Source organism: Patagioenas fasciata, chromosome 7 (genome assembly GCF_037038585.1).
Source record: "Patagioenas fasciata isolate bPatFas1 chromosome 7, bPatFas1.hap1, whole genome shotgun sequence".
NCBI lineage: Eukaryota > Metazoa > Chordata > Aves > Columbiformes > Columbidae > Patagioenas > Patagioenas fasciata.
Window position 1 is genome coordinate 40,409,040 of NC_092526.1, and position 122,588 is coordinate 40,531,627.

Sequence of the window (122,588 nt, forward strand, 5' to 3'; positions counted from 1 at the left end):
ACACTTGGGCATCCATCACTGGGAATGTTGATGGCTATACAGTTCTGCTTTTTGTCTCTCTTCCGCGTGAGCAGATGGCACAAGGAACGGCAGCTCTGCGGAGGTAGCAGGCATGTCAAAACTTAAAGACAAAGTTTGTAAAGCAAAGCAGTGCAAGAGTGATTGATCTTCTGTTCTTTTGACAAGACTGGCACTAATACCAAACTCAGGGAGCGATATACATAAGGACCATACGAGATTCCCCTTACTAAAATGCTTCACGAGGGTTCTGTAGTTTTTAATTCTTTTTAAACTTCGGCTACGCTTTTTGCTTTGAAGAAATCACCTCATCAGAGCTAAGCAGTTGTGCCGGTGATTCAAGTAACACTCACCAGCATGTCCAGCCTGGGTAGCATCATCTGATTCCTGGAAGCCTTTGGAAAGGCTCAGCTGTCCCTTCGTGTTCCCTTTTGGGCCGTGGGCGTCAGGAAGGGCACAGAGGAGAAGGTCAGAAGATGAAAGGGTCTTGAGAGTAAAGCCCTCTGCTGAGGCGCAAAGCGGAATGACTTTGTCACTCAATTAGGGAAAAAGGGCATTGGCTGCTTTGCCGAAGGGAGAACTGGTGCCAGTGGATGGTTTACTGTCAAAGAGCCTGACAAGCATCTTACTGAAACTGGTGGAATGGCTGGTGTTGATTATCTGGAGTCCAGCACAAAACTGTGAGAGCGCTTTGCAGCATCTAACGGTGTTTTCCTACATAAACCGCCTTGGAAACTGAGCTGCTTTCCTTCCAACCCCTTCCAGGCTTGGCTTGTGTGCCTTTGTTCACTAAAGCTCTTGCTGACTAAATCTACTGGGACAAACACAGGACTGGTGCTTAAATCCCCAGACAAAAGCAAGCATCGATGCCTTTTCTGCTTTGAAATATCCAAGGTCTTTCTCTGAAATTCTGAAATTCACAAGAATCGGTGCCCTGAATGGGCAGAAAGGACTTGCTGCCCGGGAGCCCCGGCTAATGTGCCTCTGACCGGCTGGCTTTGTGCCTTCTCTTGAGCCCCTGGTGAATGAGAATGGCCTGCTGGCAGGTAGCCCGAGGGCTAGTGATGGCTCCTGGGAAAGGATGAGCTGGGAAACAGGGCAGAAACATAAGGAGAGAGTGAGAGAGGGGGAAACCGTCCTCACTGACAAAGGTAAATGTTATAAATCGGAAACAGTGTCCTCAAAGGGTGCGTACTCTGCTTCAGTGGAGCAAGTAGCCTGCTGCCCACTTCTGGAGTTTGCTTCTTAAGCCCAGCCACTACTGGTAATTATTTTTATTTCTGTACTTAGTTTTATTGCAAAGGCAAAAGTCTGTGGGCTTACAGAAGCTCAGACAGGTTTGCAAAATAGCTATTCAGTTTTCCGGATGGTTTCTAAACCTGCATTTAGAAAATTGTCTCCTATCTTGCTCTGAAGCCATGAAGCATGTGGAGTGTGTTCAACAGCTGACAAATACACTGAGATTTGGAAATAGTAAGGGTAGGAGAAATAATCCACCGAGATGCCGTAGCTCACGTCAAGGTGACATGGAGAAAACACCCAGCAGTCCATCAGCGTTAAGCATGAAGTCTAGCATGGGTTCAGACTACTTAAAAAAACACATTTCAGCAAAACCAAAGGGGTCTTGGTCCCTTGGTAGTTCCTAGGAGGCTTGATCCGCTTGGCATGGGGCACGGGGCAGCGGGAAGGGTTTGTGTGGCTGCTGGAGGGGCTGGGAAAGGGTCACTGCAAAGTCCTCGGCCCCTCTCGTCTGTTCTGGTTTTCAGTCTGAAGGGAGATCCCTGGTATTCCATTGACAGGAAGCATTTCAGGGAGAATTCTCTGCACTAATTGCCAGGCTGTGTGCTGCCAGGGAGATGCAGGTTCTGTTTATTCGTGCACTTTAGAACAGGCAGAGGGTGACAGGATTTACAATTTAATCTCTACCAGGCACCTCTTGCATTGGAGGCAGATGAGATGCTACTCTCGTCTGTTCAAAGGTGGAATGACAGTTTTGTGCTGGAACCCGACTAATCGCATCTCAGAAAAATGCTGATACAACCACAGCCAAGAACTGGATGAGAAGAGATGAGATGAAGAGAAGAGAAAAGAAGAGAAGAGAAAAGAAGAGAAGAGAAAAGAAAAGAGAGGGAAGGGAAGGGAAGGGAAGGGAAGGGAAGGGAAGGGAAGGGAAGGGAAGGGAAGGGAAGGGAAGGGAAGGGAAGGGAAGGGAAGGGAAGGGAAGGGAAGGGAAGGGAAGGGAAGGGAAGGGAAGGGAAGGGAAGAGAAAGAAGGGAAGGGAAGGGAAGGGAAGGGAAGGGAAGGGAAGGGAAGGGAAGGGAAGGGAAGGGAAGGGAAGGGAAGGGAAGGGAAGGGAAGGGAAGGGAAGGGAAGGGAAGGGAAGGGAAGGGAAGGGAAGGGAAGGGAAGGGACGGGGAGAGGAGAGGAGAGGAGAGGAGAGGAGAGGAGAGGAGAGGAGAGGAGAGGAGAGGAGAGGAGAGGAGAGGAGAGGAGAGGAGAGGAGAGGAGAGGAGAGGAGAGGAGAGGAGAAGAGAAGAGAAGAGAAGAGAAGAGAAGAGAAGAGAAGAGAAGAGAAGAGAAGAGAAGAGAAGAGAAGAGAAGAGAAGAGAAGAGAAGAGAAGAGAAGAGAAGAGAAGAGAAGAGAAGAGAAGAGAAGAGAAGAGAAGAAGAGATGATGAGATGCTTTTCTCACCATTGCTGCAGCTCAGGGTGGGAGTACTGGGGTCTGATGAGCTGGGACACCCACCAATGCCAAACTGAAAAGGCAGGGTCACCTTTAGCACAGGATTGAAAGCATTATGGGTCACTCTGAAGTAAACTGGGGTGATATCTACTCCAGAATTTCTCCTCGCTGAGCTTTTTAACACTTTCCAGCTCTTTGTACCTTCCTGTGATGTCACAGAATCCCAGAGTGTCAGGGGTTGGAAGGGACCTGGAAAGCTCATCCAGTGCAATCCCCCCATGGAGCAGGAACACCCAGATGAGGTTCCACAGGAAGGTGTCCAGGTGGGTTTGAATGTCTGCAGAGAAGGAGACTCCACAACCTCCCTGGGCAGCCTGGGCCAGGCTCTGCCACCCTCACCACGAACAAGTTTCTTCTCATCTTTCATTGGAACCTCCTGTGTTCCAGTTTGCACCCATTGCCCCTTGTCCTGTCACTGGTTGTCACTGAGAAGAGCCTGGCTCCATCCTCCTGACACTCCCCCTTTCCATATTGATCCCCATGAATGAGTCCCCCCTCAGTCTCCTCTTCTCCAGCTCCAGAGCCCCAGCTCCCTCAGCCTTTCCTCACACGGGAGATGCTCCACTCCCTTCAGCATCTTGGTGGCTGCGCTGGACTCTCTCCAGCAGTTCCCTGTCCTTCTGGAACTGAGGGGCCACAACTGGATACAATATTCCAGATGTGGTCCCTGTGTGTTGTTTTCCCATCTCCCTCTATTTCCCCCATATCAGGTTTACTCATCCCCCTCCAGTTCCACCTGTCAGAGCTCCATGTGCTCCACAAGAACAGGCGCATTGTGGTCTCCGTGCTGTCTCCTCCCAGAGCTCCGTCTTGGATCACTGGAGGGCAACGGGCCCGGCAAAAACATCTGCACAGCTCTCTGTTCCAGAGCAGATCGTGGGACCCCACTGCAAACCTCGGGAGAACAAGCTGACAAATACCAGGGCTGGAAGTGGGTTCCCCCTGCAGTGTTGGAGAAGAGGGAAATTCAGAGTCATTAAATAGGAAAGGATCACCACGTGCCCTGGAATTTATGAGCGAACGCAGCAGGGAACACAGTGATTGTGCCTTCCCTTCCCCCACGCGATCACTGCAGCCCTTATTTCAGCGAGTGCCGCGCGGCGCACAGATATGTGACTCATTTCATAAGGCTTCTTGGTTTCTGCTGTGACAAGATTCAAGTGCCTGGAAAACTCCTGATTTTTTATTGCCCCCTTCAGAAAACAGCACGTCTCTTCATTTTCTTGTTGGTGCCCTCAGACTGTTCTGCTCAAGAACTTTCTTTCCCAGGACACTTTGTAGGATTTAAAGGACGGACAAATAACCAGATTGCCTGGTATGTGCAGTCCATGACCTTCAACAGTGCAGTTACAATGAATACATTTTCTTATACCAACTTTTTGTGTCCTGAACATCGTTAGAAAGGCAAGTAGTGCTTGTTTAATGCTATTCTGAGCACTTCTGCAAACCATCCCTGTCCTCAGCATTACAGTAATGCAGGAAAACCCTATTATCCCAAAAGAAAACATCATTTTCATCTTCTAGTACACACTTTACTCAGGAAGAATAACTGAAGGGCTGAAAAAAAAGGGTTATATATTGCCCAGATCATCCTGTGCCCCATTGGCATCATGGCATATGACAGGTAGTTAAAGGGAAAAACCTCAGGAAACCCAAAGAGCTGAGGGTCATTTCGAGTGCTGTTGTCTGCTCAAGTGCAGCAAATTAACCAGCTGTTTATTCTGCCTGGCGTTTGGGAGAAAGGCTCTCCGGAGACTGAAGAACAAAGGCTATATATATATGTAAATATATATAATATATAGACCTCTCTGTATGTAAGAATTACAGTTCACACTCTTAACTTCAGTAGGAGCATGTTTCCCAGCACCAGAAACATCCACGAGCTTTTTCACCCCTCTCTTCCTTATTCGCTGTTTTCCCTTCAAAGCCTGTAACCCCCATTAACAAAGGAATACAAATTCACTGCGACTGCCTCACTGCTGCTCCGTGCTTAATATTCCAGCTGGAAAGGCAGTGATTTTAACTTAGGAATAGGAGAAGAATGGCTTAGATTGCAGACTGGGTAAAGCCTCTCTGCCTGTGCTCCTCTGCTCCCATTTGGTGCCTGAAAACTCTCTCAGACTTCACAGGGGTAATTTCTGCTCCCGGTATCAAATCCTGCGGGGTTCAGCTCCTCAGGTTGTTGCCAAGTCACCAAACACCCACGGGAGAGTCAGCTGAGATTTGGTCCAGGGGGGAAAAGGGAAAGAGGGGAGAGGGATTATGAAGGTAAATAACATCCCGCGTGTGAGAACTGGGGTCATTTTCATTTGCTTCTCATCAAATCACACTTATCTCACCTGTAGAGCTTCTCTGGCACTGTCTTGTTTTACTGAGGTTTTTGGTGGCCAAGTAGCATTGAAACTGGGAATACAGAGCAGAAACTGTGTATAAAAACCTCAAGCTGCAGCAGGTCGCTCTTTGTGCAAGGAGTCCCTTGAATCCCATAAAGAGGCCCATGGTGGGACATGGTGCTGGTTGCTCCAGGACACCCGTGTCGTGTTCTGCGGGGCGAAGGGCCGTGGCAGCCCTCCCACAGTCACAGGTGTCTCACACCGTGTCACCCGGTGGGGGGCTGTGTCTTTCACAATAACACAGAAAACCTGGCAGGAGTGTTCATGAAGACCTGCATTAGCCTCTCCTGCTGGTGCCCTGCAGCTTTTAATTAATCAGGTCCAATTATTCAGCCTATATCCATTTGAATAGCGGATAATACTGGGAGGAATTCACTTTGAATGGGATTTATGGCCCCCTTCCCTTAAGTCATTTTCAGATAAGAGATTATAAATGTTACAAAATCTGCACAGATCAGTGTGATCTGAGCAGCAATAATTGATTGCTGTTAATGCTGTGACGTATTTATTCAGGGAAAAAAACACTGGAAATCGGGAGTCTTTTAATTTGCAGGGAAACAATCATTTTTAATTACTTTGCCTTTAATTCAGAGAACAAACACAGCTGTTGTTTGAGGCTCTTATTGTGATTACTGGGGATGGCGCTGCCCGCAGCCTCCAGCTTGGGCTGTTCTGCACAGACACCAGGAGTGAGTGTGGTCAGTAGGTCAGAGAGGTTCTCCTGCCCCTCTGCTCTGCCCTGGGGAGACCACACCTGGAATATTGTGTCCAGTTGTGGCCCCTCAGTTCCAGAAGGACAGGGAACTGCTGGAGAGAGTCCAGCGCAGCCACCAAGATGCTGAAGGGAGTGGAGCATCTCCCGTGTGAGGAAAGGCTGAGGGAGCTGGGGCTCTGGAGCTGGAGAAGAGGAGACTGAGGGGGGACTCATTCATGGGGATCAATATGGAAAGGGGAGTGTCAGGAGAATGGAGCCAGGCTCTTCTCAGTGACAACCAGTGATAGGACAAGGGGCAATGGGTGCAAACTGGAACACAGGAGGTTCCACTTAAATATGAGAAGAAATTTCTTCCTGGTGAGGGTGTCAGAGCCTGGCCCAGGCTGCCCAGGGAGGTTGTGGAGTCTCCTTCTCTGCAGACATTCAAACCCGCCTGGACACCTTCCTGTGGAACCTCAGCTGGGTGTTCCTGCTCCATGGGGGGATTGCACTGGATGAGCTTTCCAGGTCCCTTCGAACCCCTGACATTCTGGGATTCTGTGTGACATTTCCAGGCTGGGTTGAACCCGTGTGCTGTGCCTTGTTTCAAACCTGCTCCTTCCCACCGTCTGCTTAATGTGTTCCCCGCTTGGCTCACACCCCGGAGTGAGCTGGGAACCAGTCAGCTGTGGGTTTGTGCTGCTGGAGGACCAGTTCTGATGGGCTGGGAAAGTTCCCAGAGCCTTTTGTCACCTCCTGCCTCCTCTGCCAGCTGCCAAAACGTGACACTCACCGGTGACAGTGAAGGTGTTGGGGCAGTGTCCCTTCTTGCATGGCTGATAGGGCCTCAAGTTGCGCCAGGGGAGGCTGAGGTTGGATGTGGGGAACAATTTCTTCCCCAAAGGGCTGTGGGGCATTGGAACAGGCTGCCCAGGGCAGTGCTGGAGTCACCATCCCTGGAGGGTTGGACAGACGGACATGAGGGTCTCAGCACATGGGGCAGTGCCAGGGGTGGGTTATGGTTGGACTCGGTGATCTTTCCAATGAAAATGACTCTGTGATTCTGGCACTTTGAAACACAAGGGCTACTAAAGAATCATTTAAACACCGTGACTGTCTTTTTGAAATGAGGTGGTATTTTTTTCCCTTTTATTCTCTTGATGGAAACATTAGTGACTGATGGGTTCAAATGAACTCTGCTGTGTAATCTGCTAATGTATTTACATCCCCTGGCAGCTGTCGGTTTGAAGAGGATGGAAATACCCCATCTTTCATTTGTCTGTCTGGGCTTCAGAGATTTTCTGCTGTCCCCCATCCTCTGTAGCAGACAAAGTGGAACAAATGTCCTTGAGCCCTGATGATAACTTGCAAGGAGCAGAGGTGATGAGCAGCAAATAGTGTGATGAAAAGAGACTTGAGGGGCCGAATAACAGTATATGTCCTATTTTGCTGCAGGACCTTGCTGTTTAAAGCAAACTCCAGGGTCTGGATGCAGTATTGTTCTACCTATGCAACTGTTTTTGTTTTTTTTCCCCTCTGTGCTTAGTCTTCAGCAGCAGAGATCTCTCAGGTTTCAGAGCTGCTCTGTAATTAGAAAGAACAGCTTAAATCCTGACTTCAAACGAGAAGCCACCAATCTGCTGTGTAAACAGAGAGCTCCTGGGAGGGTCTTTAAAATGTGTTACACCCCTGGGGGGCAGGGGCCAGATCCTGGAGGGGCCAGAGCCCCCACACTGGGACACACAGGGGGAGCTGGAGCTGCCAGTGCCGCTGCACAGCACGGCCGTGCGGGGTTGAAGAGCACGGCTGTCCCTTCTCTAACGCCAGATTTCCTGCAGCCTCCAGAGGTTTTGTCTGCATCAGGAGGGAGCACAAATGGTTGTTGCCTCGATAGCTGAATTGCACAGCGCGTGGTCCTGGCCCCATCAGCTGCAAGGGTGGAGGAGGTTTAGAAAATAACAGAATAACTTGATCCAGTGTGGACAAAGTTCCTTCTTTATAATTTTTTTGAGTAGATTTGAGCTGGCATCTCAGGTGTCTGAGATAGATAATGCTCCATGCTGAACTGGCTCCGGGCTCCCCCAGCTCTGCCCGCCTTCCCAGGATGGGACTGCACCCCAAAACAGCTGCTGCCAACAGCTGGAATGCCGTGTGCCTCTGTACAGATGCAGAGCATGCTGGGCTGTGAAAGTGCCAGACCTTTGACAGAGGGTAAGGACATCTGCGCAGAACATCTATTGTCCCACTGCTACCTGCCTTGTCTGTGCTGACTGTTGTTAAGGGGATTTTAATGTTGGTATGAACAGGAATCTCTGGAATTCCCTGGTAAGCACACAAAGCCTACTTGTTCTAGAAATTGCCAGTAGAGCAAGACTAGCTGAGGTGCTGCTTAGTTTACAAGAGCTCGCGGAAATCTTTGGCAGGCCAAGAATGAATGAGATCAATTCGTGCTGGCCTGAGCTCTCGGCAAAGACGAAGAAAGCTCCTGACAGCCTAAGAACTGACCAGGGAGCATGTGGCTTCTTAGAGGCACCTTTATCCCTGCTTTACAGAATCACCGAATCCCAGAATGTCAGGGGTTGGAAGGGACCTGGAAAGCTCATCCAGTGCAATCCCCCCATGGAGCAGGAACACCCAGCTGAGGTTCCACAGGAAGGTGTCCAGGCGGGTTTGAATGTCTGCAGAGAAGGAGACTCCACAACCTCCCTGGGCAGCCTGGGCCAGGCTCTGCCACCCGCACCAGGAAGAAATTTCTTCTCATATTTAAGTGGAACCTCCTGTGTTCCAGTTTGCACCCATTGCCCCTTGTCCTATCACTGGTTGTCACCGAGAAGAGCCTGGCTCCATCCTCCTGACACTTCCCCTTTCCATATTGATCCCCATGAATGAGTCACCCCTCAGTCTCCTCCAAGCTCCAGAGCCCTAGCTCCCTCAGCCTTTCAGGCAGCTTCTGCTGCCTTGTTCTGGCTTAAATTGTTCACAGAGAGCCATACTTAAGCATTGCAAGCCCACCTGTAAGGACTTCTGTCCTCACTTTTAAACGTCCCCGGTGTCCAGGTTCTGGCTGTGCAGGCAGGTCCTGCTCAGCCGATCCCGGGTGCAGGGAAGGCGCAGGGGCTGTGGGGGAAAAGCTGCCCACCGTAGCGAAATAATGGCGTGTTGTGCATATGATCCTTTGCCCTTTTGGCTGCCTAAGGAGCCTCCGTCAGCCCTGCCCCTCTGGGCCGGGGCTGGGAGCACACACTGGGCCCTCTGTTCATCGCTGGAATGAAATCCAGGCAGCCGCAGCACCTCCGACACAGCAGCCCCTCCGCCGCTGCAGTGAGCTGCGGGTTCCTCGACCGTAATGAGCTTGTTTTTCCATGAGGTTGCTGTAATAAGCTGTAATGGACAAAGAGCTGCAGGATGAGGAGTGAATGGGTGATAGAACGGCAGATGAAATTTCATGTTGATAAACGTAGATGTGGAGGAAAAAAAGAGATGCTAAGTGGATGTGTCTTTATGTTAGCTCTTACCACCCAGAAGGGAGATCTGGAGCCATCCAGGGGAGGAAAATTGTGCAGCACCAGCCAAACTGGAGGTGGGGAAGGAGCGGTTGGGAAAGGAGCCGGCAGCAAAAACAGAAAGCATCATTATACTGCTGTATAAACCCATGACGCGTATGTGTCCTGGATGCTCGTGGTCCCCCAGAGAGGACGGTGGAAGAAGAAGCAGCGTGAGAGGGGCTTTGGCAATGGCAAGAGGCAGGGACAGGGCTGGGGTGGCCACGGGTGACATTGGGAAGAGCTGTGGGGAAGGAGGGACAGGCACAACAGGTATGAGAGGAGTCACTCCCACATGGAGACTGACCCGGCTCCTCAGCTGGGAAAGGTGACAGCGGAGGGGGCTCCACCAGAGACCCACTGAGTTGCGATGTGCCTGGAGATGTGAGGAAGGAATGATCCTTCACTCTTCGTCGCAGCGTGGGAACTGGGGCGCGGGAAACACAGTGACCGGGCAAAAGCTTTAAAGGAAAGTGAAAATAATAGCTTCTTCATCAAAACTGGAGCTCATTGCCACAAGACACAGGTCAGTGACACAGTTATAGATGAGCTCAAAGGGTTTGGAAAACTCGTGGACGTGAAGTCGAAAAAGGGATGCTGAACGCAAGGATGCAGATGCAACGTCCAGCTCAGAAAGTTTCTACACTCCAGATTGCAGGAAAGTAGGAAAATCTCCATCCTGTTCCTCTCCTGTGTTTTGCTCTAAGCCGCCACATTGGCTACGACCAGATAGGATGCACAAGATTTGAGACTTCAGGGGGGTTTTGATTAGATACAAGGAACAATTTCTTCCCCAAAGGGCTGTGGGGCATTGGAACAGGCTGCCCAGGGCAGTGCTGGAGTCACTATCCCTGGAGGGTTGGACAGACGGACATGAGGGTCTCAGGACATGGGGCAGTGCCAGGGGTGGGTTGCGGTTGGACTTGGTGATCTTCAGGGTCTTTTCCAACCAAATGATTCTGTGATTCCAAGGCAGGTGCAGCAGAGGCTGCATTGCAGGTCTCACTGTGGCCAGACCAGCGCAGGCTCCACATGCTCCAGCAAGCGAGGCAACACTGAACAATCCATGTACTCCTTCTTGTGACTGATGCTCTTTCATCGCAGTCCTACTCCAGCGAAGGTTTAGCTGTTAGGAGCGCGTGAGATTAATTCCTAACAAGGAATTGTCCAACCGTTTCCTTTAGGGGAGCAGCCACAAGAAGCCAGACCTCTGTTCTGCATCGCTGACTGCTTTAGGTCATCCCCAGGGATGGAGTTCAAGCGAAACCTCTTGAACCCTCTTGAACTTTAAGGAAACTCATTGCTGGATTTTCCATCTGGGGGTGAGACTCCCAGAGCTGTGAGCAGAGGGGCCGTCTGGAGCCAGACCCACGGCGGTAGCTCAGCTCTTCATCTCTGCTGTCTCACACAGAGAATTTACCGTCAGGTAAACTGCATTAAAAGGCTTCATTCTATGGGAGCGCTGTTTAGTCTGCCGAAGAGCGAGAGCAGGCCACCTTTTCTGCCTCTCCAGGACTTTCATCTCCCCTCTCTTTCAGGGAGAGTGGGTGTAATAAGATTCAAAGCTCTGCTGTGTAATTGTTGTGAAGTTTATATCCCATGATTCCTGTTTGTGAGCAGAAATAAATTAAGCACCTGGATCAGTCCTCTCTCTCCCCTCTCCCAAGCACCCAATATGATGAGAAAACTGCTGAGACACAACCACAATTAACGAGGGGGTCACGTTTAGTTCAGCACCATGGGCTGGTTAATTGCCTGATTCCATTACAGTTCCCCTTATCTGTGTGCCAACATTGCTTCTAACGAGCCGCTTGCTGGGTAATTAGTACTCTGCAGGGTTTGGATCCTGAAGCTGGTCAGCGGTCACCGCTCCCTTGGCTGGCAGGGCTGCTTCACCCCAGCCCCTCGCCAAGCCGGGCAGGGGACAGGAGGGGACACGGGGGAAAGGCAGCCTTTGGTTTGGGGAGAGAACCTGGCCCTGCATTTCCCCCTCTCCTCTGCCCTGAGGAGACCACACCTGGAATATTGTGTCCAGTTGTGGCCCCTCAGTTCCAGAAGGACAGGGAACTGCTGGAGAGAGTCCAGCGCAGCCACCAAGGTGCTGAAGGGAGTGGAGCATCTCCCGTGTGAGGAAAGGCTGAGGGAGCTGGGGCTCTGGAGCTGGAGAAGAGGAGACTGAGGGGGGACTCATTCATGGGGATCAATATGGAAAGGGGGAGTGTCAGGAGGATGGAGCCAGGCTCTTCTCGGTGACAACCAGTGATAGGACAAGGGGCAATGGGTGCAAACTGGAACACAGGAGGTTCCAGTGAAAGATGAGAAGAAACTTGTTCCTGGTGAGGGTGGCAGAGCCTGGCCCAGGCTGCCCAGGGAGGTTGTGGAGTCTCCTTCTCTGCAGACATTCAAACCCGCCTGGACACCTTCCTGTGGAACCTCATCTGGGTGTTCCTGCTCCATGGGGGGATTGCACTGGATGAGCTTTCCAGGTCCCTTCCAACCCCTCACATTCTGGGATGCTGTGATTCCTTCTGCTCCTTGTGCTCCATGCTGCGTGGCAGATCAGCAGCAAGGCACTGCCTTGAGAAGTTCCACCCCCATTCAAAAGCATCTTGTTTTAATGAACAAAACTGTAATGGGATATAATCATCCCTGGTAAAAAAATGGAAATAATGAGTTTAGAAAGTAACCAAACAGACATCTGCGCAACCGAAAGAAAGAACAAGAGGAACATTAAGGTGGAGGCTCGTTCTCCAGCATGGTGGGAAGGTCTTTTCAGGGTGAGGTGTACTCTCATTTGTCCCAGTGAATGGATGAGACAGAAGTGCTGATTTTATGTATTTTAACCTAAAAAAAAGTCCTTCCTGTGTTCTCAGATAGGCTGTGAGTGAGGAGACATTCATCCCGGCTGTGATGTGCCAGACAGCCCACGGGAGACATGCACAAGGTGATTAAGGCAGGAAAATCAAAACACGCCAGAGGTGAATGATTGGAAACGCTCATTTGCGTAACCTCTACTGGCTTGTTGTGCGAATACTTGCATGGAAAGCAGGTCACTTTGGGATGGCATGGTGAGGAGCGGGGCACGGGGGGCAGGACCCGCGGGGACGCAGCGAGATGGGACGTGGCAGAGGGATGGGACGGGCAGAGCTGCTGGTGTTTCCCACCCCCGTCCTCAGTACTCAGTGGAGAAAGGAAGAGGTGGACGTGCCTGCTCGGTTCGTTCTGCTCCAAATGTAGCACAAGCAGCAGCACCCCGCCAAACAAGGGAGTTCTGGAGGAAAGAGAACCCACGTCTGAGTGAGAGAAGCGGTGAGCGCTGCTCTGTGTCCTTTCATCTCCCGGCAGGCAGGACACTGGAGCACAAACCTGGGTGGTTTTGTCTCTATGCTGCCCGGTGTTGGAAAGGAAAGGCTTTAGGAATCCAGAGCCCACAGTCTGCCAGCTGCAGTTACAGCTACGTCGGGGTTACTCACATTTCATACAGCTTTGGAGCTCAGAATTTGGGGGAGCTGAGCACTTCTGAAGAAAATTATCTGAGGGAGGAAAGAAGCACTCCAATATGTCAAAGAACAGGCTGGGACGATTGATGTGTTTGGGGCCATGTTTTCCAACTGCTGCCTGCTGGGAGCCACATCCATCTGGCTTTTGTGTTTTCTTCTACCAAGTACCATCTGATTACTCAGGAAGAATGAAACAACCTCTGTTCAAGAGAAAATCTAAGGCAATTCAGGTCATCTTAACATCAGTGGATAAGACACCTGAAGGCTTTGATATTGTTACTGAGAAATTAGAATTGGGGAAGCTTTAAATACAGCATTTAGAACCTTGGGAAGTTGTTCAGCCTGAGCACTAATAGGGTTGATGCAGGAAAATGCTGAGAGTATCAAGAGAGAAGTTAGGAGTTTGTTATTATTACTATTATCATTAAACCCAGGCTGCCTTTACAAAGGTACGAACGAGAAACCATGTTGGTTTTCCTGTACAACTGCATTGCCCACAAGCATCTTGAATATCCAGTGCAATCTGTCAAAATGTACAGTCCTGATGTGCTGCCAGAAGGGAATATACGTATACCCTGTGTAATTTTTTCCCTTTCTCTTCAGGAGCCCAGTGTTAGCCAATGCAATTTTGCTGGAGAGATGAGAATTTTCAAGGGCCAGGCTCACATGTTTCTGATACCGTCCACGGCGTTTCTAACAGACCAGTGCTCAAATCTACTATTTGTGCTGTATATGGGTGTGATTTGTTTCACTACCAAACCAGTAATGCTATCACTAGTCCTGCTTAGATGGGCTGATTCTAATAAGCCTCGTATTGGTAAAAAAGCATATTTTCCTCCAGTAAGAAAGGTTTTGACAAAATGAGGGTACTTTTTAACTATGTTCATGCAAAGAAGGAGAAGGGAATGGAAGAGGGATTGATGTGTTGCTTTAGCTCCCTCAGTCTAGTTAAAGTAGCACCATGTCTGTGTGTGGACAAGAGCTTAGGAAATGTGCCATCTTAGTCTGGGGGACAGGACTTTAAAGCAGTCATTGAAGTCTAGTGTCAGCTTTCAAGGCTGAAGAATATTATTTTATTTAGGCTTCCAGACCAGCCTTGCTTCAGGAATGCACTTAGGTTGTTTTTAAAGCAAACATGAAATCAATAGCCTGGTGTTCAGCTCTGCTGTTCTTGCCAGCGCTGAAGGACCACACATGGGTTTCCCTCCTTCCCTCCATCACGCCGTGCTCAGGGATGCAGCAGAGAGGTTCCAATGGCCAAACACCATCGCACACCTGGGCGGGTTTTTGCTGCAAAAGTATTTTCCGTCAGGCTTCCCTCCAGATATTGCGGTGAAAGGACCAAGTCACACCATCCCTGTCACAGGTTTCATCCAGCCCCTGGATGAGGTTTGATGTGAGCAGAGCCCCCAGAGGAGCCCTCAGATCACCTCACCCCTTATAACACTGCTGGTGGGACCCGGGGCTGCGGTTTCCAGCTTGGCCCCGGCAAATACCAAGAGAGCAAGGGAGCTCTGTGTCCTGGCAGGGGCAAGGAGACCAGTGCTTTATCTGCATCCCTGCCCCAACAGGCGTTTCACCTGCAGCAACACTGGAAGGGCTGGGACCTGCACCTGGGCTGCAGCTCACAATGGAAACACATATTAGCAAAGAGGGGAGAAAGAGGCTGAAATTGGAAGTGACCATCTTGTGTTTGAAGTCATTCAGAGGAGATGTTCTTCGTTTAGGACATTAATAGTTGTAACAGAAGCTGTAATATTTCAACAACAGTGGTGATTAGGAGCAAAGAAGCAGCTAATCTCCATCTAAAAAGAGCTAACTAGCCCGTCCTTTAGCCCCCACCGCACTGCACATTTAAATACCATGAATATTCACTGCTTGGCACCCAGCTGGCAGCTGAGCTGTTTTGACACAAAAACCTTCAAACTCAAAGAGTTTTTAATCAGTCTGCAAGAGAGAGAAGAAAGTGAGAGAAAGAAATAGGAACAGAGAAAATGAATCAATGAGTCCAACAGAGAGGGGGGTATCTGAATCCAGTTAACCCCTTCCCTGCTCTGCAGGCACCAGCACAGCCTCTCTGCGGCTCTGCAGCCCTCAGCATGGAGAAGGGACACGCCACACTGTCACCCTATCCCTCCTGGGTGCCCCACACCCCCAGGCATCCCATCCCATCCCATCCCATCCCATCCCATCCCATCCCATCCCATCCCATCCCATCCCATCCCATCCCATCCCATCCCATCCCATCCCATCCCCTCCTGTCCTGTCCCACCTGAGTGCCTGTCCCCCCCGTTTGCCCCATTTCCTTTGGCTGCCCTATTCACCCCGAGTGCCCCATCCCACCCCGATGCCCCTCGCCCCAGGCACCCCACACAACATCACATAATCCCAGAATGTCAGGGATTGGAAGGGCCCTGGAAAGCTCATCCAGTGCAATCCCCCCATGGAGCAGGAACACCCAGCTGAGGTTCCACAGGAAGGTGTCCAGGCGAGTTTGAATGTCTGCAGAGAAGGAGACTCCACACCCTCACCATGAACAAGTTTCTTCTCATGTTTAAGTGGAACCTCCTGTGTTCCAGTTTGCACCCATTGCCCCTTGTCCTGTCACTGGGTGTCACTGAGAAGAGCCTGGCTCCATCCTCCTGACACTCCCCCTTTCCATATTGATCCCCATGAATGAGTCACCCCTCAGTCTCCTCTTCTCCAGCTCCAGAGCCCCAGCTCCCTCAGCCTTTCCTCACACGGGAGATGCTCCACTCCCTTCAGCATCTTGGTGGCTGCGCTGGACTCTCTCCAGCAGTTCCCTGTCCTTCTGGAGCTGAGGGGCCACAACTGGGCACAATATTCCAGAAGCACCCTGTACACATTTCACAACACCCTTAGCATCCATAGCACCCTCAGCATGCATCCTCTCCTGCTGCCTTTGCTGTTCCCCAGTGCTGGGTCTTTCGCTCTCACCCTTCGCTGTGCTGGTGACCGGTTACCAATACTGTTCTGTTCCAGGCAGCACGGTTCTGCTCACCATGTGTGATGTGCTTTGGAGCAGCCAGTGTTTGCCTGCAATGAGTTTTCATCCCAGAAGGAGGTTTGGCAGTGTGAGCAGCTGCCTTCTTCAGTGTCCTTACTGGAGTCCGAGTTGCCTGCAGCCACACAAACCCCTTCGCTTCGGTTTGTGCAGCGGGGTGAACCACGCAGCCGCAAACACAGAAAACCTGAAAGAAGGAACCCTGCCGTACTCTGAGGTGTTTCCCCAGCGCTGAGGGGTCACCCAGCAGCCCCTGTTTAACCCGGTCGGTCCTGTGCACACCACAGTGTTTCTGTCCCGCTCTCCTGGGCGCACACATGGATTTGCTGCAGCTTCGTGCTGTTACGTCAGCCTTGGGTACCTGATTTGGCAGGGAAGTTGGGTGACATGGGCAGACTGTACCCAGTCTGTCGGAACACTTTACTGTGTAAAACTGACCCGTCTAAGTTTTCTAAATGCATTTAACTGGGTGGAGCGTGGGTCAGGTCTGCACTGCTCTGCTGGGGCTGGGCTGGAACCGGAGTGTGAGGGATGGCGGGGAAGACCACAGGGAGAAATTAGTGTAACCGAGATGGGAGATGAGCGTTTGGGAGCAGGTTTTTCCTGTGTAGCTTCCCCAAACCTGAAGCTAGTGTAACATTTATTAGAAGTTAATGAAGCTGTGGTGACTTCTGTCTGGGACTCTTTTGGGAGGAGGAAGCAGAAAGATTTGGGTTCAACATTTTATTAGTGCTCTCAAGATCCTCTGATGCTCTCCAGACTCTGAGGTCTCACCCAGCACTTCAACATTTACAAGTGTGCACACAATAGCCACATGTGCTTCAGAATCTCTTCCTGGGCAGCAGCCAAAGTGGCTTTGCAGAGATTGGTACTGACTATTCCTGTCGGTAATTATTTTGAAGGGGATACTCCCCGTGAAGCGTGCCTGGAACGGCATCAGACCCGACGGGCTGTGGGAGGCGCATCCATCAGCTGTGCTCCGGGATGGCTCCTGGAAAGCTCACAGCTGGGGAGGAGGATCCATTTTCCTGCGTACTCAAATGAGAATATAGCACACACTTTGCTTCAGTCTCGTCTTGCCAACATCTGGTCAGCACTTACAATGAATTCGCACAGTTGCTGTGAACTGTATCTGGGCATGCTTCCCTCGCCTGTGGAAAAACGTGGGAATCTAATCAGCCAGTACAAAAAACAAGGTGTTCCAGCTAATATGTGTCTCAAAGACCCCGAGGACATGGATTTGGAATGTTTTAGAGGAGGTGGATCAAAAGTGTTTCACTTGACGTTCCCCTCCACCTTTTATTGCCTGACTCCACCGTATTTCCGTGGACATAACACCTTCGCGTTGGGCTTGCTCCCCTGGCTCTGCCCGGTCCCAGAGGAGACACCGAACAGAAGTTGTGGCCATCTGTGGTGGTCAGAATTCCACAGCACCTTTTGGTATTGGAGCAGTTGGTTGCGCTGCGGTGGAGCGTGGAGCAGAGCCCACGAGTCACAGATCCCGGAGCTGGGAAATGTCTGTGAAACAGGAAGGGTCTCAAGCTCTTGTTGTAGGTTGGATCATGTCTTTGTGGAGGAATCTAAACTGGGGTGCAAGCAGAGGCCCTGCAGGTGGTGAAGAACCACAAGAGGGGCAGAAAGGGATGGTGGTGATGGGACTTTTGCCGTTTGACAGCTCACAGACCTTATCTCGTCCTGAGCTGCCCAGCTGTTCAGTGACCCTGAACAGGAACCAATCCATCTGGAAAATAAACTATTTTTTTGGTTTTTTATGTGTTGTTCTTTTATCTATATCAGCGCTCTCCTCAGTGTCAGAGCTTTGCACAGAATGGGGAGAGGGGGACAAACACCTCTCTCAAAAAAGCTGCAGAAATTCTCCAGTGGTCAGGGCAAATCACCCCAAAATGCTGCCACTGAGATTCTGCAGCTGATGTGTGTGGATGCTGCAACCTTGGGAGCCTTCTGGTGTGGCATCCAGGTCCTGAGCAACAGCAGTACTTGATGCCTTGGATCCTTCTTGTCTGACCAGCTCTCCTGCAGAATCGTGTCTTCTCCGTCCTTCTCCTCCATGACCCAGAGAAGAGTCTGGTGATTCTCTTTGCTCCTTCCTTGGCACATCCGTGGCTGCTGCATCCATCCCTGTGCTGCTGGATCCATCCCTGTGCTGCTGGATCCATCTCTGTGCTGCTGGATCCATCTCTGTGCTGCTGGATCCATCCTGCACTGCTGGATCCATCCCTGTGCTGTTGGATCCATCATGCACTGCTGGATCCATCTCTGTGCTGCTGGATCCATCCTGCACTGCTGGATCCATGCCTGTGCTGTTGGATCCATCCTGCACTGCTGGATCCATCTCTGTGCTGCTGGATCCATCCTGCGCTGCTGGATCCATCCCTGTGCTGTTGGATCCATCCTGCGCTGCTGGATCCATTCTTGTGCTGTTGGATCCATCCTGCACTGCTGGATCCATCTCTGTGCTGCTGGATCCATCCTGCACTGCTGGATCCATCCCTGTGCTGTTGGATCCATCCCTGTGCTGCTGGGTCCATCCTGTACTGCTGGACCCATCCCTGCACTGCTGGATCCATCTCTGTGCTCTTGGATCCATCCCTGCGCTATTGGATCCATCCCTGTGCTGTTGGATCCATCCTGTGCCGCTGGATCCATCCCTGCACTGCTGGGTCCATCCTGCACTGCTGGATCCATCTCTGTGCTCTTGGATCCATCCCTGCGCTATTGGATCCATCCCTGTGCTGTTGGATCCATCCTGTGCCGCTGGATCCATCCCTGCACTGCTGGGTCCATCCTGCACTGCTGGATCCATCTCTGTGCTGTTGGATCCATCCTGCACTGCTGGATCCATCCCTGTGCTGTTGGATCCATCCCTGCACTGCTGGGTCCATCCTGCGCTGCTGGATCCATCTTTGTGCTGCTGGATCCCATCTCGTGCTGCTGGATCCATCCCATGCGGGATGTTCTGCCTGCCATAGGGAATGGGTTAAAGGCTGTAAAATGGTCTTTTTATGGAACCTCTTGGCAATGTAGAAAACTTTCCCATTGCCAGGGTGTTCTTTTTATCCAACAATCTGGTTCCCAGAAAGCAGCCCTTTTAAACAGATTTTCTCTGTTAAGGGGCTTCAGCTGCATTTGTTGCTTTTTTGGGCTTGTTCAGTGTGCTGTAAACTGCAAACCAGAGTCCTACAGTAGATTTGTCTGAGGGAACTGATGCTGCCGGGGAGCTCCTGGAGAGCCAGATGTCACATTCCAAGAGCCATCTGTGTTTGCACACACATGGCCACACGGTCTCAGCACTCTCAGCCGCCACCAAACTAACATTCAAATCTGCATTTTCCTTCTCCACGCCCGCTTGCACTCAGCGGAGCAAGGGAAGAAGTTTCCAGGACTTGAGCAGGATCATCTCTTTTGCTTAGATGAGGAAGAAAGAAAAAGACATTCCTGTTTGCAGAGGGCTGAACTTATCTTCCCAAGCGGGGACTCTGATCTGTAGGTTCTCGCAGACAGACAAACACCAAGTGCCAACAGGATAATCCCATTTTCCTCTCTGGCGCTGGAGAGGAGGAGGAGGAGGAGGAGGAGGAGGAGCAGGGCTGAGAGCTTCATCACTGACCACCGAGATCCATATCAAAGCTCCAGCCCCCCAGGGTTCATTAGAAGGCATTTATTTCTGCATATTCCGGGGGGTGGAGTAGTCAGATAACTTTATTCACAATGCAAATAGGCTGCCCTTACTTTCAACCCTTCCTTCAAACCGGGAGACATTAAAAAATCATGAGCTCTTCTAAAATAATAAATACATTAATTCTGCTGGATGTTATGCTGCTGGTGCCTTCAGGGATGTGCCCTGGTACCATTTGATGGGAAAATCCAGTGAAATCTGTTAACTCTGCTCTTGCCCTCACTCCCTAAAATGCTGTTAAATGTTCCATCAGGCAGACTGGACCCCGTACTAGAGCACCTGGCTCGTTCAAGAAAAATTGTTAGTAGATAGTTTTGCGCAACAAGACCAAGAGGCTGAGGGGAAGTCAGCCCAGCTCTCTCTGCAGATTTGAAGTGCTGGTCTGTGATTTACTGCTGGGGCACAGCAAGCTATGAAGCTCATCACAACACAGCATCCTGCTCCCCTAGTCCAGAGGGAGCTGGCTATTAATAAATCAGAACCAGTGCTGAGCTACGGGGATAAAAGGATCTACATTAATATGAAAATATTAGTATCGGGGAGAGAAGATTATCATCTAAATGGGTTAGAATGAGACAGCACCATTGTTTTGCTTCAAATCTCATTAGACAGCAACCATAGGAGCAGTGGTGGATATCTTCAGAGCCTCGGAAGCGCAAGAACTGTTCCATACCTCGGCATGGGGACGGGTGGCCTTGGCTGGCCTGTCCCATGGTGATAAACACAGAATCACAAAAACCCAGAATGTCAGGGGTTGGAAGGGCCCTGGAAAGCTCATCCAGTGCAATCCCCCCATGGAGCAGGAACACCCAGCTGAGGTTCCACAGGAAGGTGTCCAGGCGGGTTTGAATGTCTGCAGAGAAGGAGACTCCACAGCCTCCCTGGGCAGCCTGGGCCAGGCTCTGCCACCCTCACCAGGAAGAAGTTTCTTCTCATGTTTAAGTGGAACCTCCTGTGTTCCAGTTTGCACCCATTGCCCCTTGTCCTGTCACTGGTTGTCACCGAGAAGAGCCTGGCTCCATCCTCCTGACACTCCCCGTTTCCATATTGATCCCCATGAATGAGTCACCCCTCAGTCTCCTCTTCTCCAGCTCCAGAGCCCCAGCTCCCTCAGCCTTTCTTCACACGGGAGATGCTCCACTCCCTTCAGCATCTTGGTGGCTGCGCTGGACTCTCTCCAGCAGTTCCCTGTCCTTCTGGAACTGAGGGGCCACAACTGGACACAATATTCCAGGTGTGGTCTCCCCAGGGCAGAGCAGAGGGGCAGGAGAACCTCTCTGACCTACTGACCACCCCCTTCTCATCCACCCCAGGTACCATTGGCCTTCCTGGCCACAAGGGCCCAGTGCTGGCTCATGGTCACCCTGCTGTCCCCAGGGTCCCCAGGTCCCTTTCCCCTATACTGCTCTCTAATAGGTCATTCCCCAACTTATACTGGAACCTGGAGTTGTTCCTTCCCAGATTCAAGACTCTACACTTGCCCTTGTTATATTTTATTACATTTTTCCCCGCCCAACTCTCCATCCTGTCCAGGTCTCTGGATGGCAGCACAGCCTCTGCCGTGTCAGCCACTCCTCCCAGTAGCCACCAGCTCTGTTCTGTGGTGCAGAATCTTCATAGAATCCTACAAAGGTTTGGATTGGAAGAGACCATCAAGATCATCCTAAATAGAGAAGTTGCAAACAGCCTGTGGCCCAGCCGCTGAGTAGAGTTTAATCCACTCAAGATACAAAGGACCTTCCATAATGCGCCAGTTTGATTTTCACAAATATTCTCTGCATTAATGATGGAGTGGGTAAACGCGCCTCGTATTCCTAGATAACACCCCTCTGGGGTTCCACAGGGACCAGGGTGGATCTGGCATGTAAGCTGAAGAAATCCCAGTTTAACGCTGGGAAATGCGCCTCCCCCTGCTCCTTGGGGATCCCCGCTGCTCTGGGAAGCTCTGCCCAAAGCATTCAGCCCCTGCCGAGCCTTCCGCTGGATTTTTGTTTGTTTATTTTAAATTTCTTTTTAAACATCTGAAACCAACAAACTTTAAAAAATGCTCTAAATCTATCAACTTGAGTTAATCCCTTCAAATAAAATAATAAAGAAATTAATTCCTCCAGGCTGCCAACTTGCATTTCAAGACTTTAGTCTAAAATGGATTTAAATGACTGAAGTTCTAAACCCTCAAAAAATGGAGTTTAATTGAAAAGAGCCAATGTCGTTTCCTTTTCTTCTGTGGGACTTGCAGCTGTTGATGGCACCTGATTCACCTGAAGTTTGCTCAGTATTTTAGCAGAACTGGCGTCGCAGATGAGGACGGGGAAGGAGAACAACCCTGAACACCCAGAGGACGTTGATGTTTGTGTCCACGCTGTTGCAGAACATTCGGTGGTTGTTGTCCCTGAAGAGCTTTGTTACCTGTCTCATCACCCTGGAAAAATCTGTGGGGTATTAAATAGAGAATAATCAGTCCTGCTGTCAGCGAATAACCCTCTAGGAAAGAAAGAGTTATGCTTGTCTTAGCAGGTGTTGCTTGTTGATATCATCTCAAATTCAGGGATTATCGTGTTTGAAGAGCTTTTTCTGGAACTGTTCAGAGATGGGGTAAATGCATGGAACATGATTTAGCGTTAAAAGATCTGGCTCTGTAACAGTGTGTATCTATAAAAATATGGATTTCACCTTATAGCCAGCTGGATGGATGTCTTACTGTACCGTACATCTTGAAGGCAATGCCGAATTCACACCCTGGCCCCAACATGAATTGGTGCTCAGGGCTGGTTTGCTGGAGAGCAAAGCAATGCTCAGGGCTGGGTGCAGAGCCAGAGTCCCCGTTCTGCTGCTGGGGGCACTGGCGTTCCCCTCCGTGTTTGACCAGGAGTGAATGGGACTGGTTTGGTTTGGGTTTCTTCCAGACCGGTTGTACGTCGCCTCGTTACAAACTGCTGTCCTTTCCTCATCTCCTCCAGGGACAGGACCAGCAAAATGAGCTCTTCTCCTGCTCGGGGCTTCAAACAGCTTCCACCTGTGGGGAACGTGTGAGAGAAAACACTGGGAACGGAGAAAAGGCACAAAAAAAGGGAGGGGAAAAACAGCACCACAAGGAAACCGGAGCCAAACTTCAAGTGGTGATTGTTTCTCACCCAGGCTCTAATTAGGAAGCCTCGTTTGGGAGCATGAAGCTGTCGGGCTGCCAAATGTCAGCGTGTTTTTGGGAGATCAGGCGAGTCTTTGCTGGCAGCACCCGGGGTTTGGTGCCACCGGCCTCCCCAGAGGCACAGGGCAGGGCTTTTCCGAAATCACCCCATTTCCCTTGGCTCTGGGCTCTTCCTGAGCAGAAAGGGTTAACACAGCGTGCAGAATGTGACTCAGGTTCCCAGGGAAATCCCCAGCTTATCTGATGGAGCCTGTTAGTCTGCTAATTGAATCAGCTCCTATTAAAAGTGCAATGTTTTTTAATGACTGCTAACAAAGGGCCAGATTCTGATCTGATTTTGTTTTTTTACTGGGGGATCATTTTTGCTGATGGTGCCCAAAGAGTTGGGGCTTTCCTGGGGCAAGTGAGGTCCCAGCTGGGCACAGACTTTCATGAGGCTTCACCGAGGGTGATAATGGGCAGAAAGCTTTTGCTGGGGGTCTGTAGGATGGGGAGAAGGCGGCAGTGCTGCCAGCAGAGCACAGTTTGTTGGGACACGACCAAGGACTCCACATAACATAATTGCTGCTAATATCTCATACGCCATCCAGGCCCTGCTCTGAGTAATTAACTTTCCCAGTGATGAAATCAGGTTGATTTGTTGGTTCTGAATATGAGATGTTGTCTGTGTCTGCATAGGAAAAATGCTGTGTGTGTGCCTCTGCATATGCACATTCAAACCTTAATTTTAATTAAAATGATGTGCATTATACCAGTATCTCTTGTTCTCTATGGTAATTGACTTGGAGAAGGTATTTGCCTAGTAGGAAAAGAAAGAAACAAATGTGGTTAGCATTTAAAGTGAGCTTAGCTGGGTTCCAGAGACTGGGGAAGGAGAGGACAGCAAGTGTGACCCCAGCCCGGCCTGAGAGGTGGCACCCACCGCTCTGGGCAGCCTGAACGTCCCTCCTTTGCTTTAACACCATCACCCCTTGTCCTGTCGCAACACTCCCGAGCTCGTGTGGCATCAGACCTGTGGAAAGCTTTCTGATATAATGGTGAGGAAACTGGTTTTTGTTGTGTTTTCTTGCTAGCCAGGAGTGAGACATGGCCACCTTCACCCCCACGTGTCTCCACACCCACTCAGTTCCTCTGTGTCTCCCTTTTGCTTTTCTCCCAGGAAAGTTTCTGTCAAAATGCAGGACCTTCTTTTAGAAGGTCCCACGTGTCCACGCTGACACTGAGCCGCTGCTTTAAAAGTTGCATAAGCAATCCATAAGCGGTGTTATTTTGGGTTTTTATTTTCCCCCACAATAGCAATAGTGAAGTGTCAAAAATCTCAAGCTCCTGCTATCAGATTCTAAGCCTAAACCCCGTTTCTCAGCCGGTTTTCTGTCCCCGCTCCCGGGCAGTCAGGTGCTGTGACACGGCTCCATCATGCCCCAGCAAACAGAAAAATGATTTCCAACTGGCAAACACGCTGTTTACTTTCCCAAAAAACTGCGCTTTCCCATCTGACAGCTGATCAAGGGATCTCTCGCTGCTGTCAGCACGGAGAAACGTTTAAACACAGGGATGGAAGTTTAAACATTTTCTCATTATCACAGGATAAAAAAAAAAATAAATAAATTTTAAAAATAATAATAAAAAAATAAGGGCGTTGAGCCTCTCGGCCCACCTGCTGTGCCAGTAATGAAGCGGCGTCACGTGCGCAGCCGGCGAGAACTTTCATCTGTGCCCCGATGTCACTGCCGAGGTGACACCTGTCACACCTGTCATCTGACCCGCGCCCGCCTTTCATCTGGGCTCCCCAAATGCGGCTCTGCCTCGCGGGGGGGGTGTTTTCCCACCGCCTTTTCCCCCCTTTAAAGAGCATCGCACGCTTGTGCCATTACAGACCAGGGTTTGCAGGTGTTGAAGTCCTTGGATTTTTTCCTGGGGATATGTAATTTGGCCAGCGGACTTGCTCTGGGCTGGAGTAAAACAGAGAATCTTGGCCTGGGAAATAAGTTATTTCATTTACTTCAAGATGTTTTTAAAGCAAATATTTAAGTCTGCTGTTAAACTCTTTACATCAAAGAGGATGTTAAGGCATTTCTCCAAAATCTCAGATTTGTTTTTAATTCTTTATTAGGTGGTGAGAAGAAGGTGCTTGGTGACCCTTGAGCACAATGATCTCCATTGACATGCGCTTCATAAACTCTCACCTGCTTTACCAAGGCATCCTACCCCTGCTAGGTAGGATGTGTTTCCAGTCTTCTCTGGAAAAGAAGGAAAGGGCAATCCTGCAATTCTCTGCAAACATCTGGGATTTGTTTGGTGAGACCTTCAGCAGCAAACACCTTGGTGTGAGATGGGCTCACGTACGTGACAGCAGTGCTGAGCACTCGCCAGAGCCTGGGTGGTTATGACCCCAAACCAGAACATCAGACATGCGGGTGTGCCAGGAATGGGCACTCACACAGGCCACACGTGAGCAGGATGAAGGCAAGGGAGTCTGAACTTCAGGGCTTCCTCCTGCTCCTCCTCACCCACACTCAGCGCTACATCAAGCCTGAGGCTTCCCTTGACCCCTTCGTGGTCTGATCCAGCCCACCAAACCAAGAACAACTGGCCCAGCAAAAGAGTTCACAGAATCACATCCCAGAATGTCAGGGGTTGGAAGGGCCCTGGAAAGCTCATCCAGTGCAATCCCCCCATGGAGCAGGAACACCCAGATGAGGTTCCACAGGAAGGTGTCCAGGCGGGTTTGAATGTCTGCAGAGAAGGAGACTCCACAGCCTCCCTGGGCAGCCTGGGCCAGGCTCTGACACCCTCACCAGGAACAAGTTTCTTCTCATGTTTAAGTGGAACCTCCTGAGTTCCAGTTTGCACCCCTTGCCCCTTGTCCTATCACTGGTTGTCACCGAGAAGAGCCTGGCTCCATCCTCCTGACACTCCCCCTTTCCATATTGATCCCCAGGAATGAGTCACCCCTCAGTCTCCTCTTCTCCAGCTCCAGAGCCCCAGCTCCCTCAGCCTTTCCTCACACGGGAGATGCTCCACTCCCTTCAGCATCTTGGTGGCTGCGCTGGACTCTCTCCAGCAGTTCCCTGTCCTTCTGGAACTGAGGGGCCACAACTGGACACAATATTCTAGTTCCTGTTTTTCCACCTGGTTAGTGAGTTGAATGAGCTCATCAAGGGCTGAGAGAAGGGCCAGAGAGCAAAAGAGAGGCCCTGCAGCTTGCAGTGGGGAGGGAAATGGAAGCAGGGCTGTCTTTTGGGAGTTTGGAGGCTGGAGATGTTTCCAACTAATGTTCTGGAAAGTGATTCAGTTCCCATTGTTAGATCCCTCACTTCCCATGCATAATAAATCCTCTCATTTAACGCATTGTGGCCGTTTCGTGGCTCCCAATGAGGAGCAGACATGCAACCATACCCATGGCAGTAGAGATCCTGCTTCTTCACTGCCCTTAGTCATGTCCAGGGTGTGGAGGGACCGCAGAACCCCCTGTCCCAGCTTGTGCCTCATTTACAGCTGCTCTGAACATGCATGTGACAATCCATTGGTGGAGGGTTATCTTCTAACTGTGCAGCCAACCGGCCACTTTAGAAAATATTCTTATTTGTACCAATTCTTAAAAGGTTTTGCAATGCAACAGCCAGCACCAGTGTGCTCAAGAACTGTTGATTTTCTTCTAAGAAGGTTCCAAATGCCCTTCTCTCCACAAATAAACCTGCACGTGGGAAGCTGACACAGAGATATACACTTAAGTAGAGCTCTATAGGGTACTCTGGTCTGATCTTCCTTGTACTGCTGTGAGGTCACTCTGCTGTTATTCCAGATTCACTGCAGAGCAAATAAGAGGCAGAAGATCCTAAAATAGAGACAAATTTCTGTTTGGTGTTGCCAGGGGAGGTCAGGGATTCGCACTCACTGTGAGAGTGGCTGGTGTTTGGCTGCTGCCCATTTCTCTGGTGTTTCCCCTTCGGTCCATGATGGGTTCTGTTCCCGTGCCTCAGTGCTCTGCATTACAATTGCTCAGAGAAGTTCTCCCAGTCATGCCAGTGACGCTGCTCAGATGAATAAGAAGTATTGGAGAAGGTTTGCATGCCTGCTCCTTAATGATTTAACTTTGTCTTCCATTTCTCCGCAGATCTGCTGTGAGGTTACACTGAGGCTTCTGGTTTCTGATGCTGAGCTGAGAAGAACCGTCCCAGATAACCGAGCCTAAGCGGACTGGTACACCAACACAGTAAGTTATTTGCTTTCCCACTTCTCCCAGGAAGGTTTCAGTGAGACATTTCACAGTAACAGTAGTCGAGAAAGAAGCTCTGATTTCCCCACGCCTCCTGATCAGCGCTCGCCTCGGATGAGCTTTTCCTTCTCGTTGTCTGTCAGCAGCTGTGCGATTGAGGAGATTAAAACGCCCTCGTAACTTGTTAATGAGCCAGGATTCTCTGCAGAGCTGGACCAAAAATGGCCCATGTTAGGCTGCAGCTTGATTCTTTGCTATCTCCCCTCTGCTCACCAACACCTGCACACATTTGGGACACAGGGTAAGAAGACCCCCTGAATTCAGCTCTAAGCAACCGGTCTGCAATGCACATGTCGAACGCTCTGCTGGTGTGGAACCAGGACGCTGGTAATCCTGTTAGCAACGGCAGAAGCTCCCTCTAGGAAATGATAACGAAAAGTCTTAAACAGTTCCTTTTGTTGACAACTTTATCCAAGAAACCATCTTCCCTGGAGACTCCACTCAACTTTTGAATAATCCCCGCCTTCCCTCAGGAGCTCTTTTGTCAAAGGAGATTGTAGGCGAACCCCAGGAATGACAGGTCTCTGTGAGCCTTGGACCAGCCTCCGCATTCTTTCGATTGTCAGTCCCCATCTGTCCTGTTTGTACATCAATCTTCTGGTCCAGGGATCTCTCTATTAAGTGACACATGGTTGAGTTTATTCTGCATGCCCAGTGTCCAGACTGTGCTGTTGCATCTTCGTTGCCAAGTCAATCGTTCTGACATTGCTTTCTGAAAAACAAAAGGCTGGACATCTGCACAATTTCATTCCCTTCTACTGAAAGGTGATTTTTAAAAATACCACTCCCTCTAAACTCTGCTCTTGTTTTATACTCTCAAACATTTTGCTTCATTTTTCATTTTGTCAATATCAAGAGTTATTTCAAAGATGTAACAGAGGGTAGAATCTTCCCCTGTTGTAAAGGAACTCTGTTAGGATATAAATCCATGGCCTAAGTCCTGAATTGAAAGGAAAAATTAAGCCTAATTCCAAATATTCTGCAGGGCTGGTGACTTCAGCGGCTCTGCTTGTTAACAGCTGATTTAATCTTCCCGTAGGTTCAGCCACACATTGCTAGTCCAGTGGCACATACACACATTATTTATCCACATTTTGAGCTGCAGCACAAGAGCGGAGGCGAATTCCAGTGCTCCGTATGTTCCTCCTCAGCAGGTGAAGAGCCGGACCAGGGCTGAAAGCGGTCGGAGCGTTGGCGCGGAGCGTGTGTCACCTGGGATCGCTGCCGGCACTGCCGCGGCCCTTCCTGACGCCAGCAGGAGAACGCGGAGGAGCCCGCAGTGCCGTTGTTGAATTGAAACTGAAATTGTACCTTGCCATGGTGCTCAGCGCCCGCGGATTCCTGACTGCGCCTGGTGTGTTGAATTTTTCAGTTTTGTCTGCTTCTCTGGCCCGTTCCCTTGTGTACCCAGGAAATTCCGTTCTCTCCTGTGCCGACATGAGGCTGTTGTGCTTTAGATGCTGATCTGCCTTGTACTGGGTTTGAAAAAGCATCCAGAACACCCTGCTTCCCATTGGGAGCCTGCTAAAATGAGAACAAAACTACTGTTTCCTTTATAACCTCGCTTGCATGTCTGAGTCCAGATGCCTTTTTTAAAAAATAGAGAATTAATAATATGAACACTTACAGAATGTTTTCCTGTAGCGAAGTGCAGAAGAAAACCTGAGTTGACATTTCACCTTGTTTGGTATGTTTTGTGAGCTGCTTAAAAAGAGGGACACGATCACTTTGAAGCCAGGTTAATATTGAAAAACAAAAAAATGTTCAGGAATATCTTCTACTATTTTCGTGGTTTCACTGTTCTAAATGATGTATTTGTGAGTTACTCTCAAAATCAGCTAAAATCCATAACAGCCATTTTACGTGATCTTTTGGTCTTCTGTAAGAAAAAGGAGACAAAAAATGTTGGTGCTGAAAAACCATTTTGAGCCACACTATAAACTAATCTCGGATCCTATTGCTCACAGCTCCCTTCTTTCAGCTTTTATTTAGGAAATGATTTCTTTAATCTAGGTACGCTTCTCTAGAAATCCCATCCACAGTTTCTTTTCTCTTTTTCTGTCTCATTTTGGAGCAACCAGCAAAATATTATTTGGTAGAACGAACAGTGGTGGGAATGCAAGCCGCTAATCAAAAGGATTCAGATGGATCTACACACTGCCAGGCTCTCTCCTTCTCACCCAGCGGAGGGGAAAGAAAAGAAAAAAGACATAGAGCAAAGGCACGGAGCTTCTCTCCTTCAGCAATCGCACACATGCAAAACCTTCCACTCCAGTGACTCCTCATTAACTTACCAAATCTGACAGTCTAATTATCGTAGCTGCTTCACGCTTAGAATAAATAAATACTAAAGTGGGTGTTTAAAGAAATTGAGCAGTGAAATTCAGTCATCTAGACAGTCAACAGAAAGAGAGTTTATTTTAAATTTTTATATTCTTATCCATTTATATCATTTTAGGAAAGATAATGAGATAGTTGTCTTTCAAGGCTAATTGAGTTCCTAGGCTCATGGTTGCTTGCTGTCACAATCTCAAACTCGGCTTTAACTTTTGTGCCGGAGCAATCTGATGGCGACATCTCTGTTTGCTCTTTTCTGCGGGTACCGGAGGAGGCGGGTACCTGTGGGGGCTGTCACAGCAAACACGGCAACTACATCTGCTCAGGTTGGCGTTTAAGAGCGCTAAAGGGAAAGCGAAGTTAGAGAGACCTCAGATATAACGTGCAATTAGAGAAAATAGGGAGAAATGTGTGCTAGCCTTTGATGCGATTGCCTTTGCTGTGGTGGAGGGCGTCACCAGCGCTCCCCCCAAATGCGGTTCCGCTCCCGGAACAATAAGAGCTTTATGGAGGTTCTCTGGCCTGAGATCAGTGGGAGCCAGAGCATTTGATTAATGTCTGGAGGACTTTGTTTCCACGAGTCATGCGGGCCAAACTCTGTGTGTTCACAAGAGCGTGAGCTGGGCAGTGAGCAAAGGCCGTGTGTGCTGCCATCCAGAGACCTGGACAGGCTGGAGAGTTGGGCAGGGAGAAATTTAATGAAATATAACAAGGGCAAGTGTAGAGTCTGTCATCTGGGCAGGAACAACCGCTGATTCCAGTATAAGTTGGGAACGACCTGTTTGAGAGCACTGTGGGGGAAAGGGATCTGGGGGTCCTGGGGACAGCAGGGTGACCATGAGCCAGCACTGGGCCCTTGTGGCCAGGAAGGCCAATGGTACCTGGGGTGGGTTAGAAGGGGGTGGTCAGTAGGTCAGAGAGGTTTTCCTGCCCCTCTGCTCTGCCCTGGGGAGCCCACACCTGGAATATTGTGTCCAGTTGTGGCCCCTCAGTTCCAGAAGGACAGGGAACTGCTGGAGAGAGTCCAGCGCAGCCACCAAGATGCTGAAGGGAGTGGAGCATCTCCCGTGTGAGGAAAGGCTGAGGGAGCTGGGGCTCTGGAGCTGGAGAAGAGGAGACTGAGGGGGGACTCATTCATGGGGATCAATATGGAAACGGGGAGTGTCAGGAGGATGGAGCCAGGCTCTTCTCGGTGACAACCAGTGATAGGACAAGGGGCAATGGGTGCAAACTGGAACACAGGAGGTTCCACTTAAACATGAGAAGCAACTTGTTCCTGGTGAGGGTGGCAGAGCCTGGCCCAGGCTGCCCAGGGAGGTTGTGGAGTCTCCTTCTCTGCAGACATTCAAACCCGCCTGGACACCTTCCTGTGGAACCTCATCTGGGTGTTCCTGCTCCGGCAGGGATATTGGACTGGATGAGCTCTTGAAGTTCCAGGTGAAGTGAGGGGCATTTTTCCTAAGTTTTGTTTTGTTACCATGCAGAAAAGATGGTGTCTGGTTCAGGAGTGACTGCCAGTTTGCTTCTCAACCCCAGCTTTGGTTTATTCCCTTATTAAGACGCATTATAAACCAGATTCATACGCCTGTTGGGAACTTTACTTTCTAGGTGCTGTGTCTGATTTTCAGGGAATGAAATGGCCTCGAGTTGCGCCAGGGGAGGTTGAGGTTGGATCTTGGGAACAATTTCTTCCCCAAAGGGTTATGGGGCATTGGAACAGGCTGCCCAGGGCAGTGCTGGAGTCACCATCCCTGGAGGGTTGGACAGACGGACATGAGGTTCCCAGGACATGGGGCAGTGCCAGGGGTGGGTTATAGTTGGACTCGATGAGCTTGAGGAGCTTTTCCAACCAAAATGATTCTGTGATCCCATATCTATTTGCTGTATACAGAGGTGGCAAAGCACAGAGGTAAAGAAATGTGAGTGACTATATAAACCCTTGAGCTCTATAGAAGAATGTAGGGAAAGCAGACAACCAAACCAAGGTGTCCCTGAAAGCCGGTTCTTCTTTACACATGCCCTGTGAGAACATTCACCAGCACCCCTTGTCCCTGGGTTGCTCTTCTGGCATTTTGTACTAACCCCAAATCTCACTGCTCGCCTTCCCCACTTGTGAGCCTGCACTAAGCATTTGAGGGAAAATAGACCCAATCTCTAACTAAGAATAATAAGCTGCAGTTGTTGCTGTGTCTGAGTCGTCTGAGAGCAGAGCCAGACACCTTCCCAGGAGGCCCTTTGCACCGCAGGACTGACACCCAGTTGGGAGCACAGCTCTCGCTGTCTTGATTCAAGGATCTCGTCTTTCTTCTGTGAGTGATTAATTGGACAGAAAACATTCTGCTTTAGCAGGTGCCAAAGGGTTAGACTGAAGTTCTGTCAGAGCTGCTGTAGTGTGGGGCTGTGCTGCACAAAGATAATTGTCTCAGGATAGGCTCGGGACAGAAAATAGCAGTGAATGCTCCCATTTAATGAGAAGTCACTGCTTTTACCCCTCGCTGGCCACGGTGGAAGGCAACTGGAGGATCCCATGCTCCCTTCCTTCACTGCCATGAGCCAGAGGTGCTGGTGGTGTGGATAAGAATTAAGGCCACCAAGACCATGAGTGGGATTTGAATCCAGGCTTTGGGACCCCCTTCCTGTACTAGAATCACAGGATGGTTTGGGTTGAAGGACCTTCCCAGCTCCCCCAGTGCCACCCCTGCCATGAGCAGGGACATCTTCACCAGCTCAGGTTGCTCACAGCCCCGTCCAGCCTGGCCTGGGATGTCTCCAGGGATGGTTCAGCCACCACCTCTCTGGGCAACCTGGGCCAGGCTCTCACCACCCTCAGGGGTAACAATTCCTTCCTCATGTCCAGCCTCAATCTCCCTCATTTAGTTTAAAACCATCAGCCCTTGTCCCCCTGCCTCCCTCTGCAGCACCAAAGAGCTCCTTGCTGCCTCTCCACATCAATTATACGGTTAAATTCCAAAATAGTGCTGTGCCAAAACAACACAAGAGAACAAATACCTTACACGATTATGGCAACAGAGTTGGCTACATGGGAAATTATTCGGAGTTACCTAATTTTTACAGGCTTGATGAGTCACTTGTGAATATGGCCTTGCAGGATCGTACTGTACTTGTTTCATAGGTTTTTAGGTACGTGTTTGATTCTGTTCCTGACACGTCGGTTGCTATGATAACGCCATCCACGAGGTGCTTCTGGCCACAATTTTGGGGCCGATCGCGATGGGATGATGCATGAAGAGGGCTCAAGGAATCCGTCCCCTCCGCGCAGCGTGTCGGAGGGACCGACACCCGCCGCCAATCTGTTTTCTCATTCCCTCTGTCTCCCCGGCTCTCTCCCTTCCTCTCGCACTGCCTGTCTCTGTACCTGTTTTTTTCCACACTCTCTCTCTCTTCTCTTGGCACCGACACTTTCATCTTCTCCCTTGGGGATTGGAGATGTCACTGCGGGAAGTGCTTGTCCGCCTCTCCGGCAGCAGCAGAGCCCTGTGGCTTTGACAAACCTCATTTAATTGGGAGGAAGCCAGGAGGGTTTGAAAGAACTGAAACATCCACGAAACTCCTTTTATCAGGCATAATTTAAACTCTGCATGGAAAAAACCCTATATGTATAAAGAAAAGTCAACTTCCCTCCTGCTGTGCCCGCTCCCCTCCTCCCCCCCCGGCACAGGCAGGCTCCTGCGAGATTCCGTCTTTTCATTTTTCTGAAAGTGTCAAAGCAGATTTGTGCTCTGTGGCTGGGTGAACAGAAAAGGAATGCAGATGTCTCTCGCACCTTCTGAAGGGCGGCGGGTCGCCCGCCCGCGCCTTCACTTGGGACGTGTCGCAGGAGCCGCAAATTAAGTTTTCAAATGGCTTGACAACACGAGTCCAAGAAGGCTTCTTCTTAATTGCCCCATCTTCACAAAAAAATAATAAAAAAAACACCAAAATAACTGGTGTAGTGGATACCCAGGAGGCGACAGGGAATGTGAGGGTGCTCTGAGCTCCTGCCCGAGCAGACAGAGCTTTTCCTGGCAAAGAGCGGAGCCTGGAGCTCGAGAGGCCCGTATTTATTGTCAGCCCAGGGCAAGAGAGACAGATCCCTGTGCTTAATCAAAGGGAGCAAGGGAAGGAGAAAATAAAGCAGGTAGAACTGGGGGAGAACTGGTGCGAGGAGCAGCTGTTCATAAAAAAGGAGCAGGAGGAGCCGGGTGAACCCACTCTGGCTACGGAGCTTTCCAGAACATTCACCTTTTACATGAGAGTTTGATGGCATTGAAGGGTACGCACCCAGGATGGCAGCTCAAGCTCTTGTTTGCAGAGGAATTTTGAAAGTAAGCTGCTGTTTTCTAAAAAGCAGGTTGTAAGTAAAAGGGAAAGTGCTCCTAGGAAGACTATATTTTACATGTTTTAGCTGGAATATCAGAGGTTGGTGTCGCTGCTTTCCAGTGACAATGCGAGTGCGCAAAGTAACCTGACTGGCCCACTGAGCAGACCAGAGGTCGAAACCGAAAAAAACGAACAAAATACCTTTTGGGCTGTTTCTACTGTTGTACGAGCAGTGCAGCTGGTCGTAAAATGTGTCGGGGATTCACAGAGATGAATCTGTTCCTCAGGACAAGTGCTTAAAATAGCTGCCATACACACATGCTCCGTGCCCAGCAAACACCAGTGCCCTGTGAGCACGCAGCTGGGGGCGAGGAAGCGGCAGGGAGAAAACAAACCGGCGAGGAAACAAATAACAACAGTCATTTCGTTTTACAGCTTCTGCTTTGTTTGTTTGTTTGTCCTGCTCGTGCTTCAGCATCAGGAAGCCCATCTGAGCACGGCCTGTTGTGCTTCAACCCCCGCGACACCGGGGTCCCCTCCACTCCCTCCCTGCACATTTGACAAAAATCAAACAGTGAGAGATGTGCTGAGAAACAGATGCAGCCTGGAGGGGAGAAGCTCTGGGGAGAGCTTATTGCACCTATCCATGCTTAAAAGGGGCCCATAAGAAAGATGGGGACAGACTTTTGGGCAGGGCCTGTTGCGATAAGACAAGGGGTGATGGTTTAAAGTAAAGACGGGAGATTCAGGCCGGACATGAGGAAGACGCGTGTGTGAGCGCACACGTGTACTTGAAAAATACTCCCCTCTTTTAGCACACTTTGAGGTTTGTAACCACGGCCCTGGTCGCACAGCTGTTGGCCGCTGAAGAATGTGAATTTTCGCCTCCTAACTCACCACAAGATGGTTTCATTGTCTCCTGAAAATGCTGTCCCAGCACAGATTCCTTAGCGGGGTTGAGCAATGTTCCTCCCGTCCGTTTCCAGGAACGAAAACTGGGGCAGCAGAAAGTCAGTCTGTGGGCTGGGCAAGAGGGCCTGGGAAAGCACCGCTTTCTGAGTTGAAAAAACACACAAAAAAGGGGCAAAAAGCTGCTCGTAATGTCCTTGAATCACAGCTTATCTGCGAGTAATCGCTACTCCTCTGAGAATAATAAACCCACTGTGCCTACCTCTGCTGCCATCTCTCACCAGCGGCTGCCTGGCTGCCGTTAGATGTGCCTGTTCCTGCAGAGCCACCCTGCTCTTCCCAGCTTGCCAAAAGAGCTCATTTCAACTTAAAAGATTGCATAAAGAAACAAATAAACCCAGAGGCGGTTCTGACACTGCTGTTATAGGCAGCTTGCCCATCACACACGACTCGGAGTCTCTGAGGCCTCCTGGAAGCAACCGGCTCTCAAAAGTGTAATATCCAGTCACAGGATTAAATGAAAACCAAGCCAAAACCCATTCTTTGAGTCCTTACAGAAAAAAAAAAAACATGCTCGGAATTTCAAAGGGCCCTATAGGATCTGTCATCTCAGTATTTATAAATATACATTATTCCTATAGGACTTGAGCAGCAGCACTGATGTTAATAAGGCCATTCCCATTGTGTAACCCTTTCCTTTCATACGTCTGTATCGTCGCTTCTGTTATGGCACAAGTCTTCGCCTTGGCTTCGTTAAAACCAGGATCAGCCCCTAGAGCTGGTCTGAATCCCCAGCAATTGATCCTTTCCAGGCGGAACAGAAGAAAAATACAATTTTTGAAATGGTTTGGAAAGGCATAAGAGTTTTTTGCATGAGGTAGAATTCTTTTACCTCTTTGCAGAACTGGCCAAAAGCCTTCAGATATTGTAACTTTCTGCCAGAAAATTTTTATTTGTGAGATGGAAACATTCCATGACAATATATCCATTTCCTTTAGCATTTAATAAAAAAGTCAAGATGGCTTAAATATTGTACTTTACTGAAACAGTTTAATATGAATATTCTTTAGTGAGTTTACCATAAAAGTTAAAAAATGCACAGGGCAAAAAGTTTGATGATAAATGGAATATATGGGAAAGAAAACAGTGTGCCTCTGCTCAAGGGTTTAATGCAGTTAACTAATCCACTTTAAATCAGTTCAGATTAATGTCCCGAGTGACCCCATGTAGACAAACCCCATTGTGTCGAGCAGGGGAAGGACTGAGCAGTAAATGTTTTCCCTACTGTAAGATTAGGACCAATCTAAAATTGTAAACAGCTGCTCCTTAAAGGGAAGAGACAAAGAATATTTGGATATCACTCCAAAACGTGGACGAACTACTGATTTAATTGTCTTACAATGACGATGGAGACATAAAATGATGGGATTGCATCGGGCCGATTGGCTTTTTGAACAAGAGAGCAGATCTGAGAGGCAGCGCTTGGGTTTGTTATTTTCTATCGTATGCAGAGCAGCGTGTGCGCTAATGAGGAAATACCTTCCTAGTGAAAACCCAGGTGGAAGTGGCTAATGAACTGCTAATGAGGTAAGCCAGCCAGAGGACAGAAGTTAAACTTTGCTAATTGCTGAAGAGACAGAAGGAGGATGCCAAGTGCTGCTGGGTGAAGGCGCCTGGGCTTGCGGGCTTGCAGAGAAAATTTCTCTCATTAGTGAAGTGTCTGTGGCTGCAGGACAGAGGCAGAGCTCTGTCTGTCTGTCTGTCTGTCTGTCTGGCAGTGGGAAGATGCCGTCTGAGCGCAGATGGATCCAGAGGTTCCCAGTGTGTCCAATACCGGGCATCAGGTACAGCGCCGCTCTCAAAGCCACACGCGGTTCATGACAACGATAAACATTTCATCATTTTACCAGTCATTTTCCAACCATCCCATTTGTTAAATGAAGCCTCAGCGTAAAAATTGAGATTTTTTTTTTTTTAAAACAAAGCAGATTTCATCCTCGCTTGGGTCTTGTGTCCCAGCGCTTGCTGCTTGTTGGTTCCATCTGCTGGTGACATTTTGGAAACGCAACAGAGACCAGAAATTTCTGGAGCAGAAGTTGACCCTACAACGCTTCTAAATCTCATTCAGCACAGCGAAGCCTGCAGGTATGTGGAAAACTGGGCTTAGTTTCCAAATCATTGCTGCATCTGAAAAAAATCCTGCTGTAAACGGGTGGGATGGTGCTGCCTGCAGTAGAGAACGGCCTTCGTCAGCCTGGGCTTAGGTAAACCAGGGAATAAAGCTCGCTCATAGTGAGCTCGTCATGTTGTAAACAAATAAGCCTTGTTCCCCCTCTTCAGAATCCAAATGTCACAAAAAGGAACCATAAACCTACTCGGTGTGTTGGGCGCTCCCTCCAGTATTCCCAGTTTGGCAGAAGCACTCGTTTAATGTCCCGGGCTGTGATTCCTAATCCTCTCCTGCCCTTGACCCCCGCTGTCTGGATTCAAACTTGTAACCATTAATGGGGCTGGATCAAAACACTGGCCTTCTGGTGTCACCAACGGCGTTTAGAGGGGATTTAAACTCCCAGCTTTTCAGCGCGCTGAAATGAACACAGCAGTAGATTAATGCCAGGATTTGAGCTCACACAGCGTGAGAGCTTTCAAAAATAGTGTTAACAGAGCTGCAACCGCCGCTTTCAGGGGAGGCAAAATGAGGGGAACAGAAGGAATGAACAAACACGGGGCAGAGCCATGTGGCTGTGGGCCCGGGAGCCGGGAGAGGGGCTGGGATGTGGGGCAGGAGCTCGCCCGACCCGTCAGGAGCCGCTTGAGCAGCTGGGGCTGGGGCAAAACCCTGGGCTGTGGGGAATTCACCACCCGAGAGAGGGGAGATGGGGCTGACCCTGGGGTCAGGCACAGCCTGGGGCTTTGGCAAAACACAGGCAATGGGCACGAGGCGCCTTGCTGAACGTCTTCGTGCAGGAAGGCAGAGGGGGACCGGGTGAGCAAATCATAGAATCACAGAATCATTTTGGTTGGAAGGGACCCTCAAGATATTAAGTCCACCCCTGGCACTGCCCCATGTCCCTGAGAACCTCATGTCCGTCTGTCCAACCCTCCAGGGATGGTGACTCCAGCACTGCCCTGGGCAGCCTGTTCCAATGCCCCACAGCCCTTTGGGGAAGAAATTGTTCCCAAGATCCCCCCGAGTTCGTGCTGCCCCCTCCTTTCGGGCATTGCAGAGATGCTCCTTTGCACATCCCGTCCATGCCATTGCCCGTGGAGGGGCCTGGGAAACTTCTCCCAGACCCCCAGCCCACCCCACATCTCTGCGGCAGCGTGTGCTTGAGCCCACAGGAGTGACAGGAAAACATGTAAAAATTTTTTCTGGCTTTCATTTCAAAGATTCCCACCAACCCACCTGGCCCAGGAGCCCTTCCAGTAACCACCCCAGTATGGGCTGAGCCTGCGCTGCTGAATCCAGTGGGAGTTTTGCCATCAGCATCAAGGAGAATAGGATCACACCTCGGTGCTTTGTTTTGCCCGTGTTCATTCCTTGCCTCGGGCAGGAAAATGTTTGTTTATTTGCTGCCTGCCTCTCTGCAAACATCAATGGGACTCGCTAAAAGCGTTCAAGCCATCAGAGTTGGGGAAGATGCTCCAAAGTTTGTTTGCTTCCTCTGAATCATCCCCGGCGCTCAGATTCGCAGGACTGGGCTGGAAATAACCTCAAGAGAGGTTTTCTCGGGCAGACTCTGCAGGTGTGCTCCAGGGAAATGCCAGCAGCAGGTGAATGGCAAACAGCTGGGAACAAAGAGACTCATTTGCTTTCTTACCAGCAGCCCCACCAAAAACTGGCTTGATTTAGTTAATGACCAGGGCAAACCATCCAGACTCATGTCACTAACCCTGTTCTATGCAGACTGGTTTGCAGAATGAGGTGTGAGGTTCTGCCACAGCCAAAGGCAGCAGCACCCCGGGATCTCTGCACGGGTCAGCCCTGGGCCCCTTGGGAAAACTTGCTATGGAGCCTCAGAGCAACTCAGATTTGAAAACTGCTGATGGTGACCGGACTTGTCCTTACTGGAGCTATAGCCTGTCCCTCTATATAGCATGGTGTTGAGGGTTTTGATTGCAGGGTGACAATAAAACCCTGGCAGATGTATTGTTAACCTCCTCTTCCCCTGCTTCCTCCTTCCCACTCAGGACAGGCGATTGGGAGGGAAAGAAGGACAGAGAGAAGAGAGTTGGAAAAATTAAACATGTTTTACTAATGCTGCTAATAAGAATAGAGAAAATAATACAAAATATACAAAACCAATCTTGTAAGTCCCAGCAACTGCAGAGCCAGCACCCAAAGTCCTGGACTGGACTCTGCAGCCAACCGGAGCTGGATTCAGTCTGTCACTAGGCCTCAGTTCGCAGGGATGACCTGCAAGATCCTCTCCTAATGTTGGACATAAGGAAAAGGGACGAAATCCTCGTGATCTCACGCTTTTATATGAAGCATTCACGTGAATGGGATGTTTTACTCAGTTGGTCAGTCTCTTGGTCACCTGTTTCTCGTTGTCCCTCTCCCGAGATGTCCATCCATGCTTATCAATAACTTCACATTCCATTGCTGTGTTTACCAAAACATGGATCTGGTTCTCCAGGAAAATGCAGCTGATACGAAGCTTTAGCTGACAGGCAAATTCACTAAAAGAGAAACTTGTTTTTAACAAAACCGGGACACATGGGGATACCTAATTGTTGTTGCGGAGGGGTTTTAGCCTTGTATGAGGAGATGACCGGCATAAAAAAAGTGTCTTTGTGATGGGTTTGTCTCAGGAACAAGCACTTCTTTCCTTCCCAACTCGGACACTACCCAGCCAAGCCTTCAACAACCGGAGAAGAAGGTGCTTCCTCCAGCTGGCTGCTCCGCGCCTCCCTCTCCAAATTAAACTTGCTGTGGATGGCGACACATTCCCATTTCACGCTGGCTTGATTAATGTGTCTCAGCTAATTGTCTGGAGGATTCCAGCCCTTTGGACTGCGAGACCAGGTTATTGTTCAGCCCATCGCAGCTGCCATGTGAAAACGGGGGCTGGTTAGTGTTCATGCACCGGAATCAAAGGAGGGGCATCTTGGACCGGGTCACAGAGCAACACCCACTTCTTTGAAAAGATGTTACTATGCTCTACTAAACCCGTAAACCTCTTGCTCAAAGCCCGTCTTCTCCCCCTGCTCTTTTTCCCCCCTCTCAGACAGACGGACCAGGGAGGGAGAATGGCTGGGTTGCAGATGGGTGCATTTCACATTCGAGGTTTTTTAATATTTCACTTTTATATTTCACTTACAGAACGATCCTGCTGAGAGGCTGAGAATCAGTGCTCATCATTTCCCCCTCGCCGACACTCGAATATATTTTCCCGAGAGAAAACATTAAACAAAAATGCGAAAAGAGAGGAAGGGAGAGAGGGGGGCAGCGGGAGAGTGACTGAGCTGGCTTTTCAAAGCGCACTTCTCAACCTGCCCACATCAAAATAAGAGACAACTGGCCCTTTGAAGTCCAGGACACAGACTTCTCTACCAGCCCATGTGGAAATAAAAGAACCCAGCTTTATAAATCACACGGATGTCTCACCTTACCCACATCAAAATCAGGGACAGTGACCTTTAAAACTGAGGTTTAAGGCCCCCCCCAAACCAATCTCCATGAAAATAAGGAGAGTTCAGATCGACTGTGTCTCCAGGTACCTGTCAGCTTCTCCAGTCTGAACCAGGACACATCAGCCCTTTGCACCGAGTGGGGACAAACCCCGTTGTCATCGCGTATCTTCCATCAGGGACATTGCTCTGGGAGGTGACTTCATACCCTGGGCCAGTCCAGCCTTGTTGTGGGTCCGTATTTAAGACGAGTTCCCAGCATGTGATATGCTGTTATACATCAATACTGCTAACTCCAAGCATGTGAAACTTATGCTCCAGATGACCCACAAAATGATCAGATTTCCTTAAAAAATTGTGACATTTTAACATGAAAAATGTCAGGGTTTTTTCTATTCACCTTCTCTTCACCATCCAATTTGTCTTACGTTAGTTGCACTTTGCATTTCCTTCAAATGAAAGCTGGGGTCTACAGCGTGGGGAGCTTGGCCCCACAGAAACTTGAGAGAACATTGCAAGAAACCAGACATTGGGGCAGCTCAGCACGGCCCCTCTCTTTGGGGAGGAATTTCAGGAAATGGTGATTGGTGTGCACTTGTCCTTTGCTACGAAAGGGTTCCAGCGAAGGCCGAAGTATTGCTGAGGTGAGGTGTGAAAGCATCCAGGGCATCAAGCACTGAATGCCATATGAACATGGATTTATAGCTACCTTTTCTGAGTCATTTATGTACAAAAGATGCGATTCCAACCCATGAATTTGCATCTATTTTTGAATTTCCAAGGTAATGGGGCAGGTGATTTTCTCTTTTCTTCTCTTTTCCTCTCCTCTCCTCTCCTCTCCTCTCCTCTCCTCTCCTCTCCTCTCCTCTCCTCTCCTCTCCTCTTTCTTGCTCTTCACTTTCTTTGAAAAAAAAACCACACCTTTTTCCTTTTTTCTCCTCTTCCTCTTCCTCTTCCTCTTCCTCTTCCTCTTCCTCTTCCTCTTCCCCTTCCCCTTCCCCTTCCCCTTCCTCTTCCTCTTCCTCTTCCCTTCCCTTCCCTTCCCTTCCCTTCCCTTCCCCTTCCCCTTCCCTTCCCTTCCCTTCCCCTTCCCCTTCCCCTTCCCCTTCCCCTTCCCCTTCCCTTCCCTTCCCTTCCCCTTCCGCTTCCCCTTCCCCTTCTCTTTCTCCTTCCCTTCCCTTCCTTTCCCCTTCCCCTCTCCCTCTCCCTTCCCCTTCCCCTTCCCCTTCCCCTTCCCCTTCCCCTTCCCCTTCCCCTTCCCCTTCCCCTTCCCCTTCCCCTTCCCTCCCCACCTTTTCTTGTCTTTTTCTTTTTTTCCCCCTGGATCTTTAATGAGATCCCTTGTCAAATCAGACGATGAGTGATATTTATTTAACGGAAATTAATTATACTCTGGGGATTGTTTTCCATGTTGTGTATCCACCCTAATTCCAGCTGTTACCTTGCGGGTCTGCGGCACCAGACGGAGCAAAAACAGCCTCTGCCGGGCTGCCCAAGCAGGCACTTTCCCAACCAAACGACTGCGATTCTATATATCTATACGGTGTTTGACCACCAGACCTCCGTGGGGTGGCACGTGGGGTGACACAGACTGTGCACACACATGCAGAGGGTCACTAAACCAGCACCAGGGGCGCCGGTGTTAGTACATGAAAGGAACTGACTGTTAGAAAACAGTAGGAATGCCTGTTCTGAACCTCACGCTCGACAAAAGCATCTCCAGTTTGGCATCGAAAGCCTCTAAGGAGCTTTGAAATCCTGGCCTAACACAGAGCCTCATTCCAGGCTGTATAATAACATAAAGCCTCCTGTGAAAGGCACTAATTATTTCATGGCTCTTAAAGCTTCCTCATGATTTTTAAATAAGTTTAGAGGGGGGATTGCCTTCTATAGTGGAAATCCTATTAATCACAGTATTAGTTATAATACCGGAGAAATGATGATAGGGATCTAACCATCCAAGTGCAAAACCCCAGGAAGTGTGTCTGGAGGTTTCGGAGCCATAAGGGGAAGGATGCTCTTCATCCACACCCTGCCTGGCTCTGGACCCTCTTCATTGTGCAAGTAGGGATCTTTGGGTTTTTTTGGTCAATAATTCTTCAGTCTCTATGAAAGAGAAATTCAGCATTTATTTAAGTGGACTGAACTCAAGTCTAAGACCCACTGGTCCGTGTTTTTATCACATTCTCAGCAAAAGCAGAGAGGAAAACCCTGCCAGGCAGGAGCAGTTCTGATCGAAGGGACTAAGGAAAAAATCTGCAATACACAGACTTGAGGCTACGACTTCCTTTCCCACCACTTCCCAAATGTCAGTTTTCTGCACTTTCTCCTTTGAAAACCCACATTTGGGAAACGTAATTCTCACTTTCTGCGATGCCAAAGCATGAGACAGAACATTCCGAGTTAAAATGAAGAAGGATCTCTGGAAAAACCTCAGGGTGTTGCCATTTTCAAGGCAGTTCAAGAGCAGCGTCAGTGCTCCTTTGTGGGAATACGGTGTGCGATATCCTGCAGGCAGTCAGGGCTTTAACAAGAACGAAGAGAATTTGCAGTACCTGCACACCTTTTATGCCTTCTTCAATTCGATGTCACTTTAATTGGCTTTACATTTTTGATGAGATGACAAACATCAAAAGAAAGTTTGATGTTGATTTACTCCTGCGTCTGCAAGAGAGTCGCCCAGGATAAAATACGGGACAAAGCCTGTTATGAACATGGCAGATTGGACCAAATTATTTGTGCTCCTCACAGGACCTGTGCTTAGGACTTCAAAATTAAGTAACAACACATCTTTTCTCTCCTGTTTCAGGGTATATTTTACTCACCACCTGGATCTTCACCAGCTGTTCATGAGCACCAGAAGTTCCTGCAAATATTGGCTGGCCGGGGATCATTTTAACAAACACGCAGCCTGCACTCCTCTGAGAAACGAAGGTAGTAACTCATTCACATACACGACATATAGAACGTGATTGTTGGGATAGGCAGGAGAGAAAGGAAGAGATAGTAGTTGTGGCAGAAGCATGTGGAATACTGGGTCGTTTTCCATGAGAAAAAGGTGCAAAATGGCAGTGATAACAGTAGGAAAGATAAACAGGGAATTACCACACAGTATATTGGCTTGAAGGATACATGAGATATGGTTTCTCCTTCAGAAGCAATTAACTGTTCACTGGCAAACTGAAGGCAAGTTTTCATAGCACAAAAAACTCGGTGACAACAGCAAGTTAACATATTCTTATTTTTATGCCATCTCCCGCTCTGCATTTGTGCCAAAGCGAACCAGTCAGCTTAGATAAAACACCCAACCCTGCGAAAAATGCTTAATTTTACCAATGTGTCTCTAATACACACAGAACTATTAGAGCAACCACAACTGCTGGGAAGGAAAGTGTTTTTTTCCTGTAGTGAGACTCAGCTGATCTTCAAACCTGCTTGATGCTGGATCGATCCATCAGGGGCAGTCGGGACTGTCTCTAACTCTCTGTGTTCCCAGATTAAATATACTTTTCTCTACAAAAAAATAAAGGCCAGAAGTAGATAGAACAACTGGTGTATGGGCAGCTCCCTCCTCTTCAGGTATTTTCATCTATTTGTGCGAACAGGGCTTTGTAGACTAGTGCTGTTCATCATATTCCCCTTGAGGCTTCATCTTTGCTTCTGAGATACGGGATGGACACTTACTGCTCTGACAGCATCATCAGGATCCTTCTGTTAACCAGGTGATTCACAAACATTTACTTTTTAATATTCCTAAAGACTCAGCATGTGCCAGATACGCAGGCAAAGCAAGACAGTGACTGCTAAAGGAACAGGAGAGGTATAACTGGTTATAAGGGTATTTAGTTCCAGTTCCACATCAAACTGCTGCACAGGAGCTCCTGTTCTACATGAATCTACCTGGGGAGAGTCCTGTGGTTTGTCTTTTTTTAATGGAAGATGATTCAAAAAAAATGAAGAAAAAATCCTTTCTGATAGGCAGTGTAATCACCCTGAAATGTTAGTCTCCCTGAAATCCCTTAATTGAATCTTCTAAAGTCCTGGAGAGATAGCGAGGGAGAAAGAGAGAGATATGAAGAGATTAAAGCAGCTTTTCTAGCTAGTCCAAGAGCAAAGGAGTCTCCTTCTATTTCTGTTTCTTCATCTATTCAAGGCCTTTTTCACTCCCCATATGCCTCCCACTGACAGGATTGCTGCTCAAGCACACTATGCATGAATTGCCATAATGTTTTATTTTGTTATAACTGGCTTCTTCAAACCAAAGGCTTTAATACCCACTGTCCCATGCTATTACCGAGGGCATTCCGACCTGCCTTCATGGAAACTGCAGCATCCAAAAGACACAGTTTGGGGTAATTTTTTTTTCTCCTTTCTTCCCGATAGACAAGTAGCGTCTGTGTGAATTCACATTATTTCCTAATAGACAAAAATGGAGCTTAAATAATATAATCAGATGAGGTTTCTAGGAATCCACAGCTGAGATGCAACGGCATCATTCCCCAAAAGCCATGAAGCCAGCAGTACAAAACTCCCGCACGTTTTCTGCTCGCAGGTGTTAATTCCTCTGCTGTAGCTTGGTTGATGGTTCAGATGAAGACTGTTCTCAAGGGACCCCAAGTGCTTTGAAATTGGTCAGTACCAGCTCTCTAAATGGGAAGAATAACCTGTAGCTGCAAGGAACAGATTAGGAGGACAGGACCAGAGTGGTAATAGTAATTGGAAACAGGACATTATTTTCTCTTGGATCTTTAAACACAAGCAATCCCGATGCAGTTTACAAACTATTGACAAAGAATGTGTGTCTGGAGTATCCCCCGGGGCAGATCAGGTGGATCAATATGCCGTGTTTGTGCAGTCTGACCGTTTGTGAATGGAGTAGCTGTCCCAAACCAAGGTCAGGAAGGCCTGTTGGTTCGGCACGTTGCTGTGGGCTCTGCGTTATTTTCTGTAAAGAGAGAGGTCGATTCCCAGTTCTCTGAACTGATTTTATGTGGCAGCAATCGCTTCGACTTCCATGAGGTTAATCCCTGCGCCTTTCGGTATAAAAGCAATAAATAAAGACTGAGTGGGCTGTGGATACAAATCTACACACACACCATGGGTTCGGTTTGAGCGGACAGACCAGCGGGATCCAGACTGGGACTCACAGAGTCACCTAATCTGAGCTCAGCAAGGCCACCACAGCAAGTCCTGGGCTTTGAGAGCCCGGTGAAGAATGCGCTGTTGGTGGATGTGAGCCAGGCCGCGCAAAAAAGCCAACAGGAAACCGAAATGATTTTGTGTGACGCGTTAACTCTGAACTTGAGGAGAACTCCTGGAACAAAGCGGAGACAAAATGAGTAAGAAACCAGTCAAAGTTCCCCAAAATGAGCCGAGCTGGCTGAGGAGAACTCGTTGGGAATGACTGCCCTGCAGCTGCTGAGGTTTTCAGGTGGAATATTTGGCCGTGAGGGCAGTTATAGTGCAGTCCCTGAGTCCATGTTTTGGAAATTTAACTTTTCCTCAGGAATGGACTATATCAGGAGCAAGCACAACTTGCCAAAACACAGGCTTGGCTTTTGGAACAGCAGATAATGCGATTTCAGTGCTCGAGACAGACAAAGCAATCAGACTCCACCAGAGATAAGGTATTTTTCATCAGAAGGTTGATCTGAAGAGGAGGAAAAACAGTGACACCCATAGGTCACTTTTGTAGCAGGAAAAGTGTCCCTGCAATATTCTGTATACTTGTATTGCATTTGATATGAATCGCTCAGAGGAAAACACAACATTTGCCGCCAAAACGAATCAAGCTCACCGGCCCTCCCGAGGGAGCAGCAAATCGTCCTGCTGTGGGGTTCCTGCTGACACGGGGGATTTGGGACAGGAAAGTGGAGCAGCTGGCGGGTGTTACTCACAGGATGGCCAGGGACTACATTACTCCACGGGCTTTACCCCGCCTGGCAGCGGAGCCCTTGAGATCTGTGCCAAAATTACAACATGGCATCTCGGACACATCTGAGCGTAAAGGATGTTTAAAATCTGGGGCCCCAGGAAACTTCATTAGAATTGGTGTTGCTTAACAACTGTCTGGAAAAAAAAGATGTGAACAAGGTGGCAACGTTTGAAGATGGCAGAAGTGTTTAGATTCGCCGTGATAAGAAGTGACAGCGAGGAACTTCAGAGAGACCTGACAAAGCCAGATGAATGGGCTGCTGGAGAAGATTCCAAGTTATTGTTGACAGCTGTGATACCAATTGACTGAAGCTGCTCGGGAAAGGGACCCAGGCATGAAACCTCGAGTCAGCATGCAGCAACAGTCCTGAAAGCTAATTAAATGTGAAGAGGCATACAAAGGGGAGTAGGAGACTATTACAACATCAATCTGTAAAGGATGGGTACGTCTGCAGCTCCGCTCAGGTCCCGTCAACCAGCTGCGGTAGAAACCAAAGTGATTTAAGTGACTGTAAATATGAAGGTGGTTCCCAGAGGAGAAAGTGAGGTTTGAGGGTTTTTAATTAGAGAGATGAATGATGTATTCTAATGATAAGAGGATACAAATCCATGTCACAGTTCCAAAAGCTGAATGTCTTTATTCAGGCTCTGAGAACGGGAAGAGGGACTAACCAAAAAAAGGCTTTGGAGACTGAGAGGGAGGTTGTTCCATCTTTATCAAAGGCGGCTTCTATCCAAAGCGGTCGTCATTTACGGAACAAATAAACATTAGTAAGCACTTTACAGTGCCCGTACGTGTTCTGTGTCATACGCAGGAAGGACAGAGCAAGGCTGCCTGGTGGGGAAGCGGGATGTCACCAAGGAAAACCCATCACCGCGCGGAAGGATCGCAACTCGTCTCTTTGTACATATCTCATAACACAGTGAATTTGTCGTGTGTCTGACACAGCAGAACAGCCTGAGGGCTGCTCCAGATTCACCTTTCCCCACAGATTGCAGCCAGATTAGTTTAGGGCTACAAATTTCATTCCGATAAGGCACAGATGCGCAACCTTGTTTCTGCTGGGTTAGCTGGAGCACACAATGCAGAGCTTGGGCCGGCTGTGGGAGACCACATGAGTTTTGGTCCTGGATAAAAGCTGCTTTGTTTGGTTGGTTGGTTGGTTGGTTGTTGTTGGTCTGTGATTTGTTTTGTTTCCAAACAATCTGCAAACGATACCTGAAGAGTTTCATGCTGGCAAAGCACGTGTGCTGCAGCATCCTGTCGTGGCAGTAGTGACACACGCGTCTCCCATGTTGTTGTCCTGAAGCAATTAAAATATTTCCTCCTTTTTTTTTTCTCCTTGGCTCCTGCTCATGCCCCCGCCTGTAATAACTGGCATGAGCGAGGTTTCTGCCCCAAGCAGGCTTGTGATTTCTGCAGTTTTGCTCTGAAAAGCTGACACGCTGCGATCTGAACTCACCCTGGAGCAGCTCCATTGATCCCAGCTCTTTTGGCACACGTCCTCTGAAAACAGCCGAGGCTTTTTCATAACTCAAGAGGGAGAATTGAGCAATAAATCCAAACCTTCTGCTCTTAAAAACTCCTTTCGGTTAAGCAAGTCTCAGTGCAATGTGCCAGGTAATGAAGTGCTACGTTTCGTGCAGGAACAGACCTCGACCTCTCCCCGTGTCCGCAGCAGCTGGTGTTCCGTACGCTTCACTGGGTTTGGTGTTTGAGAATAACCATCTTCCCTTAGCAAAAGGATTTTTTAAGCAGAAATGCACTGGGAAGGCAGGAACAATTTCTGCGTCTTGTTGCAACCCAAGTTCCCAGCCTTGGCACGGCCAGAAGGAGCTGATGTACCCAAAGGGCTCCATCTCTTTCATGCTATGTTCTCCTGCAGCCCCCAGTTGGCCACAACTTGCTAAATATCATGGGCTTTAGTCTCCTGTTTATTTTGCATGTGTCGTTTGAGCCGGCACGACACGGCGGTGATTGGGATGTGCTGTCCAGCTCATGTCCTGGCATGAGAAGGGGGGTCTGGATGCAACACACTGGGTAATAAACCAGCGACACAAGCGTTGTTTGCACATCTGTGCAAAGTGCCTTTTTGTGAAAATATTTGTTATTGTTACGACCACACGGACTTTAAAAATATGTTTAATGCTTGCATTTTAAAGGAGCGGAGAGATAAATGCAGAAGTGGACGGAATAAAACTACACATTGTAGTTCATGCTGAGATTATGATCTCAGGTAGGTTCTGAGTGAAGGACCAGAGGGGAACTTCTCTGTTGCAAAGGGAAAATAGCAATTTTTTGCTAGTTAGAGCTGATAAATGAAGCAAGCATGGTAATAGCTGGTAGCCCTGAAAACAAAGTAACAGTGTTCATTTCAGTGGGCAGAGGAAATGCTGCAATAGAACTGTTTAACTCTTGTCCTTTGAAGGTGTAGGAGTTTGTACAGCCGAGCCTGTTCCTGTCTGCAGAACCAAAGTCTTGAAAGGGAAGGACGAGGTGAGATCAGGACAGGTCTGCTCGCTGCTGACACAGTGTAAAAAGTACACTTTACAGAATGCATACATATAGTGCATGCATAAATACGCCTGTGTATTTTGTAAGATGTGTGCACGTATAGAAATCAGCAGCTTTCTGGAGCAGCACAGGTGTTGTTGATCGCTCGTTACCGACCAGGTGTCCCGTGCAGGGTGCAGCTCTGGGCTTTATTTGTGCCTTTCGTATTTTACAACACACCTGCAGGTGCTTTTCCTGCGCCCGGGTGCCTCAGAGCGCCTCTCGCCTCTTTTGTCCCGCGGAAGGACCCGTCGCTACCGAATGCGAGGCACCGCCCCGGGGCTGCGGCCTCTGTACCCGCCTCTGGGGCCCGCCCCCTGCCCCTGAGGCCCCGCCCCTGTTCCCGAGGCCCCTCCTGGTGCCCCCGCGTGAATCAGCTGATCTGCGCCCCGCACGGGAGGGGCGGAGCGCGGTCACGTGGGGTGCCGGTCCGCCTGTGCCGCCTCAGCCGCTTCAGGCTGTTCCCGCCGCCGGGTGCCTTCCGCCGTCCCCCCTGAGCCGCGGCCCCGGGAGCCGCTCCGGCACGGCAGGTGCGGGCCCGGCTGCGGGGAAACAGGTCGGGAGGGCCCGGGTGGGGTTGTGAGGAGTAGCGGGTCCCCTTCCCCGCCTCGGAGGGTGAGCTGAGGGGCTGCGGGGGCACTCGGGAGCAGGCCCCTGCTCACCGAGCTCCCCTTGGACACACCGCGGCGGGGTGAGGCGCCGGGAGCGGGCTCGGGAGGTACCTGAGCTGGGCACCTGCGGGTTTGCTGCCGGGGAACGAGGGGCACCTGAGCGTCTGCTGCATTTAGAAGGTGTCATTCCAAAATAAAAAGAGGAGGAAGGGCTATTCAGACATTTTTAAGCCCCTTTGAGTTTGGTCAATTTTAAATTATTGATTATGTACTATAGCAGCTGGGTTTCAGCTGTGCTGTTTTGGCTGATACTAGGCCCTTTCTTTGTCATTTTGTGGTTTGGTTTTGTGTTCCTGACTCCTGTACTGGTACGTCTTGTTTGTTATCGTCACTCATTTGCTGGATCTGGCATTAGAAGCTTTGCATCTTCATCCGAAGGGATTGCTGCTGTCTTTTACTAGCAAGTTGTTTTGGATTACTCTGAGCAGATCCTAATTGAACAATGTTTAAAAACAGTGGTTGTTCCTAGTCAGTGCTGACCAAAACATAAGGACTTCTTGAGCTGGTAATGCATTATATATGAACCACAGTTGGCAATAATAAATGAGATACATGTAGACAAGACTGATGTTGACAACGCTGTTTGGAACTGGAGGTAACTTCCTTCAGAACAACCTCGGTGGGTAATCTTGTATAACAAACTTGCAGTCTTGGTAGTGTCATTTATCGCTAAATATGGTGCAACGAGCTTATTAACAGTGTGTTTGTGAACATGTCTGAAAGTTGTCAAAGTGCTTGTAGTATTTATTAACAGTAGCAGGTAAATAGGCACATAAGGCTGACAGGAGCCCTGATATTTCTGAAAGTCAGGGCCATACCGGTTGTTCCTGTTGAGCACTGAATGTGAAATTATGATGCTTATTAAAGAACAATCAGTGTCTGGTGAAGGACACGGGCCCATGGTCACGACAATAATGTTGACTCCACAGCAGTTATTGTGATGGCATTTGATTTCTGCGGAGTTTGAATTCACAGCATGGCATCAGTGTCACGTTAGTGACCATCTGTCCATAACAAAAATCCATTTCATCATTTTGGCACTGGTTGGCACCCCTTGCTTTTATTTTCCCCTCTTGCTGAAAACATAGCAAGTAAATGTCTGGGCAGAGCAGGTGTTGGTGTCGTACTATCTGTACCATAGGAATGATGGGTTGTGCCTGTCCGTTCGCTCCTAATAACAGTGCAGGTCATCCTAGTGGAAAAGAAATTATGTGTATGTAGTGCTGTACCGTAATATGATATAAATGTGAAAATCAGCAAGGAAGATCGCGTATTCCTATGGGAAGGAAGAAACTTTCTATTTGTAATTACTTTACTTGGTTTGTAGCTGTGACCAAATGACTTGTATTTTGTATTAGCTGTGAAATTTGAATAGTGTTGTGCTGTCTTAGGAGTGAATGAAAACTTGCACTGAACTTGAGAAGGTTTTTAAAGCATCTTAAAGAGGTCTCGCTTGTGAAAATAAACCACTTTGAGTGTCATATTCCCTAATATGCATAAATGCCTAATAATGCAACCCTAAGTGTAAGCTTTTGTGAAGAAAACAAACTCGCTGTTGTCATGTCACTCTCTTCATTTCTAGTCCATCCGTATTGCAGGCTTCTTGCTTAATAATTACATAAATCATTCTTCAATTGGGCCTTGAAGGGAGATCTTGCAAAACAGCTAATCAAATGGCTGGCTTTCACTTTGTTTTGTTATCATCAGAAGTTTCTATGAGAATTATGGTCAATTTTTGTGCAGTTGAAGCTCATGAAAATGGAAGAAATTCTTTGAGCCCTTAAAATTAAAAAAAAAAAAAAAAAAAATTTAAAACCCCCAAACCTAAATTATAGAAGCCAAGAATTTTAAGCCTCAATTCCTTGGTCTTAACTAAGTATATGAAATGTAAATGGTAGAATTGTTGATGTTTTGTTGACGCTATCAGACCTTCCATCTCTTCATCTTATTTATTAATTCATTGGATGTTTGTATGTGAAGCTGCAGCTTCTTCAGAGAGGAGAGATGCCAGCATTTTTGAGAGAATTAATTGTAACAAAAACACACACACCAAAAAACCCCCGAACACACAAACCCCCAAAAACCAAAGAGACAAACCCACAGATGTCCTTTCTTGGAGCAAGAACACATCACAAACTTAGAAGTTCCAAAAACGTGCTTCCGTTTTCCTGTGATGTTTCACCCACACCTCTGTTGCTGAAGTGTTGTGTGACAGTTTCATTGGATTTTTGAGTCTTCCTCTGTTAATATTTTTAAAGTTAACTTTTACAGTTGGGGGTGGGTTGGTTTGTTTGTTTGTTTCCCCTTTTTTCTTTTTTAGTTGAAGAAGAGACGGAAGTGTCTCGCAAACATTATCTCTGCTGATGAGTGTGCCACAGTGTGTATCTGTTCCTAGAAAGTATGCTCTCTTTCAGCAAGGTGTTTATGACTTACCACACTACTATTCTATCGTATTAATTTTATTTCATATTTTCATGGCTCTTCATCTTTTTGTGATCTGTTCTTTGCCAACTCTGAAGTGTAAATCACTATTTTTAGGGTCCTGTATTTGGAAAACTGGAAATGTTAGGTATGATGCGTTGCTGTTTCTGTCTATAAAGGTCTACCTGGTACTTCGTTATTCACAGCAGTCAAATGAAAGTGTGGGAATTTCTGTTAGTTATTTCAATTATTTATTAACTTGATTACTGTTTCCAAGTGGGAATCAAAACTTCTGCATGCGAGTGACAGGTTTGCATATATTGTCTGCTGTAATCAAGCCTGACCATATTTTATTTCTATTTTCTTTATGTAAGAGCTTCAGTCTACTTCCTGTGGATCTTTACTTGGAGATGTAGTCTTAGAAGACCGTTATATTAAATAAATGATTTTCTGGTTTTGTTTCAGTGGATATCAGACACCAACTATAATAATGCAAAACGTCTAAAGAATTGATGTATTAAACATATTTTATTTGAATAAATAACATGATACACATGCTTTAATGTAACTATCTTTTTTATTCTTCACCCTGTAAGGCAGTAGATCTAGGAAATGACACTTCTTGCAATATTAAAAAGCCAAACAGGTTGCAAGAAACAAAGATTAACTGTAGCTTTGTTTTATTACAAGTAATGCAAAGTGATCTTCATACAGATGGAAAGATGTGAGATTGAATTTGCAAAATTCAAAATCTGAAAGGATGAAAGCATCAACAGAGCAGCCACTTTTTTCTCCTTGGTTTCCGTGGTCTTAGTGAACTCTCAGTTGCCTCTGTGCCTTTCTGCACAGGCTTGAATAAAACTGTGCCTTTCCACAATAGTATGTGCTTCGGGTCAGGAACATACTGGTGAATTCAGCTCTTTACCATTTTCTGCTCATACAAATCTGGTTACCTTATAAATTTAGCTTGAGCACAGAGTTCTGTATCATGTTAGACTGAAAGTGGATTGGTTTGGTGTTTCCTGAGTGGCATACTGAGAGTTAGAGATTGAGGTTAATTTGTGCCTTTGAAGGAGGTTTCGTTCAGTCTGTCCTTACACTGGACCCATTGTGAGATGAGTAGGTAGGACGAGTCTGGCTGTTCAGCGTTTGTCTGCCAGCTCCGTGGGAGTGAACCAAATACTTGCACCCTCCTCATGCTGGGGAAGCGCCTCTTTATTTAACACAGCATTTAAGGCTTTGCTTTTTGGTTTTGTTGGTGGCATGGGCTGGGTTTTTTGGTATGTTTTAGATCTGATATTATTTGCAATTAAACAGGGGTTTTTTTTCTGTTTTACAGTTTGTGGCAGTTCTGTCGTTCCTTTAAAGAGGAATGATCGGGTGGTGATGGAGTGCTGCCACTGACAGATGGACTCACAGGACAGCAGGTGAGAAGGAGCAGCTCGGTGCAGCCGGGGGCTCCCTGCGATGTGCCAACCCATGATCACCCTGTACAATTAATCTCTGTTGTCAGCACACTCGTCATGTAGCTTACACTAAAGAGAAGAGGAGGAGTAACTTACTTTAGTTTCAGCTATGTCTGGAACGCTTAACGTACTACAACAGCAACTTCTTTCTTAGGTGAACTGCTGTGACTTGGGGAGGGATATCCGTAGGCTGGCAACTTGAAAGGAACGTGCTCTGGTGAACAGCAAATCCTGTCTGTTACCTGCCCAGACAGCTGGGATTCGGGATCAATAGTCCCGCAGTAGACTGTTCTTTTACTCCTTGTTTCTTACACTGAGATGCCTGACAGTTCAGATGTTTTCAGGGTGGAAAGTCAGTGTCTTGTAATAAATCCTGGTATGTGAATGTCCAAATTTGTCTTACGCTGCTCTCTGAAGACTTATTAAATGGATAAAAGCCCAAATATCAAGCTTTGGACTGAATTTAATGCACAATATGTTGACAAACTCTCTATTTTATCATGTTGTGTTCTTCGCTGTGCTTTGCCCATCTGAGTAAAACCTGTCTTTTGATTTTCGGTAAATGTCCTAACAGTGATGGTGGATTTCTGTAACTTTTCTTGGCCTATATATTGCTCGATTAGTTCCTTTTAAATTTACGTTTATTCTAAACGCAAGTCCTATGCCCTTAAAGTGCAGGGTGGACTCTGAGTTTTAATATTATGTATGTTGCTTGGATTAAATTACTTATCTGAATTTTAGAAGACTTCTTGACTGTCACATTTTTCTAGACAAAGATTGCCATTCTGTCAAAGCTTTTCTTGCTGTCTTATATATTTAACTTCACAAGGACATGCAAAGCTGCAGGAGATGATTTGTGTGGGGAGTAAATGACTTGGCTGTTGGCAAATAAGGAGCTAAACCTACTTTTTCCTGCATGGTGAATGTTCCCTCCGCATCCAGGGGCGGAAATGTGTGTTAATTTGATCTCCTCGCTGTGAGCAGCAAATATATAAAGCCTATATCAGTTGTGAGTAGATGTGTCTTTAAGTGTACAAGTGACAAGATCAGCTGCCTTTCAGGCAGTAAAGTACAAATTAAAAAACAAAGGTAGTGATTTCAAATAGAAAATACTTGGTTTTCATTTAAATAACATTGAAATCAAGATTATCACATTGTAAATGAAATATGTTGTCTTCCTGAAATTAAAAGTAATGCCTGAACTACTAAACCTTTCCTACCTGTGTAGAAAGCAAACTGTGCATTACTGAACCACGGACAACGGCAAGCTGATTCTGTATTTCCTCTGCTCTTTCTGTAGCTCAGGAGAGGCAGAAGGAGCCAAAGAGAGAGGCCTGGTCTATGTTTGGAAGGCTGGTTCCTGCTCCGTGACCCCAGAAAGGCTCCCAGGCCTCTGCGGAAAGACTGTGTTACAGGCAGCCCTTGGAATACAGCATGGCTTGCTGCTAACCGAAGGTAAGAAGCGTTTGAAAATCGAAGAGCTGAAGCAATAGCAAATTTTACTTACTGTCAAGTTTTCTTCTTCTGGATTTTTTTTTCATTCTGTGTCACACACAATTATTGAATGTTTAGATTTTTTTTTTAACTGCTAGTATTTCCTTCTTAATTTTAAGTTACTTAAAGCTATGTTTGAGTAGAAATTATATATGCATATTGTCGTCTTTGCATTTTTTTTTTTCTGAATTTCTTGGTAAGGTAATCTGAACCATATTAACTTAAAATGATGTTTCTTGTGATGTACAGTACAGCAAGAGGTTCTTTTGATATGTAAGAGCTTTGGTTTCTCCGTGCTTCTGGAAAAACATCTAACTAGGAGATGCAGTAGAGCGAGGCTTGGTTGTTGAGCACTTTGGCACTGGGAATCCAAAAAAGTGTGTTTGCATAGCTTGGTCCTTACTTGTTACTGGTCAGTGGGCAAATAGTTGTAAAGAATATACTGCAAGTTGCTACTTTGACTCCTTTCTGGTGTTTTTGAAGGAAAGATAATTTAAACCTTCAAAATGAAATCTAGCTTCAGAAAAAGAAAGTTACAAGTCCTCTGCAAGCCTGATATAAGCGCCGCCTCTCTCATTGTGTTGGTTTGAGTTCATTAGACTCATGCTGGTCGGTTTGTGTGTTTGTTTCAGGTGGAGAGGTGTACAGCTTTGGAAAGCTGCCCTGGAGATCAGGACCGGAGGAGTCATGTGCTGGGAGTCCTGTCTTAGAAAATACTTTGCTTGGGCATCGTGTTATTACAGTGTCAGCTGGCAGCTTCCATAACGGAGCCGTGACAGAAAGTGGTGTGGTGTACATGTGGGGGAGCAACTCTGCTGGCCAGTGTGCAGTCGCTGATCAGCCGTGTGTGCCGGAGCCACAGCCCATCAGTATTTCTGATTCCGAAACCAGCCCTCTGTTGTCAGTAAGGATTTTGCAGCTGGCATGTGGAGAGGAGCACACGCTGGCCCTGTCGCTGAGCAGGGAGATATGGGCTTGGGGGAGCGGCTGCCAGCTGGGTCTCATAACAACGACGTTCCCAGTGACGAAGCCGCAGAAGGTGGAGCACCTGGCAGGCCGTGTGGTGCTCCAGATCGCTTGCGGTGCGCACCACAGCCTGGCCCTGGTGCAATGTCTTCCCGCGCAGGAGATGAAGCCTATCCCGGAGAGGTGCAACCACTGCAGTCAGCTCCTCATCACCATGACGGACAAGGAAGACCATGTCATCATTTCAGATAGTCACTGCTGCCCGCTGGGGGTAGCGCTGTCTGATAACCCACCAGAAAGCCGTGGTTTCTGTCCTTCCTCGGACACCCCAGAAGACAAAAGTATAACAGGCAGCCAAATCGAAGACTGTCAGAAACCACTTGTGGAAGAGCGTACCCTTGTTGCTTTGGAATCTGATAGAGCAAGTGTGCTTTCCAGCAACAACGGGCAGGAAGATGGTGGAATTTCTAGCCCTGGAAATGTTCTGTTCCCAGAGAGAAAGGAAGTGAAAGAGTACTTCATCAGTTTATCAGATCACTCATTAGATGAGAACCTGGAGAAAAACATCTGCACAGAACCTGAACAGGTTGGTACCTAGTAGCAAGCTCTTAATCTGCTGCAACTCTTGTATATGTGACAATGTTACTCTCTTCACAAATGAAACAATGTTAGTTTAGTGTCTACAGTTTCAAAGTGTTTCTTCTCTGTGATGGTTCTCAATTTTTAAGTGAAAGAGTTCTTGTTCAATAGGAAGCCTTTAACCTGAGCAGCCTCGCCAGTGCTCTAGTCTCTCCAGAACCGCGTAAGCCCATTTCCCATTCTCTAGCAGTTTTGTGGTGCATGGGTTTCCTGCTTGGGTGGGGCAGGAAGCTGGTACTTGTCTAATTTACCTTTAAGGTAAGACTTTCTTTGCTATATGTGGAACAAATCCCTCAGAAATCAAATTTCTCGATCAGTTCAAAACTCTTGATGCAAGTAAAGATTGTAAAGGTAAAGTGTTGACCAAAAGGCTTCTAGTGTTAATCATACAGAAGTGGCATAAACTTATAAACAGGGATGGGAAATACAGAAGTGTTATGTAGATTTTTAATTTTTTTTTTTATAGTTACTATCAGTAATTCACAGTTATTCTGTGAGATAGATTTCACAGTGCCTAAAAGCTGATTTTTTTTTCTTATGGCCTCTGATTGGGGTGGGGAAAAAGTAGTATTAAAACTACAACAAACTGTCCAGTAACTTGGTGATTCAGCAAAGTTATGTTTTCCTATTCTGAGGGAAGCTTATTTCAGAGTGCTAAACATTGTGTAAATACAGTTCTTGTTCTTTTGTTTAATTGAAATTAAATCCCTTTTTACATTTGTTTGCAAAGATCCTTTTCTTTTTTCCCTTGGTAATTTCAAAAAACAGACCCACAGTCTCTTATGGATGAGCTACAAGACAAGTGTGCCAGACAAAGCCCAGACCACGTAGAAATGGTGCTTGGTCCTACCTTAAAAAAATGTGATTCTGAGGAATAGATGTACATATAAATATAAAAAGCTTCCTCCTAATGTCTCATTCAGTATAGCATATAGGTTGAATAGTGAATGCATTTATCATCATCTTACTGTTATGTGCTGTCTGTTAATTTTGAATTTTCCTTTGGTTTTAGCCTTCTCAAGAAGAAGAATTCAGTGCTTGTATCCCTGGCCCTCCAGGTGGCGGCACATCTGCCTTGAACAGCTTGGTGGCCTCTTGTGCGTCAGCAGTTGGCGTGAGAGTGGCTGCTACGTATGAAGCTGGAGCGTTGTCCCTGAAGAAAGTCATGAACTTCTATGGCACTTCTTCAAGTGAGCCAGCATCTCAGTCTGCTGGTGGGTCCCCAGGGCCTGAGGCTCTGAAGGACAGCCGAGAAGAGCAGGTCAGGCTGGAATCCATGCAGGGGAAGAAGAGTTCCAGTTTAGTAGACATCAGAGAGGAGGAATCGGAAGGAGGGAGTCGGAGACTTTCCCTGCCCGGCTTGTTGTCACAAGGTAAGAAAGCACGCTGGGAAATCCAAGAGTCTGGAAAAGTTACGGTAGTGTGGAGGTTTATAACTGAAAAGAAAACGCATTTACCGAGCATAAATCTAATCACCTACCAAAGGTATTTATGAACTGTAAACCATATCTTAGGACTTGAAGGAGGTGGAGGGAGTGAGGACTAGCAGATGCTGCTTGCCAAGAAAACCGAAAACGTAGTGGCGTGAGGAATGTTCTTTATTGGTCAAGTAAGGTGAAGCAGGCACATGGTAGTAGTCTGGGCATCTTATGCAAACCAACAGCAAACTATCTTTCGTATAAGTTGCACAGCAGATAAAAATCTGAAGCCTGTAATCCCTACTGCACCAAGCTGATTTTGAGCCAGGGACCTAGAAATATTCCAGTTCCCACTGCCAGACTTCAAAGTTAATGACCTTCCCTCATAGAGTTGTTAATTGCTCTGAATGGGTGGGTGCGTGGTTTAGTTCTAAAGTGATCTTGGATCTGAGAGAAGACTTCAGGCAGTATTGAAATCTTTTATTCACTGCAAGGGTATATCTTCTTTCAAAACATACCTTCTTTTTTTTTAAATGTATACTTTGTTTTGGTTCATTTGCTTCAGTATAACTCTGTAGTTCTCATATGCGTATTAACCTTTAATAGCTGACAACAATTGAGATCTGTCTCCTTTTAGCACATATGTTCTGTGTGTCAATAACCTGTCATCTTACCTGTCAGCCTTTGCTCTCAGTCTTCATTAAGACTTCTTTAAGAAGCCTTGATCAGTTATCAGATGGTACTGTTACTGTGTAACACACAGGCTGAGTGGTACATTTCCCCAAAATGATGAGCAATTTTTTCAATCTGCTTTCAGTTTCTCCAAGGCTTCTCCGGAAGGTAGGGCGGGCAAAAATGAGGACGATAGCTCTGACTCCAACCTACAGTGGTGAGGCTGATGCTCTTCTACCTTCTCTAAGAACGGAGGTGTGGAGCTGGGGAAAGGGGAAGGAAGGACAGCTGGGACATGGCGACGTTCTGCCGAGGTGAGATTCCACTGATAGATGTTTTGAGTAGGTCACTAGGAAATACGAGTATTCAACTTCATCAGATTCAGACAACTGCCTTGCATCGTGTTCTTGTTCTTTTGTGTTGTGGACTAAGTTCCTCCAAGTCGTGTGGTTTCTGCTATGTTGTTACTGAGTGTCGATCTGTTGTGACTTTTCCCACGTAATCCTTCAGAGTTTTGGTGATATTTTAACTTTGTCCAAATTGGGGTGAGATTTATCCTCAACTTTTGCCCTTCGTGACCTTTTTGAGTAAGCTGGTTCATTGCCAAAAGACTCCATGTATGGTGTTTTTTCTCTGCTTTGTTTTGGGGGAAAAAACCCAAACAACAAACAAACTTGGAATCTGTTTTTGTCTTAAAAATACCTCTGATAATCTTTTGATTTCTTCTGCCTCTCCTCCACCCGGCTTCTGGGGATCGCCAGGCTTCAGCCACTGTGTGTGAAAAGCCTAGATGGTAAAGAAGTGATTCACCTCTCTGCTGGTGGCCATCATTCCTTAGCACTCACTGCCAAGTCCCAGGTAAGAGTGGTTGGTATCATTTATTGTTTATCTATGACATAAGTATCATGTTTGGCGTTTTCTAGCTTTTTCTTTCTTTTGCTTCTAAACTTGTGTTGCCGATTGTGGGAGGCAGCTTGGAAGCAGTGTGGAATTTTAATTCTCTTCCTGCCAAAGTTCTGCATGTACCATCAAGATGATGGTTAAAGTTTGCAGTGACTCTATTTGGTGCATTCCATTTCTGAATGTGAGAAGACAATTTGAGAATATAGGAAGAGAGTGGAAATTAGGGAAGTGCTTCTTGGTACATGAATCTTATACCCTTGACTTGTGTGTGTTTGCACACTGATGTATGTTTCCATGTACATAAACTTACATTCTCATGTTTAGCTCTGTTTCTTACAGGTGTATTCATGGGGCAGTAATAGCTCTGGCCAGCTTGGTCACTTGAACTCCCCAACAACGGTCCCTCGTCTCGCAAAGGTACTTTCTGTTTGCTGTATTTTTCTTCTTTCAGTTTAGGGTCTCTTCTTATACAAGTGAGTGCAAAGTAATTTCTAAAAACAGACCTTGTTTCTGTATCTTTGTGCTATATACTAATAGAGCCCTTGATTTCTTTAGCTTATACGGTGAGTATGATCTTTAGATGAGCTTGTGAAAATCTACCCAAGAAATCCTTTGCACAGACTTCCACTGGTTTTTGACTGCATTCAAGTTCTAGAACTGCAAAATGTGACTGGACATATAAGCTTTCACTTCTCCCTTGTATTTGGTTTCTCTGATATTGATGTTGCAGTGCTGAAACTTCTGAATAGCTCGGAACGCTGTTTTTATTCTAAATGTTCTTCTGGCATTTTCAGCTCTGCTAGACCACGACCATATTTGTTGTTAATTTCTTTATTTCCTGAGCTGTGTTGGCAGTGGGTTTTCCAATTGGTTTGAAGTTTCATATCGAGTGAATAGCCAAGTAGCGATTTGGGATTAGACTAGACCCTTGGCTGTATTTTCTGGTGCTTGTCTTAGTGGAACACTGGCTGCAGAATTTTTCTGCTTAGGCCTTATGCAAATTAATGTACAGCATGTTGCCTGTTCCAAACGTAGTTTTCCCAGTTAAATGTAGAGGGGAGAATAGTGTCCCAGCTTTAATCTAGCTCACCTGATGCCCATTTAAAAATAAAACTGATTTATATTTTAAAGCCAAAATATCAGCCATTAGAATGAAGACTGGAAAGATGATTTTCAGTATACATGCAAGAAATGTATTTGTTAGGAGACACTGAAGTTGAAAAATTACCAGTTATGGCAGTATTTTTTCTTGTCAGGTGCATGATGTGCATGTGTGGCTAGAAGAGTTAAGTTCTCTTATCTCCTTCCAGCTCCAGGTGATGATTTCTAATGTAGTTTCCTTCTGCATGAATTTCAGGTGTGTGGTGATGGTGTTTGGAGTACAGCAGCAGGAGCAGATTATTCCCTCTTCTTAGCAGATGAGGAAGACTTCCAACCTGGATTATATTACAGTGGCCAGGAGACAGCAAGAGACAATAATTTGCATGAAAATAGCTGTACTAAGAGTCCAGTTTTGTTACTATCCTGTAGTAAGGTGAGTGATATTTCCTCTAAGCTGGTGCCAATCCTACTGGTGCTTTTTGGAAATAGCACAGCTCTGGTTGTTCAGCTAGCTTTAAGGGTGTCGAGTCAAATCGGAGCACAGCTTACAGAGGGCAGAAAGGAGGCCTAGCTGGTATTGTTCTCTTCCCTGCCTATTTCTTAGTCTTTCCTTCTGTCTGAGAGACAAGGAGGTGTTTCCAGCGTGTCTGATCTGTTTCTTTCCATGCATGCATGTTGCAGATGTGCACCTGTATCTTGTGCTCTGTTTTCACCACGGTCTCCATGTGTTTATTCTTTGCTGTTCGTTTTCCTGTTGTTTCTCAATGATTGACTGCTCTGTTCATTGTGCTTCCTCAGCAACTCGTTTGTGAGGGGTCAGAAGGTCCCCCTGAATTCTGCAGCATCTCCTTCCCTGCCCCTGCCTTTCTCATAGGTGTAAAGGGGGAACTGAGCAAAGGCACCAAAATATGCATTTGCTTGTTTATGGGAGAGATGAGGTGTGCCTGTGAGTTCTCTTCAGCAGGCTGAATCTCGTATCTGCCTGGAAGGTGGCAGGAGGTGGGGGAGCGTGGGCTCTGGCTCATGTCCTCCCCAGAGTTGCATGTATCCATTCAAACCACCCTGAGTCTGAGGTAACCAAAAGGAGATGAGGAGGGTACAAAACAGTGCTTTGTCTCAGCCCTTCTGGGTCTGGTTGCTACTTCCCAAGCTGGAGAGGGGTTTGGAGGAGGGACAGGGATTTAGCCACGGGGTTCGTGCATGTGTGGGCACAGACACACACGCTTGTGTTCCTTCTACAAGATTGGTGTTAGCCATTCCCTTCTTTTCTCTTGTAGGGGGACTTGTAGGCTCTCGCATATCAGAATTTGCCTGTGAGTTGCTTGGTGAACAACTCTGGCTCCAAGTTTCTAAGGAATCCTCTGTTTAATAACAAAGGAAAAAAAAAGTAGAGCTCAGAGACTGAATTACTCTATGGTATTGCATGTGAACCAGGATTAGTGAGGAGGCACAGCACGTCAGTGGCACTTGTGCTGACCTCAGAGAGGAATTTTACTTCAAACTACTGTGGAAAGCAAGTACCTACCAATACCCACACTAATACCACTGTGGTGTTAGTGTCGTTATTAGTACTAGTTCTGTTTATTGACACCATAATATTACTCTTATCAATAAATTGATGTCTTTTGGGTCCAGAAAGGACTATAGTTCAGAGCATGGTTATAATAATGAAGTCTTGTTACTCTTGCTTTCTAATCGATAGGAGAAATAGCTGATGTAATTTTACTATTTACTGTCAGCATTGTTGATAAAACATGAGGTTTATTGCAATTCTAAAAGTGATTGAACTTTAGGTCGGTGTCTCTTAACATGAAATGGTTCCACGAATCATGGTCTGTTTATTGTCTGTTAGGCTCTGTCAGTACTGGGAAAATGAACAGCGTTGCACATAAATGTTTCTTCTAGTTGTATCGGTCCTGCATTAAGCCTGTATTGAATGGATTGTTTGTCACTGTAGGTAATTAATACTTACTGTGACTTAGTGCTCCTAAGGATATGCTTTATTCCACATCACCCTATTTTGAAATTGGAGTGTAAAAAGAAAAATGCTAAAGCTGCTATTTTTTCTTTTCTCTTTTTCATCTTTCAGATAGGGTACATAAGCAATGTGATAGCTGGTGGTGACAACTGTTTGGTCTTAGTAGACAAAAACGTAATGGGATATATTGCCAGTTTGCATGAGTTGGCTTCTACTGAGAGAAGGTTTTATTTCAAACTGAGTGAGATCAAATCTCAGATTCTTAGACCTCTTTTAGGTTTAGGTAAGAACTTATTTTGATATTTTCTTTACCATTCTTTCCCCTACGCTCCACAACGTATTTCTTTATGCAAAATTTAAAAGTAATTATATAATTTAATGATAAAGCTAGGGTGTAACTCTTCTCTATTTGTACTGTCCTGACTGTTTCACCTAAAATAACTTAATTATTTGAGCTGTCTTTGGTCTAAAATTGTTGCGTTCCTGATTCCGGATAATGTAACCATGAGGTGAAATTGCTGATAAAACATCCAACCAGCACCTTGTGGTAATTGTCTTTATTAATGGGGGCTGGCCTTTTGTAAGGTAAGCTAATTTGCTTTCCGGTATGTTACAGATAACTTGGGCAATGCAAATACAATCCAGTTGTTGCAGGAAATGGCAAGCAGGTTCAGCAAGCTGTGCTATCTCATCGGTCAACACGGAGCTTCTTTGAGTAGCTTTCTTCACGGAGTAAAAGAAGCCAGGAGCTTGGCCATCCTGAAGCACTCCAGTCTCTTTCTGGATAGTTACTCTGAGCAAGTATCCGATTCCCTCTGTCTTGAGTTGCTGACCACGAGCAGCCCTGAGTTAGGGGAAGGTAGACTGTGAGTAACTGTTGTGCAAATTGGATTCTGCTATTTAAAAATGTATGGAGAATTTTACACTCACTAAAAATCATCTCCCAGAAGAACAATTCCTCTGTCCCAGTATCTACTGAACAGTTGGCATCCCACCTTTCACCCCAAAGCCAGAGCTGCTTACTGCTCAGAATTGTCTGAATTGTCCTGGTTATTTTTGTTAGCTTAATGCTTTTGGGAGAGTAAGTATGTGCAGTCACGCTGTTTACTGTCTTTCTCCTCAATTTTTGGAGTTGCTGGACAATTTCATCCAAATGTAGCAGAAGTCACATCATACTTAATACCTCTGGGTATTTGTGGAAAATACTGTCTTGACAGAGCAGAGAGTCTAAAAACGTCCTCTCTAAATGTAGCCTTGGTTACCAGACATCTGCAAGTCTCTAAGGGAACAAAATTTCACCATCATCAACTTCAGCTGTTCTGCAGTACCACTTTGAATGTGCAGCTAGTTGCACTTTTTTCTAACACAAGCACAACACTTACTATTTTTACTGGGTTCGTGATAAACTTAGGCCATATCGCCCTAAAAGATTTCTTCTCCACTTATCAAATGGGTTGTTTGCACTTGTAAATGTGTATTTTCTCCTTTTCTTACTTAGTCTTCGACTTCAGTTTTTCTCGTAACCTGGATTTCCAGAATCTGTTCTCATTACTCAGATTAGAAGGGTTTCTTAATCTCTTTATCGTCCCTGTCGAAGACTGAAGTACCTAATTTTTGGCTTTGTTGCTGCCCGTCTTCTGCTCTCCCCCTTTGCTTTCCAATACTCTGTACATTTTTCTGTGTATGGCATCAGAACCTATGCACGCTCCTCAGCATAGTGCCTTGAGCAACCTGAGTGTTATCTGTTAATGGGGCTAAACTGAGACCTGTTCCCTCAGAGAAAGGTGTTCTTTCCAAATGCTTTTCTTTTTTGATAGGGGAAAAGTGAAAGGTAGAATAGCAACAAAAGAGAAAAATCTCATCTTGAGATTCGCATCTTGAATATAATTGGAAGCTAGCAATATGAAAGTGTTGAAACAGATGGGCTATTCTGTACCTGCCCAAATTTGGAGGAAACAAAAAAAAATTCAAGTTTTGTTTGCAAAGTAAGCCCTCTGCATTGTGCCGCTGGCAGCAGCAATGCAAATAGGAATGTGTGTTCTGTCCGCCACGTGGAAAGTGAATACTGAGTGGTCCAGTAAAATAACACTGAGTGTTTCATGTTTGATATTTTCTCAAGTACTTAGATTACTGGTATAGTAAAAGATATTACCGAACTCATGGGCCAAGTGTTAGAAACTACAAGAGCTTGTGTTTCCAGGGGTGTTCTTATTTGGTAACTGAAGCTCTTTTTCTTCCCTGTTTTAGGTATTGTACTTCAGTGACAAACTTCCTCGTCATGGGAGGATTTACGCTTCTGGCAAAGCCAGCAATGTAAGCAAATCTTGGCCGTTGTCTGGGGTTTTGATCAACTGGCAAAGAACTGTGTGTGTAGTACCGAGCGTGCTGAGCCTTGGCCTCAGCCAAATGGAGTGCACTCGTTCCCGGCAGACGAAGAAAAAGTTACTTCCTCTCAACTGCGATAAAAGTTAAGGTTAAAATGCTGCTGAACGAGTTCAGTTACCTTATCTTGAAGGTGGAGAAAGGAGGGAAAAAAAAAGCATAAACTATTGTGAATTCCTTGAAAGAAACAGAAGTAGATTTCAGATTATTCTTTTCTTGAAAGCTCAGTCTTGAGGTTAAATTTTCATCTTCTGTTCAGTGTTTGTCAGTATTTCATTGGTTCAAGAAAATACAGGACAGCAAACTTCTTTAAGAATCAGTAAGAGTAGGTAATGTGAATTCACTGTCGTTTGGATTCTTTATGGAAGTGCTTTAAAATTACACAAAAGTATGAACACGTGTATCTTCTCTGCATCTCAAGGTTGCTTTCCTCTATTTCATACATAGAAGCTCTTTAAATGTGAGGAAGGAACTGTACCTTAAGGCCGAGATGGTGTATTCGAAGTTTATAGATCATGAAGTCAAACTGTTCAATAGTATTTTTGTCTAGGAAATAATAGCATTGAGATTTTTCACTCTAGTGCTGTGAAGAAGTTGCTGCAATTAGGGTATTTTTTTAACTTGCCTGAGGAATTTCCAGCTCCTCATTCCTAAATTGTGTAATCTGGGAGCAATTCTGTTACAGCTGTTCATGGAGCGTTTGGAATGTTGTGTAAATGATGGTATTGGAAGTTCTTTGAAACCCCAGGGTACCTAATGCAAAGAATCATTTGCACCTGAGGACCAGTGCCAAAGACTAAATAAAAAATCCCACTGCAGAGAGATGCTGAGAATCTTTCTGCATTGGTCAAGATTTTTAGGGTGACTTACAGGAAATCTTAGTTCGAGTGTAGGCCCATCTATGATTAGTACTGAAAAGTTGTGGATGCTGAAATTGCTTGCGCTGAATTCTTCAGATGAACTGTCACTGTCAGAAGTCACAGCTGCTCCTGTTGCAACCAAGGTCTCATTCAGGTTCTGAAACCTCAGGGAGGAGATGTCTCAGATGTTTTGCCCTGCTACTTGCAAGGGGAAGTCAAGAATATTTTTGCTGATAATGATTAATTCTTAAATACCATTAGCAGACCCAGACAAGGTGTGTTATTTTGGTCTGTGAACTGCCACCTTCCTGCCGGTGTAGAGTTCTTAGGGACCCTGCTGTGCAGCCCCCGGGTCTGTTGTGCTGTCCCTGGCATCGGCTTTCTCAGCCTCACCTGGTTCTTGCAGCGTGTGGTTCAAACGCTTCCCAGGTTGGCTGTGGTTTAATGCAGATGTGTCTCACACGTGCCAGCACATGTGCACACAGACATGCTGAAGGAGAGGGGAAAATAGGTGTGTTTTCCTTTTAATGAAGAAATCCTGGTTTTGTGTGCTAATGCATTGTCTTCAGAATCATTTCCCTCTTCTTCTCTGAACTAGATTAGTTCTCCCTCTTGGAAATCAGACTGAGGATTGAACAGATTTCCTGCCTGCCTTTGAGGTAGGATGTAATTTTTCGAGTTAGGGGAAAACTGGTCGGTTGCCTTGAACAGCAGGGGTGGGGAAGAGATGATTTGGCTATTTAGGGAAGAGCACTGAGGCAGAGTTAAGATTCCTTCAGGCCTTGTACGAATCAACAGTGTTAGAAACTTCCTACTCCAACAGCAGTGGGGAAGTCATTCCACCTGGCAGCTCTTCTACTAATCAAGGGGAAAAAGGCAATTAGTTGCTCTCCAGCTTTCTTCCACCAGTTTAATGACTGAGTATGCGAGAGTAGAAGTAAAAAAAGTCCTGTGTTGCAGTTGGTAGAGAGTGACACGTCTGTATTGCTGTACTTCCTTACATTAATTGAGAATAGTTTAATAGGCAACAGCCATTTGCCTTTAATTTTTATTGGTGTATGAGAATCCAAAAAGGGGCATTCTGAGCTCATTTATATAAAACATCACTGATGTCTTGCTGTCTTTTTTTCTTGTCTCCTCCCTCTGTTCCCCAATGTTCCCATCATTTAGAGACTTCTTGAGTAAAAACCAGGAGCTGTTACAGAAACTGTCTGAGAAGAATGAGGAAAACCTCCAGCTGGTGGAAGTTCTGAATGCTCTGGTTTTTATGCCATTTGGACGGCTTCATAATTACGCTAGAACTCTGCTAAAGCTTGCCACGTGTTTTGAAGTGGTAAGCTGGCTTTGTTATCTGTATCTCAGTAAACACACGCGTGAAACTCAGGGCTCGGAAGTAACTGTGTGAAGCAAACGCCAGGTAATTACAAATAGCTTAGTCCTCCGAGAAGGTACCTTGGGCTTGGATTTGCTGCAGGGAAGATCCCGCACGTTGATTCGTGCAATGTTACACCACACCTGCACGGATCGCGTGACGGGCAGAAACTGGTTACCCTGCCAGAACTTGTTTGTGTGCCTGAGCACTGAAATTTAAGTGTATTATTTTGCTATCTGTTGCTTTTCAGTTCCATCTGGCATGATTGCTGTAGCTATCCTTGGCTGTAATACTCTACTAAAAATACTGCGTATATATTTAGGTAGACTTTTAGCACCCATTTAGATGTATATAATTGCATTCTTTTGAAATAAAAGGTGACTAAACGGGATCAATAACTACTTGTACATTTATCCCAATATAGTAAACTCCAGTCTTACAGCTGCAATTCTTAGCGCTACTTCTGCTACAGTTTGCGAAGCTGCAAGAGATCGATCTCGTAACTGTACATTAATCATTCTCCTCTTAACATTCATGGGTTTTTTGTGATTTTAAAAGCTCCCAGCACTCCAACAGAACGTGTGACTGAGAAAATAACTTGGCCTCTGCTGCTACGTCATTAACCAGACCAAGTGTCATGCATTAGTGCTAATTTAAGCAAACGAGCAGCAGCATTGCAGCTGGGTTAGTGGTGTTGGCACAGGTATTCAGAAACACTCACAGGTCTTTCTTACCTTGTGCCCTCAGGCATCTCCAGAATACCAGAAGCTACAGGACTCCAGTTCTTGTTATGAGAACCTCGCTGTCCATCTGAGCAGGAAAAGAAAAGAAGCAGAATACACGCTTGGCTTCTGGAAGACCTTTCCTGGGAAAATGACGGTATAATGCCATTTGTCAGTCCGTTAGCAGCTGGAACCTCTTGCTGTTGGCATGATACCCTCTGTCTGTTACTAATGCCACCGTCCCATTGCACTTCTCATTTTTTCTACTTTGCATTGCTGTAATACTCTTAACTTTAGAAATGCTGGGCCTTTACTGAGAAAGGCAAATAGCCCTGACCGTAAGTCCCAATCAGCTGCTGCACTTTTGTTTTTAACCCTACGTGCAGGACTCTTTGCGGAAGCCAGAGCGTCGTTTAATCTGTGAAAGCAGCAATCGGGGGTTGTCGCTGCAGCACGCTGGACGATTCTCTGTCAACTGGTTCATCCTCTTCAACGACGCTCTGGTGCACGCTCAGGTAAGCAGCTTGTCTCCAGGAACAGAACCTTTTCTCTGCTTCAACCAATATGACGTGTTTTTCAATAGTGAAGATATGCTTTTGCACCGTTCACTGCAGTGTTGCCTGAATTCCTCAAAAATGATATTTTATTCATGTTTACAAGTAAGTTTCCCTTCTCCTTGTCGGCAGTTCTCAACGCACCATATTTTCCCCTTGTCCACACTGTGGGTAGAAGCTCTTTCAGAAGAAACTGGTAATGTGTGAGTATTCTGCCTTGTGATACTGACATGGTCAGAATTTTTGGGAAGGAGGATGAGCATTTTGTAACCAGTTATTGTAAACTAGGAGTGGAATAGGCTGGATGCAGTTTCAGAAAATGTGTCATATTTTTACATCCTAAAAAAAAAGGCTGTGTAAACAACAGAAAGAATAAAGTAGTCAAGTAGTGTTTCCTGCTGCTTGTTTTCACTGTTGACATAATATTAAAGTGAGTGCTAACTGGGTGGGGGCAGAGGGAAGCCTCAGTATTCCTGCTCTAAGAAGCTTTGCCTTTTTCAGGATGAAATTTTGCTAGATTAGAATACTTTTTTCCCTCCCATGTAGGAATGGATTGAAGATTACAACACCAGAAGAGCAGTTTGTCCTTGTTTCTTCAACCCCACAGGAAAAGGTGGGCATGTCTACGCATCTTGCATGGCTTTGGTGGTATGAAGGAGTTTTTCCTCTCCTCCTGTAAACCAAGTGGGGAAGAATTCCCTAAGCATTCAGCGACACCCAAGCCTTCCTGCAGCGCAGTGTGCAGTAGCAGCCGTGCTCCAATTTACAGCACTGTGCTGAGCAGAGGTGGTTGTCGTTCTTGTAAGGGCGAGATTGGATGCACAGACAGCTGTTGGCTGAATTCTGTGGTGAAACGCTCTCTGTTTCAGACCAAGTGGCTGAGGGCGATAAGCCAAGCGGTGGATCAGGCCCTTAGAGGGACGGCTGACTCAATTCTCTATGGAGCTGGTGGGAACGTGCCAAGACAGGAACCTCCTATTTCTCGCAGTGCCAAATACACCTTCTACAAGGACCCTCGATTTAAGGATGCTGTTTATGATGGGAGGTGGCTTTCAGGAAAACCCCATGGCAGGTAAAAGCATTTGGACTTAACAGCCAAGAACGGAATGAAGTGGTTGCTGTCTCCATAAGCAGGCTCGCCTGTGGAAGTTATTCGGGAAGTAAAGTGCTTGTCTTACACACGCGTGTACGGCTTTGTGTTTTTGCAGAGGAACGCTCAAGTGGGCAGATGGAAGAATGTACTCTGGGACTTTCCGGACTGGGCTGGAGGATGGGTAAGATCCTCTCGCTACCTGTGGAGCCAGAGGGCAAGAAATACCCTTTGGAGTAGGAGATAATAACAAAAACCTTTTGATTAAAGGTTTTGCGGTGAATCTTACTGACTTAGGGTTACGTATTTTAACAAGTTATATCTGTATGTTGATATAATCCCTCATTTATCCAGAGGTATCCTAGTTGCCCTCACAACAGGGTCTGCAACTACATGATTAAAATCTTCCTCTTTCATAAAAATTTAACCTAATTGGGGTGTAATCAGCTATAGGATGGAGGAGAGAAATGGTAAAACAGCCGAGAGGAGAGAGAAGTGGGTGGGAAGGTGTAAAATCCTAAGCAGAGGAAGCCAACTGAAAAATATGCGGTCAACTTTCTGCTGTATAGGCAACTATTAACTTCTCGTGTTGCAGTATTCTTACAAAAGTCCTGATTTCATGTCTTTAATCCTTCTAGAAAATGCCATACCTTTCACAGAATGTAGTCGTGCATCTTCTCTAACGCTTTCCTTGCTGTATTTCTGGTAGAGCAAGGCTTTAATAGTTCAGGAAGGAGACAACAAAATCTTGAATCAAGACTTCACAGTTTGGGTGATGAAAACAAAACTAATGCGGGTGTGTGATCCTGATGATTAAGATAATTAGCACAGAGAAGCTTGAAAATAGGATGAACAGAAGTTCTAGCCATTAACTAAGTAATCTGGTAGAACAAATAAGACTGCTTGAAAGTACTTTATTCCACAGCTTTGAATTATCTATGGATTTGGTTGCTAAGAGTCTGCTAAGTGCACTCTTGAGGCAGAAAGGTTCACTTCTTCCAAAGACATCTCTGTATGAATCTTGTGAGCAAGACTTGTCTGTACTGGGCAGGATACAAATACATAAGGAGTCCTGTTGGCTTCCAGATGTATTTTCAAAGTGTTGAGTTGGAGGGGAAATTGAAATGTAGTCTGGCTGCAGACAGCTCTTTAAAGTGCACCTTGCATCGTGGCAAACTATAAAACCAGATTAGAACTTGAGTTGTTTGGAACTAAGAGTAAGTGTAACCAACCCCGGTGATTATAGGGTGGTTGGAGATGGAATATTGCAAACAAATCCCCACCAGAAATAAATGGATTGGTATTTAGGATTATCAAATGCATATGTTTGTATTTCAGCGTGCATGCTGTAGTCTCAACACTTAACAATAGTGATGTCTTGTTGAGGTACATGTACTCCAAGCAGAGCCTTCATAACTGCATTTTAGTCTTCCCAGAAAATTCAAATCAATAAAAGTTGCGCATCTCATTCTTTTCAGGCATACTGAAATTATGAACAATTCTGTGCCACCGTTTGAGCATAATTGGAAGCTAGCATCTCTTTTGTTGTTGTTGTTAATATATTCTCTGTAGCAACACATGTTCTCATCTTTCCATGGAATAAAGATATGCTTGAACTACCAAGACCTGAAGAGGATAGCGAAGGTAGAAGCGGTCCTAGGATGTGAGAAGCCTTGTGGCCTTTAGAAAGCTGAGAAGAATGTGATGTGGTAGAGAGGGGAATGCTCCCCGCCATGCCCCAGTCACAGACCACATTGACCTGGTGATGCTGGTATTCCTGCTCTCTCTTTAAAAATAAATCAACAAAATCTGTAACTGCCGTAGTTGAAGAGATGTGCTAAAAATGATCTAGAGCATTCTGATGTTAGAATGGGTCTGTATCTGTTGCTGTTTTTAATGAACTGTTTTAGCTTGCATTCCATTTCGCTGCCTTGGCAGGTACGGTGAATACCGGGTGCCGAACAAAGCGCTGAACAAGGACGACCATTACGTGGGGTACTGGAAGGAAGGCAAAATGTGCGGGCATGGGGTCTACAGGTAACGTGTAGCGCTTGCGTTGCCGAGGTGTTTAAAACAAACACCAAACCAAACAAGCAAGAAGGTTATAGGAATCTTACTGTCTTTTTTGTTGTCATTGTAGCTATGCTACCGGTGAGGTGTACGAAGGGTGTTTTCAGGATAACATGCGGCACGGGCATGGGCTGCTGCGCAGCGGGAAGCTGACCTCTTCCTCTCCCAGCATGTTCATCGGGCAGTGGACAATGGATAAGAAGTGTGGTTATGGAGTTTTTGATGATATCACAAGGTAACGCTTCAGTTCCGCAAATCCTTAAATGCTGGTCTGACATACAGGAAGAGTAGGAAGGGGTTGGATCTGCTAGTAGCAGCAGTAATGCATGTCTGAGTTGTGTTGAATCGAACACTAGTTCTTCTCTAAAAGCAAAGAAAAAGGTCCTTGACAAGTTACTTTTTTATTATTATTATGTGGATGGAGAAAGCATCATGCTCTTTTCTCAGAACAAATGCAAAAATAGATTGTTTCAAGCTATTTGGGAGTTGCACTTAGTTTCAGACACTATAGCCTGACCTCTGTGGACTTAGACTCACAAAAAGGTATAGTAGTAAGTCTGAAGGAGGCTTGTGTTTACTTGTGAGCAATTATTAGCTGTCTACTGATGTTTTGTATGGCATGATCTTTGTTAGGCTTTTATCCAGACAATGTGATCTATTTGCTTACAGTTTTCCCACTCTAATATTCTCAAAAACATGTGACTCTGTAGTTCTACCTCCTATCTCTCAAGTAGCACAGCTTGGTTTCTTTCACTTATTATCCTCTCAATTTGAATCATCTGAGTTTAGGTAAAGGAATCAAAAGCTTTTGCAAAAATAAATGCCTGCCGTAAGCTGTTTGCGACTCCAAGGTGGCACAAAGCCAAAGAAATACATACAACTTGGACTGTCTTCTTCCTATTTCATTTTTCTTCAGAGGAGAGAAGTATATGGGAATGTGGCAGGATGATCTGTGCCAAGGCAACGGCGTTGTGGTGACTCAGTTTGGACTGTATTACGAAGGAGCCTTCAGCACCAACAAAATGATGGTGAGTTCAGCGCCCAACTCTGCACTATAGAGGCTTTTCCTATGTGTGTCAGGCTGTACAAACCTTCTGTTCTTCCCACCTTCTCTTGTCCTGGCTTTTGAAACTGGCTCTATAATCCCTGCTCTGTTTGACCTGGGGCAATTTGAGAACCTGCTTTTAAAAAAGATATTATTTGCTAAGAATTAGTAGCAGGTTTTTCAGTGTATCTAAGATCTGCCTTCTGTTGTAATCACTGCTTCGTGCTCTTTGTGATTCCCTGTGCAGGGGACTGGAATTCTTCTCTCTGAGGATGATACGGTCTATGAGGGGGAGTTTTCAGATAACTGGACTCTGAGTGGAAAGGTTGGTATTGCAGTTGTCGCTTATAAACTCTTACCATCTCAGAAATTTGGTTCCCGATGGATTTTGGTTAATTTTATTTATTATGTTCTCTGAAGGGAACACTGACCTTGCCCAATGGAGATTATATTGAAGGTCTCTTCAGTGGAGAATGGGGATCTGGGATAAAAATCACAGGAACCTACTTCAAACCCAGCTTGTATGAGAATGAGAAGGACAAGCCTAAAGCATTGTGAGTGGTGAACACGAACTGATTTCTCGTATGTTTCAGTAATACTTTGGAACATAACTATTGTCTGAAAGGCCAGTTAAAAGCACTTTTTTCAGAAGAAACAGTGAGATTTTTGAAAACATTTTTCCTTTTTCATTCCTCTTTCTTCCTCTTGCTTGAATATGGAAGAAACAGCATGAAATGACAAGATGGCCAACATGCTGCGGCTGTCCTGCAGCATCCTCAGATTTTGATTTATACAGAACGTGTTAGAACCTGAGTTCACAGCTGCTGATGCCTTCGAGGTGCTAGAAAGGCTGAGTTACATTGGAGTGACTAAGGCAATCACAGACCCCTCTGCCTTCTGCCAGTTATGCTGTTAGTAAATTAGTTCAGTTAGTATGACATTTAATAATGTCAGTGGGGGTACATTTGGGCAGAATTAGCTCGTTACTACACCTCTTCTAAACAGCGCATGAGAAAATAGTACAAAAATCTGCTGAATTGCAAAAAAGAGCAATTTTACACCTTGGCAAAGATAATTTTCAGAAGTAGTTATAAAACCCTATTTATAAAACCCTATTTATAGCAGATGCATTAAATCAGTTTGCTTCATTATCTCTGGGGAGAAAAAATGTTTTATTTAAGTCATAACTGAGATAACCTTGAGTAGAAGACTTTTAAGTAAATTTAAAGAGTCGTCAGTGAAATGTGAGTATTTGGTAGCACGACATACTGGTGTACAGTAGTAGTAATTGTTGTACGGGATTCCATATCTTTGAAGCATACTCTCAAATTTCAGATCAAAATGGGAAACACAACTCTGATGTTTTTACCCCGATTACTTCTCAGTGCTCACTGGTAATTTCTTTCGAGGGAGCTGCCACCCACAGCAGGGCAGGTTGGGAGCCTCCCATGCACCGAACACGCTGTGCCAGCAGGGAGTCGGGGATAAACGCACATACGTGGCTGTGAACATTGCTTGTTAAGCCCTTTCCGAGCTCTCTTGAAGTTGGAAATCTCGTGTCTGGAGTCTGCTGCTTCTGCCTTGTGAAACTGCAAGCATGGGGAGATACCTGTGTTGATAGTTCTCACCTCAAATGTGGCAGAAAAATATTAATGAAAGGTCTGACGGTTGGTTTAAATCAAGATAGAACTGTTAAGCCTGACAGCCTTTATTTTCTTTATGAAAGCTTTTCAAAGTCGTTCTGTGTCCGAGATACGGATATAGATAGAAGGAGAACAGCAGCTCTTGGTTGTGCTGTGGCTCCAGAGGAGCCCTGGGCATGGGCTGCCCGTAGAAAGATGCCTGAGCTGGTTGCACTTCCTGCCAGGACATCTGGAACATGTTGTGCAACATCATGTGTAGATACTACTCGAGGGGCAGAAGCCACGTATCCATTTTTTGCTATTTATCTGCGTATCTATGCTATTTGTACATTCCGGGATAGTGAGATATTTGGGACATTTTTGTACTATGTCTTTGCTCCAGGAATGAATAGCAGTGCTGAAGATAAGCCCAGCTAAGTGCAGTAGATCTTGTTGTCTTGGAAATCAAATCAGTTGGTTTTGTGTTTAAAAAAAACATTTTCTGGCAGGCTACAAGAAAGAGCAAAACTGAGTTGTCTAATGTAATAAGGCTCATAGTTGTTACCACATGTAGGTATTAAAACCATTTTAATCTTGTAACATTATAATATGTTATATGGATTAGTGTATGTTAGTTAGCAAGCAAAAAATAAGGCTAAGTGTAATTTTTTGTAAGTTCTTTTTAAAAGGTCTTGAAAGTCAGTATATTATTTAAGTAGTAGGTTCTAGGTTTATTCTTAGTGCTGAACTAGGTTCACAGTAGAGACTGTTAAATATATCAGCTTTCGGTAGAACAGTACGAGATGTAGGTTGACGTTAGCCGTAGGTGGTTTCCTAGGTGAATGTGTTGTTTCACAACTGATTTGAACAGACTAACGGTTGCCTTTGTTAGGCGGAAGCTGGGGATGCTGGCGGTGCCCCCCGATGAGAAGTGGAAGGCAGTGTTTGAAGAGTGCTGGAGCCAGCTGGGCTGCGACAGCCCGGGCCAGGGCGACCGCTGGAAAGCTTGGGACAACATCGCTGTGGCCCTGACCACCAACCGGCGCCAGCACAGGGACAGGTTGGTTCCCAGGGAGCGTGGGCGGCAAGGTGAACACAGCATCCGGGGGAAAAACTGCAATCACACTCTGCTCCAGACTTTAACTATAAAAGTTCACTTAAAACAAGAAAAATGAATCCTAAACAAAATCAGAACTCTTAATACTCTGCGCTCTAAACTGTTTTGGGGAGAATTAGTTCAGTTGTTAGCTTCACAAGTTTTTTCCCTACTGTGTGTCTAATTAATGATCTGTACAATGTCTTTGTCCTTTTTCTAAATGCAGCCCAGAATTATTGAGCCGCTCACATACTCAGACACTGGAAAGTTTGGAATTCATTCCACAACACATTGGTGCCTTCACCCTGGAAAAATATGAAAATATCAAAAAATATTTGATAAAGGTATTGTGACTCTCAGCTGTTCGCGTAGCTTGTTGATAAGGCATGATGTCAAGCTCATTTTGTAAGAGCTTTCCTTAATTCCTTCCATGTTTGCGCTCTTGTAATCCGGGTTGTATTAATTGCTGTTTACTCATAACTTCAGAATTTATTGAAATGAAATCTACGACTAAGATTAAAACCATTATATAACTAATGGATACTGCCTTAAAGTCAGTTGCTGCTCAGTTACTGGTTAATTCTTATACATTGGATCTCAGAAAAGTATCATGAAATACTTGCTAATTGTGTGTATTAATTTAGTAATGCTGGACACATGACTTGTCTGAGCAGTAGCACAAGTTCTTGTACTGCCTTGACTCCTCTATGAGCTGTATTCAGCTAATATATGAATTTTCTAGTCCAAATGGCTATTTGTTAAACACAGCTCACTTTTAATGTAGTTGTAGTTGGTGTGCTGCTTTTTTTTCCCTGGTGTTGGATCTCTGGCCCATTTCTCTTGAATTCCATTGGGTTTTTTGTCTGGCATTGACCCAAGCGGCCAATGAATGTGTTTTGTCTCAGGCTTGTGATACTCCTCTGCATCCACTGGGCAAGCTGCTGGAAACGCTCGTAGCCGTCTACAGGATGACCTACGTTGGCGTAGGCGCTAACCGGCGGTTGCTGCAGGAGGCCGTCAGGGAGATCAAGTCCTACCTCAAGCGCATCTTCCAGTTGGTTAGGTAACGTGGCTCTAATTTTCAAGTCAAACCGCGACTGAATTAGGTAAAGATGCCTTGTGTGTTGAAACTGTCTAGCGTTCGTGCCGGTGCCTTTTCTCTGGTTTAGGGGTTGCTGTGCTCTCTGAATCCACCGTGGATTATTTCAGCTGACTGTTCCTTCCTCTCCAATCTCGCCTTCTGATGCTGTGATTTGCAGAAACTTCTTGAAGTGAAATCGTGACGTTTTTCTGTGTGTTGCCATTTAGGTTCTTGTTTCCTGATCTCCCAGAAGAGGGCAGCACGATTCCATTCGTGGCACCAGAGACAAAGGGAAGGCGATCGTTTTGCAGTGCGAAATCTGATTCCAGATCAGAGTCTCCTGAGCCAGGGTACATAAAGCGAAACAAACTCCAACTAGAGAAGGCTTAAAACACCTAAACCACAAAAAAAACCCCACCACAACAGCTTCTCCAACCCCAAACCCACCTGTATGTGGGCCGTATCTTAACACGGAAATAGAACAGGCTCATACTAAATGAAAGATTTTTTCCAATGGTTCCTTTTTCCATTTAGTTTTTATAGATAATTAGGCTTTTAAAATGTCTTCTTCTTCAAGCCACCCCCCCTTTAATTTATTTATTGCTTTACAGCTATGTGGTAACCAGTTTTGGGTTGCTGCTCCCTGTGCTGCTGCCACGGCTCTACCCTCCTCTCTTCATGTTGTACGCCTTAGACAACGAGCGGGAGGAAGATATTTACTGGGAATGTGTTCTTCGTCTAAACAAACAAACTGATCTGGCTCTTCTGAGTTTTCTTGGAGTGCAAGTGTGAGTATGTTTCAACAGTGAGACAGAACTTAGGAAAACATCATGGCATGCAATCAGATAAAGCAACTCAAAAGAAATCCTATTGTGGGTAGTGCTTTTATTTGATAAAAAATGCATCTAAACGTATTTCTAAGCTAGTTGGTATGGTTGTGGGAGGGAGTCAAAACTTCCCATTTCCAAAAAGAGGTGGAGGATGGAGGGAAAGGAAGAAAAGACTGGCCTAGCTACAACACCAGGGCAAGACATTTCACATTAGACTGTTTTCCAGCTCTTTGTGCTAGATATAGTCATCCTGTAGAAAGAACTGTTGCGTCACGTAGAACAACATGATGGCTTTATTTTCCTAAGGTGAAAAATGCTTTAAGAGTTTGCTCTCTCAATAGACTGCGGTGGGTTTCTTGCAGGAAATTTTGGCCAGGAACCGTATCCGTCCTTGGAGAGAGTCGGAAGGTACGTTGGTTGGGCCTTGGCCCAGTGCTTCCTTCAGGAACCCGCGGTCGTGAACAGGCAGTGAAAGAATTGTTGGCCAGGCTTTCTGCTTAAGACATGCTATGCTGTCTTATTTCTCTAAAATTTGTCTCCTACTTAAAAGCTACATTAGTGATTTCTCACAACAGCTGTCAGTTGAGCTTTGACACTGGCTTATTTGGTAACAAATCCTAATTTGGGAAGACATTTGTTTGGTCTCCAATTATGGAAGCATGAGAATAAATGTCTACCAAGGAAATTTTCAAGCTGCTTGATTAAGAGAGTTATACTATTGTGTATTTTCTGATTAGGAGAAGAATTGTATTGTTTTTATTCTTAAGCATGACCTGGCTGAAAGTGGTTGAGCACTTTCTAAGTTCGGAAGGACGTTGTGTTTTTCTGCATCTCTTCTCTGTCCAGTTTCCTCATTTCTGTGAATTTCTCTGGGTCTTTTTGCATCCACCCATTTTCTACCTGCTCCATTTAGAAAGACTGAGGCTCAGTTGCATATTAAGAACTAACATTTATTTGTTCTCTTCTGCGTGTTCCAAGTCCGAGTCTCTGATTATTGATTGCTATGACTTCTCTAGGCTTCAACCATTCTGGTCCTACAGTTCCCTCCTAATTGTTAACCGTTAAGATTTAACGATTCTCAGTGTTACTTGAGCTGGAAGATATCCAAAACCATCACTGATTCTTGTAACATGCCAAGGAATTCAGTAGAAGTTTTTCTGAATTTGAAGTGAAACTCGTTCACATGACATGTTGGCAGATTTCCTGGATGCCTTTAGTGTCCACGCACACTCCCCTTTGCAGTGGAAAACCGAAAGAAAAGTCTCTTGTGCCAGTGTTGTATGAGATGCTGCTTTTCTTTTGCTGAATAGTGGGATTGTTCAACCTGCCCGATCAATCTTCTCATGACTACACAGGTATCATCAAGCACAAAAGACACCTGCTTTGCCTCTGCAGTTGAATGTTTGCAGCAAATCAGGTAATTATCTGAAAATTGCCTTTAGTGTTGTACTGCTCCTGCTCTAGAGTATCTAGTTTACTCGACTGTGATCTTTACCTGTCACCTGTTCTTTCACCTTCGTAAGAGACGTCACCAAGAAGTTTCAGAGTTCCTACTAAAACTGTTAGCAAATTCTCCCAAATGGGGAATGAGGTATAGCTCCATAAAATGTGACTGAGAATCAGAAGCGTGAGGATGTCTAATCAAATATGTGCGGGTTTCTAAACAGTTATAGCAAAATGACCTATGTGTGGGGGCTTTGCTGTGTCTGTTAGCTGACAGGAGGAACTCTGCTGTAAGAACAGAAGTTACAAAGGTTTTAGAAAGGCATTTTTCCCACTGTGCAGACAGTCTCACTTGCAATCCTGTGCCTCGGCCCAGCAATTCCAGCCTGGGGCACTGCCCAGCCTGGGCCGTTGTGGGGTGATGGGTCTGGTTCATCTTCTTGGGCAGGGGGACACGCTAGCCAGAAAACTCTCTTCCCAGTTGAGATGCAGATACGTAGCTGCTTCTTGTTGTCCTGGTTTGCCCTTGCTCTCTGAACAGCACCACGTTTACCCCAGCTGCCAAGTTGAAGGTGATCCAGCAGACTTTTGAAGAGATCTCTCAGAATGTACTCGAGACGCTTCAGGAAGATTTTCTGTGGTCCATGGATGACTTATTTCCTGTTTTTCTCTATGTGGTGCTACGAGCCAGGTAGGCACTACTTGTACCTGTATTAAACACTCCTCCTTCCCGTCATCAGACTGCTTGCTAGCTTTTCCTGACTCCCTGAATTTTCTGGTTTGGCTGTTTGCTTTGGCCTGAAAAGATTTTGCACAGTTAGCTGTGAAATGACCTTGAGCTCAGAACGAGGTTAGGGGAAAGCAGCTTTTTGCACACCACCATGTACAAGTCTTTTGTTCACCTGTTCTCTTTCCGTGCCACTCAGGATAAGGAATTTGGGGTCTGAGGTGCACTTAATCGAAGACCTGATGGATCCTTACCTGCAGCATGGGGAGCAAGGCATCATGTTCACTACATTGAAGGTATGAAAACTATTCAGGGTTATTAAAAGCTTTCTTTGGGACTTAATCAGCTTGGAGCAATGATGGTCAGCTTAGGACAGTTTTATGAACATAAGGTTGTAACTTTGACATTTTAATTGAAGATTTAGCTAGGATGAGAAAGGAGACTTAGGGCTTAGGATAACCTAACAGTTGCGGGTATTGCTAATAAAATGGTGCAATGTGCAAATGTACTTGATTCAGATGTCTAATATTGGTTGTTGTTGACTGTTCCAAACGCTCACCTGTAGCTGTCCTTGCCCTACAACAAAACAAACCTTATTCCCTTCATAAAAACTGGAATGAAGTGCTGCTTTGGAGATCAGCCGTTCCAATAATGTTCGAGTCTAACATTACATCTAGCTGTTTCAGGAATTCAATTTTGAAAAACCAAGAAAACCCTTTTTATTGTGTCACTGTCCACATTGTATTTAGCATTCTTCTCAAGTATGGAAAAAGGGAGAGAATCTGTTTTGATGCATATCCTCCATAGTGGAAACGGGTTGTTTTGGTACCTCAGAACCGTTCAGACAAGTGGGTTTGTGACAGTTCAGCTTGGTGCGGCTTTTTAGTGGGGTTGTTTTGGAGGGAGACCATTAACCTGCAACTGAGCTGCTAGGTGAACATGACTGTGTTTTCTGTCTGTGAAAACTGGAAATAGGTGTGTGCGGAGGATTTTTCTTGTTATTTTTTGTAGTGCTGCAAAAAGGCAAGGTTTGAGTTGGTTAAAATCTATCAGGGAATCTATGTAGTAGAAGCAGAACCTTGTTTTCCATGTGTACAGGCGTTGTCTGAGACATCTATGTTGCTATTTCTGGTCATGACTGAGCCAGTGCATATTTGAGCCAGCATTAAGGAGTGAACAGCTATCAAGCAGCAGGTCGGGTTATTGATCCGGACGAAGGAAATCTTTGCTTTTCAGTCAGAGTGCTTTTGAAACACTTAGCGCCCGCACCCTTGTCCTGTAAGAAGAGATTTTTCTTTATCCTGGGGTCCTTCTGTCAAGGGACAAAGACAGACTTGTGAGGAAAAAACATAATGTACTTCATTGTGACGGAGCTGGGATCTGTGGCAGTATTCAGTCCTGGATGGTGCTGTCTTGCTTCACTAAGAGTTGGCCACAGTTTGTAACTTTAAATCTGTTTTTTGCTGGTTTACTTATCAGAAGATTGTGGTGTGTTGAGCGTCACCGTCATCCCTGTGTGTAAAAAGCCTAGTGCTCAGTTTTCTTGGGTGGAGAAAATAACCAACCTTGGTGTGTGTGATGTTTTCTCAGCTTGCTGAGATCTGCTATGTGTGCTAAAATGAGCTTTGTTTTAATTCAGGCATGTTACTACCAGATTCAACATGAAAAGCTTACCTAGACCGTCATTTACCGCCTGGCTCTGTGGGATAATCTGCACAGTGAAACTTCACTCACTTCCCTGAAGTGGCGCTTGGAAAACCCTCTGCTGCAGTTCTCTTGCCACAGATGAAGAACAGTTTTGGTTGTTTCTTCAGAACTTCAAGATTGGAGAACTGCAGCCAGAGGCTGCCTAGGAAGTGGTGGTGAAGACTTGGTTTGTCAAGCACTTGCCAAGAAGAACTAAAGTCCTGTTGTAACGGGACGGTGATTGACTCCTTTGCGATCAGCAATGCTGCGAACAGGCATCTCCTGGACTCCGTGTGAGAGTCTGGACCGCGTGGCTTCTAAAGCGCTGGGTTCGTTTTTATGATCCCCGGGTTGTCAACAGAGACGTTGAAAGAGAATGAGTTGCACCGCAGAACCATTCAGTCTTCCTGAATTAAGCCCATATGTTTATTTAAAAAAATAGAAATAATGTTAGTATTTATAATGGGTAACCTATAGTGTGTTTGGCTGTAAAGGTTTTGAACAGAATTGCTGAATTAATGTGCTGTTGTGGAAATAATCGCACTGTTATGGACTTCCCTGTTTACTAGAGTTATAAATATGAAGGCATTCACCGTTCTTTCTGTTTATGAAATAAATAAAAGGCACTGACCAGCTGAGATGTTGGCACTGAATTAGGCCTGAGGACACACGTGTTCTCTGGAAGCCCCTGCTCTTCAACAACCCCGCCTCTGGTTTAGGTTTGACACTTTTACCTCTTAACTCGTGTGTGTGAGTGAAAAAAGCTCTTTCCCCCGGGGATCTGTGCGTGTGCTGTGCTGTGTGGTTACCTCGATTTATACCAGTAACGGCCAGGGCTCGTTTGGGTAGTGCAGCTCCTGTTCGTTACCACGGCTGACTCAAAAACGGGGTGGGAGGAACAGACTCGTAGGGCATTATAATGGCTTAAGTTCTGTCAAACTGCCATGGGTAACGCTAATTGTATTTTTAAATAGTAACCATGGCTTGTGTGTTGGCACCTCGGTGGAGAGAAACCATACATCAAAATACTGTTTTGAACAGTGACTGTCATGTAGCAATTTTCATAATAAAGTAAAAAAGATTGGTCTTTCCGAAGTTGTTTTTAGTTCCATTGGAGAAGGGGAAAGAGTAATTCTGGCAAGATGATATTTAAAACTATTGTTAGACTTTTTATACTCCCAGCAGGCTGTCGAGATGATAGAATATAGAGATAATAGACTTCTTCATGTTTGCAAACAAATTTTTGTTAGCTTGATCTTATTTTTTTAATTATACTGAGGAGAGAAAGGTAATAATATGAGTAAAAGGGGGAAGCTATAAAAAGTTAATTTGAGAAGTAGGGGAAAAATAAAAGACACACAACTAAGGGTGAAGAATGTAATGAAGTATAAGGCAGGAACTGGAACATTTAATGTTTTGTGCTCTTTCTGTGCAATCATCTCCTAGAACTCAGTGTACAAGAAGGATTTACCTGAGAGCCGTAGGAGCCAAACTGCTCTTTGAAAAGGAGCCGTGAACAGCGGAGTAAACCAGTGGCAGCAATTTTCACCTGCAAAGATCCGCGGTCAGGATCTATTTCACCTTTTGTAGGAGTGCAACCATTAAAACCAGGTCGGAGGGTTTGCTCTGCCCGTGGAACGGTTGAGTGTTCGTATGTGTTGTCTGCAGGTGTTCCCGAAGAGGGGAAGGATTTTCACCTCCAGCTTTGACACGTGGGCAGCTCTGGTTTCTCTGACCTTCCTCCCACGCACGTTCTGGGACTTACACTGAGGAGGTAATTAGAGATGGGAAGTTTTTCTGGAGTCTTCCTGCTTTTCCAGAAGAAGGTGTATTTACAAATACGTAGCAACTTCAAGTGTTTAACTTCATTCACTGCGAATGATGAAAAAAAATAATAATACATCTGCCTTTCCATATATATATGTGTGTATGTATACACGCAACCTCTCATAAAAAGTAGCGATATCGGATATGAACGCAGCTTGCTGATTAATGGAAGCAGACAGCCTGGATTATTTTTAGTCTTTCTGATATATAGCTTGGTTATTAGCTGAAGAGAATCCCAGGATTAAATGTGCTTCTGACACAGATTCCACTTCACAGCCTCCGCGGGCTGCGGTGCGTTAGGAAATGGCTACGGACTGGTTTTGCGCTGGGTATTTCTGCAGCTAACAAAGAAATGAGTTAACCCGCAGGGCTTCTCTATTGCTTCATGGTAATTCCTTTCTTTTTTTCCTCTTTTCTTTCCTTAAATTGAAAGCAGGCGGTTTCTTGTGCTGCAGCAGAGATCCTGTAACCAGCAACAGAAGATCGGTGTTACAGTATTAGAGTTTCTCTTGGTAGCAGAAAACAGACCTGAAGATGGGGAAAGTTGCTGAGAAGAAGAAACTACTTAATGAGAGACACCTTAAAGGAGGCTTTTTATGGAAGAAAAGGGTTAAGGGGATTTGCTCCCTTCTCCCTGGCAAGGAGTAGTTCTAAGGTTAGGTTCTGCGGATTAGAAAGGAGAGGATGTCCATAGATTAGCCCGGGCAACGAGGTGACTTGTGCTACTAACGCCCAGCAAACACTCTTCCCCTCTGGAAACTCTGTTGGAGCGGAACATGGTGTGTCCTGTGGCGTTCGCAGGTAAGAAAATACGCACGGCGCCCAAACCCTTGTGCTGCGCAGAGGCTTTGCCCGTGCAGCCGTGAAATCGGTTGCTTCTCACAGCTACAGGAAAGCTAATTAAACTTGTGATATGTTTAGTTCCCATTCACTAGATATTAGAGATGTGTATGAATGGGGAGTAGGAGCTGAAAAGAGATGTTTGTGTTGGTTTGTGGGTTTTTTGCCCCCTCACTCCTAATTCTCACAAAGTATCCTGAGCTGAATGCCAGGTGCTATACATTAGGGAACAACCTGCCCTGGAATGGTGAGAGATAACGCAGAGGAAAGAAATAGGATTGATAGGGACTGTACAACAAATCCTTTATTTGAACTACCCAGCCATGGACTTCTAAGTTGATTTGGCGTCAATGTGTTGATGTTGTCAGGTGGTTGTTCAGGGTTTTTTTTAGTTTGGTGTGGGTTGGTTTGGTTTTTGTGTGTGTGTGGTTTATTTTTGGGGGGGGACCAATGGATGTCAGCAGGGTCTGTCTTTAGCTCTTGAAATATCTAAGAAAAGCACAGTTCTAAAAGCTGAAGAATCTTTAGGATTAGTAATAATAATAGGAAATGGGGCTTCCAATAGGTAGTTTATGGGACAAGCTGTCAGAGAAGTTTCCTTTTAGGACATGACTCGCAGCCTTAGTGCTGTCTCTTTGTAAATGCTTCTGCAACCGCACCTGGAGCTCTAGGTTTAGTTTCCAAACAGGGGTGAGGGCGGCGATCGGCCCAGCTGAGGGTCGCTGGGGTTTCCATACTACAGTTCTGCAGGAAAACCGGGAACGCTGCAGTCCGGATGCGCTTTGCAAACGGGGATCCCTCTTTCCGTGACTGTGCTGTCCCACAGCGGAGATTTCCGTCCCGCTCTTCATGTCTTCAGTAATTAAGGAACAGGTATTCATGACTAGATTTATATGGCCTGCTTTGCTAAATCCATCATTAGGCAGATCAACTAAGCTTAACGAAGGGGAATGCAAACTCTTAAAGGAGCACAGCTCAGATGAGTGGGGAAAGAAATGCAGCTTAAAGCCCAGTTCCCAGTGGATGTGTGGTAGAAGGATTCTGTGTTACGCTCCTAAAAGGTGAACAATAGCTGTTCCCAGTGGAAAAAGGAGTTTGCAGTAAGATCCAGCACTGAAGTGGAAATGTTGTATTGGGGGAGGATCAAACTGTGTGTTGTTGTTAATATTTTGAATAAGAATTCATAATTGTAAAAGCAATCTTTGCATTAGGATTTCATTAGGAGGTATCACTCAGTGTCCTGTAGGGGTAACTTGAAATGTATTGCCAGAACTCTGTAATAAAATGTTTGCATCATAACCTCATAACTTCTGAGTTATTTTTGCCTCCCTTAATTTCCAGTGCCTCCTGAAAGCAGTTTTATGATTTAACAGGAGAGAGAAAACGTGTTCTAAAAATAAGTATTAAGTGCAGTAAAAGTGGCGGTAATGCCTTCTGCTTTTATAAGCAGATCAAGATAATACTTTTCCTGCTTGTACCTTTGATGTTTTTCTGTCCACAGAACAATCTGCAGGCGACCGGCTGCCTTGTTGCTCTGCTAATCCAGGCGATAAACCGCTGTGTATTTAACAGAATTGGGTAAGGCCTTCACGGTGCAATCAGTGCCACACTGGGCTTCGCTAGTGGCTGAGGTGCTCACATATCTGACGTTATCTTTTTTAACCTTGTACTCTGAATCATCTGGACACCTTCCTGTGTAACCTCATCTGGGTGTTCCTGCTCCATGGGGGGATTGCACTGGATGAGCTTTCCAGGGCCCTTCCAGAATCTTTACTTTTTAATATTGTTTCAGTAACAGCAGGGATTAAGCGTCATATGTTCTTGAATAGGGATATTTTCCAAGCTATCTTTATGTAAAACAAGCTTTAAAGGTCTTTAGAAAAAGCTGTGAATTCCCATGGTGGTGCACTCAAACAGCTGGGGAACAGGCGATGTTAATTTAGATGGCCTCGTGAAGCAAGCTAACGGCAATTCCGTGAAGGAAATAACAAGTCATATTGCAGCTGAGGTTCTGCTGCATTTTGGATGCTGGCAAGTCACCAAATCTACAGGTGGGACTCGCGTGTCTAATCTACGCTCGCAACCTGTTGCGCCCTTCAAGGTTGAATGGTTGCCCCTTCTATTTTCAGTTCTGCTTTCTTCTCAATCTAAACCACCTGCCAGCACCCTGAGATGAATGTGCTCTTTTTGCTAGCTCCACATCGCTCCTGGGGAAACCCTCTTGGCGTGAATGCCGTACGCAGCGCAGGCGGAATCTCCCTGAAGGAAGGCGAAGATGGAGGTGCCAACAGTCTGCACTCAAGAGAACGGTACTCCTCACTTTTTAATCTATTTCGAGGCGATGGAAAACTGACAGGGTTTAATTCCTTGGTCCCTGTAGCTCTTCTTCCGTTGAGTTGAGAGAGAGATGAGCTCCTGTATGGAACGGCTTTATCACTTTGAGTGCTTAGATCTCTGCTTTCCAGAAACAGGTGATTCTTTAGATCCTGATGCACATTCCCAGGCTTTCCCAGTTGGATACTCAATAATTCAGCCTGAGGATTGAGGCAAAAGTTGCAGCTGCAGAAATTTAGCAGGCACACGCCTGTATAAAATACGTGCATAAGGCAAATACCGCAGTGAAACTCAAGTTCAAGACAGATCACGCGTAAGTGTTGGTAACATCGAGGCCTAGAGCTGAGATGGCAAACAATTAACTCTCAGCAGCTGTTGGTATTGTCCACAGGAGCGAGTGTTCAGCTGGATGAGCTTTACTTTTAAGAAATTATTATTTTCACTTTGGCTGATGTAACTTTAGAAGCCCCTAGCATCTTGGGTTTATTTCAGCATTTGTTTTATTGCAATATTGCTCATTGAAACGTACCAAGTTTAAGGTTGTAAACAAATACGAAGAGAAGTCTCTAGTTACAATTGTATTGTGTGATTACTTTGGCACTAAAACGCAGAGAGAGAGCTTGTGCTTCCCGAAATATAATACACAAAATACTTCCCTTTGCCATTCAGCCGGAGTCAGACTCTTACGGTCTCGTTAAGAACCCTTGTAGCTTAATAAACCCAACTCCTGGCTTAATAAATCCAACTCCTTGTATTCGGAATGGTATTGTATTAGTACTGGTGTAGACGCCGTGATTCTCAGGAAGAGTGGCACAGGTCAGATATGATCTCTTGTCATTTCTGAAGTAAAACTAAATGCCATACGCGCACAAGAAACCAGTTTGTATCTAGGCCTGCCTTTGCGTACCGTCTTATCTATTTGTCGCCTCTTAATTTCTGCCTCGAGATTTTTAGAAAGACGCTGGATTTTTTGGTTTTCCACTGTGTTAGAAAAGCACTCCTCACAGATCAAGTGCTGCTTCTAATAGTAAGAACCTCCCGTGGCGTGCTGGGGGTGTCTGTGACAATGGTACATATTTGGCAGGAGTTTGCGTTTCCATTAGTGATGTTCTCCAGCAGGTTTTCAAGAATGGAGCAGAACAGATGGCCCAAACAGTGAGTCATCCAAAAAAAGCCTGTAAAATGAACAGGGCAGTTTTTAACGTTTACCTCTTAGCAGAGAGTTGGTTGCAGGAAACAATGGGAGCAGACAGGAAAGGGGGGCATTTCTTGGAAGTCTAAACTGAGGAAAGGTGCTTTTCAAGGGTCTGAGTGGCCGTTCGGCTTCGGTTGGTCTTCTACTTGAAATGAAATGTCTTGCGCTTTTCTGTTTCTTGGGCTCAGGTGTGTCTCATGTTCTGACTCTAGTGCTACAAGAACTGAGTTTGCTCTGTAAAAGGGATGTCAATGGCGTCGGCATGTTGTACGACCTGCTCCGATCTCGCTGGCTGCAGGCGCTTCTGAAGGTAAAGTCACGTCCGGCTGGGGAGGGAAAGGCTTCCCAGAGCCATCTCTAGGGGACAACGACATTATTTTGCAATGTCAGGACAATAATGCTTATTTACACAAGGTGCTGACAGTCCCAACGGCAGTCGTAGCGTCAGCAGGCAAGGTGAACAAAACCACTTTTGCTCAGCTGTCTTTTCTGGTTTTAAATCTGCCTGTGGCTATGCATCCCACTTTTGGGCATGGATGCTTGTGAAATAATTTATTTTTTGTTTTTCCCACACTGATCTGATGTGCAGTTGAAGATTTGATGTTACAGAACAGACTTTTGCCTGGTGTCTATTGAGCAAAAAGGTTTCTCTGAGAAATTCTGTAGAGATTCTACACAAATTTTGCTTTTCATCTAACCAGGATTTTTTAAAAATCTTTAGATTTTGAAGAAGAAAAACTTGCAGTGGAGAAGAATGTCCATAAGGTCATTTTAAATACAGACATTTATTTGAAGTTAAATTGACTTTGTTAATCAGGCTTGCAACTAGGGGAAGGAAGAGAATCAACACTGTCAGGCTCTTGTCCTGTGTAATCAGCTTTTCTTATTGGAAGAATGAAAACTACAGCAGAACCGGGTAGCCGGAGGAGAATGTGGGAAGCTAATTATAGACCCAATTCCAGAAGCATCAGACGTGAAGGATTGAGATTGCAAGTTCTTTGGCTCTAGCTGGACTGAGAAATTGCTAGAAATACAACATTGTGCTCGGTATGTTGTGTGTGTATCTGATTGTGTGAACAGATCGTGTCATCACGGCATTTTCTCTGTCCTGGCACGCAACAGATGTACGAATGCCTGCAGCTGTACCTGGGAAGAAGGCCGGTCCCCGTCACACTGCAGGCTCGTGCGCTGGCTCGGGAGGTACGAGCTGCGCACACAGCTGTTTGTTTTACCCACTCGCTCCCAATCAGCCAGCTTAGCTGCAGATAACAGCCTTCTGAGACCTGGTTTGTGTCTCAGGGCTGAGTGAGCTATATGAACTCCTATATAAACTCCTCACACGTTTGTCAAACTCCTTGATAGCTCGGTGTTAATTGAGGAGGGGATAAGGAAGGCGTTCAGCCGTGAGCACCAAGCTGCACGAGCCCCGGCCGGTGCAATGAACACACAAATTATTTGTTCTAACCACTGGCCAGATGTTTTTCTTCCCATGTAATGGTGTGGGTCAGTGTAATGGCTGCAATCAAGCACTCTGCCATGAGGATTTTGAAAAGCTTTTTGGATTTTCTGATTATAATAGCTGATTAATTCTTACATGTCTGAATTGGAGGGAGAGTTAATGACTAAGTGGAGAAATGGACACTGGTGATGAAATGGGTTGAAGCGCAGGACTAAAAACGACTGTAGAGCACATGGCATTGGGCCTGGACTCGGTTAATCCTGGCTGAGTGTTGTGCAGCTGTGATCATATTGTCCAGTTGCAGAGCAAACCGTGTGGATATGCTGCGAGTCATGTAGCGTGGGGGCGTCTCACTCTTCCCGTCCCATCTTCCCGTGTGGTAGATTTAGAGCTTTCCAAGTTAATTATCCATGAGAACCAGCCTCTGTGCCTTCTCTCGAACACCAGGTGGTGGAGTTACTGCGTGAAGCCCCTCAGTCTGGAGAGGTCAAAGAGCTGAGACGGCTGCTGCGAGCCCCACACTTAAAGGCAAGTCCTGCTTAAGGAAAAAAAGATGTTTGCTTATAGAGCGATCTGCAGTGGGAAGGGAAAGAGGTGGCCGGCTCTTACCAAGCTGGCAAAGGAGCCAGAAGAGATGGAGTTTGCTAGTCGTGAGCAAGGCTGGTTGTGAAATCAGACGTGAACTGTGTGCGTGAAGTACCTGCAGCGGGCTGCGTGTTATTGCAGGGCTGTGTTTGACAGAGAGATTTCTTATAGAACTGATGCGGATGGATAAAACCACGTTTTTCTTGGGATTGCAAAACCTGCGTTCTTTATTCTGGAGCTCCAAACAGCAATGTTTCACTTTTATAAGTTTCCAGAAGAAGCAGAGAGACAAACTGCTCTTAAAACCTTATTTCACAGTTTGAATTTCCAAGTGGAAAGAAGAAAACGTCAATGTGTGAAAGGGATCTATGTTCGTGTAGGAACTTACTCGCCCATTTCTGGCCAAATGCTGTTTAAAGCTGCTCTGTTGTGTGGTCCTTGCTTACGGGCCGGTTGCTTTGCTGTTGTTCATAACAGGCCTTGCTGTCCGCTCACGATACTGTGGCCCAGAAGGATTTTGAACCAACCCTTCCACCTCTGCCAGATAACATCCCTGAAAACGAGGAGGCCATGAGGATCGTCTGCTTAGTGAAGAACAACCAGCCCCTGGTGAGGGAGCTTGCTCATCTCTGACCAATTATTCTAACTTACACAAGCATTGATGGTGCATATCGTGAATATTACGGAGACTGTGTGTTCTTCAGTGATCCGCATGGTTTTGTCTCTGTTTTTATTTTGCCAGGGTGCCACCATTAAACGCCACGAGATAACGGGTGACATAACGGTCGCCCGTGTGATCCACGGTGGGCTGGCAGACAGGAGTGGTATGTGCTCTTTCAAATAAAGTCACACAAAAACTTGAACTTGAAATAAGATACTGGAATTAAGATAATAGCTTAGCTTCCGCAATTAGTCTTCCATTATAGAGCAAGATGTGTGCATTGGGCAGCACTGTAAATCGTGATATGTCACAGTGACTTTGATTCTGGCTCTATTAATTTTCATACAAATGTGCTATGTTTGAGACTGAGGTACAAATCCCGTTTTCATTATGTATCCTTGACCCCAATACCTGGATAAATCTGTCAAGCGATTGATCAGGAATATTCCAAACTGCAGCGTAGTGTGAATACAAACAGCTCGTTCCCTACTGGAGAAATGGAAAACATTGTCAGTCTGTGATTCTATAGGATAACGGGCTTTAAGGAATACGTAGTAAGATAGTACGTAGTAATACGTAATATACTTTGTAGTAATACAACTCTACTAAACACTTTGGCAGCATGAGTTGCTAAGCCAAAGGACTCTGAGGAGTTTCCTCATTACTGCTTGGTCATCCTAGAAATGAATGTGTTCTCTGTTCCTTGGGAAATGTAACTAAAACGTAAAACTGAACTGTAATCCGTATAAAATAGTTCCTTTTAGTATAGACCAAGTACAGACAATACTTGATTGAGGTTCTAGTTTGGTTGATATTTTAATTGAGCTGAAGGAAAGTGTAGAAGTAAATGATGTTGTGAAGACTGAAGGGCAGAGGAGTCCCAAGGCCTCCTGCTGCACCGGGCGTGTTTCATCCCAGGTCTCATGGTCTGTTAATATAATGGCTTTTGCTAGAATAGGTTCAGAAATTACTTTGGGAAATGGAGCTAGATTCGACGGTTTCCGCTGCTTTTAAGGCGAATCACCAGTAGATTGTAAATGGCTTGTATGGGGAGGTGGGAAGAAATAAGCAAGCGGCAGCCTGTTGTGACCCATGGAGGCGTGCAGCCCTCCCCGGGCTGATATCGCCAAAATGGAAAGGTTTTCCCGACCCAGGCGTGTGGGAGCTGCCTCCCCGACCCGCAGCGTGTGCATATGTCCCTGCCTCACCTCCCCGACCTAATCCCGCTGCCTGAACCCTCCCTACCGCTTTCAGCCTGGTTTTCACTGCAGGACTGCTGTACGCTGGAGACAAGCTGGTGGAAGTCAACGGGGTGCCTGTGGAGGGACTGGAGCCTGAGCAAGTCATCAGTATTCTGGTACCAAATCTCGTTTCTACTGTGTACCTTAAGAGCAATGCTGCTTCTTGCACACACACACACACACACACACACACACACACACACACACACGCACACTCCCTCGTAAAGGAGAAAGTGTGGCGTTTCTAATAGAAAACTCGGATTGTTTCATTGCTGTGGATGAAGTTCGCTACTGCTTATGAAACCAGAATTAAATCTAATCCTTCTTCTGGACAGAAATAAACATAATAGTGGCTATTTCACCTGTAGCTTCTGCAAAAAAGATTATTTATTCAGACTTTCCCGATTCATAATTTTTTGGGGAAGTTCCACTCTGATATTCCCCAAGAAAGCAGGGGAAAGGAGCTGCTCTGGTAAGAGTCCGTGTTACAAAATGTGCTGAAGCAGAGCGACTGAGCTTGTAAGCTGCGGACCTCCCCTTGCAAAGGGTAGCGGTGACCATTGTTATCAGAATTGTCATGGAGACACGCGTGAGCTGTCCCTGTCACTCACTCCTCGTTTCACCACTCAGTAAGGTGTGTGTGCAGCATCAAGTCGTCTGCTTTATTTCTCTGCTTGTACTGTTTCTAGGTACAAGAAATACAAACTCTATCTAAATGCTTAATTCTTATAGATTTCTATTGTTTCCCCGCCCCTCTTTACATCACTTGTCTAACCAGACCTTGCCAGTAATTTAAATTCGATTTCATTGTAAAAGTTGGGTTGAAATTATATAGATTTATAATGAAACACAGATTTTGTTGAATTAAAAGTAATTAGCAAGACTTTGAAGCTTCATTCTTGAGTTTTCTTTAGAAAAAAATACAATATTGACATACTGGGCTGCCTAAATTCTATTTGTAATATAGACGTTATCGTAGCCTGAGAGTCATGCTGAGTTAAGTTTGTGCTGCCAGTGTTGGGTGATTTGTGTTAAAAACTAGTCCTATTTTAATGCTTTTTTTTTAATCATTTAGGCCCTGTCTCAGGGGACAATAATGTTCAAATTAATTCCGGTTTCCGATCGGCCCGTCAGCAACCAAACAACAGTAAGAGCCATTCTTTTTTCTGGGTCGTTCCTGCAGTTCCCCCAATAACCTGACACAAAGAAGCAGTTTGCTCGGGAGTTTGGTGGAATCCTTTGAGTGTTCCTTGCCTTCATGACCACCTCTCAGCTGCCATCAGTATCTGCTGCTGACGCAGTAAAGATAACAACCCGAAATATAGTTGTGGTAAAGGTAATGAAGGCGTTGTCAGGTTGATCTACAGGTTGACGGTCAATTCTTTTCACAATGTATGAGATTTTATTTTTTTCCCCTCCCTTAGTGTAGCAGATGGGGTTTGGGGCTTGATCTCATTTTTAAAACTTGACTTCATCCTGAATTGGCTCACATCGCGGCAAGATCCGGCCTTGCGATTACAAAGCTCGCGTTGTATCCGTTCTAAACATGGCTTCCACCTACTCGTGGCTGTTTTCTTTACCAGCTCTATGTGCGAGCCATGGCCGATTACTGGCCCTTGCAGGACCCTGCCATACCCTGCGCAGATGCGGGTTTGCCTTTTAAGAAGGGTGAAATACTCCAGATTGTGGACCAGAATGATGCTCTCTGGTGGCAGGCCAGGAAGGTTTCAGATCTCAGTGCCTGTGCTGGACTTATACCCTCAAATCATCTTCTTAAAAGGTAAAGAAGCCTTAATTTTGCTGATTTCTGGTTCAAAAATTAGCCAGTTATCCAGACTTTTCTATTTAGAGTTTTCGTACGTTATATAGCAGTGTGATTCGGAGAGACATTCGACAACATCTTTCCTCTTTCTGTTCTCCGGCTTTTTGCTCTCCTTCCCTTAAGAGTCCCTCTGTGAGAACAAGCTTCTGAAGGCACCTTTAGCATCTTAAATTGCCAGGGGAGAAGTTTGCAGCAGCTGCCCAGTCTGTGCCAGTTGCTGGGACATCTAGTGCAGTGGAGCAGCTGAAAGATGGGGAAAATCAAGGGCCCTCTATCAAGAAATTAAGGGCATAGCTGTATCAAGAAACAGTATTATCTAAAGATATCCTGTGAGGCATGAGTGACCTCTGCAGTCAGAACTGAGTAGACCAGATTAAAAGAGAGGAAAAATACCCTCCAAAACCAAGCAACCAAACCAAAACATGCTCAAGGAAGAACAAGGATCCCTTGGCCAACACATTCTCCTCCTTCCCGGAGTCATTACAATATGGTTTATCCTCCTGTCCTTATATATAAACTCAAAATACTCTCAATACTTTTGGGCTGCTGATGTGGAAGTTGCCTTGAAGCAGTCCTGATAGCACATCAGCTTTTTTCCAGCACTTTGTGGTGGGCTAAACCACTGGGAATGTTTCCTTTCTTGGCATCTCTGTCAGCGCACTACTGATTGTTCAGATGTGTAACGTGCTTGGAGGGCGTTTTGGTTCTTTAACTGTGATACATTTATTTCTATGTAGGAAGCAACGAGAATTCTGGTGGTCTCAGCCTTTCCAGCCTCAACTCTGTCTGAAATCGTCGATATGTGAGTGAAAAGTTACTTGAATGGGTAGAGGAGGAAAGAAAGGTCTTGTCTTTATCTCCAGGAGTGCTGAAAGATAAGTTCGTGCAATTCAGTTTAATTCCAGGATGTTGTTTCTGGAGTTGTGTTGTAACCTCAGGAGTGCGCTAACTATCCCCAGGAAAATAACGTGCTGGTGGTTGTACCTGGAGTGCTGCTGGGGGCTCTGACTGTGGGAGGCTGTGAATTCAGCTCCTCCTGCAGTCAGTGAGACCCAGGCATGGATAAATGTACTCGTATAAAATGCGTTTTTCTCTTGTGATAATTCCTAGATTGTGTTTTATTGCCTTAGTTTCCTCTCACACTGATTGCTTTGCTCATTAGAGCTGGAGCTCTCTTTCACCCTGATTTTATTGCATTTTAACTGCTTCAATGGATGTGCTGTGGGCAGTGAGCACTGTGGAAGAAGGTAGGAGCTCCTATCTGGGCAATATTGCATTTTGTCCCTGGAATAAAACGTAGCACGTGGTTTTACAGGCTTTTAAAAAAGTTGTCAGAAATGAGGCCTTTCGGTAAATACCCGCAAAAGAAGCCGAAATTCTTGGCATTTTGTGTGCTTAGCGCAATTGAAATCAAGTCTCTTTTCAGGCTTGCTTTGCCTTCAAGTGGAAAGTTCAGCGATGCATTACCTGGCAGGAACTGGCGGTTTGGAGGGGTTGCTTTGAGGAAGGAAACGCTTTTTCCTTTTTCTTTTCCTCTCCCTCTTCCTGTCCCATCCTCAGCAGCTGACCCGAGCAGCTCCAAGAGAGCGTTTCTTCAAAGGATGCGTATGGAAAGCAGCCCCTCCTGGGGCTGTGTGGGCAACCATGGGAGCAGAGATTGCCCGAGCCCACCAGGCTGCAGTTCAGGGGGCTGAACTGATGTGGTCTGGGATGGCGAGGGAGCCGAATCAATCTTTTTCTTCCTTGTAAAAATAAGCATAAAATCAAGCAAACAGAACACATTCCTTGAGCGAAACGCTTCCAAAGCTGCAGGAGAGAAAGGAGTGAGTGGAATATTATTTCCTGCCGCGGTAATACTTAATAAATAGATATCTACAGGATAGGCAGAGTGAGAATTCAAGTTAGACGTGTTTGCCTCTGTGCCAAAGGCCATTTAGAGCACCAGTTTAAGAAGAGCCTTTTGCTCACTAGGGATGGGGAACATGGGTAAGTTGGAGTTACCATAAAGATGTCTAAAGCGGATCTGAGTTTCAAATATCTCTTTCTGATGTCCGAGTTCAGTCTTGTAAGATCTGTCAGGTTATTTTCCTCTAATTCAGATGATTTTCTTCTTTGTCTTTGTGTTGATCCTTAGAGGATGACATGCAGATTGATGAGAAGTGTGTGGAAACAGGTAACGGAATCACTTGAGACCGCGCTCTCTGCTTCAAGGTAGCAGCTAGTTAAAGCCTGGCTTAGTGTCCCACATGAAAATTGTCATGGTGAGCTTAATGGTAGAAAATCTTTTTGATACGCTGGAAGCCTTATATTAGTGTATTAAAATGAGCTGCTTATAGTGCTGTGCCAAACAGAGGGACTGCCCCAAAAGCATCTGCCTGGATGAGGTCCAGCCTCTGTGGTTTGGGACCATGGCTATAACATTACCAGTTTTTGTCTCCCACCAGTTAATTCAAGCGTGGTGAGCTGGATTTCGCCACCTCAGTGTAGAGGGCAGTGGGGAAAGTATGCATGAGACAGACTGATAGGAGCTGGAAAATTGATTTCAGAGTCTGAGATTCTGTAGGAGGAAAAGAATTCAAGTTTTGAATTTCTTTTTAATACCTTTGCTATCTGGATTACCAAACAAGATGAAGAAACATTTGAGTCTGGTAAGTTCCTCTGACCTAACTCCAAAGTCCTTGCTATTGTTCTGCCGTGAGAAGGGTGTCCAGAGACAAGCACGTGTCTTAGAAACAAGCAGGCGATGAAATCCAGAATGCCACCTTAGCTTTGGAAGCCATTCTGAGTTCTTGCTCACCAGTTCCCTTAGTGGTAAGGTCTTTGTTGTCATCCCCAAACTGTGTTTCTGCTCGTGCCCCAGTACCAGGCCTGACAAATGCTGCTGGGTTGTACTGGTGCAGGCTGCACTCACATCGTGGATAACGGGATTACCTGGATCCCCGTGCCTGTGGCAGCTGATGTGCTGAACAGGAGAGCTGCTCTGGATTCCTCTTGGTGTGCGTGCCTGGCACACAAGAAACAAAAACGCTTTTTATAAAATGAATGGTTTCTGTATAAAACAGGCAATCAATCAGTACTTCTTTTAAACAAGCTGGTTTTGGGGTGGTCGGTTGGGGTTTTTTTTGGAACAGCTACCTATTTACAGCATATTTAGAGCTCTGAGAAACTTAAGTCTTAATTTCTCCACTAAAATAAATCTACCGCTGCTAAACTTCTTGTTTGAGATCATGGGTAAGCTTGTGGAGAGGGTGTCATTGCACCTTCCGGCTGCTCTTCTCCACAAGGTTCCCACTCTCCAGCCGGACTTGCTGCTCCCACCCCAGGTTTGGTGTCTCCAGCCTGCAGAGCCGTGCCCGGGGCGTTTCAGACAGAACCGGCTTGGCCAAGGGCAGGGGTTGGTTTTCAGGTGGGATGTTCCTGGTGCCTGCCCAGGGATTGCTCCTGCACATCCCGCTCTCCGCTGCAGCCAGGGGAATGAAGCTGCAAAGAGCTGCTCTCCTGCATTTTGCTGAAGATTAACCAGTAGAACAACCGCATGACATATTTTGCAACTGCAATACTGACACAGATGCTGTAGCCGAGTCTCATTCGTTTGGAACTGAGAATTCATGGCTCAAATTGGGCATATTTCAAATTTAAAGCCAGCAGTACCTGTTTCCTAAATTTCCTATGTGCATTGGATGATGCTGGTTGGATTTTTGTTAATCTTAGTATAGACAGTCTTCTCAAAACTAATTGTGTTATGTCTGTCTCTGAACGTGCAGAGGAGCTTAAAGAAGGTAACACCTTTTTTTCTCTTCTTTTTTTTTCCTGTAAGCAGTAATCTGTTAGAATTTCTGTGTTCATTGCATTACCAGGAACTCCCCCTCCTTTTCCAGCTACTCCCGGTAGCTGAATTGCTTGTTCCCTGTAGGATTCCATCCTGCACTCCGTAGCAGAGAACAGAGGGTAGATAAAGCAGAAACACTCAGAAGTATTTGCATGACAGCTCGAAAGACGTGAAGATTGAAACGAAACAGGCGTGCATTGGCTCAACAGCTGAGCTTTGTCCTGGATGAGTGGTTTTGTGCCAAGCAGGTTTTTCCTGCAGTCATAAATAAGGAGTTCGTCCATATAGAAACATAGGAATAAAACTGCATTTTAAAGATACGAATAATGAAGAGCGTATAGATGTGAAAGAAGAGTAACTAAGATGCATCTAATTTAGTTTTAGTACTTATAACTGTCAATCAAAGAATCTAGCGCTAAAAGACAATACATTTCATGCTTTGCAAATGGAAAGAGTGTTCTTGCCTTGGAAGAATTGCTGCCTGTAAAGCTGTGCCTAGGTCTTATTCTTGCCTTCCCAAGGCCTCAGTGAAGGGAACACACAGTGGGGTTAACTCCAGGCACGACTAGAGGGGAGTTAGGAATCCTCCTTGAAGAGAAATCTAAATACTGCCGACACCATTTGTTTTTCTTAGTTATTTGTTTTCAAATCACCTGTATAAAACCTGTCTAAACTGTTAGCGCATTGATCTATCAGGAAATAAATCTCTTTTGAGCCTTATAGGGGAGATTTCATTCTTAAAAAAGCATGTAGAGGTAGAGAAGGCTCACCTGGTTAAGCCTTCATGGGGAACAGCATCAGAATGGGGCCAAAAAGAGTGGAGGAAACAGGTTAGTCTGGGATGTTGAGGCACAGTTATCACTGGTGCAAAGATGCTTAGAAAATATTACAAAATGAGGCCTTCATCCTGCCGGCCAGATCCGAGCAGACGCAAGGTGCATTTTCCAAGCACGCTATTGTGCAGAAACTCAGTTATAAATACCTTGTTTCTGATTTTGAGCTACTGACTTGTTGGTTATTGTGACGTTATAACTAAAGAATTCTGTAAGGTAGGTTTCACCTCAAAAGCTTCGATTTTGTGAAGGTTTTTTCACTCTAAGTATTTCAAGACATTATCCAGCATCTAGTTACATTAGGAACAAAACAAATAATGTTGAGTTTCAAAGCTAATTTAGAAAATACCAAGATGTTTTAAGTTTAATTTTTATCTTACAGAAATATTGGCCCTTTAAATTGGTCGAGTGAAATATCTGAATATTTCATATTATGGAGTATTGTGATTTTTTTTTTTTATTAGATTAGGTATAGTACTTCCATATGGTTATTGGAACGCTGTTTTTAATGGGATCAGCAATAATAGGTAGCCATGTAGCTCTTAAGCTTTCACGGTTCCTTTTTTATTTATTTCATGAGTATGTGTTCTTTGTATTCTAGAAGAGGAAGAATTTGGTGAATTTGGTCAACGAGTCTTTATCGGTACGCAGTGACTACAGATAAGTAAGACGTTTGGGGCTTGATCCTAGATTAAGTGCTTGTCTGAAGTTCAATAGAACGCTTTGCTCTTTGTTTCGCCTCAACACTTACTGAATTGAATTCTGCTTGCTCTGTTTCCCACACCTCAAGAAGTCACTTTCCTCCTACGAATGCTTTTTCTCTCCGTTTAAATCTCTCTTCCTGTTGGGTTTCTGCTGAGACCTGGCCACTACTATTTTAACTGTTAAGATTTCCCTTATTTTGTAATTCGTTTTGCTAGACCATAATGTTGTTCTGTTGTCTGTCATACCCGGAGGGTAAAGTAGACCTAAAAGGGAAGTTTTCAGAGCTGGAGGGTAAGGTGAAACAACAATCTGCTCCCTCTCACCAAACCACAGTGACCTTTAAAATATTTGGGTTCATTCTGGAGGCTGGAGCAAAGGCTCCAGGTTCTCTTTAGGAGAGCGAACCAGCTGCACTATCAAACCTGTTCCCTAGCGATGCTTTATGTGACCAGCAACTTCTTCAGCTCGTTTTGGGGATCTTTAATTCTGGGCTGATTTTCAGGTGACTTTCAGTGAGATTTGACCTCTTTAGCTGTGTTTTTAATGCTCAGAGATTCTACCAAGCTGACACCCCAAATGCAGCAACAAAACTCCCTTTCACCCTGCCAAAAGCTCTGAGAACCCCAGCATGTCGTGTGGCTCAGGAAGAGGCTCCCCAAAGCCCCAGTCGCCTGCACCTGGGGTGTATTTTGGGTACTGATGTGTTCGCCCGTTGCAGCCGGGTTCCGCAGGAGCATGCGGCTGTCCCGCAGGAAATCCCGCGCCGTGCAGCCTCCGTGCCCCGCTCGCTGCCCCGGCGGCTGCTACAGCGCGCTCGCGGCTCCCTACGAAGAGGTGGTTCGCTACCAGCGGCACCCCGCCGACCGCAACAGGCTCATCATACTAGTGGGTAAGAGCTTAATTACTTTCTCCTGCGAATTTCACAACCTGTAATGGAGGGGAGGAACTGGTGCGGTTTCCCACTGCCGGTTGCGGTGGTTCTGGTCTCTGAGGGTCACTCTCAAAGCAGCATTTCAAGAGTGCTCATCTATAATTTGACCTCGTTGTTGGGTTTAAAGTTTAACGTCTCTATCGTCTTTGCTTGCCAAAGTGGATGTTTTGTTTGAGTTTTAAGTCCTCAGAAGACATCATACACTTGTGAATGCTGGTTGATAGTGGATTTCACTAGGGAAGCGGTTCAGTTTGATATTCAGTCGATGTTGTCCCCAAAAAGGTGGGGTCATTACTGGGTGTGCAGATACCAATTCACACACCGGGTTGAAGTGTTTGCTTTATTTGCAGCTCTGTGCAGAAAAGGGTACCAGGCGATCTTTTCGCCAAGCTGTCACACCAGGAAATAATCACAAACCACATTTCTGTGTTACTCCCAGTGTTTATATATGGTTAGGCCCACCTAAAGTTGTTTAGTTCAAATTTTTCTTGGCTCAGTTCAAAAGATACAGTAAACATAAAATCTTCTAGACATCCTCAGGGAGTAGGGGTCTCCTTCTGGAACTGGGAAGCCTTCAATGAGGAGGTGTGGTTTCATATTAAAAATGAGGATAGTTCACCAAAGTTCACAAATACCAAATGTCATAGATTGTTACTACGTGCATATTCTTCAAGCTTGATTTCTGGGTTTGTCCTTCAAGTTCCCATCTTAAGTAACCAATTCCAGTTTCATTTGAATCACGTTCTTTGTTTTGTGGTCTGCTTTGATGTTCTGTAGAAGTCCATTGAACTGAGCAGAGACATCAGGGACCGGTACACAAAGTGATGAGCAACTGTTTGTAACTTACCAGAAAACATCTTTACCTGGAGCCATTTCTGCAGCCAGAGTTAAATGCGTGGATATGCCAATGGCTAGAAAAACGTTTAAATTTAAACTCCAGCCTAGGAAAATCTCACCTGTGGGCCGTAGGGAAAGCTAAGAAGAGGAGTTGAGTACCGCTTGCTGTAGGAAATAGTGCATTGGGTGGGCTGCAGGCTCTGCAACGCTCTGTATGGGCTTCAACTCTGCCAGGGGAAATTTAGGCTGGCTATTAGAAAGCAATTCTGTGCAGAGAGAGTGGTCAGGCATTGGAATGGCTGCCCAGGGAGGTGCTGGACTCACCTGGAGGTTTGTAAACTGAGGCTGGCCGTGGCATTTAGTGCCATGATCTGGTCAATGGACTGGAGTTGGACCAAGGGTTGGACTCTCTGAGGTCTTTTCCAGCCCAGTTGATTCTGTGATTGATTCTGTAGTGCTGGCCATGGGAAGGAATGATGCTGTTCTGCAGCGTTCCGTGAGCCTGACTAAAAGCAAATCCATGGGCACTTCTAAATCTGGAAGTATTTTATTGTATTTATTTATTTTCTTTAAAACTGAGACTGCTGAGTTGCCTCCTGGCTATGACTATATTGCTAGGAGGTGATTTGTAACCTGACCCAATCGAGATGCTTCGGTCACCTCGGGTGCGTTTTTTTGGAAATTATATACGTTTCCCTGTGTGCGTGCAATGTGTTAGAAAACAGGGCCGTGCCTGCCAGAGGTGCCTCTGATAGGAGTCGCTTGTCCCGTGTTGCAGGTCCTGCCGGAGTTGGTGTGAACGAGCTCCGGCGAAGGCTGATCGCCAGCAACCCCCGCAAGTTCCGAAGTGCCGTACCTCGTACGTAACCTTCCTCCCCTCTCCCCAAACACCGTTAGGAGGTGGCAAGTACCTCCCTCTTGCCTCGGTGTGTTTGTGTGCTCTTGGCTGAATAGCTGGGGTTTTTTTTTTTTGGCTCTACTGCAAGCCAGAGTCATTTGCTTTTATAACAGTTTGATTAAAATACTGTCTTTCTCCTTATTTTGGAGGTGTTTCCAAGTTACTTCTGAAACTCTTAAAGCTTGATGCCTGTGTGATTTTGTTTCATCTTGATGTTTGCTTTTCTTTCATTTAAAAGGATATTTGAAGTTCATAGTGTTTAAGTGATCAGATATGAGAATGAAGGCAACAGGAGTTGGTGCTTAATAGGCTTTGCAGCTTTCCTCATTAGCCTTCTAGTCTCAGATGAGACACAGCTTAATTTCTGGCGTAATAACAAATGGTTTCTACCTGTGCTCGTTTGGATAACCAAGCAGGAAATGTATGAATCTGAAGCTAGCTGAAAATTCAGGAATACTTTGGTGCTTAAGATCCCAGGTATGGGGAAGGTGCAAGTGTGGGAAGGCTTGTGGGATGTTTCCAAATGAACTTGAATCATTTTTACCTCAGAGGAGTAAGAACAGTTGTGCAACCAGTTCTAAAGGACTTTCTCATTGTTTTGAGTCACAGATACCTGGATTAAACCATTCTCCTTCTATTCCAAGAAATACAGATGTGCTCTGCTAATTTGCAAGGACTTGCCACTGGGTAACCAGTAGAGTACAAAAGGCTTTTTGCTCTGGATTACCAAATGGAAACAGCCCTTCTTATTACTTATGAAAATACGGATTTTTTCAGTCCTTCGCAAAAGTTGTCTCATTTGCATTTATAATGTTTCAATAATTGACTTGCAGCTGATGTTTTTGTGTGTGTATCTCCTTTCAGACACCACTCGTGTTCAGAAGAGTTATGAAATGAATGGGCGTGAATATCACTACGTATCAAAAGAAACATTTGAAAACATGGTGTATAGCCACAGGTAACAGAGAAAAGACAGTTTTGCAGTTAGGTCTCAAGTGTGGCCTCCTCAGCTCATAGTTACTATCCATGTTTGGTGTAAATTCTGGTCAAACTACTCAAGCCAATTGCTTCCAAAACTGTGTGCAGCTGCAAATAAGCTCCTCTACAATTAATGTTAGAATCCTTCTAAAGTAGGATTTTGAGGCCTGAACTGATTTGACGCGCTTGTAAGTTCTGAGTTTAACCCTTCTGGAAACTGCACTGCTTTCTAAAATTGAAAACGTCAGTCAGACCTACTCGTGATCTCCATCTCCATTGCAAAACCTCTGCCCCAACCTTTCAAAGGTGTCTGCTCCTTCCTATGCATCAATAATCCCCCTGCCAAGACAGCCCAGCTCAGCACCAGAGCCCACGCTCCCGGAGCTGTGCCAAGTGCTTTGAGATATTCTGATTTGTGAAGTTACTAGGACTATATAAATGACAAGCACTTTATCGTTAGAATTGCAACCTCTGAACGCATGATTTGTGACAAGGAGATGAGTGAAAAATTCATGCTTTGGAGACGTCGAACTGCAATGGTTCCGGTTTTGTGCCCAGTGTAACGGCGAAGAGCAAAGGGGGTGTTTGTTTGTCACTGTTTTATGATCATTCAGTCTTGATCACTGGATTACTTTTGAAGATTTCACCCTTAAATGAAATCCTTGGAGACTCAAGTGCTCTTTCCTTTTCCTTCTCGCTCACCCTTGTTGCAGAATGCTGGAATATGGGGAGTACAAAGGGTACCTGTACGGTACCAGTATCGATGCAGTGCGCACAGTCCTAGATGAAGGGAAGATCTGTGTCATAGATTTAGAACCACAGGTGAGTTTAACAGGGCAGGAACTCTATGTTTTTTATCTCCTGGAAGGAAAAAATAGTTCTCTATACATTCTTGAGCTATTGGAACAGTGTTAGTTGCTTTGTCTTATCTCTTATTAATAAGAGATTATTCTCTGCATAGGTCTGGGAGGGGGAATGCTACAGTGACAGGTTTGTACGGATCAGTATAGTTCATTTGTTTCCAAGTCAGCAGCTGCATTATCAGGTGGAATGGTACAGAAATGCGTTTTCACACTTGCTTAAAGCAAGGATTATTCTTCCGTGTGGAGACTGTCGTATAGGATTTCCTCCGCCTCTAACCCCACTTAGTTGAGAGCCTGTCCCTCAGTTAGCAATCTCTCAACACCCTTTGGTAAAAGGAGCAACCATTAAGGTAATCAAATGAATTATACAGCAGCGCAACGGGAACCTCCAGCCAGCACTTGCTGTGTTGGCCGCCGCTTCTCGGGGACCACAAGTCACAAATGTTGGCTATTGATACGTGAGCAAGGGCAGCTTGCGCAGCTTCCACACGTGCCCTGGCCAACATCGGCACGAGCTGCTGCAAGTATTAGGGTGATTACCAGATGTTTCTATGCTGGGCATTGCAAAAACACTTTGAATGCAATTTTTGCATTCTTCTGTATTGTTTTCTTAATTACTTTTTTTACCTCTTACCAAATGGCTAAAAGGGGCAGATTAAGCCATGCTTCAAGTTCACATCTAAAAATGTTCTTGGGTTTCTTCTGCTGCATTTCTCCTAAACAAGAGGGGCTGGGGGGGCAAGTAATCTTACCGCTGGAACAGATGTGCCACTATCAGGTTCTTAGTGTGTGACTTCAAAGGACAAGGTTTGGGAAGGATATGAAGTGTCCTTTGCTTTGTGGTAGTTTGAAAATGCTTATTAGCATCAGGGAATGTTACGCAGCACAACAATTTCCGAAAGCAGGAAACTTTCTGCCACTATGGAGCAATAAAGGTGTATTTAAAAAAAAAACAAAACAAAACAAACAGATTTCAGATTCGTCTTCAATATTGATTGTAGAGATCTGTTAATGAGAGATCTGTTAATGACAATGTCCAGTCACTCACTGGAGCTGAAAGGATCTCCTAATAAGGTTACCAAGTGGGATGAAGTGATTGGTACGCTACAGTTCTATAACAATGTCTGCTCCAGGGATTATTAGTGAGGTCATTTTAAAGTAGGTGTTCCTGAAAAAGATTACTGCTAAGTCTGGAGATAACAGCACCTTGTAAACAATTGGGAGTAAAATTGGGATGAATGCACTTGAAATACTTCTTTTTACTCTGAATTGGCAGGGTATACAAGCAGCCCGGACTCACGATTTAAAGCCCTACATTATATTCATCAAGCCATCTAGCATAAGCTGCATGAGGCAGACTCGGAAAAATGCCAGGATCATTACAGATTATTATGTGAACATGAAATTCAAGGTGAGATTTGGGAATAGGAGAGACTGAGCTTATTATTCTTAGACTGTGTTTAGAATATAATGCATTCTACTATGTTACTATGATAACTCTTTAAAAAAGATTATTATGTCTTCAGGATCAAATCTAAATCATTGTTGTCTCTTTCTGTTTGGTTTGTTGGGATTTTTCTTCTCCCTCTAGGTTTGTTTAAAGCAGAAGGGCTGTAATTTGTACCCAGGGGACTGAGACATTTTGCTTCCAAATGTCTTTAAAGATGGGCTATGTCATATATTTTTGTTTGAATTAACTGCGTTGTGACAAGATTTGAGTCAACACATACATTCCCCGTTTGCACTGAAATATCTGGAATGTGCTTCATTCAGTAATTTAATCAAATTTTTTGTGTTATTTCATGTATGCTTAATGACAGTATCTATGTCAACTCTACACTAAGTTCTGTAGGTAAAACAGATTCTGCCTGTAGGAAACGCATATCTTGTATTTCCGTTGTGTCTAGTGCATTGTCACAACCGTTTCCATGCAAATCAGAATCAAGTTTAGCATCTTAAAATTTTGGAGGTGTCAATCCATAACTGTATCTGGAAATGAATTGTGATGGCTATGGCAGAAAGAAACCCACAAAATGTGGAGCGAGAACACAAGCATTAGTGGGTTTGCCTTCCAGCCCCTCACATCCTCTGCCAACTCTTGTCACCAGAATAACCTTCCTAACACTTTCTGGCCTTACTCTGTCTCTCACAGGAAGAAGATTTGCAGGAGATGGAAGATTCAGCTAAGAAAATGGAAGCTCAGTTTGGTCAATTCTTTGATCAAGTGATTGTGAACGACGATTTACAAGAGGCATCCGCTCAGCTGCTGTCCGCGGTCCATCGCGCGCAGGACGAGCCCCAGTGGGTCCCTGCGGTATGGATCTGCTCAGAGACTCAGCCCTAATTCTGAGCAGCAGGCAGCTCCCGAAAGATTACAGCTTATGTTTCACTTCAAGAATAATCCTAATGTCAGGATTGCAAGAATTTATCTTTGTATGTGAGGGATTTGGAAGAGGATTAGGGAAGAAGCTGCTACAGGACATAAAATCACACAATGTTCTGTGTAGCTCTTCAACTTGTGTTATAGTTGCATCCACTTTTATAAAAGAAAAAAAATATTGTGAGCACTCAATTACAAGAATAAAGAAAAATCTATTTTGTTGCTTGTATCTGCATAATTTGCTTGTACATAGCTACAGCAATTCCTTTCTATTATTATTATTATTACAATCATTCTGGTACTGTGATACCTGTGCATTCTGGAGGCCTTAGTGACAAACAGTATTTGGTCAGCATGCTCTTTTAGCGTGCTGTCTCTGAGCCAAGAGTGTTATTTTGAAGGTATTGGTTTGCTGCTTATCCTTCTTTCCATTTAAGATGAGAGTGGTGGTGTCACAGTAAAAGTGACGCTAGAAACCACACTTACCTTCACAAGACATGTACCATGTCATTTCTGTTGTTCTGTCAGCTCAAGCGAGTAAAAACTGGCGGAGCAACTGCTGGAACAGGGCAAAGAAAGTTGGAAGCCTCTTTTCCTTTTGCTTTCTCTCCAGCAGCATGTTCTCTTCATCCAACAGTGCTGTTGGCATACCTTACCTTAAAGGGAAACCAATACAATCAATTTGAACAGTCTAGAAAGAGATTATTCAAAGCCAAATATTGCAGCTATCAGTATGCCTGCTTGTTCTAGAGTCAGGCCTAATATTCTCTGTGTAGAGGTACAACTGGAGAGACCGGAGTCCCAATATGTCTGTGGTAAGTACAGAGGGAGGGTGACAGTGGTTCTGGGTGGGTGCTGCTGGTCCATGACCAGCACCCTACTTCTGCCTAGTGCTGCATCTGTCCACTCTTTCTCCTTGCTTGTTTTTCATGTGTTTGCTTACAGACAGATCTGCTTCCACTATTAGAAAAGACAGATGTTCTCACTAGAGTTTCCTTTGTGTGCATTTGTGCTGGAACAAAATTTTATCACGTTTATTTTATACTTTTTTTTTTCTCTCCGTTTGCCATGTATAACTTCATTTTGCAAATTGTGTTCGTGCCTGCAAGCTAAAGGAGGCTCAGACCTGCGTGCAGTAGATTTTTGCTCCCCGCGGTCCAAGGACCCCGCAGCGGGATTCGAACCCGGGGATCAGGAGGAGGCCGGGCCCCCCGCTCACGTGGCCGCGGGGTGGGCGGTGGTTGGTCCCCGCGGAGCCCGGCGGAGCGGCCCATGGCGGCGGCCGGGCCCACGGCGGCGCGGCGGCCGGGCCCCGGCGGGGTGAGGGCGCGGCCGGGCCGGGAAGGGAAGGGAAGGGCGGCAAAGCGCCGGCGGCCGCAGCCCTGGGCGAGCACCGCCGGCAGCTCGGGCCGGCCCGGGGCTGGCGGGCGGGCTGTGGGAGCGGGGCGGGCCCTCGACTGCCCGCAGGCCGGGGCTGGAACAGGCGCACGGGCGAACGTTTGCTGGGGGCTCAAGCAAGGATTTCCGCATTGTTGGCATATTTTCATCCATATATAAGTATCAAAATATTTTCATTCATATACAGCTCTCAAAAAATACTCAAGTATGCAAAGCTTTCAATCTGTAAAGCCTGTAGTTAAACCTTCGGGTTTGTACCCGCCCCCGGGTGCCACCTCGCAGGGCACCAGGCTCTCCACACTGGAAGCGAAGGCGCGTTCTGCTGGCGGGAACGCCCAGGGGGGTGTGTAGTTTGTTTTTCCCCCTCCCGAGCGGCAGTTGCGGGTGTGTTCCGCCGCCCTGTGCCGGTCATGTGCGAACACAGGGGTTGCGGGAGACCGGGCGCCAGGGGCACCGTGGCTACGTTGGAACTCGGCAGTTCTGTCACTCCTGAAATGGACCTGCGAACCCGCGCCCAAACTCACTTACCTTGGAGCTTGGAGTGGGTCCCTTCAGACTTCCAAGACTCTACAAACTACAGGAGTGAAGCTGGTATTTGTGTGGCAGAGTTGGGGACTTCAGTACAGATGGGGCAGCAGAGTGTTTGCCACTGCCTGCTTACATGGGGCTTCCTTTGTCGCAAGGAATAAACAATACAGAACTCAATTCGCTTTTCAGTTTTGCAGAAGGTAACAGGTACCACAGAACACATACACAGGCAGTGTACGCTGTATAAAAAGGGGGTTTTTCTTTTTTTAGATTTTAGGGTTTTTTTTAAATAAGAGCTATCCTAAACGTTTAATAATTGCTGCCACAAGAACGTGGGACACAAGGGTTGTGAGTTCTGCTCTCGGTGCTGGTCTCTACCTGTTAAGTGGCGCTTGCTGTCAGGTCTTCAGCGTGGCCAGAACACGGGAGAGATTTGAGGCCTAATCCTGCCAAAACCCGTCCTTGCACGAGGGGTCTTGTTCGTTTGGGCCAAACCCAGCTATGTCAGACTTGCTCACTGGGTCCTGTATGGAGCTACTACAGGTTTTGCAGTGCAAGTAACGTTTGCTGCCCCAGAACAGGCTGCTGTTTTTCAAAGGGGAGTAGAGCTGGGCCCTAACCGGGGCGGGAAGGTTCACGTCCAGCTAATCCTGGCTCCTGGAAGCTTATTTTTAGTTCAGAATTAGCCGCGGTTCAGCGTGAGCAGCGTGAGGGAGTGGAGAACAGTTCACAGTGCCTGTGTCAGGGAACAGCTTCAAATGATATGGGAAAGAAGCAAGTGGTAAGTTTGTGGGGCCTTGAATCTTGCCAGTCTTACGGACTTTTTCGTTTCTCATAGCAGCTGAATTTTGGGAGCGTGGGAGATATTTATTCCTGTATACTCTTTCAATGTAGTTGTATCATACAAAGTCTGAAAGCAAACCGTCTGCCTTTTTCCATATGAGACAAACTGCAAACGCTCGGTTTTAGACTGTTAATAAGAGATACTTGCTTTTAGATTTTAGTTGTGTATGGCCTGCTGGTAAATATTTTCAAAATAATATGAAAATTAATATTTTCTCATATTTTAATGCATTTTTCATAAATAAGCTTATTTTTTTTATTGTTTTTACTTAATATTGTTCTGAATTTAGAACCTCATTAACAGAAGATACTTGGCTCATGCTATATACTGTGCAAGTATATTGAGCATATAAATTATCATATTATTTTGATATTTAAATGGAAGGACACATAAGCTTTCCAAGGCACACAATACCTTACGTGAAAAGTGGCAATTGTTCAAGTGCAGTTGAGGTGCAAGCTGCGCCTTGTACACAGCTGCGAGGTACTTGTCCCATCAGAACTCTGGCAAAACCTTATTTATTCCTGCGTGGTGCTGAGCACTCGTATGTAACATCTCCATAAGGAGCCTCTCGCTATTTAAGAGGCATCCGAACCAAAACATAGGCGGCGTGTTCTGCCCATATGCGGAAATAGCTGTTTTCTGTGGTTTAAGTGGTGCTCAGTGGGGTGGTTTTGGACTTACCAAAGTTGACTCTTGTCCCTGTCTTGTCTCGCAGTGCCCACCTCGTGCCCTCCCTCCAGTGCCAAGGTAAGAGCGGTTGGTTCCGTGGCAGCGATCGTGCTTCTGTACTGCAGCATCCTTGAAAGTAATGAAATTAACAGAAATAAGTTGAATAGATATCTGAATAGTAATACCAGCTGTAAAAAATATTTGCTTTGCTTGCTAGTTTGTTGTACCTGATCCCTTTACAAGAAATGCAAAACATTTTAAAGTTTTACAGAGGCCAAAAAATTTGCTAGACATATTAGCTCAGTTTTAATGCTCTGAGAGATAAACCCCTTAAAAAGTTTCAGTTTCGGTTTTATTAACATCTACTTTAGTTTTACGGATGTCCCTCTTTTTGATCTCTCCTTCCTTCCCTTTTTGTTTCATGTTCTTCAGTGTATTTGAATCACGAATCCTTCAGAACAGGAATGTCTGAAGTTAGACTAGGTATTCTTTAATAGAGGTATATATAGGTGCATACCAGTTTGACATGATATAGGGTGACATTTGGCTGTTTTTTTTCCAGTGCCCTAGTGAGCAGTGTGGAAGGAAAGGCAATTACATGGTTCTTAGGACATGTACTTCAGAATTCCTTTGAAGTACATAAAAGCAAATACGATGTTCATGATTGACGATAGTGTGTTTTTAGTAATGTATGCACTGAGATGTTTCATAACTTTTGTCGGTTTGTTACGTATCAGGCATACGTAAGACAAGTTTTAATTAGCCAGGTAATGAAGGCTTTTAATCTGATCCACAGCTAGCCAATCAGGAGGCTGTGCATAGTCACGGACAAAGTGCTGAGTCTTGACGATGCTTCGTACCCTTAACCCTGTTGTACACGGCTGCTCATAAGGAGAACTGGGAGCGGGGATGAGGAAGTGAATCACAAAAGCAATTGCTTCCAAACTAACCTTCTGCTCATCTTTGTTCCTTTTACACTGCGCTTCAACCCCTTTTTCTCCTCAAACGTGAAGTGGAAGCCAAGGTGAGTTATTCTGGCATTAAAGAGAATTATAAACATCAGTAGTTCCTTTGGGTGTCACTTCATCCTCTCTTTAAACATAGGCCCTGTGCTTTTCCTCAACGCAGGTTAATGGCTTAATCTGCATGGATACCTGTGCTGCTGTTGCTAGAACTGTCTGTTGGTTTTCTTTGTTCATTGTTTGCTATTTCTGTATTGAATCAAGGTAATGGGAAGGTAACTGTGCTGTAAACAAGAAGTTCATTCTTCAGACCATTAGTCACAGTATTTCAGTTTTCCACTTAACACACGTGCATGTGCGTATTTAGCTTCCATTGCACATAAGACAGATCTCCTGGCCTGTTTCCCTGCCATCTCTGCCCTCCTGCTTGTGTGAACTGGTGAATTGTCATCTTATCTGTAAAAGGTGGAGGATACCTTCACTTGTAAAAAGAAATCCCCCCGCTTAACTAGCAGTAGAGTGGCTGTTAAAAAGGGAAGATGGAGGTTTCGCCATGCTGTGCACCTCTGCTTCTGTTTTATGTCCTGCAGATGAAATTCCGCTCAGTCGTCCCAAAAAAAGGAAGTCCAAAGGGAAGACTCCGCTAGGTAAGGTCCTGCCGAGACTGGAAACTCTGTTTGTAATCCTGGGTGAGATGTGCGCTGTAGCCAAGCTTCTGACAGATACACAGGTTGCACTCTTGGACTATTTTGAAATAGTGTTCTTGACTAATGTATTACGATTGATTTTGTATTGAACGACTGCAGCCTTTTTCCCAAAGCGGTGTCATTTTAGAACAAGTCTGTAATGCTAACTGAGGTCAACTTGTTCCATCCTTTGCTCTTTGACCCTCGATCTGTTCCTGCTACTGCCAATACAACGTCTTGATACTGAGCGTTGTTATGTTCAAATGTGTTAAGTGCTTGAAGTTTTGAATGAATTCAGATAAAACTTGTTTAACAAACTGGCTCAATTTTAGACCTTGGCCGAACAGAGTCACAAGTTAATCATTCCATTACCATCGAAGAGTTAAAAACCTAATACCTGACTAACACCAGAGCTTTGTATTGTTACAAGAAGCAGATCTGCAAACCAAACATGTCATTTTAAGCAATACTTTGATAAAGCAGAGTGGGTTGATAGAATCTGGTGGATTTCTGTAAACCAGTTGATCCTATGACTTGAGACCATATGATGCTTTGATAAGTAAACCTCCTTTATTTGCTTAAAAGAGTGTAGAACTGAGGCCTCACTGAAAGAGCTTTGAACGCAACAAGTAGAGCTGTTGCTAGCAGGGCTTCCCAGGGATGAAGTTCTGTTTCCTGTTGTTTGCAGTGAGCTGAATGATGGCACAAACTACACCTTGGCTTTCACCATTACTTTCGTGGTTAATTTTGCATTTTGGCACAGAAAACCTCTCTAAAAGGTGGGAAAAACTATGCTTGAAATGAAAACAAAAAACAGATTCAGTCATTTTAAAAAAACCCGCAGTACTTGAAAGAGCTATGAAAAGGCAGATGTGATGTGGAATGGAGAAGTGACTTCCTGCTTCTAATCATGCAAATCAGTGCTACTGCTGCTAGAATATTTGCTGAATTCATGTTAACTTCTCATGGAAATGTAGCTCCTCCAAGGTGTAGTAATTAATTTCTTAGACTGGAGCAAACCTCCTTCAGTGTTGTTTTATTCTGCTCCTCCTTTGTTCTTGTGGTGTTGGTTTAGCATGATATTACCCCATTTTGCCTTAGCGTGCATCTGTGTGAATCAGCTTGTAACAAACTCTTAATTTTTCTTGTCCCTTGCGTTATGATTTTTGCATGTAGAAGGGAAAAATATAGCAATATAGTTCTTTCCTGTGGTAGATTTCCTTTGTCAGTCCTCTGTCGTGTGCCCAAATGGGAATTGTGCTGCTTCTTGGATGCTTAAATTTCCTCCTGGGCATGAAACGGTCAGGGTGGAAGGAGGGGTGTCAGTTATCACCTTGTATATTCTTCCTTATCACATCTGTTTCTCAACTCTTCCGGTTTTTAGCCAATACATTTACCTCTCAGCTATAAGCCGGGCAAATCTGGAGGTTCTGCACAGTGTAGCAAAGGGCAGCTCTGAATTAAGGTGGCTGGATCTTTTCATCTGGTTTTCAGACGGCATCGTCCAAGCAGCTGTTCGCCGGCAGTCAGAGAGCAGCGAGCCCCTCACTCCTGAGCCTCCCGGGGGCCCTCCGCGGAGGAAACGCAAGAAGAAGAAAGCACCTGCTGGTATGGGGAATAATTGTAGACTGGAAAGAGCACTGAGTAAAACTTGGTAACGCAGACACGTAATTGGCCGACTTGTATCGTGGCTTAAAACATTTAAATTCCCGTGCTTTTGGACATAGAACAGCTGAAAGTAATCTCTGAGTGAATGGTAGCTTTCTGTTTCTGCTTTCAGATTCCATAGGGTACAAACGTTCATGCAAATAATGAAATAATGGCAATATGGTTTTTGAAGTGATAAAATAGATCCTTTATCTCATTTAAAACTCAGAAGAGCATGACTTTTTTGCCACTGTGTTTATATCATAACTGTTCATGTATTTAAGTGAACGTATTTCCATTTTTATGAAAGCTGTGAAACTTCCATGTGGTTTATTTTAAATCTTCAGATTCGGAGACCTCTTTTACCCAGCAGAATGTCGCATCCTTATTTCAGAATGGAAATGGCATGGATGTCCCTGAAGCTGAAGAAACAGGGATCCGCAAACAGAGGAAAAGATCCAAGTGAGACAAAACTAGTACAGCCCATCAGTCGGGATAACCGATAGTGAACATCACTGAGTAGCATTTTACATTGTCACATTGCAAAGACAAACAGTCTGGAAGCCCACGATCCCGTTCAGCCTGTGCAATATATTGTGGGTGTGCCGTTCTTTCCAGGGTTCAGATCTAACGTTCCTCACTTGTTTGTTTTACACGTACCTGGACGCATTACAGTTCTGTATACATTTACATGAGCCTCATATTTCAGTCACATGCATGAGAAAATCAGAATGTGTAACTGCTTTATTTCATTCTTACTACCTTTATTGTAATTTTATGAGAAACTTGACTGCTTTTTTGTCCTTTTTAATTGTCTTTTCTTCAAGAACGACGCCTTTGAATCATTTTGGTCACCTTTCTAGCAAGACCATCCATTTTCTTGGCCTTGTGTTTAGCCTGTATATTTTTTTTCTAAGTGTTAATCTCCTGATGTGTGTTTCTTCCCACCTTATTGGCTTGACACAGGAAGGAATTGAAATAGGAAAAAATAAAGAAGGATTAGCTTTATGGTTTTAATTAACTAACTCCATAACAACTTCAGTTGTTAAAATTATAAATGGAGGTGGTATTAGAGAGGTTGGTAGCCTGATTGGTTCGCATCAGTCAAGTTAGACATGTTCGATGTTGAGGTTTTACATTTGCCTTCTTGTTCTTTCTCTGCCCCGTTGTGCGTTCTGTGCTGGGAGGAAACCTCGGCCAGCCGAAACGCAGGCTTCCAATGACCTGGAGGTGGGCGAGGAGGACATCATCGACGACAAGGACTGGAAGAGCCCAGAGCAGCACCCCGTGTTTGCTGCGCCCACCGGAATCAGCCGGCCTGTTAGCAAAGTGTTTGTGGAGAAAGATCGTAAGTGCTTCTTGGGATTTGAATAATTCAAGGACATCGTCGCAACTAAAGGAAGCAGTGTTGTATTTACAATCCAAATACCGCATTAATGGGAAGAATTAAAGATTTCCAGCACAAAAATTATTTGGAAATAAATATACATTTTAATTTTTCAACAGTGAATATTAGTGGTGCTGTGCTGGCATATTTAGTTGAGTTTTTGAATTCCATACGGTGTGTGAAAAAGGCTGTCATAGTACCTAGAGAAGAAAGTATCATTTACTATATTGCAAAAAATCTTCAAGTGGAATTTTTGGGGGGTTTGGTGGGAGTGGTTTGGTTTTGTTGTGGGTTTTGGTTGGTTGGTTGGTTGGGTTTGTACCCGGGAACACTGAGTAATTATCCAAAATGCTTTGCACATTCTAAAATCCATAGCGTGACCCAGCAGGGTGCATCACCCTGACAAAGGGCACGATGTGGGAGGAGAAACTTTCTGATGGAACTTCTGATGCGTACAGCTTTTTAACACCAATAACTATGACTGTAGAAATGATGATGGAAGGTAACAGCACTTTCTAAAACTACTTTCCTCATTCTTTCAGGGTGTTTTCAAGCAATTGACCGTGCAGAATGGATTAAAACCACTGAAAATACCAACGTACTTATGGATGTGGAGGCTTCATGGACTACCAGAGATGTCGCCCTCTCGGCGCACCGAATTTTCAGGTGAAGGATAAACATTTAATGTAAATAAGCAGAAATCAGGGTCGTTTTTTTTCCTCTTCTCCCTTAAAGCTAGCGCTTTGTCTCTATCATTGTGATGTATCTTTATTGCTTTTGGATATTCCCAGTAAATGGTGGTTTGGGATGGAACAGGTATAAAGCTTCTCAGTCCTCTAGCTTTTAGTATTTGTTGACAAGAATATTTCTAGTCTAGACTGATCACATGTGAAATGCAACTTACAAGAAGAATAACTAGGGAAGTCATATTGCAAAGATTCAGACAAAATCTGAATAGCAAGAGATTGATCAGATAACAAACCACTAGAGACCTACAGAAAAAATGTGTTACAAAATGAGATTCACCCATCAGCTGTAATCTGACCAGTATAAAAATCCTTGAATTCAGGTGGTTTGCAAAGAAGAATCCTGGCTGGTGAAACAGAGGGATGAGTGAAATTGGACTGGGCTATAAGCTTGCACACAATAGCAAAAAATATTGCTTTTTAATATGTGTTTGCATTGTGGGAAGATGACAGCCATTTTCTTCTCTGGTGTAATTTATCTGGAAGCCTGTGTTTCCTTCTCAGCTTTTTCGTAGCAAGAAAGGTAGTGAAAAGACTGATGCAAGGACAAGTTTAAGAGCATTGCGTAAGGTGGAAAGCTTGGGAAGCTACAAGCAAAATGGGAGAGTGCAGCCAGTGAAAGGATTTGATTCTGGTAACAGTAATGAAGTGGTGATAGGATCAGGCAAAACATGTTGGTGTTCTTTGAGCGCTCAGGTACTGGGGCAGTCTGTCAAGGGAGGGAGCAGGAGTCCCATTGCTTAGACTTTTTAGAACATGATCAGAAAGGCACCCAGAAACAATTTGAAAGGGATCCTGACACAGCAGTGGAGTTGAACTGATGGATTCATAGGCCTTTTCTGTCTGTAATTCTTTACTCATTCGAGGTGCTAACCTTGCTTAATGTTCTTTTCTCCATTCAGGGTGATTGGACTCTGGAGCCAGGGCTTCCTTGCTGGCTATGCTGTATGGAACATCATTGTTATCTACATTTTGGCAGGAAATCAGCTTTCCATGATTTCTAACCTGCTCCAGCAGTATAAGACACTAGCATACCCAGCTCAAAGTTTGCTCTATTTTTTGCTGGCTATCAGTACAGTGTCAGCCTTTGACAGGTGAAGTATGTTTGTATTTGAAAGGTGTACGTAATTTGTGCGCAGCGTGTTCCTTTCTCCTTCCTCTGGCACATTTTGATGTGCTGTTGATGATTTAATATGATAGACTTAAAAGGATGATTTTACATATGGCTGGCTCTACAGATAAAAGGTGCACTTGTGCCTTCAGACCTTTGTACTCATTTCTGTCTGTTGCCTGCAGCTGTGCTTCAACACGCCTGTGCTGTTTGGGTGATCATTAGGTGAAACGGGAGAGCTGACCTGGTTGTTTCTTTGCGGGGAGAGGGGTGGAGGTTTCTGTCAGGTTACTCTTCATGTGACTCCATTTGCAGTCAGATTAGCACCAAGGCTGTGTGAGCAGTTTTACTGTTTTAGCTGGGCTTTCTATATTACAGCTTAAGAGTGGGAAAGACCAGAAAAAGGAGCAAAAAACACGACAAACAGAGTAGATTCATAGATGTTTCTTTTAGTGACAGGTAGTGTCCACCACAGCATGGTAAGCCAGGGCAGAAGTCCGTTCGATGATGGAAATTGTGACTTTATTTTTCATGGAGTGGTGGCAGGGAGGAGGGCCAAGTTATTCTTAATGGCTCCAGTACACGTGTAAGCTATGGGAGCAGTTATATTCACGTAACTCAGTTGGTAGTGCGGATGCTGAAATGAATGCTAAGGATTAGAGAGGTGACAGATGTGTCCCCATTCGCCCTGTCGCAGAAAGGACTGCAGTGTAGCAGCTGCAAACCTCATGAAACATCTTCCTTAGGTTTGGTCTTTCTTGGATTTGGCATGATGATGATCCTTGCCTGTGTGTGGGATATAGTTTTGTATTAACGCACTGTAACAGACACAGAAAAAGCCATCTTCCAAAAAGTAAAAGAACAATAGCATACTGTTAGAGGAACAATATTATTATCTTACTGGCCTGTGTTCATGACTCCTGTTTTTGTAATCAGGATCGATTTGGCGAAAGCATCAGTTGCACTGAGGGGCTTTATCACCCTGGACCCAGCAGCATTAGCCTCTTTCTGTAAGTATTCTGAAGCTGTCCAGAAAAATCCCACATACAGTTCTCATTGAAATATTCCTCCCTGGTTATTTTCTGCTTTCGAATAAATGACTAGTTGGAAGTAGCATTCAAAGGCTATGAACTCTTTGCTATATGTTTTTTAAATCATTTGCAATAGTGGGCTGTGAGAGAGTGGGAAACCACTTTTGAATACAAAACACACACCTGGCAAAAACCAGAATCACAAGATGCCACCTTTTACGTAGCTGATCGATTGCAAAAGTGCAGAAACCAGAGTTTGATGGGTCAGGGGAATGCTGAAGAAGGGAGAATGATTTAAAGGAGACTATCATGTGAGGCAGTGGAGTGAAAGGAAAAAGCAGTGATAGTGATCATGTCACGACGAGACAGCTTTTCTGATGTTTATGTCTGACACTACTAATTCCATTTCTTCCAGTGTACTTTGCTGCTCTGATCTTATCCTTAAGCCAGCAGATGACATATGACAGAATTAATCTCTACACACCACCTTCGGAAAATGGCAGCCTCTGGTAAGAAACTTAAGAAATCACTTCTGAAAATGATCACACAGCCCACTTAGGAACCTCAGTCAGACTGGTGGATTGAAAAGGTTATACAGCCTACGTAAGAAAGCGTTAATGAAGGATTTCATTGCTAAACCTGCCTTTTTCTGAGCTTGTCCTGAATCTTTGATAATTTGACTCAAAAATGAGAACTCAAGGATGGGTTCAGTCATGTTAGTCACAAATCCATTCAGCCTCAAACAAGAGCCTGTTGGAATGATGCTGAAAATTGCCTTTGGCAGGAACTCTAAGAATGTCTTTTGCAGGAGAATTAAGACCCTACTGAGGTAGCCCTTTTGTGTTCAAGGGCAGGGCATTCTGTAGAGATCCAGCACTGGTCTTGAAGGAGATGGTCTGATCTGTCCAAGAGATGAATGTCATGGTATTGCAAAGAAGTGGTATGTTTTCTAACAGGATGCAGACCCAGCTGGCACGAAATATGAGACACGGTTTCATGCCAGGAGATCCCATCCAAAGCTGTTACTTTTTGAAGTAGATATTGAATGGATTTGATCTCCAGTAGCATGAGTTTTTAAAACAGAACAGAAGCAGAACAAAAGCATTTACATGAAAATTTGCTGGTTTGGGCAGTTAGATATTTTTTCTTTTGTTTCAGGGCTTCTATAAATGCTTGTTATTTATGAAAAAGCCTAGATTCTAGTAACAAAACCTGCCAGTGTTCCAACAGTCAGAGAAGTGTCAACTAACTTAAACTGTAAGCTTTTCAAAGCCCTGTCTCATCCACCCCACAGCATCTATACACAAGTCCTCACACTGGCTTCCAGACAGACTTGATTGACTCGCCTCCTGAGGAAATGCTTAAAAAGAAGATTGACTGACAATGTTGCCAAGTGTCATTCGCCACAGTAAAATCTGACCGCGTGGTTTGATTTTTCTTTTCTGTCTCTTGGCCAAGAAAAGGAATTTGCTGTTGAACTCTTCAAGTGGATATTTTCTATAATGGAGTTTCCTAGCTGAGTTGCGGTCTCTGGTAGTCACTCTCTTTGCAATCCAAGACCATCAGGATGGCACAAGTAGTTCTGATTTCACATCTGGCTTTGCAAGTGTGTTTTTATGATAACTGTTGAAATTATGATTGTAACCTGTATGTACCAGTAGACACTTGACTGATCGGTTGACGTGCTTTTCCCAGGATGGCGGGTACAGAGGAAGAAGTTGTTCAACCGTGGATCGTGGTCAATCTGGTCGTGGCTATTCTCGTTGTGACAGGTTGGATCTGCTTGTCTTATCGACCAGAGCTAGACCACAGTGAAGGTAGGAAACATTACTAGGCAAAATGTTGGTTGGTCAGGCTTTTGTCTGCTGTGAGCTGCCTTTGGTGTTCAAGACTAGTCCTGAGAAATGTTGTGGCCGAGGAAAAACAAGCATCTCCTAGCAGCTTTCCAGAGCAAGTGCTTCCTAGGATACTGGTGTCTGTGTTTGGTTTGTTAAAGAAAAAGCAGTAATTTAAAAAGGAAAGAAAAGCCTTGTTTGTCCTGGCTGAAGCAACGCAAATTTTGAAATGCGAGAGTGTGTCTGTTCTTCCCTGAAGGGAAGAATAATTTTTACTTTAACAGTATTTTGAATATTTAAAATGTATTTATTCTGTTTGTGTTGTAGAAAATTCCCTAAGGTTAATCATGTTCCTTTTGCAAATGCTGAATACGCTTTGAGTTCAGTATTGTTTTCAATAGAACATTGCGGTAGTTTTTGGAAGTCCCCAGCTTTGAAAAGTCAGATTTGTCCTCGCGAAACAGGAATTCAAATGGACACTGCTTGTGTTGGCCCAGGCTGGAGGAAGGGGCAAGCGAGTCATCCCCTTTTCTTAGAACAGGCTTTGCTAGAGACTTCGTTGTTCCAACTGGGATCCAAAAGGTGTTTCCTAACTCAGCTTTCCTATCAAGTGCATGCATCCTGTGACTTGAAGCTAGCATGTACTTAAAAAAATCATATGTTTCAACTTACTAGTCAACAGGTATCCAAAGAGCATCATGTTTCAAAGCACAGATTTGTGTTTGTGAGGCTGGAGACTGGACATGTTGCTTCTCATTAGTTCAGAATTATAACATACAGATTTCTGTATTTCAGCTGATCGCACTTACTCTGCGTATTTCTAATAACTCAGTGAGTTAAAAAAAACCCTAGGTGGCAGCCTTCTCAGACAGTAAAACTTTTAATAGATGTTTAATTGTATTTCAAAGCTATTTTTAAAATAATAAAGACTTAGCCAAGGCAGCAAGTGGCAAGGTTTAACTCAGGTTTTGATGAGCTTTTCTGATAATTACATACTGCGTATGATCAGCTGCTGTCATCATGACTAATTCTGTTGATTTAGAGGGGCAACAATAGTTTTCTAAAGACAGCCACGGCCCCTGCCATTTCAGAGTTGTTGATACAGTGATGGGGAAGAAAAGCAGGTGTCTTGGGGGAAGGCCAGAGCACTTTTCAGGAATAATGAAATCGTATTCAGGTGAGGCTTCTTTTAAAAGAAAACATAATTCTTTTCTGTCTCCTTTAGAGCTGATGTTTCATGCTGAAATCGAGGAATTTCCCCAGAGAGATATCATACCCAGAGTTCAGCCGTAGCGTGGAACAAGCGTCTCCAAACATCGTAGCTGTGACTGATGGCTCCACATGTTGTGTATTATAACTTTCATAAAGAAAAAGAATATTTTTATATTGTTTATGTTTGATTTTGATCTTTTTATGTATGCTACAATTTCCAAATGTGATTGAAAACTTTTATACTTTTGCTTTTTATTTTACAAAGTAGATTATCTCTCTTAGCCTGTAAAGTCAAGGTGATTTTGTAAATATTGCTACCTATATAACCAAAGAAGCTGGGTGGATGCAGAATATCAGGCATCCAGTACATTTTTGAATGCTGTACAGTCTTCAACAACCTGCTTTTGTTACTAATGCTGATAGTAGTTTGCTTTCCCAATTTGGCTAAATAAAAAACCCCAAATCTTAAGAAGAAAGTAATCTAAAGAAGATTATAACAAAACAGTTAGGAAACATAAAAAGCACAAAGTTAGTAAGCATCAAATCATCTGGGTTTCATTGTCAGAAAAAGTATTTGCTAGAATAAGGGATTGGATTGTTGGGGATTTTGTTTAATCATTCCTTAAAGAGGACACTTTCTTCATTTAGTTCTCTTGACAAAGATCTTGATGATAAGTTGTTCAAGTTGATGTAGACACAAGAAATTGAAGTTTTAATGTTGCAACAGTTTGGTCAGCTAATGAATACTTAAATATATCTGTTAAACAACCAGGGTGTTTTTGGGTTGCCAACGGGACATATGAACGCCCTGTAATTTATCAAGACAAGACGCATAACTATTAGAAAGCCATTCACAGGAATAATGTTCTTGTATGGCAAGAGCAATAGTGGGATTCACTGCTCTTTCTAAAGAAGCTTGGATTTCACAGCTGTTCCAAATGTTCCTTATACTTATTTTGATGGAGATCGCTTTCCTCCAAAAGCATGTTTGTTATTTTGTGTTAGAAAATGCTTCCCAAAGCAGAACTCCCCAGCAACCCACCCTCTTTGTAATGGTGTAATGGTAGCAGTTGGTGGGTTTCCATTTTGCTAGCCAACTCTTTCATATTAAAGTGTCAAAATGAAAGCATTGCGGATGTGAATAAATACAGATGTACTGCAGGATGAAACAAGCGCCTTAGACATCAACAGGAGCTAGTGTGAAATCCATTTCTCAAGGAAGTACCACCTAAAGCCGCAAACCTGTTTGTATATGTCATTTAATACGTAGTGATTTTTGCGTTGTTTGATGCGTGTATTGGAAGTGTGGCTTTAAAGGTTGTGCAGCTGTCAAAGTTCCCTGGAGAATTACTGTACTTTCTAGTAGTGAAGTTAAGCTTAGCCCGTAAAACGCTTGAAGGGGGATGTTAAAGAGCCAGTAACTTTCTGTACTGTTACCTGAATTACTTTAAAACAAGGATGGGAATATTGCCTGGTTGAGGAATTGAGCTCTGTTGTGCCCATCCAGCAGATGTAAATCTTTCAAAAAGTCAGTGTTCATGCCATGTTTTAAATGCTGTGGTAATCGGAGGCCGGGGGGAGGAAAGACGTTCCACAGCTGTTGGCTGCATTCCGGGGCATTCACTTGGTTGTGGGAATTGAGCTGTTTACATTTTTTGTAAATTGTTAGAGCTTTTGTGTAGGTATTTTTGCAAACTGTAGAGCAAATTCATGGCTGGCACTGCATTGTACATTAAAACGTAAAGCTTCAGGGTGCCGCTCCCCTTCGGTGTTGCACTGGAGGTTCTTGTCATGATGTGGCTGTAGGAGATGAGGCACTGCTTAGTGTTCCCGTGTAGGCTGCCACCACACTTTCTCCAGATGTGGTAAATTGGATTTACAGAATTCTTGAGCTTCTCTTTGCTGCTTGATATTTCTCTCATCATCCTGGCATGGTGAGCAGTGTGATTTTGGCCATACAGTATGAAGCTCAGGCAACACTGTGCTAAGGCATCGAATCAGTACAGGAAAAACTTGAATAATATTGTTGCCTAATTTCTAACATTACTACTAGGAACTGGCCTCCAAGTATCCCTTGGGCAAAGCAATGCTAGTCAAGAGCCAGACTCGTTCTCACTGTGAAATATAGTAGTTTGTTTAGATTGTTGAGCAGAGCTAATGAACTTAATGGGATCAACATTTCAAACCAGGCTTGTCTTTCCAGTGTATCATCTTTTGGGAGGGTCTGAGTATGTGCGTATTTATATCCATGAGGTTTGAGGTCGCCATTTAAAATGACACTTAATAAACAGTTTGATGGCTTACATTGTCTATTTTATAAAGTACTTTTCATTCCATTAAGCTTCACAATTAGTTTCACTGAGCTTTTTTGTTTAGTTACTCGGAAAGTTTTAGAACAAGTTTGGAAAGTAGACGTGTAATTATGGAACATGCAATATCTGTAGAAGCCTTAACTGAGATGCCTTTGTCATTTCCATACCATTGTTTTTAATGCAGTATTTTTGCATTATGAAAAAATTGCAAATATGTTAGTGCCAATTTCTTGTTTTTACATATATTAAACAATTGAACAGCTGCTCTCTACTAGTTAGAAATTATTATACTACTTTGTGCAGTTTCCAAATGATTAGTCATTTAAAATCTGGTTAAATTCCAGGTGTTGTTTGGTTTTTATTTTCTCCTTTTAAATGTTACTCTCTCAACGTGAAGCCAGGTGGCGTTAATTTGAAAAGTATCCTTTAAAGTTGTTCTTTATTTTTTGGTATTGCTGAGGTAAACTTCAGGAGGGTTACAGTTAGGTCAGAATTCACCACTTGCAGATTTGCAGCAGAATTAGTTTATATGACTGAAGGCTTGGGGATGAAATAAATAACTTACGGTTTTTCTATGGATAAACAACGTTTAATCCAATTCCTTAATTGTATTCCTTAAACACGTGTTCATTAGAGCATAAGCAAAACAGCGCTGGGTGCGCGGGGGATTCACTCCGCCCAACACGCACACCTTCTAACAATGAGAAGTGTGCTTAAATACAGTAAGGTATTACATATTCATAACCTTTCCCCGCTTCTTATTAAAATGAGTCTCAGATAACCATTTCCGTAGTCTCCTCCCTGACCCTCCCCTGTTGAACCTATGCAGTGCCACTTGGTGAATTTGAGGAGGGGTCTTCGAGGGTTTTGGGTGAAGGTTCCTTCAGCTTCATCACAGTGAACTTTGTACCCTTGGCTCATTATGAGGAATTGGCTGGAACCCAAGCTGCCAAGTTGACCGAA

At 45.2% G+C, this 122,588-nt stretch overlaps 3 protein-coding genes across 6 annotated transcripts; all 3 read left to right on the top strand.

Moving 5' to 3' along the window:
• The first annotated feature begins 40,410 nt into the window (after nucleotides 1–40,410).
• On the top strand, nucleotides 40,411–82,127 carry ALS2 (alsin Rho guanine nucleotide exchange factor ALS2). 3 transcript variants are annotated; one of them, XM_065840823.2, is made up of 35 exons: nucleotides 40,411–40,883; nucleotides 43,049–43,173; nucleotides 53,159–53,246; nucleotides 54,586–54,740; nucleotides 55,412–56,331; nucleotides 57,397–57,757; nucleotides 58,620–58,788; nucleotides 59,236–59,332; nucleotides 59,717–59,794; nucleotides 60,735–60,911; nucleotides 62,568–62,739; nucleotides 63,073–63,253; nucleotides 64,704–64,769; nucleotides 66,869–67,031; nucleotides 67,818–67,949; nucleotides 68,179–68,307; nucleotides 68,479–68,549; nucleotides 68,893–68,959; nucleotides 69,216–69,418; nucleotides 69,555–69,620; nucleotides 71,375–71,473; nucleotides 71,577–71,741; nucleotides 72,423–72,534; nucleotides 72,799–72,876; nucleotides 72,972–73,105; nucleotides 75,066–75,233; nucleotides 75,496–75,613; nucleotides 76,175–76,332; nucleotides 76,578–76,700; nucleotides 76,962–77,138; nucleotides 77,543–77,588; nucleotides 78,536–78,597; nucleotides 79,165–79,314; nucleotides 79,550–79,646; nucleotides 80,990–82,127. In XM_065840823.2, the coding sequence occupies exons 3-35, from the start codon at nucleotides 53,227–53,229 to the stop codon at nucleotides 81,026–81,028; spliced, it is 4,953 nt and encodes a 1,650-aa protein (XP_065696895.1). In that variant the 5' UTR covers nucleotides 40,411–40,883; nucleotides 43,049–43,173; nucleotides 53,159–53,226; the 3' UTR covers nucleotides 81,029–82,127. The 3 variants fall into 3 exon arrangements, with proteins under 3 accessions (XP_065696895.1, XP_065696894.1, XP_065696893.1); XM_065840822.2 differs by lacking the exons at nucleotides 40,411–40,883; nucleotides 43,049–43,173 and adding an exon at nucleotides 49,103–49,283; XM_065840821.2 differs by lacking the exons at nucleotides 40,411–40,883; nucleotides 43,049–43,173 and adding an exon at nucleotides 49,103–49,257.
• Nucleotides 82,128–82,221: 94 nt separating this feature from the next.
• On the top strand, nucleotides 82,222–105,460 carry MPP4 (MAGUK p55 scaffold protein 4). Its single transcript, XM_071811501.1, is given in 22 exon segments — nucleotides 82,222–83,664; nucleotides 85,205–86,012; nucleotides 87,421–87,542; nucleotides 88,355–88,432; nucleotides 89,139–89,219; nucleotides 89,754–89,885; nucleotides 90,019–90,100; nucleotides 91,209–91,294; nucleotides 92,254–92,325; nucleotides 92,762–92,958; nucleotides 93,738–93,802; nucleotides 94,230–94,247; nucleotides 95,135–95,173; nucleotides 95,628–95,648; nucleotides 96,765–96,779; nucleotides 98,264–98,305; nucleotides 99,086–99,256; nucleotides 100,914–100,994; nucleotides 101,898–101,991; nucleotides 102,725–102,833; nucleotides 104,151–104,285; nucleotides 105,027–105,460. Coding segments are annotated over 21 exon segments (1,911 nt in total). The 5' UTR covers nucleotides 82,222–83,664; nucleotides 85,205–85,933; the 3' UTR covers nucleotides 105,219–105,460.
• Nucleotides 105,461–106,484: 1,024 nt separating this feature from the next.
• On the top strand, nucleotides 106,485–121,616 carry TMEM237 (transmembrane protein 237). Of its 2 annotated transcripts, none has more exons than XM_065840445.2 (13): nucleotides 106,485–106,574; nucleotides 108,743–108,774; nucleotides 109,710–109,720; nucleotides 110,249–110,305; nucleotides 111,839–111,952; nucleotides 112,339–112,453; nucleotides 113,179–113,339; nucleotides 113,921–114,044; nucleotides 115,027–115,218; nucleotides 116,172–116,245; nucleotides 116,682–116,775; nucleotides 117,962–118,083; nucleotides 119,327–121,616. In XM_065840445.2, exons 1-13 carry the CDS (start codon nucleotides 106,527–106,529, stop codon nucleotides 119,392–119,394), a joined length of 1,212 nt encoding a protein of 403 aa, XP_065696517.1. In that variant the 5' UTR covers nucleotides 106,485–106,526; the 3' UTR covers nucleotides 119,395–121,616. The 2 variants fall into 2 exon arrangements, with proteins under 2 accessions (XP_065696517.1, XP_065696518.1); XM_065840446.2 differs by lacking the exon at nucleotides 106,485–106,574 and adding an exon at nucleotides 107,664–107,961.
• The last annotated feature ends 972 nt before the right edge of the window (nucleotides 121,617–122,588 follow it).

What these genes read in the sequence shown, in the direction of transcription:
- ALS2 (XM_065840823.2), top strand. Translation starts at nt 53,227, where the DNA reads ATGGACTCACAGGACAGCAG. An exon ending in CTTCAACCCCACAGGAAAAG is followed by an intron (nt 68,960 to 69,215) that starts GTGGGCATGTCT and finishes TCTCTGTTTCAG; the next exon opens with ACCAAGTGGCTGAGGGCGAT. An exon ending in TGCGGGCATGGGGTCTACAG is followed by an intron (nt 71,474 to 71,576) that starts GTAACGTGTAGC and finishes TTGTCATTGTAG; the next exon opens with CTATGCTACCGGTGAGGTGT.
- TMEM237 (XM_065840445.2), top strand. Translation starts at nt 106,527, where the DNA reads ATGGCGGCGGCCGGGCCCACGGCGGCGCGGCGGCCGGGCCCCGGCGGG. An exon ending in GAAGAAGAAAGCACCTGCTG is followed by an intron (nt 111,953 to 112,338) that starts GTATGGGGAATA and finishes TTAAATCTTCAG; the next exon opens with ATTCGGAGACCTCTTTTACC. An exon ending in TCGGAAAATGGCAGCCTCTG is followed by an intron (nt 116,776 to 117,961) that starts GTAAGAAACTTA and finishes TGCTTTTCCCAG; the next exon opens with GATGGCGGGTACAGAGGAAG.